We start from the raw sequence: 103,043 nt of genomic DNA on the forward strand, positions 1-103,043 counted from the left end.
GCACCAATTTGCATTCCCACCAGCTGTGTATGAGGGTTCCTGTTTCTCCACATCCTCTCCAACATTTGTTGTTTTTTGTCTTGGTGATTATAGCCATTCTAACGGGCGTGAGGTGGTATCTTAGTGTTGTTTTGATTTGCATTTCCCTGATGATTAGTGATGTTGAGTATCTTTTCATGTGCCTATTGGCCATCTGTATATCTTCCTTGGAGAAGGGTCTGTTCATTTCCTCTGTGCATTTTTTGATCGGGTTGTTTGTTTTTTTTGTTGCTCAGTTGTGTGAGTTCTTTATATATTATGGAGATCAACCCCTTGTCAGATGTATGTTTTGCAAATATTCTCTTCCAGCTGGTTGGTTGTCTGTTCATCTTGATTCTGGTTTCATTAGTCTTATAAAAGCTCTTTAATCTGATAAAGTCCCACTTGTTTATTTTTTCTTTAGTTTCCCTAGTCTGGGTAGGCATGTCATCCGAAAAGATTCCTTTAAAACCAATGTCAAATAGTGTGTTGCCTATATTTTCTTCTATGAGTTTTATAGTTTCAGGTCTCACCTTCAGGTCTTTGATCCATTTTGAGTTAATTTTTGTGAATGGCGATAGCACATGGTCCACTTTCATTCTTTTGCATGTGGCTGTCCAGTTTCCCAACACCATTTATTGAAGAGACTTTCCTTTCTCCATTGCATGTTCTTAGCACCTTTGTCGAAAATTAGCTGTCCGTATATGTGTGGTTTTATTTCTGGGCTTTCAATTCTGTTCCATTGATCTGTGTGTCTGTTTTTGTACCAGTACCATGCTGTTTTGATTACTATTGCTTTGTAGTATGTTTTGAAGTCAGGGATTGTGATGCCTCCTACTTTGTTCTTTTTTCTTAGGATTTCTTTAGCTATTCGGGGTCTTTTGTTGCCCCATATAAATTTTAGTATTCTTTTTTCTATTTCTGTGAAGAATGTCATTGGGATTCTGATTGGGATTGCATTGAATCTGTAGATTGCTTTAGGTAATATAGACATTTTAACTATGTTTATTCTTCCAATCCACGTGCATGGGATATCTTTCCATTTCTTTATGTCATCATGGATTTCTTTCAATAATGTCTTGTAGTTCTCATTGTATAGGTCCTTCACCAGCAAGAGGTGTTTTTTGATGGGCATCAGCTACAGGATAGGGAGTAGCCTGAGGGGGCATTGGTGAGGCGTTTACACAGCAGAAAGCAGCCTGGGTCCCGGCCTCCCCTCATCCTGCTTTGCTCCTGTCACCAGCCGACAGCGTTGCATCATTCATCCTGCCTCCCCCAGGCCCTTTCCTGCCAGAAGGGCCTTCTCAGCACTGCTTGGGGGTGAAGGACCGTCTGAGATGTGGGAGCCATCCTGGCCAGTCTCAGAGTGAGGCACGGATCCCACTTCTGCTCCTGCAAGCCCATTCTTGTGCCTGCTCCTGTTTTTCTCACCTATGAAATGGGTCACAGATGCCTTGCTCTGCTGGCCAGAGGGCAGGATTGAGGCTCATCCGTCTCTGGGGGTCCCCAGCCAGCCAGCGGTGCCCGGTAATAAAAGACCAGACCGTTGGGTGAACGATGGAGGCGTCTCTTCCGTAGCATGGCTGGGTGTGGGGGCTGCAGCCAGTGTCCTCAGAGAATGGGGTGGGGCAGATGTTTGGGGAGGCTGTGGGGTCTCTGAGGAAAGCAGAGGGGTTTTGAGAACAGCCTGGGATGTATGATTGGCCATCACCCTCTGTCAGGCAGGCTCCTGGGGCTGTGGGTGGCATGACCCTGGGGCCTGCAGGTGCCAAGTTCGATGTTTCTGAGGAGGCATCACCTAGGGGGGCTGGAGAGCTCGGCATCTAGCCCCCACTCAGCTCTGTGGCCTTGAGCTTGTGATGTAACCTCTCTGAGGCTTGATTTGATCCTCTGTAAAATGGGGAGTGGGGGTGGGGCATAGAGCTCCCTCCAAGGGAGGGAGCAGAGGTGGGCACATGGGAGGTCCCCGATTGTCTTAGCTTCACCACCTCAGTCACCCCGGGAGGACTGTCCTGTACTCCCCCTGTCTGGCCACATCGAGGTCCTGGCTTGCTGGGTGGCTTGGGCAGCCTGCCTTCGCTCTCTGAGCCTAAGTTTCCCCATCTGTAGGATGGACATTACTGTTGCTGCCCCTAATGCCCACCCCACCCTCCCAAGTGTTCTGGGGGTCTCCAAGGCAGCTGTGCCACAGCAGACCCCAGCTCTCCTTCTCTACAATCATACTCGGGTCATGTTGTGGTCATCTGGCAGCTTGTGCATCCTGTGTGGCCCAGTCAGGGTCAGGGCAGCCTCCAGACCCCTGATGGGCACCAGGCGCTGTGCCTTACCGCTCCAGCCCACACGTCAGGAGCCCCTCTCTCTCGGAGCACCCACTCCCTGCTTGTCATTTGCACCCCCCAGCCCAAGGAGGGCCTGAGTTCAATCCTGATGTCAGCTCAAGCTCTTTCCCAGAAGGCTCTTTCCTGGTTTCCATGGAAATTGGCTGGTGCATGTAGCTGTGGGGGACATCACCCTGGTCCCACTTCCCTGTGGTGTCCAAATCTCCCCAGCCACCTGCTGGGAGGGGCCCTCCAGCTCAACTGGGCTGATGTGAACCTCTGACCTGGTCACTCCACCCTGACCCTCCTCAATGGGGACTCAGCCGGGGCTTAGGAGAAGGATCCCGCACCTGCTCCAGGCTGCCCTGACTTGACTTCTGGGTTGGTCCTGTCCTGTGACCTTGGAGCAGTCCTCAGGCCTGTGAACCTCATGTTTCTTCATCTGTCACATTGGGGGTAGGTGGCTTTCTGGGGAAGCCTGAAGTGCCAGCCCTGTAATTCCTGCCCCAGCTCTGCTCTCAATCTGCCTATGGCTCCCCATTGCCCTTCCCATAAAACCAAACTGTTCCCAGGCCCTGCCCACCTCCCACTCTCATCTTCCCCATGCTCCCTCTTAATCACGGTTCCAGTGACACCTGCCTGCCCACCTCAGGGCCTTTACATGTGCTGTGCGCTCTGCTTGGAGCATCCTTCCCCAGCTCTCCCAGGCTGGCTCCTTCCTGGCACCAGGTTCCAGCTCCCATGTTGCTGGCACCATGGGAGCCTCAGGGAGGCCCCCTGCCTTTCCCTGGCACCCGGTCCCATCACTGCTTGTGCTGTGTCTCTGACTCTGACCCCATCTGAGGTCGCCTTCCTTACATGCTTTCCTGTCTGCCCCCCATGCCCATGAGCTCCCTGTGGGTGGGCTCCTGTCTCCCCACTCAGCTCCAGCTTCCAGGAAATGTTTTTGCACATCTACCTGAACAGATTAATAAGTACACAGGGTAGTTGGAGGGAAGGCCTCTGCCCCGCAGTCCTAGTGCCTCCCCTGGGCTCCCGGCCAGCCCTCCAGCAGCACGGGGTTCTTCGGCGAGGGGCGGTTCCAGTTTGTCAGTCCTTCCCACCTTAGCCTGAGGAAACGGCAGCTTCAGTGGGTGCGGCTCAGGGCCTGTTTGGACATTCCCAGGCTGGGTGGGGCCCTGCGTCCAGCTAAAGACCCCACATTTAATGGAGGTTGGCCCTGCCTGGGTTCCAGTGCCTGCTCTGCCACCTCAGGTGAGCCTGAGTCTCCTTACCTGAAAATGGGCTAGGTGTGTTGCCTTCCAGGGTCACAGCACTAAGCAAGCCTTGGCTCAGGGAAGCCTGGTACACAGCGCCTGTCTAAGGAGTCCTTGCTGATAACATTGAAATGTGGGCTGAAGGGGAAACCGCTGCAAAGGGGGAGGCCAGCACGTTCAGACTGTGCCTCTGCTGCTGTGTGCGCTTGGACGAGTTGTGCAACCTCTCTGAGCCTCTGGGAGGCTGAGTGAGACCACCTTGAGACCAGTCGGGCTTGGCTGTCAACATTGTTGCTGTCCAGGACGTGTCCTTCCAGCCAAAGAAGAGCCCAGAGTCCTGGGAAAGAGACACTGATGCTTTTTCATTGGGAACACATCTCTGAGAGGCGGGGCCAATGGGACACATTTTCCAGATAAGAAATAGACTCGCTGGCATTTGAGGGGCTGCAGCGGGATGAGAACCAGCTCAGCCTGCCTCCACGCCCCTCCTGTTGCCAGCATTGCTAACTTGACCTTGGGCAAATGGCTCTCCGGCCTCAGTTAGTTAAGCCCTGTCGCTGTGCCCAAGCCTGGCTCACAGCTGTCGTGTCAGATGATTCCTGAGATCCCCGAGAGGCAGAGAAGACTTGGGGGCAGAGAGGCAGTGTCCTGCCCAGGGCCAGCCAGGCCACCTCAGAAGGGCTGGGATCCCAGGCACCCTGGCTGGGCACAGCCAAGGTGCCCAGGGTGGGGGTGTCAGTTGCCGATGCCAAGGGGTACTGCCTGCCATTGTTGGAAGGCAGCAGGGAGGTTGGCCGGCGCCAGCCTGCTGACAAGCGAACAAAAGCCAGAGCCCAGCCAGTGCCTCTGGCACCATCAGGAGGGGCAGCCCAGCGCTGGGCTGCTGCCCGACCCTTGCCTCAGTTGGCACTGTCCCTGGGGGTACCGTGGGACCTTCCAGGACCTTGCTGCCTCCCTCCTAGGGCCTGGCAGGTGGGTGCTGTGGGTGGGGACTCCTCCAGCACAGATATCTCCCACTTTGGGTGGCAGACCACGCCCATAGTTGGTCTGTGTCCACATTCCATGAAGCACTATTTACAGAGGGAAAAACGAGGCCCCAGGAACAATATATCCATCACCAGCACTTAGTGGTCACTCGCTGTGGACCAACGCTGTATGTTTTACTTGTATTCATCTTGTTAATGCCGGCCTCAACCCTTGAAGGTAGTTGGAGAAACTGAGGCAGGGAGTTTGAGTCACTTGCTGAAGGTCCTGTGGGCAGCAAGTAAAAACGAGCAGGCATTCAAACCCAGCCCTGGGGCTCCTCCAGCAAGGAATACTCATCCCACAAGGCTCAGTTTTCTCATCTGCAAAGTGGGCACCATCACCCCCATCTGGAAATCAGGTCGTGAGGTGGTATTTGGGAAGTGCCTGGCCTGGCAAGGACCTGACACTCAGTAGGTGTTCCGCAGACCTCAGCTTCGTGCTCTTCTCCAGAGGGCAGAATGGTGACTGGGGCCTGGAAGTTGCAGGGAAGCAAACCACAGCTGGGAGGTATGGGCGACAAGGCAGGAATGTCACGGGAATATCAGGAGTCAGTTGGTGGCCTCGGGCTAATACCCCGAGGTCCGTGTGAGCCTCTCTCTCCTCTGTAGAGGGACCCTTGAGAGGGTGTGGATTAAGCACTTAGCAGGGGGCTTGCACGGCCCTGAAATGTGAGTCCTTATTAAGGCCTAGCTCAGATTGCTCCCTCGCAGGATCCCGATTCCGAACTTGATCTCCACCAACCCCAGCCTGCACCTAAAGGAAATAAGAGCCAGTATCTGGGAACATTTGTAACCCTTTCTGCCCTGGAGATTAAGGGAGTGCACTTGGTGAGTCAGAGAATGGGATGGTCTCCGGGGAGGTGCCCCTGCAACAGCCGAGCACTGGATAGCAGGTGTCTCCCTGCACGGCTGGAGTCTGTCTGCAAAGAATCCCATGAACCACACGTCATGGAGAAGCTTAGGCTCACAGGCTGCATATGACGGGCTGAGGTTCAGATGCTTTCACCAGGTCAAGGCGAGGGCTGGCATATGAGTTCTCCCAGGGGAGCAGCCCCAGAGAGGAAAGATCAAGGTGTAGGAATCATTGTCCCATGAGAAAACAGGCTCACAAATGCAGGAATCATTGTCCCATGAGAAAACAGGCCCAAGGTTGTGCAGTGGGCTGGACAAGAATTCAAACCCAGGTCACTCAGGTCCCCAGTGGTTATTCTCTGCCTCTGCCTTACCCCACTTCTAAAACGCAGACTGCGTTAAATTGACACCCAGATTCCCCACGGTAGTGCTGTGTGACTTTGGGCGAGGATCTTGACTTCTCTGTGCTCCAGTTTCTGTAAAATGGGGCCAGTGGTCGCTTTGACCTCATGGGATTGTGGTTAGGATTCAGTTAATTCACAAAAGGCTTAGCAGGGAGGAGGCCCGACAGGGATGTCATTGGATCCCGTGGAGGAGAATGCTTCCACAAGTCCAACACTCAAAGAAGTCAAACACTTCTAGAAAATCCCAAGGGACGTGAGTAAGAGTCCACCTATTTCCACGTCTTCACACGACCCGTAGCAGCGAGGGCGAGCCTGAGTGACCTCCAGCGAGTCTGTCCCTGTCGTTTGCAGGGGAATAGTGGGGAGTGAAGGAATGGAGAATTATCCACGAGTCCTTCGGCCGTGATGGACCGAGTTCACGGCCCGAGTTGGAGGTCCTGCTTCTGCGCTAGGTGGCCAGAGAGCCACACTCTTCGACACAGCCTCAGAGGACCCCGCGCGCGGCGTCCGAGGCCACCTCCGGCCGCGGCACTCAGGCCACACTACTCAAGCCAAACTGCACCTTGCATACTCCCGCCTTGCCCGGGGGCGCACTGCCCCCTGCCCCTGCGACTGGCCGCCGGGCCTGCCCGTCTTCAGCTTCACAGCCAATCCTCGTCGCCCTGTAGACTACGCCCTCCATTCCTCTGGTCCTGGTTGTGCCGGCTTCCTCGGAGCCCCGCCCTTGCTCCCCAGCGATTGGTGGTCAGGGCTGCCCGTCTTCTGCTAGGGTTCCACTCTTCGTCTCGCTCCAGGCCCTCACCTCCCAGCACCTCGCACCCTGGAGGACCACCGGGGGACACCCATAGCCTCTCCCAGTAGCCCTGCCTCTACCCCTCAGTGATTGGCTGCAGGGGCTGCCAGTCCGCTTCAAGCCCACCAATCCCTGCTGTCTCCAGCGATAATTGGCTGACGTGCAGCCAACAGGGTGCGGTGTGGAAGCCTCCCGCGGCGCCGGTGGGGGTGCGCGAGGCGGGGCCGTGGCGGCGGCTGGAGGCGGCGGCGGTGGCGGCGGCGACGCGTCCCAGCCGGTGAGGGGGCACGGAAGGCGCGGGGCGGCGCAGGCATCTGGGGGCCCGCGCCGCTCGGGCCCAGCTAGGGCGAGGCATGGGCCTGTCATGGGCCCTCGGGCGGGGGCGGGCGAGGCGAGCTTGACAGCGGCGTCGCAGGGGCAGGAAGAGGTTAAAGCCCCCCCACCCGTACACCCAGCGTCTGGGGCCCCCGCGGCCGGATCTGAGCCCCTCGCTGTCAGCCCACGCACACCTGACACCACGTCCCTTCCCTTCTCGTTGACCACCCCCCCATACACCTGAGACTGTCCACCTCGCCGACATCGCCCACACCCCCAGGGCCGTGCCCCCAGGCCCCGCACCGTTGAGTCTGCACCCCCACACACACCTGAGCCTGTGCCCCCACTGATACTCCCCCTCACACCTGACACCAATCCCCAGCTCATGGGCATCCCCCACATCACCTTGGACCATCCCTTTCTCCATGACACCCCCACACCCCAGGGCTGTGCTCCCCGCACTGTGCGTCTCCACAACTGGGCCTGCACCCCGCATACCTACACCTGAGCCTGTCACCCCCAAACTTACAGCCCCCCACTCACACCTAGGCCTGTTCCTATCCCCTCACTGACTTTGCTCACCTCTAGGTCTGCACCCCTCTCACTGCCCGCTCCCTTCAGTAATCTGGGTCAGTGCCCTCAGGTACTCCCCCACACCCACCTGCTGTGTGCCCCTAGCAGCCCCTGTGGTTCACACACCCCGAAGTCTGTGCGCCCACCCATACTTTCTTACACATGCACCTGTGTATGAGCCCCTCTAGTGCTCCAACTCCCCAGGTCCTCCAGCGTTCACCCAAGCCTTGGTGTCTTGGAGTCACTGCACACACACACACACACCCCCCACCACCCAAGAAAAGGCCGTCCAGATGTTATCTTTTCATTTATGACTATCTATAAAGTGATTTCCAGGCTTAGAATAATCTCATCAGCCAGACAAAACCAGAATTATCTCCATTTTACCAGCAGCAAACCCAAAGCTACTTGAATTGGGGAGGCAGAGCGCACCCCTCCCTGAACATTGCTGACCCTTCTCTGTGGACCTCCCTCACTTTGCCCATCTGTTGTGTTTATCTCTGAGGGGTTGGGAGGGGAGGCGACTCCCACCCTCCCTGCAGCTGTTCCTCAGCAGTCGTGACTTTGACTGGGTCCGGAAAGACTGAGCTGAAAGGGGCGGCCCCTGGTCGCTGCCTGAGCACGTGTTCCCCCGAGGGGGGGGGGTGCTGGATGGGGGCGGCGGCGCGGGAGTGGGGCTTCAACACCTGGGGTGCCACCTGCTGGCCGGCAGGGTCACCTGGGAGGGAGTTGCCGGGCCTCTGGCTCCAGCTCTTGGAGACTGAGGCCCATCCCTGACCTGCAAGAACTCCTGGGGCCCTTGAAGCCTGATAAACCAAGAGAGTAAGGAAACACTCTTCAGAGTGAGGCAAGCTAATGTTACAGCCGCTTAGAGCCAAGCAGCAAAACTGGAGCCTGGCATAGTGCTGCGATAATGATTTTTCCAGAACTTTTCAAGTTCCCAGGAGTGTGATTTGCAAGTGTGCAGCACAGAAGGAGGCCAGTGGCTTTGTTGTTGAAAAGCAGTAATGTGGTGCCGTTTCCTGTAAGGCTTGCATAGTGCCTCTTACCCCACCTCCTGTCTCTCCCCGTAAAGATGGTGCTGGAATGTTCCGGAGGGTCATGTCATCTCTTCAGCTTCTCCTGTGGAAACTGAAGCCACTGGGGTTCTCTGTCCAAATTCAAAAGGAGTCATTTAAAACTTGTGTGTGTGTGTGTATGTAGATGTACATATATATACATATACACATATTTATATCATATACACATTTTATCTATACATATGTACACACATTTATTTTACATATACATACGCAAATACATAAACTTTGACAAGGTAATTGATGTACATGGTAAAAAAAACACAAAAGGGGGGCCGGCCCCGTGGTGTAGTGGTTAAGCGCGCGCGCTGCGCTGCTGGTGGCCTGGGTTTGGATCCCAGGCGCACACCGACACACCGCTTGTCAGGCCATGCTGTGGCGGCGTCCCATATAAAAGTGGAGGAAGATGGGCACAGGTGTTAGCCCAGGGCCAGTCTTCCTCAGCAAAAAGAAGAGGACTGGCATGGATGTTAGCTCAGTGCTGATCTTCTTCACAAAAAAAAAAAACACACAAAAGAGCATACAGTAAAAACCAGGCAGGTCTCCTCCTGTCTGCACCCATACCCCTCTGGAGGCACCCATTTAATAATTTCTCCTGTTTCCTTCCAGAGATAGTCTATGGCTGGTGGGGGTGGGGTGTATCCCCCACCCCTTTTAAACCACTGGTAAATTTGCATTGAATTTTATCGAATGGGTCTGTTGATTTTATAACCAGTCCCTTACTGATGACTGTTTAAGTTGTTGCTCATATTTTCTTTTTAAACCAAGCTGCAATGAATAGGTAGAATCATGCATGAACAAAGATGCGGTGAACCTGTGCAGGGCTCCAGCAGTGCACAGATACTTCGAAACCTCCCTGTCTTCATGGAGTTTACATCCCATGCGGCGACTTCCTAGGAGTGGCTAGGCGAAGGGACTCATCCATTTCAATGGCTGATGTTCCTCCAAAGAGGTTGTGCTGTCAGCCCTCTTCTCTCAGCTGTGAAGATGGAATGCTTGTTTCCTCCCCCAGCGGCCAGGATTATTATTATCAAGTGTTCTGGTCTCTGCAAGCTGATAGGTAAAAAACAGCCCAAGAGATCTTTTTGGACATCACTTCCGTGCTTCCTATCCATCTCTTAGGTGTTGTGGTTCATGTAGTGGTGATTAAACATTAGATTTCTGTTTCTCTTCCACAATCAGACAAGTTCAATCCAGGAAATATTTGAGTCCCTCCTCTGCGAAGCTCTGAAGGAAACCTTGGGTTTGGGGGGCCTTGCAAGAGAGAGATGCAGGCATCACCCAGAGTCCCAGGAGGGGGGTCCTGAGATGTTGGCACATGGTACCTTGACAAGAACGATTGGCTGGAAGAATTATTTAGCTGTTGCTAATTTTTTTTTTCACTTGGATCCAGCAAAAGAACAAGGGTGTCTGATGAGATTGAGACAAGTCAGATGTTAAATCTGTTTGGGAAGCTGTGTTGAGATTCTCCTGAGTTGTCTGAGATCCCCCACTGTGCCAGGTGGGAGGGCATCGTCAGCCTGAGGTCAGGCCTTTTCCACGTCATCCCATTTTTTGTTCTTCTCTTTTCTTTTGGCGGTTAGACGTTAGAGGAATACTGAGATGATCAGAACTGTTAGCTTGTTTGGGTTTTGCAAGCCAGCTCTTTTAAAAATGCATTGTATGTTTTATTTTAAATATTAAATACTTCTGAATAAAAAGTATATAGTATGCATGTGAAAAAAAAAGAAGGTAGAAAGAATAATAAAACTAACAGCCAGGTCAAGAAGTAGAACATTGCCCCCAGTGGCCCCTCCCTGGTCACTCTGCTATTTTTAAAATATGCTTAACATTTGTTTTCTTCTCTGAGCACCTTTTGCTGTGGCTGAACACTTGGATTCCAGGGTCTCAACAAAGATCAGCAGAAGCCAGGTTTTCGGTTGAAGCTCTGCCAGCAGGGCAGCCGCCTGTAAGGTCCAGCGAAGGGAGCAGTGACCTCAGGACCATGGTCAGGTCACTCTCCGAGGGACAGGCCTGTACTGGGAGGTTTGGTCTCAGACTCCTGCTGTATTAGTGTCCTGGGGCTGCCGTAACAAATTATACCACAATCTGGGTGGCTAAGACAACAGAAATTTATCCTGTCGTAGTTGTGGAGGCGAGAAGGCCAAAGTCAAGGTTGGTAGATGCTGTAGACTAAATGTTTGTGTCCCCCTTAAAGTTCATATGTTGAAACTTACCCCCAATGTCTTGGTAGTAGGAGGTGGGGCCTTTGGGAGGTGATTAGGTCATGAGGGTGGAGCCCTCATGAAAGGGATTTAACGCCCTTACAAAAGAGGCATAAGAGACTTCCCTTACCCCTTCCACCCTGTGAGGACACAGTGAGAACATGCCATCTGTGAACCAGGAGGAGAGCTCTCCCCAGACACCAAATCTGCTGGCGCCTTGATCTTGGACTTCCAGCCTCCAGAACTGTGAGAAATAAATGTCTGTTGTTTATAAGCCACCCAGTCTGTGGTATTCTGTTATAGCAGCCCAAACGGACTAAGACAGCAGGGTTGGTTCTTACTGGGGTCCTGAGGGGTAGTCCGTCCCAGGCCTGTCTCTGGGCTTCTGGTGGCTGCCGGCAACCCTTGGGGTTCCTTGGCTTGTGGCTGCATCGTCCTGATCTCTGCCTCTGTCTGCACTGGCCTTCTCCCTGTGTATGTGTCTTCTTATAAGGACACCCATCATTGGATTTAGGGCCCACCTGAAATCCAGGATGGTTTCATCTTGATATCCTTAACTCATTATATCTGCAAAGACTCTATTTCCAGATAAGGTCACCTTCTGAGGTTCTGGGTGGACATGAACTTTGGGGGACACCATTTAACTCCTACAGCTGGGAAGCCAGCATTTCTGTCAGGACGTTATTTGAGGAAGTGCTTGTCTAGCTGCCTTTGCTGTTTCGGACAAGATGAGGCCAGCAGGGTTGGAGCACATTTCCCAGCCCCTCCTGATGGCCCATGTGCATGGCCCCTATGGGCTTCCTCACTCACCTGCCTTCCTGCTGGAAGATGGAGGCGTCTGCTCAGAGCGAGCAAGGACCTGGACAAGTGGATGTGTATGTCTCAATTTTACTCTTTGCACCCCTTGGTGCATGCTTACCAGGCTAAAGCTTGGTGCTAGATTGTCATAGTTTTACAGAAGAGTGACCAACGCTCAAGGGGGCCTTTGCCCAAAGGTGCACAGAGAGAAAGAACCTGGGGGAGCCAGGATGGACCTAGATCATCCTGAATCCAGACACCCGAGGTTTATTGATATTGAATTGTATGAGTCAAAGATTGTTTTTTTAGGAACAAACATTTACAACTGGCCTAATCTAATGTTCCATCCCCCTGATACTATTTTATATAAAAACATCTTTGACCTTGTGAGTGACTTACATTTTGAGAAGGCCAGGGGGGGGTTTTGAAGCAAAACCGAAGGTCTGTGATCCCTGCCAAGTGATGCCTATGATGTACTGTCTGGGTTTCGCCTCTTCCTGGAAGTCCTGGCCAGGTGTGCAATGGCTTGTCAAGGGGCAAAAGTGTCACCCTGAGCAAATGGCACCCTGATCTCACCCTCGTCCCCAGGGCCAGTCTGTGACTTGGCTTCTCCCCTTCACGTACCTGAACCTCAGAGAACACAGGGTGCTCGTGACCCCAGAGAGCATCCTTCTGCTGTGATGGGAGACCCAGGGCGACTCCTGGGCCCGGTTCCTCTGAGACCCTTGAGGACCTCCTCCCCCAGTTCTGCCGGCTGCACCCCATTTTAGGATTCACTTCACAGTTTGCTTTTCTAACTTCATTCATCTAAAGGACATTTTGTATCACTGCCTCAAAAAGAAACTTGTATTTAACTCTGAGGTTAGAGCTTCAAATGCAGGCATATGTGTTTGTGTGTGTACACATATATTCGTATGAAATATAAAATATCTAAGACACAAAGATATAGAATGAGGGGCCGACCCAGTGGCGTAGTGGTTAAGTTCGTGCGCTCCGCTTCGGCAGCTCAGGGTTCGCAGGTTCGGATCCCAGGTGCAGACCTACATGCCGCTCATCAAGCCGTGCTGTGGCGGCGTCCCATATATAAAGTAGAGGAAGATGGGCATAGATGTTAGCTTAGCGACAGTCTTCCTCAGCAAAAAGAGGAGGATCGGCAACAGATGTTAGCTCAGGGCTGATCTTCCTCACATACATACGCACACACAAAGATACAGAATGAGATGAAGATCTCCTCTCAAACCACGGCCTAGGACACAGGGTTCCTTCAGTCTGTTGATCGAGACCCAGATTCATGACATCAGTTTAGTTGGTTGTGATCAGCTTTACTGAAATTGAACGGGGGGTTGGGGGGCGCAGAGCACATTGTGTTTAAAAGGGCTATTGACTACTTGCTGAACCTTTTGTTCCTGTTAGGACACGCAGGCATGAGTGTGTTTGAGTGTAAGTGAGCCTGTGATGTAAAATATGTTTCCTAATGTAGGTTATAATCTAAAAGATTTCTTAAATAACTGGTCAGCTAATAAACATATGAAAATTTTTTTAAAAAGAAAATAATTCAGTACTGCTAGCAACAATGGAAGAAACAAGGTATAACAGAAACAAAAGAATGTTATGAAACCCTCTGTCCAGAGGGTCCAGTTGCCTCTGGTGCAGAGCTGGGGCCTGTGCCCTAGAGAGAGAGGGAGGGAGCAGGTGCTGCGGGCCGGGACTGAAGGAAGTCAGAGCCTCCTGCAGAACTGGAGCAGGCAGCTCTGGCACGGCGGATTGGGACTGCATGTGCCAGCTGAGGCCGCCCCGCCACACTCCAGGCCTCATCCTCGCCCACATGGGCCATCGGTCACCATGTGACAGATGAGGAGCTCCAGACTCTTGAGAGGTGAAGTGACAACCAAGGAGCCCTTGTTCTTGGGCCCAACCTGGAGGGCTGGGTGCAGAGAAGTCCCAGCCAGGGTGTCCCCACATTGGTGGTGGAAGGGGCCTGGTGACCATCCTGAGCTTGGACACTGTGCAGGGCAGCGGGAGGCCCCCGTCAGTGAGGTGGGGGCCCTCCTGGGGTGGGGTGCATGAATCCAGAATCCTGTGGCAATTGCGGGGTAAGGGGGCCAGTGGGGAGCATGGAGGGGGTCCCTGAGTGCGGTACTGAGGGGTCTGACCAGGGAAGGGCACTCCGGGGGCAGGGGGGTCAGGGGACACAGAGGATGGCCACACGTTGGTGTGTCCTCTCTCTGTTATCAATGGATAGGTAAGTGGGGGGAGGAGAAATGCCGACTGCAGGGGAGTCTATATATCACAAGTCAGGCCCCTTCTGCCCTCAGCCCCTCACTCGACTATCAAGTCCCCGTCACTGTTGACAGCACACAGTAAACACCTGGTCTGCTTCTGGTCTTTACCTCTGGACAGTGTCCCACATGGTCCAGGTCGGTTCACCCATTAGTAACGGGCTGGGTGGCATTCTCTCGTGGGGGCTCAAGTCACATATTTCCTCTGTTCCCACCCCGCTGCATGGCTTCCCTTCAGACCTTCAGACCTTCACTGGGATTAGCAGCTGGCAGTGGCCTTACCGGCCCACAAGTCTGTGCGCACATGTTGGGGGCACAGCACACATCCCTAGGCATTTGTCAATTCACCCACAAAGTGGTGCCACCCTCAGTTTCCCTCCGTCTCATCGCACAGTTCCATTACTGCCCCGACACAGGCAAACACCCCCTCCCCAAAGGCTAGACCCGCCTTTCTCTGTTATGAGCGTGGTCAGCACCTGTCATATTTTTAATTTATTTTGTTTCCTTCTCGGTGACCTGGTTGTGTTTTTGCCTTTTTTTTTTGTCTTGGGTTTTTTTTTTTTTTTTTTCACTAATTTGAAAGAGCAAAGAGCTCTTTATTTCTTAGAGAAATTAGCCTTTGGCCCGAGGGACAAAATCTTGAAACACCCCCTCACACATTCCCCCAGGTCGAGAATCTCCTTCCGCCCTGCAATCCTGGGGAGCTGCCAGGAGGCGGCCCTGCTGGGAGCAGTGCACAGGCTGAGACTGCCTGCTCTGCTGGGGTCCCCCAGGTTCTCCCCTAAAAAGGGCTCTGTCTTAGTTTCCTGGGGCTGCTGTAACATCACCACAAACTGGGGGGCTTAAGACAACAGGGGATGTGCCGGGGATGAAGGTGATAAGCCTCCGTGAATCCCACAGACTGGTACCCCCAGCAACTGGCTTGAAAAGATTGCTAGGGCCTGGTTTCTCTGTTTGTGAGCAGTTTAGATTTATACAAAAATTGCGAAGGTGACACAGATTCCCCCATGCCCCACACACCCAGTTTCCGCCCCCATAACACCTGACGTTAGTATGTACGTTTGTCACAGCTAACGAGCAAATTCCAATACATTATTATTAACTAAAGCCCCTACATTATTCAGATCTCCTCAGTTTCCCCTAGTGTCCTTTTTCTGTCCCAGGATCCCACGTGACATTTAGTTACCGTGTCTCCGTAGGCTGCTCTGGGCTGAGACGGTTTCTTGGAACGTTCTTGGTTTTGATGAGCTTAACAGTTTTGAGCCAGAGCTGCGCAGGTGTTTTGTAGGATGCCCCCAGTTGGGATCTGTCTGGTGTTTTCCTCATGATTGGACTGGGGTGGCGGGTTTGGGGAGGAGGAGCACAGAGGGGAAGCGCCCTTCTCGTCACACCGTGTCCAGGGCACGTGCCATCCACGCGACTTCACTGTGATGTTGACCCTGATCACCTGGCTGAAGTGGCGTCTGTCGGGTGTCTCCACTGTAAAGTGACTCTCGTCCCCCCTTCCGTGCTGTACCCTTTGGAAAGAAGTCACTATTTACAGCCAACACCTAAGGGGTGGGGCTCACAATCCCCCTCCTCAAGGGCAGAGCATCTGCACAAATTATCTGAAATTCCTCTGCATGGGAAATACGTCTCTTCATTTACGTCACTGTGGACTCGTGGATATTTCATACTTTGGATTATAATCCAATACTGCTGGATTGATTTTGTTGCTCAATTTGTTCCAGCTTTGGCCACTGGGAGCTCTTAGATTCTGCTCCCGTGTCCCACTGTCACACTCCAGCAGTTTTGGTTATCCTTGGCATCTCAGGGTGCTCCAGGCTCACCCTTATGTTTCCAGCTCCATCTTGGAAGCAGCCATTTCTCCCGGAGTCAGTAGTGGAGGGCAAGTGGAGCAGAATCCCACTCGTGCTTTTTAGGATGTTCCACACGGGCATTGATGCAGGGTGCCTGGGAGGACCCAGAGGGCAGGAGGGGCTTCCACAGCCTGGTCAGGGTGCATCTGCATCATTTGCATCATTTTACAGTGAAGTGTATTGATTTATTGGATAATTTTAAAGCGTGGGAACCAAGACCTCAAAGGACACTGGTGCACGGAGACATCTTGGTGACACCTGTCCTTCATCCTTTTTTCCTTCTGGTCCCCTCACTGTGGTTTGCTGAGCTCTGCATGCGCTTCCACTGGGAGGATAAATGTAGGTTTCCAGAGAGGAGTCTTCAAGTATTAGGGCCCTTTGCTGTAAGCTTGGCTGCAAAGAGCAGGCAGCCATGTGGTAGGAAAAAGATTAATTTTCTAAAAGTATTTCCATGGACTGAAACTCAGGTCCAAGCTGACATAAGCCTGATGGGCCTTTGGCTCCAGGTAGGCGAGGCCCTCCAGCCTCCATGCCCCACAGCCCACCACACCCCTGCCTCCTGCTATGTGACCTCGCTGGGGTGGTTTAACCTCTCTGAGCCTGTCTTCCCAGTTGGTACTAGGGTTAAAAAAAACAGACAACTCATAGGCCTGTTTATGACAATCAAATAAAAGAGCCAGTGAGAAAGGCTTTTGTAAATGATTAAGCCGTCAGCGCTGGGGACTGTGGCATCTGGATGCCAGTGCAGGTGTCCTTCCCCTGCAGGGAGACAGGAGCCAGGTTAGGAAGAGCACATTTGCTTGGGCAGTTCTGGCTTCAGGTGACTCTGGGATGAGTCACAGGCCCTAGGCAGGTGGGGGAGGCCCCCTTCTCACCTGGTCTCAGCACCCACTCTCAATCCCCAGGACCCAGTCTCCCGCCGTCCTGAGCAGGCCTGGAATGGGTAATGGTGTGAAGGAAGGTGCGGTGCGTTTGCGTGAGGATGCCGAGGCTGTCCTGTCCTCACCCATCTCTTCAAAGGCAAGTACCTGGCCTCCCTGATGGGCGTTCTCACAGGGTCCCTCTTCTATGCTCCTGCACCTGTTATAAATCACCCCCCACACACTGAGGTGGGAGCTGTGTTGGTGTGCCAAGGGGCGGGATGACAGGCCAGCCGCCTCCTATTCCATTTAGAGCCCCGTTTGCGATGTGGATCCAGCTGGCCCAACCACTTGGCAAGAAGCCAAAACCTCACCCAAAAGTGGGATGTCGAAAGTGTCCTTGAGCCCCTTTTCTCATTCAGATTTGCAAATACAAAAGAATTAGCCAAAGGTGGGGCCTGCCCTGGGGGAGGGTGCTCCAAAGTTCATCTCTGATTGCACCCTTCGATTGGATGTATATTCCCTCTTAAAGAAATCAGATCAGCCCTGTCCGTGTTCACCATAGAAGCAGGTAGAAGTTCCCCTGGCTAACTGGAACACAGACTGACCCAGCCTCACGCAGAAACGTGTCCCCATCCAGGCTGGGGCTGCGGCGCCCAAGGGCAGTTCTCAAAGTCCACAGGGTCAAAGGCTGAAGCGTCATCCTTGGGCCTTCTAACCTTTCCCCGAATTCCAGGGGAAGTGCCAGGTGCCCTGCGAAGTGCCAGGTGGGCCAGAGGACTGGTTCGCTGGGCTAGTGGGTGCGGCCACCGTCACCACACTGGGGGGGACGGGTGCCAAGCCCCAGATCAGTCACGTCCATCCCTCACAGTCTAGTGAACTTCCCAGCTGAGCATGAGGGAGACGCATCCCCCCTCCGCTGGCCAGCTGCATGGATCCTGCCAAGTGGACGAGCCCAGCAAAAGGCCCCGGTGCCCGCCGTGTGCAGGGACACACACAGCGCGAGTTTTCCTCTGTACTGGCCGGCACAACACACATCGGCCTTCGTCCACTTGGCCAGCCTGACTTGAGGCGCTCACTCTGTCAAGTCCCATTTCTCTGGTTGAGAAGCCAAGCATCTTGTTGTGTTCACGGCCAGTGCAGATCCCATCTGTGACTCGCCTGCACTCTCTCTACCGGGCTGTCTGCCTCATTCTCCATCTGCAGGGTCTCTCTATATAGTGGGTATGGAGACTTTGACCCCTCGGTGATGCCTGTGCCTAGCTCTTTAAAGGACACACTGGCCGTGGTCATTTAAGAATCATTGGAAGCATCAGCTGAATGCAGCAGCCGCCTCTGCTGAGCCCGTGAAGTAGGATCACAGCACGTCCCTGGAGTGCCACCTCGCAAGTTAGTGGTCAAGGACATGTGTGTCCCAATGTGTCTTGTGATTGTAAGAACCGCAGATTGCACAGGAAGTACCCTGGTGAAGGAGGTGGAAGGGACACATCAGCTCCACCTCCAGTGCTGACAGGGCACGTGGAGGGACAGTCTGTGGGGTATTCCCTCTGCTCATAGCGGCCCACGAGGGCAGCCGTCGCTGCGTTGATTCACAAAGAGGAAATTGAGGCAGGGGGCCCGTCAGGCCTTGGAGTGGTGCCAGGAACACCACTGAGCATTCCAGCGTCTAACGTCCACACCCCTCAAAGCCAATGGGACCAGACGTCCAGAATCTTGCTGCGTGACTGAGAAAAGGCAGGGGTCCCCAAAGGTGGGACTCCGTGAAGCAAGAAGATGGAAGCCTGTGGTGAAGCTCAGGTTCAGAAACTTGGAAGGGAAACGCTGCAATGGAATTTGTTCTTTGAGGGGAGAGTGAGCTGGGCTGGTGGAGGGGGCACAGGGACATTAGGGAAAGGAGCCAGCGCCCTGCAGGGGCGGGGCCTGGTTGCAGGGCACACGGCCCCTGGAGCACCTGAGACCCTCAGGAGAGGATCTGGGAGCCAGACCCAGGCCAGAGATGGCACCTTAGCATGTCCAAGTTGAGGAACGGGGGACTAGAGAGGCCATGCAATCACTGGTCAGTCGGGCAGAGCCTGGACTCAGGCCAGGTGTGTGGACAGTCTCAGGGCCCAACCCTTCAGCACTGAGCTGAACACACTTGGGGGAGGCCTGCCCACACCCACTCAGACGCAGGCTGCCAGCTGTACCCCTCAAATGCCCTACAGCCCCTCCTGGTCCCAGCCTCCGCCTCTCCATCCTGGGTTCCTGCAAGAGCCACCTCGTCTGGTTACAGTTAAAATGGCCTGTCCACCTTCCATGTTTTTCCACGTCTCTTTGGGCAAAGACCAGCCTCCTCGTGGGGCCCCCAGGCTCTGTGTCTAGCCTCCACCCACCTTTCATCTATTCTCTCTTCCCTGTGCCCGTCCCTTTCCCTGGGTCAGCCACCCTGCCCTCCTTGTGGTCCCCCAGGGCCCCCTGCTCCTTCTCACTGAGGCCTGAGTGTTCTGTTCCTCCCCCTCTAATACTGTCACACATACCCCAGTTACCCACACCTAATCCTTCAGCCTCAGCCCCTCCCCCACCCACCCCCCTGCCCCTGTGTCTCCCAGAATCCTGAGCCCCCTCCTCACATCCCCTGCTGGGTTGGTGACTGTGTGCATATTTGTGTTAAGATTTAGTTCACGTCTGGCTCTCCCTGTGGACTGGCAGCCCCATGGGGGTGGTGCGGCTCATACCTACCCCCACCACACACTGTGTGTCCCCAGGGCTCCTCAGGGTGCCTGGTGTGCGTCAGACTTCACGGATTTCTGGGATTATTGAATGACCTGCCCCTCGCCATCCTTGCTCATTTCGGAGCCAGGAAGATGGATGTGCCTCCAGTCCAGAACATTCCAGAGTGCTCCCCGCAGTTGCTCATTGAGAGTTTTGTGGCAAGCCCACTGGGGGAATGGACATTCCAACTCGATGAGCAGGTGGCTTCCTTAAGGCTCAGATGGACCTGCAGGAGAAGGAGGGCTGTGCAAGCGGGGGTTCGGGGAGCCTGGAGAAGTCGGGAGAAAGCGCTGGCCCTGAGCACGAGGCTGGTGGAGGGAGCACTCAATGTGGGTCAGCCACCAGCACCATCACGGCCACCCTCGCCTTGCCTGGATAAAGAGCCACAGTCCGACCCCTGAAGTCCTGACAGAAAATGCTGCCACAGAGTCAGAGTCTGCTTGCCTGACACCCCTGCCCGGTCCCCAGACTATAAGGGCCCTCGTGACTGCTCTGAAAGGCTGCAGTGCAGGAGTCCGGCACACACGGGTAGTGGGCGGAACCAAAGTTTGCACGTGGGATGGGTCAGGTGACTCTTCTGTTTGGGGTCAGTCCTATTATGGGACTGAGAACTCGGAGCCTCATGGGACGGCCCAGACAGCGCGTCACCTCTCATGGGGATGGTCCTTGTTGCCTGGGAGATTTTCACTGTGTCCTTTGCAGCCACTGGACTCACCACAGCTTGCCTCGTGCCCCATGGTGCCCAGGGCCCGGCCAAGGCCACGCTGCTCTGGCCACTGCATCTCAAGGCCCTGGACCAGGGGTGGGAGGAAGGCAGCCCCCAGGCACTAACATAGTTTCTAAATGGATTTTATTTTATTTTTTTATTTTACTTTTTGTGTGTGCGAGAAAGATTTGTTCCTCCCAGGTACTGGCTACTGTCACCAGCAGAGCAGACCCCTCCCCTCCCTCACTGACCTCACATGTTTGGGGGTTTTCTTGCAGAGCGATCACAGGCAAGTTCTTAGCTCCCTCCTGTCCGGGGCCCTGGCCGGCGCTCTCGCCAAGACAGCGGTAGCTCCCTTGGACCGAACCAAAATCATCTTCCAAGGTAAATGCTGTCTGTCATCCGTCCTGTGCAATAGAGACGCCGCCAGGCAGTCACTCTCCTCCTCCACAGCCCCCCAAACTGCACTGCAAATTGGCTTTAAAAACGTCTCTTTAAAATCCACTTGGGGTGCCGGCCCCGTGGCATAGCGGTTAAGTGCATGCGCTCTGCTGTTTGTGGCCCAGGTTCAGATCCTGGGTGCGCACCGAGGCACCGCTTGTCAGGCCACACTGTGGCAGAGTCCCATATAAAGTGGAGGAAGATAGACACAGATGTTAGCCCAGGGCAATCTTCCTCAGCAAAAAGAGGAGGATTGGCACGGATGTTAGCTCAAAGCTGATCTTCCTCACCAAAAAATAAATAAATTAATTAATTAATTAAAAAGAAAAAAAGGGCCGGCCTCGTGGCTTAGTGGTCGAGTGCGTGCTCCGCTCTTGGCGGCCCAGTTTCGGATCCCAGGCGCGCACCGACGCACTGCTTCTCCGGCCGTGCTGAGGCTGCGTCCCACATACAGCAACTAGAAGGATGTGCAGCTATGACATACAACTATCTACTGGGGCTTTGGGGGGAAAATAAATAAATAAATAAAATTATTAAAAAAAAGAAAAAATATCAGCCTCCTCCCTGAGGAATGAGCTGAGGTGGGAGAGGGCCGGCCCATGCCTGAGCAGGCGTCTCCCCGTGTCACCTGGAGCTAATGCCTAGTGCATCGCCCTGCAGGGAGCTGTGCTAATCCTGAAGGCTGTAGGTGTGCACACATTTCCATGCAGATGAGAGTGCAGGGGTGTCCGGGAACACAGCAGACACGTGGGAGTGAGCAGGGGGAGGCTGCAAGACCACCACCCTTCGTGGCCTCTATGCTGGGTCCTTGTGGCCACCATGGCTCCAGGCCCTGGTGGCAGAGCACACCATGGAGCAGTGGAGCGAGCCGGGCCACCACGGAGGGTGGGAGAAGCGGGTTAGGGGCGCCTGCACCAGGGCTTCCAGAAGAGAGGGCAGACCCCAGACCCAGGAGGCCCCTGGACCTTGTCCTGAGGGAGCTGGAGCCCCTTGGCTGATCCCCATGTTGCTGGCAGCTGGGACACCTTCCCCAAAGGAGTTTGGTTACACTGGAGTCCAGCAGGGGTGCGGCTGCTAAGTGTCAACCCCCTAGAGGTACGTCCTCCCACAGGGCCCTGCGGAGACTCTTGCTGTCCTGGGGGGGTCAGGTGGCAGCTCAGCTCCCCTTCCTGGGGACAAGTTGGTGTGCAGAGAGGCCCGGGGCATGGGGTGGGGGCATGCTCCAGGGCTGCTCTCACTCTGCATGCTCAGACCAGACCCCCACTGTGGGGGTCAGGCAGACTGGGGGTCCCGTCCTTCACAGCTAACGGTCTCTATTGTACTTTTGTTTTTTTCCAGTGTCTTCCAAAAGATTTTCTGCCAAGGTGAGCCACTAGGTCACCATCTGCCCTGCTGGGCTGGCAGGAGGTGGTGGAGGAGGGGGTGGGGGTGGGGAGGTGCTTTCAACGTGCTTTTCCCCATTAGTTGGCACCCCCCGGGCCAGTTGCCAGGCTGCTGGGTGACAGAGCCTCCCTCCTAGGCCTGGGGCTGGGACCACCTGTCTCCACACCCTGAGGTCTGCCTGGACTTGGCCCACCCTGGGAATTGACGGGCCACCCTGTATCCCTGGGGCAGGGACTTGACGTTCTAAACCCACGTTTTCATATTTGGTATATTTTTAAACACAGAGCAGGCCGTTAGCTTCTTAATAAAGGAAAAGATAAAGAGTGTTTTTAAAAGCTAGACTGGCCAGACATCAACAAAACCCCCTCCGTGCAGGCTCTGAGCCTGCTTTGTACCTGGTTTCCCGTGCTCACTTTTCAATTCCCAGGGTCGGGGGACTGGTCGGGGGGGTGTCCCAGTGAGGGGCCCAGAGAATGGGGGCGCGGTAAAGCGCGGTGGGATCGACAGTGTCGCCCCAGGTTCAGGGCTGGGCAACATAGGGCAGGTGTTCCCCAGCAGGGGGGAGGGGGTGGGCAGTGGGCGTTGACCTTGCCCCTCTCCCGCCCTCCCCCAGGAGGCCTTCCGACTCCTCTACTTCACCTACCTCAACGAGGGCTTCCTGAGCCTGTGGCGCGGGAACTCGGCCACCATGGTGCGCGTGGTGCCCTACGCCGCCATCCAGTTCAGCGCGCACGAGGAGTACAAGCGGGTCCTGGGCCGCTACTACGGCTTCCGCGGAGAGTGAGGCCCTGCCAGCCCCTGCCCGGCCCCCTCCTCTCGCCTCCCCACCCCGCTCCCCCATCTCCCTCGTATCACCCTGTTCTCCGTTCAGCGCCCGCTCACCATGTCAGCCCCTAAGTCCCAGGAGGGCCTGTGATCCCGACTGTGCCCCAGAGCCAGTAGGGAAGGTCCACATCATTCATTCGTTCATACAAGCCGGGGAAAGAAAAGGCAGCCATGGGCATCCCAAAATGACCTCTACCCAAGACACCCCATCAGCTTGGGCCGCCGGGAAGCCAGCCGAGCCTGTCATCCATCCTCCGCCCCCCTCTGGCTGAGGCCTGTGGGCACCGTGGGTCTCGGGGGTCTCACTTTCTCCCTCGCTTTCAGAGCCCTGCCCCCTTGGCCCCGCCTCCTCGCCGGCGCTCTGGCTGGAACAACGGCGGCTTCGCTGACCTACCCCCTGGACCTGGTCAGAGCGCGGATGGCGGTGACCCCAAAGGAAATGTGAGTCCCACCGCGGTGACTTTCGCCAACAACAGAGGTTCTGTGTCTAGTGGGGCTCGCAGATCGGATCCCCGCACTGGGCCCCTGAGCTTTGGGTCTGGGCCTCGGCATCCAGCGCAGAGGAAGCTGGAGGCTCAACACTCCCCCAATGTGGACCCTGCCTGGCACCAGACGACCCGCTGGGCCAGGCGTGCGGTTCCATAACTGTTGCCGAAAGGCACCACTTTGCCCCCCTTATCTGCGGGGGAGACCTGCCAAGACCCCCCGCCCGGGATGCCTGAAACTGCAGATAGCACCCAACCCTGTATATACTGTTTTTTCCTATACATACTTATGATAAAGTTTAATTTATAAATTAGGCACAGTAAGAGAGTAATAACAATAATAAAATAGAACAGTTATAACAATATACCTTAATAAAAGTTATCGTAGATCTTAGCACCCTCAGCATACGATTTTTTGAGAGCTTTCACCTTTTCACTTAAGCACTTGGCAGCTTCTCTTTGGCGTATCCAAATTGCCAGCATCACTACTTTTGCGCTTTGGGGCGATTATTAAGTAAAATAAGGGTTAGTTGAACACAAGCCCTGCAAAACGAGACAGTCAATCTGATGACCAAGACAGCTGCTGAGTGACTCAGGGTGGGTGGCAGATACAGCATGGACACACTGGACGAAGGGATGATTCACACCCCAGGCAGGATGGCGCGGGTAACTGAAACCTTGGAAAGCAAAACCGTGGATAAGGGGGGACCACTGTAATTGGCTCTCTTAGCCTGGGGGTCAGTTTCTGCTTCCATCAAACCAAGAGTCTGTTTTGAGCTGGGGACAGAGGCATTAAAAATTCGTCCGAGTAAAAGCCTCAGGATGAGCCCAACAGAGTGACCCCAGTGGTGAAAGTGGAGTTTGGCCTTAGGTGCACACTTCCCCTCAAAGGCCAAAGCTTTTGCTCCACCGTTAGGTCAACATCTAGGGCCAGCCCCGCTGACTGGGAGGAGCCCAGAATTACTGGGTGGGGGCCAGGGGCCCCTCCCTGTACCAGAAGGAAGGCAGCCCACCCTCCACTCACTCTCTCCTCGAAGGTACAGCAACATCTTTCACGTCTTCATCCGCATCTCCCGAGAAGAGGGGCTGACGACCCTCTACCACGGATTCACGCCCACCGTGCTGGGGGTCATTCCCTACGCCGGGCTGAGCTTCTTCACCTATGAGACACTCAAGAACCTGCACCGAGGTAAGGAGCTGGAGCCTGGGCCACATCACCAGGGTCACACAGACCTGGAGGCGGGGCATAAAGACCCCCTTGGGAAGGGCAGGCTGAGAGCCCAGGGCCCCAGTCAGGAGGAGAGGAACCTGGACTCATGAGCTTCAGTGCCTCACTTGAAGAGCAGCCGTGTGAAGCCCAGTGTGTCACCCCGAGCACTGGCGGCCACTTGTGCACGACATGCACAAAGCATAGGGATAAAACCTAGCTGGAGGGGGGTGCCCTCTGGCGCTTGGGTAATTTTGGGAAACTCTGAAAGTACAGAAACGTGCAGAGAACAGCATAACCCCTCCCAGACCTGCCGCCTGGTATGAACAGGCGTTAACATTCTGCCTCCTTTGCTCCAAGATGTTTTTTGTTAAAGAAAACGTTCCAGATAAAGCTGAGGTCCCCTGTGCCCCCCCACCCCAGGCCTCATTGGAAGCACAGGCTGCGCCTCACTGTGGCTGAAGACACTTCTAGTGCATTTATATGTGGGGACGAAACCTTGCACTGCTTCCTGGGCATGAAAAGGAACTGAGTGGAGTCACCTTGCACTTCTCACAGCCTGGCTCTGCCTCAGCCTGTTTTGAGTCCATGCTGCCTGCACCCTGGGTTCTGGCCCATCCTTTGAGTGTAGAGTGGGCCTCCCCCTGTTGGGGGGCCTTCGCTGCTCCCAGGTATTCTGTGATCAGCTGACACTCGGGGCGGCTCTCATGAGAGCCCGTCTGGGGTTTTACTCTCCCTGCTAGCGGCTCCTGTTCCGGGCCAGCGGCTCCTTAATGTTTGCAAGCTCCAGTTTTTAATTCCTAGATTTATTTCTTTATTTATTTTTGTGTGAGGAGATCAGCCCTGTGCTAACATCTGCCAATCCTCCTCTTTTTTCTTGAGGAAGACTGGCCCTGGGCTAACATCTGTGTCCATCTTCCTCAACTTTATATGGGATGCCACCACAGCATGGCTTGCCAAGCAGTGCGTCGGTGCACGCCCGGGATCCAACCCGGGGAACCCTGGGCCACCGCAGCGGAGCGCGAGCACTTAACCGCTTGTGCCACTGGGCCGACCCCTAATTCCTAGATTTAAATTACAACAGTTTTAGAGAACCCCTGTTGATGGGTTGCTGCCCCTCCTCTGTCCCGCCCACATGTCCTTGGTCCCTTTTGGACCCACAAGGCAGCGCCAGCGTTCACAGTTCTGTGGAGGGCACCCACCTGGCAGGCTGGCGGTGAGGGTCGCAGACACCGGTGACATTTTCTTTCTTTACGAGACAGAAAACAGGAGTGAGTAGATGGAACCCTCTGCCATGGTACCCAGACTCTGTCTGGGTCTTAAGACTTGGTTATGTAATTCTTTGTGCTTTTCTGACTTTTAAAAAACTCATTGTTCAAATTTGATTTAAAAGGAGGGACAGGAGGTGAGGAAGGGTGAGAGGGCCCAGGCCAGCCGGCCGGGTCGTGAGACCCCGGGGTGACGTGGCACAGGCGAGTGTCGGTGTGGCCCCCTCACGTTGCCCTCACAGCGCGCCCTCCCTTGCCCTGCAGAGTACAGCGGCCGCAGGCAGCCCTACCCCTTTGAGCGCATGATCTTCGGTGCCTGTGCTGGCCTCATCGGGCAGTCGGCCTCGTACCCGCTGGACGTGGTGCGGCGGCGCATGCAGACGGCAGGTGTCACGGGCCACCCGCGCGCCTCCATTGCGCGCACCATGTGCACCATCGTGCGGGAGGAGGGCGCCGTGCGTGGCCTTTACAAGGGCCTGAGCATGAACTGGCTCAAGGGGCCCATCGCCGTGGGCATCAGCTTCACCACCTTCGACCTCATGCAGATCCTGCTGCAGCGCCTGCGGAGCTAGGGCCCTGCGGTCAGCGCTCTCGGGACAGGGAGCTGGGCTTCAGTGCGCGGTGGACCGCTGACCCCTTCTATTTCTGAGCCTATGGAGCAAGGGTGCGCTTGGTTCTACACCTGGGAGCCGCGTTGGAGCGCCTTGTGGAACAAGCAGATAGGCCAGGGGGGCTTGGGCTCAGCGCCTACAGGTGCAAAAGGAAAGCACCCTGCCCCGGAAGTGCAGTGTTGGGATGGGTGGGCCAGGGCCTCCTGCGCTCTCCTCTTCCCTCCTTCCCAGGGCTGGCGCTGCCTCCTGGAGGTGGGGTCCTAAACGCCCTGAGTGGGGAGTGGCTAGCGCCTCCTCCTGGCATTCTGTGTCCTTAGACGTGCTCCTGGTTCTAGTGACTCGGTCCCCGCTGGGCCCAGAGCCAGACGCCTGCCCCCTGTTGTTCTGAGACTGTGCCCAGGGGAGGGAGGGGCCGAGAGTGTGGGACAGGCCTGGCTCAGGCCCTGGGCCCTGTCCGAGATGGGACCAGCCTCCTGCTCAACTGTGGCTCTAAATGCAGCCTCGTGCCCTGCCCCATCCCACCCTGCCTGTCTGCCTTCGCCATCACTTCCCAGGTGACACGACTCCTCTGTCCCCAGAGCCTCCTGTTCGTTCAGGAACAGCCTTCTCCCCAGAGTGTTATCCTGATCCTAGCCCTGGGATTAGGTCTTCCCCTTTGTTGCCTGCCCACCCACTTTGTAATGTTCCCAGAAGGTTCACGCCTCCTTCCAGGCAGGAGGGTTGGAGGAATCGCCATGGGTTTGGGTCTGAGCCCCAACTGGGGCATCTACTGAAAACTGGGTGCCCAGGTGGCCTCCTTGGGCCGGGAAGTTCCCGCCCCACAATCCTGACCTCTGCCCGTAGGCATGGTGGCTCCTAGGGGACCCGTGGCATCTGGCACATCACCGGCTCCCTACCTGAGCGGGCGCTTGGCAGAATCACAGGGCAGTTTCGGGCTCGGTGTCGTCTGATTTCCATGAACAGAGCACGTGGAGGTGGCTGGCAGCCTTGATCCTCCCAAAGGGGGAGCCCCTGAGAGAGTGTACAGCTTGGGGACTGAAAGCTCAAGAGGAGTCGGGGTGCCCAGGGCGCCCCCAGGGAGCTCTGCTCACGGAGAAGTCCCTGGGCCCTCCAGTGTCACCAGGACTCGGAAATGCCTGGTTCCTGATGACGTTTGGAGTTTCTTGATTTTTTTGTTTTGTTTTTCAATTTGGCTGACCCTGGGTCTATTCACAGCTCTGACTCATCCTGTCTGGTTCCAGGACAAGGGGGACCAGGGGTCAGGTTTCACAGGGCTCGGCAGCCAGGGTGTGTAAAAGGATCTGTTAGGGTGTATTTGCCCCATGACTATTTCAATCACAACTTGCGTTTCTTCCCTTCATTGTTTCTTGTTTCTGTTCTTCTTGCCTTGGACCCATGGGGGTGAAGACCCCTCTTTCTGCCGTTCCTTGCCCGTGTCCACCGGCCAGCCCTAATCTCGTCCCCAAACTCATCTTTGGGCCCAGGCAGCCTGTGATGGCTGTCCTGTTGGGTGAGCATCCCACCCCGTCGCCCAGCCTTGCCCAGCACCCAAGCTTGGCAGGAGAGGCAGGGTGGCCCCCACAGAGAGACAGGATAGGGACCCAAGGGCGCCCGGATGAGAGAGAGCAGCAGGGACTGGGGGTCCACCCCAGGCCGCTGAGACCAGATGGATTGTTGGGCAGCGCCCTCCTTTGAACCACAGGCTGGGCAGGAGAGGGAGGGTCCCCAGGGCCTGCTGGCCCCAGTGTGCCTCCCCAAGGTGGCTCCGGGCCAAGTGGGCCCATACTCGGACGGGCTGGTGAGCTCTGCCGTTACCCACCTCCCCAGTGGTTGCCTGTCCTGGTCTGGAGTTACATTTGATGTCATGAAGACACTTTGTTTATATATAATGTTTATATATTTTAAAGATTTGTGCCAAGAGAGTATATTTAATAAAAATTAAAGTGACTTTTTCTCCTGCCCATGTCTCTTCTTCGGCTCTGACACCCACGCCCCATGAACCAAAAACAGGGTTGAAGTCACTTTGACAGATTTTTGAATAAACATTTTTTTAAAATGTACCTGCTGTTTGAATTGTTGATACATAAAATGATTTTCTAGAAAACACAAACTGCACAGAAGGGTTTTCACAGTGAAAGCTACATCAGCCTCCCAACGCCCTCTGCTGAGGCATCTCCCATTACCAGTTTCTCCGGTGTCCTTCCAGAGAGATCCTGCGCGTACACACTTGTCCCTTTTGGGAATGTGTGCGGTGACCCATGGCGTCAGTTGGGATGGGCTGCGTCCTGCCTCACCGCATGCCGCCCCAGAGTCCCGTGGTTTCTCTCTCCTGCGCCCTCTGTCTGTCGCCTGCTGAGGGCTCTGCTCCACCACTGTCTGAGGCTTTGGGCACCAGTGTCGCCGTCTGCAGGGGCGGGAGGGTGAGGCCACCAGACGGCTCACAGCCACCTTTGAGACTCGCCTCACCTGCAGCGCGTTGCCCAGGGAGGAGAAGGGGCGACTAGGTGAGCTGGTGTGCCTCCGAGTGCACGTGTGTGGTGATGAGCAGGGCGAGGATGTTCCGCCTCGTGGCCCCCGAGCTGCTCTGCGTGGTGCTTTCATCCTGCCGTATTTCTTGTGTGTCGGTCCCTGTTGGTGCGGGTCTGTCTCATTGTTTAGTGGCAGTTTCATACTCCTTTGGGGGCAGCCCGTGACTAGATCCACCCATCCCTTACTGTGCGCAGCTAGGTTGTTAGGGAGCTGTTGCCAGGACAACGTGCCAGTGGCTCCTGGGAGCTGCTGAGCGTGCCCCCCACATCCATCCTGATGTCTGGTCAGTCCCACCTCTTGAATCAGCTCCTGAGCCTGGGGGATGGAGGTCAACCGCTCCCCACTCCCCCCCAGCACTGTGGCATCGCCTCATTTATAGAGGTGGGCACTTGACCCCATCTGGACCTGTGACAGTGGAGAAGATGTTTACTGGCCCCTTCCAGGGAGCGCTTCGGAAGCACCCTTCCTCTCGCCCACTGGCCCCAGGGGAAGAGATCCCAGCCCTGGTGGTCGTTGGGACTGTCTTGTGTCCATGAGGTAGGAACCAACCCCACGGTGAAGCTGACACTGCAGACATCTCTGCAGAAAGTTTGGCAGAGATGAGGAGAGGAGTTGGATCCCTGGTGACATTGTCTGGGCTGTTGGATCCAGATTTACCTGAAGCTCAACTGCCTCTCAGCTTCCAGCAGCATGAGTCACTTCATCCTCTTTATTAAGACAGAGTTGAGTTTCCTGGCATTTTCTTTTTTTTTTTTTTTAATAATTTTATTTATTTTTTCCCCCCAAAGCCCCAGTAGATAGTTGTATGTCATAGCTGCACTTCCTTCTAGTTGCTGTATGTGGGACGCAGCCTCAGCATGGCCGGAGAAGCAGTGCGTTGGTGTGCGCCCGGGTTCCGAACCCGGGCCGCCAGTAGCAGAGCGCGCACACTCAACCGCCAAGCCATGGGGCCGGTCCTGGCACTTTCTAAAACAAATCTCTGTCTGTGCCTCCTTGGGTTCACGTGCTAGTGTGTCTGTGGTACAAGTTTCTAGGAACAGAATTGCTTGTTAAAGATCAAGAGATACGTTAACGTAGCTGACCCTGCCCAAAGGGCCAGTGGTGGCCCTCCACAAGCCCAGCACTCATGGTTCTCACCAACTGCTTTTCGCTGTTGGGAAACGCTCCCCAGAGTGGCCTTCCCCGCTGGAGCATGACCCAGCACCCCAGGAGCAGCCCTCAGCCAGCAACTGCAGACAGTTGGAGGGTAAGTGGTTCAGCTCCCCCCTGGGTGGGGCCACTCAGGTGCGTGCTGTATGCTGTCCCCCTGGGTCCCCAGCAGGACCAAGCCCAGCTTGCCCACGGGGGTCACCTGCTCACTGGCATCTCCTGCAGGATTCCTTCCCTCTCCGTCTCACATCCCCATTCCCATCAGGCCTCCCTATAGGGTCACTTCCCAGGAAAACCTCATTGTAACTGAGTCCCTGTGATAGGGCCATCTTTTGAGGGAGTCCATCCAAAGATGAGTAGAAATGCCAGACGGTCCTGCAGAGAGATGGCGTCTATTTACAGCATGCACCCTCAGTGTATGAGTTCCTGGAGACACGGTAACAAAGTACCACAGACTGGTGGCTTAAAACAACAGTAATTTATCCTGTCACAGTTTTGGAGGCCAGAAGTCCAAGGTCAAGGTGTGGGCAGGGCTGGTTCCGCCCGAGGGCCACGATGGGAGCATCCGTTCAGGCCTCTCTCCTTGGCTCGTAGCTGGCCGTTTTCTCCCTGTATCTTCACGTCGTCTTCCCTCCGTGCAGGTCTGTGTCTGAGTTTCCTCTTGTAAGGACGCCAGTCCTACTGGATCAGGGCCCACCCTAACCACCTCATTTTAACTAAATCACCTCCTGAAAGGCCCTGTTTCCGAATACAGTCACATTCCAAGGGCACGGGGGTTAGGACTTCAACATATGAATTTTGGGGGGGCACAATCTAGCCCTTAAACACCAGCGGTCAGTCACCAGCCTTTTTGACCTTAGCTAATCTGACAGGTAAACAATGGCGTCTCACGATTTAGTGCTACCCCTGCTTTTCCCTTTGTTCCTCCCCCTAGTCCATCCTGGACATCTTTCCTTGTAGGAAGAACTCAATGTTTTGTGTTCTTACCGGCTACGTAATTTTCCACAGTTTATTCGTTTATTTCTGGGCCAGCTTTGTGCCACCAGAGCTAACTCGGTGACTGTGCCCTTGCTCCTGCTCCCGTGGGCGAGAATCTCCCCAGCATGTGTCCCTAAGGGACTTGCCAGCTGAGCGGTCATCTCTTCCAGGTGCTGCCAAAGGGCTCTCCAGCTTGGTTGTGCCCACGCGGGTGCCCACGGGCGGCCTGCAGGGCTCGGGCTTGCGTCTGGTGGCCTCCGACTTCTGCCAGTGAGGGGAGTGACATGGTAGCTCCTCGCTGTCTTAGTTCGCATCTTCCCATGACCTCTTGCAGGGCGAGGCATCTCTTCCTGATTGTTGGCCATTTCTTCTTCCCCTCCTCTTAGCCATTCTGTGTATTGAAGCCCCAAACACCAGGCTTGGTAGGAGAGGCAGGAGATGTTCTCCAGTAACATAAACAGGAATTTCGTGACTGTCGTATTGCGCCCTAGCAAGACAGGAATGGGGATGATGGCGATACACTGGAGACTAGCCAGGCACACAACTTCTTCACGTGGGGCCCCTCAGAGCCACTGTGTGCCACAGGCCTTGTGCATCTCCGGGAAGGGAGGAGTTGGGGTTCCAAGACTTGCATCTACCCTGGGGAGCTTCCTTCAGGATGGGCAACGTGGATGTGCAATGCTATTCTGGCTCTTGCCTCGAAAAATTTAAAAAACATCCCATGGAACTGAGGGGAGGCAGGTGGGAATCCTGGAGGGTGTCTGAGGAGGGAAAGACCCCTCCTAGGGTGTTGGGAAAAGCCCCTGGAGAGGCCTGGGAATTCCCTGCAGGGAGGGTGTCAGGTAGCAGCCCCTGAGTCTGGCAGTGGGGAGCCATGGAGGGTGCTTGAGCAGAGGAGGAAGGATGGAGGTGGGAGCTCATGTGGGGAGCGGGTCAGGGTCTGAGTGAGGGGAAGGACGCAGGGTCTATGGGCTGAGAAGATTCTGCAGGACTCTAGGCAAGCATGGGATCAAGAGCCCCCCAAGGCCCAGCCCCAGGCACACACCTTCAACCTGGGAGAGGCCAGACCTGGATTCAAATCTCCTAATTTGTGTCTTCCTAGGAACTTGTCACGTCCATATGATTTCTAATAATTCCTAGAATTCCCTTGAGATCTTTGTTGTCTCTGCCACGTTTGTGACTCTTTTCTGCCTTCTCAAATTTGTTATCCATGACATTGTGGGAGACCCGGGTCCTGGCTCTTTTATTTTCCTGGCTGTCATGGACTGAACGTTGTGTCCCCCCAAAATCTGTATGCTGAAACCTAATGCCACTGTGGCGGTGTAAGGAGGTGAGGCCTTTGGGAGGTGATTAGGGTTAGATGAGGTGGTGAAGGTGGGGCCCCCATGATGGGACTGGTGCCTTCACAAGAGTCACGCACGAGAGAGCTGGCATCCCCTCTCTGCCCTCTGCCATGTGAGGATGCAACAAGAAGTGGCATACAACCCAGAAGCAGGCTCTCACCAGAACCCGACCATGCCAGCACCCTGATCTCAAACTTCCAGCCTCCAGAACTGGGAGAAATCAATTTCTGCTGTTTATCAGCCACCCGGACCATGGTACCTTGTTATAGCAGCCTGAACGGATGAAGCCACTGGCAAGCTGCTCCTTCTCTCACTAAGTCACAACCCAGTTTGCTGCTGATGTTGCCTTTCACCTCCCCTGGCTTGTTCCAGCATGGCAGAGATCTGGGATTTTCTCTCAGGAGCTGGGTGCCCTGTGAGGCCCTCATGCTTCCTAATCAGAGTGGCTCCATGGAAGAAAGGGTCTCGGGTGGGGATGGACTCTCTCACAAAGCCTCCCTCTGGCTTCCAGGCAGAGCCACGTGCAAGGGACAAGCCACAGGCTGGACCAACCACAGCCTGGGCGAGCAGCCATCAGCCTGAAGCACGGAGGTGGCGGCAGGGGGCCGAGGACGTTCAGGTCAGGGCGGTTTTGAAGGTGTTGCTGACAGGTTTCCCAGCGGGCTGGGTGTGAGGAGAAGGGGGGGGTCAAGGTGACCCCACATATTGATGTAACAGGAAAAATGGAGCTGATGTGACTGAGGGGGTTGGAGGGGAAGCACAAGGGCTCTGGACGCGCTGGGTCAAGCTGCCTGAGATGCCAAGGGCTGTAGAACTAAAACTGGGATTTGTTGGTGAACACGTGGGGCCCAATGAGTGAGGATGGACAGGAGCGGAGGGAGAGGGGAGCCTCCAGAGAGAGGGCGGGAGGGGAAGCAGCAGGGGCGGCCAGGGAGGTGGGCAGTGGGTGATCGTGTGGTGACAGCCTCAAGACGTTAACTAGTGTCTCCTTGGGGCAGAATCATCCCCTCCCGTGAGAAGCACTGGAGTGGTCGTTACCATTGATGTGTCAATTTACAAAAATTAAACAACACAGTATTTATCTTGATCCCCCCCCCCCATTCCATCTTCCCTATTTTTCTCACTCTTACTTTTTTTCAAATTGTGAAACGTGTCACAAAAAACGTCTGTAAAAGTCTATGTGGTTTAATGCACAGAGCCTGTGACCTGTCACCGGTTCTTCCTGCCTTGGCCGTCCGTGCGTGCTGCCCACCTCGCGTCTGTTGATGGTGTGTCCACCTTCCTCTGCATCCCTAAACCCGTGGTGTGGAGCTCCGAGAGCAGCGGAGAGCAGCACAGCCCTGGCTCAGCGAACGAAGGGCTGGGACGCCTGGGCGCTGCTGCAGGAGGGGCGGTGCCCAGTGGGCTCAGGGCGGTGGGTGTCAGTTGACGGGGAGTCCCTGGTGACTCCCGTCAACTTAAAAAGCAAATATGCCTGTTCTTTTACCCTCAAAGTGAGTTTATTCGGGAATAGCCAAAAGAATTGCAACTGGGGATGTGCGTGCTGTCGAAGCACAGGAAAATCCGAAAAGCAAGTAGGGAGACGCTTTCATAGAGAAAAAGGGGGAACTGTGGAGTTTCTCATTGGCTAAGCTGCAGCATTTCTCATTGGCTGAGCTGCGGCATTTCTCATTGGCTGGGCCGTTGCCCGGTGAGGTGAGAAATCTTCCTTCAATAGTAAAGTAGTTTTGTTTTGTTTTTGTTTTGTTTTGTTTTTCATGAGGAAGATCAGCCCTGAGCTAACATCCATGCTAATCCTCCTCTTTCTGCTGAGGAAGACCGGCTCTGAGCTAACATCTATTGCCAATCCTCCTCCTTTTTTTCCCCCCCAAAGCCCCAGTAGATAGTTGTATGTCATAGCTGCACATCCTTCTAGTTGCTGTATGTGGGATGCAGCCTCAGCATGGCAGGAGAAGCGGTGCGTCGGTGCGCGCCCGGGATCCGAACCCGGGCCGCCAGTAGAGGAGTGCGCGCACTTAACCGCTAAGCCACGGGCCGGCCAGTAGTAAAGTAGTTTTACTTCCTGTCCCAGATGCAAGCGTCCCTCTCTTCCTGTTTGGTGTAATTGACGATGTGTGAAAGGGCTTGAGAGCGCCCCCTACAGGACTTCCGGACCCAATTTAGTTATGGTTTCTTCTATTAATTTCCACTCTCTTGGGACACTGGGGCAATAAGTACAGGACCTGCAGAGCTGGGAGATGATGCTCCTGTATTTTACTGGAGTTTTGAAAAGGATAAAAATTGGATGATGTGTTTAGTTCACCTTAACCCAAGTCTTAACCTTGTTTTTAACATACTTTTCATTTTTATCCACGTTACAAGTGCAGAGCTTCCAAAGCCAAACCCCACTCTAGGAGCTAGAACAACGGCATTCTCTGCTGTTCCAGCTCCTATTCTCGGAGCCACTGTGTCTACCATGTCTGGTTGTAACCTCACTTTCCTAAGTGGAATCATGCTCCCTTTGGGTGGTTGTTAAGATATGTGGCAAGTCAGTGGGGCAGATGACAGCTGGGGGGAGTGGTGAGGGCACTTCTTGCCTCAGGTGACCCACACCTGACACAGGTGAGGGAGCCCAGAGCAGATGGTCCTGGCACAGGAACATGGCCCCCAGGTGGGTCACACGCCGGTTGGCAGGGCATCAACAATGGGCCCTGCACGTGGGCCATGCGGTCCTGGCCGATCACGTAGGCCTTTGGCTCTCACTGGTGAGGGAAATGACCGTGACTCTTTTTTATTTTTAATATATATTTTACACATACCAAAAAGATTCCAGAATCCACTCGTGGGTTATAATACACACATGCACGCACACTGAGTGTGGCTACAGTGACAGGAAAATTCCAGGGCCCCTGATGGCCCCTCACCCTCCTTCCCCTGGGTCATCACAGCCTCAACAACGTGCACGTTTGCCTGCGTGTGACCTTCACACGGAAGCAGTCCCCGCAGCCCTGTGGCAGAGGGCCTGGGTCACCACCTTCCCCTCCCTCCATTCTCCCCCTTCTCCCCCTGGTTTCCCCTCCCATGCTTGCCCTACACTCTCCCCTGCACTCTCTCGCAGGGCTTCATTTTCTGGTCCTCACACTCTCCTCTCCCAGTCTCTTCTCTACCCTCCCCCCCCCCCCATCACCTTCCCTTTCAGCGGTGACTCCTCCTCTCTTTCGGGTCTCTTCCTTCTCCCCCTAACTTCTCTCCTCCAGCCCCACTGTGGCTTTTCCCCTCGCCCTTGGTCCATTTCCCCCCTTTCCTCCTCTCTGCACTTCTAACTTCCCACACGGACACGCAGGAAGCCGCCTGCGAAACCACTGGAATCCTGTTTGTAAAAAGCGACCTGTCCCTTTATTTGTTCAGAAGATTGCCCCTCCCTCTGTTGTCAAACTGGGCACACGACCTCCGGGAACTCTGGGAACAATGGCCGTGGGACCCTCTGCCACCCGGCCCAAGACAGTTTCCAGGCCGAAGCTGAGGGTCCAAGGGAGCCATGGCTCAGGCACTGTGGTAAAGGGACGGGCACAGCGGGGACTCCCAGGCCTGCCTTGCACCTGGGGACACTGAGGCACAAGCGGAGGGGGCGCCCGTGTCCCATAGGCGGCTAGGAGCCCGCCAGGTGCTGGTGGAAGTAGAGGCCGAAGAGACTGGAGAGCAGCTGGCAGGCGGCGGTCCACCAGATGAGGAAGGCGAGGACGCCGCGGAGGAAGAGGGGCGTGAGCAGGCTGCTCAGGGCCCCGGCGATCCGGGCCGCAGTCTGCTGGGCCTCGTCCTCCCAGGGGCCGACCGGGCCATCGCTGCCCGTGGATGGGGCGGGAGACAGCGGGGTGACCCGGCCCAGGCCCCAGGAGTAGCCACCTGCGGGAGGAGTATGGTAGGGGGAGACATGGGTGGAGGCACAAGCGGGGTGGGCCTCCCGGACTCCCAGCAGAGCTGACTTTCCTCTGCCCGGCCCCATTCCCGGCCCCGCCCCCACCTAAGTCCCGCCCCACCCGTGGGCCCGCCCCTGCTCTATCTCCAGGCCCCGCCCTCACCCAAGCCCCGGCTCCGCCTCCGCCCCGCCCCGCCCCGCCCTGACCGCTCCTCCTCACCCAGCGTCTTGAGCAGCAGCGTGCAGTTGAGCGTGAGGATGAGCGGCGTCAGGTACTGCAGACTCACCACTGTCACGTAGCAGTAGACCCGCACCACCTGGTGGGCAGGTAGCAGTGGCTGCAGCAGGGCACCTTCCGGTCTCCGGGTGACCCCACGCCCGAGGGACCCAGAGCCCCGCCCTGAGCTCCCGGTTCCCTCCCTGCCCGGGGCGCCCGTACTCGCCGCTGGATCTCGCGGGCCTCGATGCGGCCGGCCTCCCGCCGCAGCTGCTCCACACGGGCCTTGGCCAGGCACAGGTAAGCCTGCAGGTGGGGCCGGGTCACCGCCAGCCGCAGCAGACACAGAGCCACCAGCACCCAGAGGCGCAGCGAGTCGAAGGCCGCGTCGGACAACCTGCCCGGAGTGAGGGGCGAGGGCGCTAGCGAAGCTACCCCCCGCCCCCGCCGCCAGGGATTTTCCTCCAGGACCCAAGGCTCCTCCTTGAGCTTTGGAGACTGGAGTACAAACAGAGGTCCCCAGCCGCCCTCCTTCCCAGCCCCACCCCCATACTCACAGGGAGTAGGGTGTACCCCCAAAAGGTGCCTGGTGCAGGAAGTCCCGTGCAATGGGCTTGGTCCAGAGCCACAGGACAAACAGAGGGGACAGGAAGCTGGTGTGCAGGAGGAACCTGGGGGCAAGGGAGCAGAGTGGTGAGGCCTAGGCACCCACCATCTCCCTAGCCTCTCCCTTAGGCTCCCTAACCCCCACCCATCAGGCCCCCAACATAACTGCAGCATGGGCTGGTCTTCTGACATGGTCAGGGCATCCCGGTGGGTCTGGGCCAGCCGCAGGCCTGGGAAGGTGAGGAAGGCACCCAGCATGGAGCCCACGACCGCTAGCCCCACACGGATGGCCAGTTTGGCCAGAGGGAGCCTGGGAAGAAGAGAAGAGTCAGGCAGTCCCAGGCCTGTCAGCACCCTACCTGCAGGACGCAGCCTGCCCCTGCTCCCCCTCCCTTCCCAGGACTCACACCCAGTCCCAGCCCTGCATCTTCAGAAGTGGCTCCAAGTTCTGGGTCATGCTGGCCAGGCCTGGGGAAGACAAGGAGAGGGCAGTGTTCAGTAGGCCCCTGGGGCCTCAGAGCCTACTCTGTCCCTTCAGACATCCTTTTGCTCTCAGGTAGGAACACACCAGTGGCAGCCAGGCCCTGTGCCAGGCATGAGGACAACTGTGCTCTGGTTGTGTGTGTCTCTTTTCAAAGAACAGGAGAATGCACCAGGCCGACACCCTCAATTGGACTGGGAGACATGGGGTCGGGGGGCGGCACTGAGTCTGAGCTTCCTGGATTATACCAGGAATCTGCAGGGACATGAAGGTCTCCTGTAGGAGAAAACCAAAGCCCTAGAAAGAATCCTCGGTTCAGGCCCCCAGATTTCCCACAAAGTAAAAGTAAATCAACACAACCAAAATCACCAAACACGCAAGGAAACAAATCACCATAAAGGAGAGTCAGCAGAAAAAAATAATAGACAAGTTTAGACCCCAAGGACTTCAGAAATTGGCATTACCAATTATGTGTGAAATGATTGAGGAAAATAAAAGCTGGAATCACAGAACGGGTGACATGCGACTACCTCAGATAACTGGATGGGTTTGCAAAGGAACCAATTAAGCTCTTCTAAAGGAAAAATATAATTACTGAAATGATATGTTATTAAACAGCATATTAGAAACAGCCAAAGGAGGAATTAATGAATTGGATCTGAAGAAATCAGTCAGATTCCAACTCAGAAAGACAAAGTGGGAAATATGAAGAGAGATTAAGAGGTAAGGAGGATAGAAGAGAAAGTCCAGCATAGGTCAGATCAGAACCCGGAGAGAGGGGAGAAGGAAGGAGAGGCGCTATCAAAAGAGAATGGTGGAGAAGTCTGCAGAATGGTGGCACACGCAAAGTACAGCAAACCAGGTAAATACAAAGGAACCATACCTAGACACACTGTGGTGACACTGCAGAGAACCAAAACAAAGAGACCAAAAAGCAGCCAGGGAGCTAAGACAGACCATGACCTATAAAGGAAGGACAATTAGGCTGGCAGGCAACGCCAACAGCAATAACCAAAAAGGAACAAATAGAAAGCGAAAAAGTAAGATGATAGATACAAGGCCAAACATGTTAGTAATCACAATAAATGTAAGCAGATTAAACTTTGAAATTAAACAATACAGACTGCGAGACTTGATTGAAAATATCCAGCTATCTGTGTTTTAAAGGAGACATACCTCAACATAAGGTCACTGGAAGGTTGAAAGAAATTAGATGTTAAAAAGATATGACAAATACTAATCAAAAGAAAGCTGGACAGGCTATATTAATACCAGATAAACTAGACTAAAACAGAAATATTATTAGAAGGGGTCAATACATCATGATAAAATGGCTGATTCACCAGGAAGATGTTCTAAATCTAAATTTGTAAACTTGTAAACACCTTGTCAATTAGCCTCAAAATATACAAAGAAAACACTAACAGAACAACCGGGAGAAATTAAGAGCTCCACCATCCCAAAGGGAGATTAACCCTTTAATGGCTGACAAAAAGTTAGGAAAGATGAGATTTGAATTTATTGACATATAGAGGCGGGGAATATATGTTCTTCAAGAACATGGGGGCCAGCCCAGTGGCGTAGCGGTTAAGTTCACGCACTCCACTTTGGCGCTGTGGGGTTCGCAGGTTCCGATCCGGGCACGGACTGATGCACCACTTGTCAAGCCATGCTGTGGCAGCATCCCATATATAAAAGTAGGGGAAGATGGGCACAGATGTTAGCCCAGGGCCAATCTTCCTCAGCACAAAGAGGAAGATTGGCAATGGATGTTAGCTCAGGGTTGATGTTCCTCACACACACAAAAAAGAACATGTGGAATAGTCACAAAAACTGATCACATTCTAGGCCATAAGGCAAGTCTTACCAAATATTAAAGAATTTATTGCATATAGACTGTCTTCTGTAACCACGGTGCAATTAAGCTAGAAATAAATAAGAACTTTTTTAAGGTTCTCCATTTGAAGTTTTTAAAACGCTTATTTAATGATTCATAAGTTGAAGAAATCACAACAGAAACTTTAAAATACCTATAAATGAATGAAAATGAAAATACAAGGCAAAACTTGTGGGGTACACAAAAGTGGAACTTAATAAAATATTTATAGCCTCAAATGCTATAAATGAAATAGAAGAGGCTGAAAATTAATGAGCTAAGTAGCCAACTAAGAAATTGGATACAAGAAAAGGAAGCCGACCAGGGTGCTGCTCTAAAATCCAGAGATCCCAGCCACACAAAAGGAGAAGGATCGGAAAAGATGAAAGAAAACCAAAACGATTCCACGATTCACTAAAGATGCAATTGCTTAGCAAGGTTATTCCATGGAAGACACTCAATGTGATGTCGACCTCATAACACAAAAGTGAACTTCCAGGAGTTTAAGGGTTTGTGTGAACAGCAAAACTTGAAATATTGTGGAAGAAAATACAGAATGTCTTTCTGATTGTAGGGAAGGGAAGGGAATTTCTTCAAGACAAAAATCAACTAAAATAACAAACTTCTCTTCATCAAAAGGCGCCAGAGGTGATGGCTGTAACTATGGCTCAGCCAAAAAAAAAAAAAAAAAATGTGTGGTGCATGTGTGTGCAGAGAGAAAATAATGCAAAGGTGGTCAAATGAATCTAGGTCAAGGGCATATGAGGGTTCATTAGTGGATTCTTCCAACTTCTCCGTAGGTTTGAAATTTTTCAAAATGAAACATTTGGGAATTTTGTTTTAAAGAAAAAACAACACAAAGAAAGTGAAAAGACACACCACAAATTGGGAATTTAATCAATTCCAACATACACATTTTTTCCCACACATTTTAACTTTTCTAAAATTGGGATACATATGACAATTGATAGCATGCAATAGTTTAAGTGACCACATTTTTTATCTTTTTTCAGTGGTTCATGAAATAACGGTGTGTCAGATTTGATAGAAGGAAGTATGTGCAACACATGTAACAAAGGATCAGTATCCAGAATATATAAAGAAACCTTACAAATAAACAACAAAAAAAAGACATATAGCCCCAGAAAAACTTCACAACATTGGACTTGGCAATGATTTCTTGGATATGACACCAAAGGCAAAGGCAACAAATAAGAAATAGACAAATTGGAACCATAGAAAAGATCAATGAAACAAAGAGCTCGTTCTTTGAGAAGATAAACAAAATTGACAAGCCTTTAGCCAGACTCACTAAGAAAAAAAGAGAGAAGGCTCAAATAAATAAAATTAGACAGGAAAGAGGAGAAATTACAACGGATACCACAGAAATACCAAGGATTATAAGAGAATAATATGAAAAACTATATGCCAACAAATTAGACAATCTAGAAGAAATGGATAAATTCTTAGACTCACACAACCTCCCAAAACTGAATCAAGAAGAAATCTTGAGAATCTGAATAGACCAATCACAACTAAAGAGATTGAAACAGTAATTAAAAACCTCCCAAAAATAAAAGTCCAGGACCAGATGGCTTCTCTGGAGAATTTTACCAAACATTCAAAGAAGATTTAATACCTATCCTTCTCAAACTATTCCAAAAATTAGAGGAAGATGGAATACTTCCTAACTCATTCTATGAGGCCAGCATCACCCTGATACCAAAGCCAGACAAGACAATACAAAGAAGGAAAATTACAGACCAATCACTGATGAACATAGATGCAAAAATCCTCAACAAAATATTGGCAAACCAAATACAGCAATACATTAAAAAGATCACACACCATGATCAAGTGGGATTTATACCAGGGACACAGCGATGGTTCAACATCCACAAATCAATCAATGTGATATACCATATTAACAGAATGAGGAATAAAAACCACATGATCATCTCAGTAGATGCAGAGGAGGCATTTGACAAGATCCACCATCCATTTATGATAAAAACTCTCAACAAAATGGGTATAGAAGGAAAGTACCTCAAGAGAATAAAGACCATATATGACAAACCCACAGCCAACATCATACTCAATGGCGAAAAACAAAGCCATCCCTCTGAGAACAGGAACAAGACGAGGGTGCCCACTCTCACCACTCCTGTTCAACATAGTACTGGAGGTTTTGGCCAGAGCAATTAGGCAAGAAAAGGAATAAAAGGAAGAAGAAGTGACACTCTCGCTGTTTGCAGATGACATGACCTTATATATAGAAAACCCTAAAGAATCCATCAGAAAACTATTAGAAATAATCAACAACTACAGCAAAGTTGCAGGGTACAAAATCAACTTACAAAAATCAGTTGCACTTCTATGCTCTAATAATGAACTAACAGAAAGAGAACTCAAGAAGACAATCCCATTCACAATTGCAACAAAAAAGAATAAAATATCTGGGAATAAATTTAGCCAAGGAGGTGAAGGACCTATGCAATGAAAACTATGAGACACTATTGAAAGAAGTCAATGATGACATAAAGAAATGGGAAGATGGGGCCGGCCCCGTGGCTTAGCGGTTAAGTGCGCGCGCTCCGCTGCTGGTGGCCTGGGTTCAGATCCCAGGCGCGCACGATGCACTGCTTGTCAGGCCATGCTGTGGCGGCGTCCCATATAAACTGGAGGAAGATAGGTACAAATGTTAGCCCAGGGCCGGTCTTCCTCAGCAAAAAAGAGGAGGATTGGCATGGATGTTAGCTCAGGGCTGATATTCCTCACCAAAAAAAAAAAAAAAGGAAATGGAAAGATATCCCATGCACATAGATTGGAAGAATAAACATAATTAAAATGTCCATGCTACCTAAAGCAATCTACAGATTCAATGCAATCCCAATCAGAATCCCAATGACATTCTTCACGGAAATAGAACAAAGAATACTAAAATTCATATGGGGCAACAAAAGACCCCAGATAGCTAAAGCAATCCTGAGAAAAAAGAACAAAGCTGGAGGCATTACGACCCCTGACTTCAAAATATACTATAAAGGTATAATAATTAAAACAGCATGGTACTGGTACAAAAACAGACACACAGATCAGTGGAACAGAATTAGAAGCCCAGAAATAAAACCACACATCTACGGACAGCTAATCTTCGACAAAGGAGCCAAGGACATACAATGGAGAAAGGAAAGTCTCTTCAATAAACGGTGCTGGGAAAACTGGACAGCCACTTGCAAAAGAATGAAAGTAGACTATTTTCTTTCACCATACACGAAAATTAACTCAAAATGGATCAAAGACTTGAAGGCAAGACCTGAAACTATAAAACTCCTGGAAGAAAACATAGGCAGTACACTTTTTGACATCAGTCATAGAGAGATCTTCTCGAATTCCATGTCTACTCGGACGAGGGAAACAAAAGAAAAACTAAACAAGTGGGACTTCATCAGACTAAAGAGCTTCTGCAAGACAAAGGAAACCAGGATCAAAATGAAAAGACAACCCACCAGCGGGGAGAAAGTATTTGCAAATCATATATCTGACAAGGGGTTAATCTCCATAATATATAAAGAACTCACACAACTGAACAACAAAAAAACAAACAACCCGATCAAAAAATGGGCAGAGGATATGAACCGACACTTTTCCCAGAAGATATACAGATGGCCAATAGGCAAGTGAAAAGATGTTGAGCATCACTAATCATCAGGGAAATGCAAATCAAAACTACACTAAGATATCACCTTACACCCATTACAATGGCTATAATCACCAAGACAACAATAACAAATGTTGGAGAGGTTGTGGAGAAAAGGGAACCCTCATACAATGCTGGTGGGACTGCAAACTGGTGCAGCCTCTATGGAAAACAGTATGGAGATTCTTCAAAAAATGAAAAATAGAAATACCTTATGATCCAGCTATCCCACTACTGGGAATTTATCCAAAGAACGTGAAATCTACAATCCAAGGAGGCTTAGGCACCCCTATGTTCATTGCAGCATTATTCACTATAGCCAAGATGTGGAAGCAACCCAAGTGTCCCTCGACAGATGAATGGATAAAGAAGATGTGGTATATATACACAATGGAATACTACTCAGCCGTAAAAAAAGACAAAATCTTCCCATTTGCAACAACACGGATGGACCTGGAGGGTATTACATTAAGCGAAATAAGCCAGACAGAGAAAGACAAACACTGCATGATTTCACTCATATGTGGAAGAGAAACTAACACACGGACAGAGAGAACAGTTTGGTGGTTACCAGGGGGAAGGGGTTGGGGGGGTGGGCACAAGGGGTGAAGGGACACATTTATATGGTGACTGACAAATAATAATGTACAACTAAAATTACACAATGTTATAAACTATTATGACATCAATAAAAAATATACAAATTGGACCTCATGAAAATTAAAAATTTTTGTGTATCGGGGCTGGCCCAGTGGCGCAAGCGGTTAAGTGCACGCGCTCCACTGCAGCGGCCCTGGGTTCACCAGTTTGGATCCCGGGCGCACACCGATGCACCGCTTGGCAAGCCATGCTGTGGCGGCGTCCTATATAAAGTGGAGGAAGATGCGCACGGATGTTAGCCCAGGGCCAGTCTTCCTCAGCAAAAAAAAAAAGAAGAAGAAGATTGGCAGATGTTAGCACAGGGCTGATCTTCCTCAGGAAAAAAAAATTATGCATCAAAAGATACTATAAATGGAGTAAAAAGGCAACCCATAGAATGAGAGAAAATATTTTCAAATCATATATCTGATAAGGGATTAATATGCAGTATATATACAGAAGTCCTAAAACTCAACAACAAAAAAACAAACGACCCAATTCAAAAATGGGGAAAGGTCTTGAATAGACATTTCCCCAAAGAAAACATATAAATGGTCAACAAGCACATTAAAAGATGCTCAACATTACTAATCATTAGGGAAATGCAAATCAAAACTACGAGATACCATCACACCCATTAGGATGGCTATTCTTAAAAAACAACAACAACAGAAAATAGCAAATGTTGGTGAGGACATGGAAAAGTTAGAATCCTTGTACGTGGGTTGTGGGAATGTAAAATGGTACAGCTGCTGTGGAAAACAGTTTGTTGGTTCCTCAAAAAATTAAACGTAGGATTACCCCATGATCCAGCAATTCCACTTCTGGGTGTATAAAAAGATTGAAAGCAGGGACTTGAAGAGATCTTTGTATGTCCATGTTCATAGCAACATTTTTTACAATAGCTAAAACATGGAAGCAATGTAACTGTCCATCCACACATGAGTGGATAAGCAAGATGCAGCATATCCATACAGTGGAATATTATTCAGCCTTAAAAAGGAAGGAAATTCTGACACATGCTACAGCATGGATGCACCTTGAGGACATTATGCCAAGTGAAAGAAGGCAAACACAAAAAGACACATACTGTGTGATTCCACTTATGTGAGGTCCCTAGAGGAGTCAGATTCACAGAGACAGAAAGGAATGGTGGGTGCCAGGGGCTGGGGGAAGGGGAGGGGAGTTAGTGTTTAGCGGGACAGAGTTGCAGTTTTGCGAGATGAAAAGAGATCTGGAGGTGGATGGTGGTGATGGCTGCACAACAATGTGAATACACTTAATGCCACTGAACTGTGCACTTAAAAATGGCTAAGATGGGGGCCGGCCCCTCCGCTGCTAGCGGCCCGGGTTCGGATCCCGGGCGCGCACCGATGCACCACTTCTCTGGCCATGCTGAGGCCGCATCCCACATACAGCAACTAGAAGGATGTGCAACTATGACCTACAACTATCTACTGGGGCTTTGGGGAAAAAAGGAGGAGGATTGGCAATATATGTTAGCTCAGAGCCAGTCTTCCTCAGCAAAAAGAGGAGGATTAGCACGGATGTTAGCTCAGGGCTGATCTTCCTCACACACACAAAAAAAATGGTTAAGATGGGGAGTTGGCCCATGGCCTAGTGGTTAAGTTCTGCGCACTCCACCTCGGTGGCCCAGGTTTGTTTCCGGGTGCAGACCTATACCACTCGTCAGTGGCCATGTTGTGGCAGCGTCCCACACACAAAATAGAGGAAGACTGGTGCAGATGTTAGGGCAAATCTTCCTCAAGCAAAAAAAAAAAAAAAAAAAAAAGTTAAGATGGTAAATTTTATGTGTATTTTACCACAATAAAAAATTTAAAAAAAAAGACGTTCAGCCCAAAAGAAAAATGGACAACAATGTGAACCAGCTTTTCACAGGAGAAGAACTGTGAATCATGAATAAACAGGAAGAGACGCTCAGCCTCCTAGGCAACCAGAGAGATGCATATTAAGACCACAGAAGGCATCGTTTCACACCACTAGCCTGGCAAAAATCAAGCACTTTCCACCGATTTCAATTCATTTAAACCTTACTGTTCCCCTGGGAGGTCGGTGCAGTCACTACCTGACCTGACAAGCAGGGAGGCTGAGGCAGGGAGTTGTTGTGGCCTTGCCCAGGCTCACCCTGGGCGTGGCCGGGACTCAGTGGGCAGCCTGAGCCCAGCGTCCAGGCTCTGGAGCCCAGGCCGCACGGCTGGTGGCCATGCTGGGAGAACTGCTCTGAAAAACACTGAGCACCATCTTGTAATTTTGTGTGTGTGTGTGAGCAAGATCAGCCCTGAGCTAACATCCGAAGCCAATCCTCCTCTTTTTTTTGCTGAGGAAGATTGGCCCTGGGCTAACATCTGTGCCTATCTTCCTCTACTTTATATGGGACGCCGCCACAGCACAGCTTGACAAGCAGTGCGTCGGTGCACGCCCGGGATCTGAACCTGTGAACCCCAGGCTGCCGCAGCGGAGCATGCGCACTTAACCACTTACGCCACCGGGCCGACCCCTGAGCACCATCTTATAAAGGTGAACATGACCCCACGGTCCCCGAATCCTGTGCCCAAAAGAAATACCTGCAGGCACGTACAAGGAAACACATACAAGGTGTTCCCTATGGCCTGTGAAAAAGCTAAAAGCGGGAAACCACCTAAACGTCCATCATCGGGAGAATGGACAAATACAGATGATAACATCATACATCAGAGATGAGAGATGAACCGAAGGCCCCCAGGCCCACACAGCCTAGTTTTGGAAACAGTATCAGAGACAGAAAAGCACAAGCTGGCAGACCACACACTGCAAAAGTGAATGATTAATTCTTTAGGGGCAGAAACATCTGAGATGAAACTGTTTTTTTAAAGGTAAAGGAATTTCTGCCTCTCTCACAAAATTTGAGAGACTGGTTGGTGATGGGAGTAGGGGAGGAAGGCAGTGGGATTGGGAAGGAGCACCAGTGACATGCAGGAGTGTTGGGAATGTTCTAGTTCTTTTATTTGAGAGACAGGTTATTATTTTGCTTTGTAATTTACATACATATGTTCTTTTATATATATAAAACATTATATAATTTTAAAAATTGAAAGGTGGGGAGAATTGGAAAAGATAAACTCTAGGAGTTGGCAGAGTCATGTGGGCCATGGTGAGGATTTTGGTCTTTATCCAAAGACCACTGGAGTCTGGTGTCAGGCAGAGTAGTGATGTGATCCAAATTATGTTTTTAAAAGATAATTCAAGGAACAGAGAAAGTCAAAAGAAAAATGGTAAACTAAAAAATTATTTGTAGGGCCGGCCCCGTGGCTTGGCAGTTGGGTGCGCGCGCTCCGCTGCTGGCGGCCTGGGTTCGGATCCTGGGCGCGCACCAATGCACCGCTTGTCCGGCCATGCTGGGGCCACATCCCACGTACAGCAACTAGAAGGATGTGCAGCTATGACATACAACTATCTACTGGGGCTTTGCGGGGAAAATAAAAAAATTAAAAAAAATATTTGCAACTCCTATCACATACAAAGGTTACTTTCCTTAATATATAAAGAGCTCCTACAAATCAATAAAAGGGTCAACAACCCAGTAGAAAACTGGGCAAAATAACAGATCTTTTCTGAAAGGGAGATAGAAATGGCTCTTCAACATATGAAAAGATGCTCAACCTCACTTATATTTTTACCCATCAGATCAGCCAAGACAGAAAAAGTCTGAGAAAACACGTTGAAGAGGGTGTGGGGAAATAAGCATCTTCATACATCTTTTCCTGAAGGGCAATGTGCCACATTATCAAAATTACAAATGCACTTTCTTGCACAGGGCCACATGCACAAGGCTGTTCCCATACAAGATTGTTGTATAACAACATGGTTTTGTGCAACAACATTTAATAACAAAAGACTTAGATGTCAATGAATAGGGGCCTGGTTAAATAAAGATAGAACATCCATAAAATGAAACACCACGTAGCTGTTACAAAAAAACAACACTGTATGTAGTGTCAAGGGACAACTTCCAATATTTATTGTTTTTAAAAGAAAAGGACAAGGTGTAGAGCCATATATGCTACTGATTTATGTGAATAAAGGAAAGTGGTACCCTAGGTTCCCTCTGGGGAGGAGAACCAGTGTGGAAGGGTGATTTTTACTCTTTATTCTTTGTCCTCTTGTACTTTATGAATTTTATACCATTTACCTATTTCCTCCCCAAATTAAATTAGAATAGGTAAATATTAAGTCACTGTGGCTGCTGGGTAGGCAACAACTGGAGGGAACAGAAGTGCCCATGTGAAGAGCTACAGTGCCAGCGTCCATCAGAGACAGTGAGACGGGGTGTCCTCTCGTCCCCAAACCCCAAGGGGGTGCCCAGGGTGGCAAGCACCCATGGAGACTGCTCGGGCCCCAGGAGTCCCCTCCTTCACCTACTATGTGCCAGTGGAACAAGCCACTTAAACCCCAGCCTGGACAGCTTACATGAGGGAGTGATGGAGGTGTAACCTCATGCCCCCCACTGCACGTACCTGGCTCCAGGCCGAGCTCGAGGGTCTCCTCCCGCACCACCTGCACCAGCATGGCCAGGAGCAGGAAGAGGAAGGCGAAGGTGAGGCAGACGGAGCGCTCGCCCCCCTCCTCCGCACTGAAGTACAGCCGGGTTACTGTCAGGAACACCTTGCTGGGGACAGGGCTAAGGAGGCCTCGAGCACAGGTAGTGCCCCTCCCCCATTCCACCACTCCCCGCCAGTCATCCCTCAACTCCAGAACACAAACACCAGAGCTTGGGTTTGGAGACCCAGGGAGCAGGGGAGTGATGAAGGAGAAGAGTGAGACGCTGAACAAGCCCAGGACACAAGGTCCAGGGCTGCTCATGCCTGTGTCAGTGGCGTGGGGGTGTGCCTGGGCCTGGCCTCCAGCTTGGCTCATCACATTACCTGTGGCCACTTAGAAATGGCCACCAAGTCTGTCTCCCAGTGGTCCCGCCTCCTTGCCCACCTAGTCTTCTGGTGGCATTCACAGCAGGTGAATTTCCTCTTCCTCTGAGAAGCTATCAGATACAGGGGCTGTATCTGAAAGTCTGCCCTGAAAGAGACCCATGGGGCTTTCCGGAACCAGTGTGGGTATCAAGATAGGCTTCCCTTCTTCACAAGCTCATTTCAGGACATTTTCTCTGACTGGGGTCCTCAGTCAGAGAAAATGGGTTTGCCTCTGCTCTCCATGCAGCTTAATAAAAAAATTACGGAGTGGGCCTTCTCTTTTCCCGCCTCTGCGTCTGGGCTGGCCTGGTGACCTGCTTGGACCAAGAGGATGGACAGGGATAGGTGTGGGCTGACTTTGGGCAAAGCCCCAGGAGGCCGGCAGAGGCCGCTCTTCCTTCTGGCCTTTCAGCTCCTGCAGTGAGGAAGCTGGGGCTAGCCTGCGGGATGGCCAGGATGGCTGGACCTCATGGAATGGAAGGAGACTTGCTGACCCAGCTGAGCCCAGCCCAAAGCCAGAGCCAGTCCAACAGCGGCTGCTTTACCCCACCGAGTTTTGGGGAGGTTTGTGACACAGCAGTCAATAACTGATATAGCAGTTTGGGGGGGGTCCAGTTCCCACATGCCTCCCACCAGCCCTACCCAAGGAACCTGGAGGAAGGATACATGGAGAAGGCCACGGTGAGCAGGCACCAGAACACGGCGATGTTGGTCTCCTTGGCCGGGCACAGCACATAGTAGTAGGCCTCTGTGAAGAAGTACACGCCGCCGGAGTACACGGCGAAGTCCACGAACCACTGGTACTCCAGGAAGAAGCGCAGGACTGCGGGGACACGCCGCTCAGCCGCGGCCGCCCGCCCAGGACGCTCCCATCCCACCCGGCGTGGGCCAAGAGGGGAGTTGGGGACCCAGTGGGCTTGTTACCGAGGGCATCGACGGCCGTGAGGGGGCAGGTCTCCAGCTGGAAAGGGGCGTCTCGGGGCACAGACAACGGCTTCTCCTCACCGTAGCCATTGGCCCACCTGGTGGGGAAGGTGTCAGAGCAGTATCCTCCGTTCCTCCCCTTCCCAGTCACCCACAGCAGCCCATCCCACCCCAGCACCCTCAGAGCACAGAAGGAGCTGGCCCGGGAGGTACCTTCTCCCCCAGCCTGGGTCTCCTCTGCACACCAGGGTGCCGGCATCACCCGCCCACAGGGCTGGCCCAGAGCACTTCCAATAAGCATCAGATGCTGGCTGGAGGCACTCAATGAGTGCCGATGACCATCTCCTCCTGGGGCACCCCGACTCTCCCCTGTGCCCAGAGCTGGCAGGGCAGGCCTTGTGCTGCCGCCCCCCACCCTGCCCAGGGCGGAGCCGTTCACCAAAGGCTGGGGCTCACTCACCGCTCCTTCCTGCCTCTGGGCCTCTGTTTCCCCACCAGGGCCCGAAGCTCTTCCTCTGATGGGTGCTTGTATCGAAAGAGACTGAGGGCAAAGATGGGCAGTCAGGAAAGCTCGGGCACAGGGGGATCAAGGCAGTGGACCCCCAAACCCGGGACTAGAGTCAGAGGTAGGGCTGGCCCTGAAACGCCATACGGACAGGACGGGCAGGGGCCACTGAAGGCCCGGAAGGTGGCCTGGGCTGGCTAGGCGAGTGCAGCGGGCATCCTGGACACCCCTGAATCTGCTGGCTAACTCTCCTGGTGGAGCAGGTGTGTGCGTTGTCCTGAGGAGAGAGTTCAGTTCCCACCAGATCTCAGGAAGCCTCCAAGACCCAAACAGGGACCAAAGCATTGCGGGAAAGCGCTGGTAGGGAGAGTAGGGTGGAAGGGGGTTGGGTTACAGGAAGGCAGAGAAGTAGGGGAAACAATTGCTCTTTCGAGGGAGGGGACGGTCTCACGGGTCTACAGCTGTCAAAACTGACCCAATTGTGCACTTCAAATATTTGCAGTTTATTATACACCAATTACATCTCAATAAAGTTGTTTAAAAAAACAATTAAGGGGCCGCCCAGGCGGCGCAAGCGGTTAAGTGCGCGCGCTCCGCTGCGGCGGCAAGGGGTTTGCTGGCTCGGATCCCGGGCGAGCACCAACGCACTGCTGGTCAAGCCATGCTGTGGCGGCGGCCCACATAAAGTGGAGGAAGGTGGGCATGGATGTTAGCCCAGGGCCAGTCTTCCTCAGCAAAAAGAGGAGGATTGGCATGGATGTTAGCTCAGGGCTGATTTTCCTCACCAAAAAAACACACAAAAAACAAAAAACAATTAAAACGCCGTGCGGGGGGGGGGGGGCTGCGGGGGGGGGGGGGCTGCGGGCGGCGCAGAGGGGGCGGGGCTCGGCGGGGCTCCTCCCACCGCCCGGGGAGGGTGCGTGGCTCACCTGCCATTGCAGAGCAGCCAGCGCGCGAAGGAGCAGTGCGGCGCCAGCCTATGCATGAGGGTAGCAGTGAGCAAGGTCACCACCAGCTGCACTCCGAGGACCGCCTGGAGGGAGGGGACATGAAGGGCAGTGCCTGCCAGGCGGTCACAAGCTCACTCCTTCGGAACCCCGGCTATTTATAGAGACACTGGAGCCAGGTGGGGGAGGGAGGGCCCTCCCAGGCTCCAGCTGCATCTTGGCGAAGGGGCCTGGGGTGAGCTCAGACCCAGCCCTGAGCCCCTGCTGAGCGCGGATCCCCACCACCACCTCGACCTCGCTGGGGTGTGGGGTGGCGGAGAGCACGCGCTGGAGCAGAGACTGGTGTTCGGTTCGGGCTTTTACTATGGATTTCGGGTTTTAATCTTCCTGAGCCTCGGTTTCCTCATCTGGAAATGGGGTGCTTCCTATTCTGTTTCCTGTACTCTCATGACCACCTTGCCGACGGACCAGGAGCCTGGCACACCCAGTGAAAGCAGCTCTTCTCCCACAGTCCCACCCACGCACCAACTGTGTCTCCAGTGAGCTTCTAGCTTCAACCTTCACCCTGGTGGCCGGGTCCCCCAAAGACTTTCCTGTCTTTAATTATCCCTGAAGGCTCCATCACCCTCTCTTCCTCTCCCTCCCTTTGTAATCAACCTCCATGGAAAGCGTCTATTTCTGGCCACTACCTGTTTCAGCATAAAGACTTACACATTTGAGTGGGATGACTTTTTTTTAATTAGGAATTTTCTCACCAAGTTCTATGTAAGAACCTTTTTTTTTTTTTTTTGTGAGGACGATTAGCCCCGAGTTAACCTCCATGCCCATCTTCCTCTACTTTATATGTGACGGCGCCACAGCATGGCTTGATAAGCTGTGCACAAGTCCGAGCCTGGGATCCGAACCCGTGAACCTCGGGCCAACCAAGCGGAGCACACGAACCCTACCACTATGCCACCGGGCCAGCCCCCTGTAACAACCTTTTCAACAATTCATAACACGTTTTCACATACCTACTTTAAAACGTTTTAGAAGAAATGTTTTTGGTAATCAGTCTGAAGCTGAAGCTGGGTTTGCCTGCTTGAATGCAGTAAATATCCAATTGCTATCAGTAATTATGTAATTATGTAAAATTATGTGCTCAGGAGAGCTGTCTACTAGTATTATGGTATTATAATTAACAACTAAAATGAAATAAAGATTAATATTAAAATTAATTATTAAAATTATCTTTTAATCAGGCAAAAATAAGCTAACTTTAATGGGAGAAACTCTGGTGTGATGAAAATCCGGCCTAGCACTGTAATGAGAAATCCACCCTTAAAATAACCCACTAATAGGATATTTTTTCTATGCCTGTCACTTGTAAACTGAGACTAGAATGTTTTTTCAATGATGAGGTTGTGACGCCATCTTTCTAGTCTCACTAGTCTCCTAGTCTCACTGCTCACCTCCCCCACCCCCAAGTGCAGACTGGCTAGCGGGCACTAATGACCGGGGGCATGTGAACGGGCACGGTCGGTGGGCCCCCACAAGCCCAGAGGGCCGGGCCTCTTCGAGGCCTGCCGTTCCTCCTAGGACCCCTCTTCAGCTCCTCGGGCGCCCCTCCAGCGCCTCCCACTAGCCCCTCCCACTAGCCCCTCTCCAAACTTCAGAGCCTCGGGCGCCTCTGCCTGTTTTTCCTCCCTTTGTGGCCTCTCCCCTGTGACCCCATCCTCTGCCAGGGTTTTAACCACCGACTCGGCCCAGCACGACCCCAACACAGAGGCACCTCCAGCCCAGACCTCTCTGCCGAGCCGGCAGACCGTGGCTCCTCCAGGCCCTTCCTGGGTGGCCCCCGCAACCGCCCATCATCCCGTGGACACAGCGCAGCAGGCGGCCCAGGCCCTTCCACACATCTTACAGTCAACGCGCAACTCCGCTCCGCAGCCCTCAAGGCCCGGAGGACTCAGCTCAAGACCATCCCGCCTCACTGGCCGGCTCTGCCCCGAGCCCTCCCTGCGTCCAACCACTCGGTTCTTAGAGGCCCTCCCACCCCCCCCCCGCCCCGGCTCTCCATCGCTGACCCGTCATCCTCCCACACCTTCCAGGGAGGGGACCCGTAGTTCAAACTGCGGTCCCAGCACCTAGGACAGGAAGGACAGAAGAAATGAGAGAGGGAGAGAGAGAGGGAGGGAGCGAAGGGGGAAAAGAAGGAAGGATAGAAGAAGGAGGAGGGAAGGGAAGGAGGGAAGAAAGGCACCCATCTCTCCACCTAAGGCTCCAGAGGTCCGTCCAGGCATGTTTCTCATGTCCTGCCCCCCAGCAACCTCGGTCTTGGGGTCCACGCTCTGCAGATCTCCAAAGATATTCTGGAGCCTCCCATCAGGCCACGTCCCTCCCCCTGCTCAAAGCCTTTCCCTGGATCTCGGACCCGAGAATCTGAGAATCATGCTAACTCACATCAGTGCGACTTTCCTCCATCCTGTTCCCGAGAGCCCTTCCCTCCTCACCCACAGCGTCCTGCGCCCCTGCCGGTAACGACCCTCACTTTCAACCACCCCTCCATCAACCCTCTTCCTTCAGGCCCACCGCCAACGCCCCTCCTCGGGGACCCCTCGCCCAGGCAGGGTCAGGCCGCCATCCGGGCCCCTCCAGCCTGTCCCTCCCTCTGCCCAGTCTGAACCCCTTCGGGTCTGGGGGTCCCCAACCTCGCCCCGCACCAGCCTGCCCCCTAGGGGCTGGGCTAAGTTGGAAGACCTGACTCAACGGGTTGCACCCGGAGCCGCGTGAGGGTTCCAACAAGCCGTCTGCAATTCCGGGACCCTCGCCCTCTCTGAGCCACTTCGATCCCTGGGCCTGGTGCCTCCTCTCAGTGCTCCCTGGCCCGTCCACGCACCCCGATACCGCAGGGACCCCCGATGGACCACGCTTCCTCAGGACTCTCGTCCCCAGATCTCCCTCGTGGGGCCCGAAAGTGCTCGAGCCCCAGTCCCGTGCGCGGGGCCACCACCCCTGGGCAGGACTCCAGGCCCTAGAGGGTCCCCAGAAACTTGCCAGAGCCCCAGAACGCTCAGAGGGTTCCAGTCCCCGCAGCACGACCCCCGCCCCATCATAGGTCCCGGAGCGAGACTCTGACGCGAGAGAGGGACACGCGGCCCTCAGCGTGACTCCGAGTCTCTCTGAGCCTCCAATCCCTACAAAGGGACCCTCGTCCCGTCGGTATCTCCCTGGACGCCCTCGGCGGGACCTCTAGCCCCTCAGGGACCCCCCACCCTGCGGTCTCCGGCTCACCATGTCGCGGCCCGGAGCGCGGTGAGCGAACCACTGGCCCGGGGCTCGGGGAGCTCGTAGAACTCGACCAATCAGAGCCGACCCTGATCTGACAAACAGCCTGAGCGACCAATCATCAGGCTTGGATAAGTCACGAGGTACAAGGTCGCTCGCTTTGCATGCCGGAAGTTGTAGTTCGAAGACTCTCAACAAGCTCACATCACAGTTGAGTCAGGACTGTCTCTGGGACCCCTGCGTGGCCGCCCTCTCCAAGTCTCAGTCTCCTCGCCTGCACCTGTCTTTTTTTTTTAATTTTTTATTTATTTATTTTTCCCCCCAAAGCCCCAGTAGATAGTTGTATGTCATAGCTGCACATCCTTCTAGTTGCTGCATATGGGACTCGGCCTCAGCAGGGCCAGAGAAGCAGTGCGTAGGTGCGCGCCCGGGATCCGAACCCCGGGCCGCCAGCAGCTGAGCGCGCACACTTAACTGCTAAGCCACCGGGCGGCCTTACCTGCACCTGTCTTGCAGGTCTGCGGCGAATACATTCATTCATCCACGCACTGTCTCTCGCTGGGTAGTTCTCAGCATGGAACTACCCTGATCAAGAACATTCAATGCGGCGCACGCTCCGGGTTCACAGGTTCGGATCTTGGGCTCACGAAGAACCATTTGTCAAGCCACTCTTTGGTGGTGTCCCATATAAAGTAGAGGAAGATGGGCAGGATGTTAGCCCAGGGCCAGTCTTCCTCAGCAAAAAAAAAGAGGAGGATGGGCAACGGATGTTAGCTTAGGGCTAATCTTAGAAAGGAAGGAAGGAGGGAGGGAGGGAGGGAGGGGGAGAGAGAGAGAGAGAAAGAAAGAAAGAAAGAAAGCCTCTAAAAGAACATTCAATGACTCCCACCGACTAGACTCCTAAGTGCACAGACTGCATTCAGACCCCTCTCCTGACTTCAGTCTCATGCCAGCACTATTATGCACACTATTATACATCTTGCCACCGGCCATGCTATCTCATACCTCTAGGCCTCTGTAAATGCTGCCTTCCATCTTGGAATGCCTCTTTTCTCAATCTTTTTCACCTGGCAAAAGCATTATTTATCTCTATCAGCCAAAACTCTGGAGCCAAAAAAAAAAAATCCAACTCATATAAGCTTCAGCAAAAAAGAGAAAAGCTCTAGAAGTAGTGTCAGCTTCAGTCATGGCTGGATCAAGGACCAAATGTCAGCCTCAGGAATCCGATGTTCTGATGTTTTCTGTTTCAGGGCTTGGAGGAAAGGGCTTCTAGCAATAGGTGCCTACGTTTTGCCACCTGTGTTTCTAAGGATAAATGTGTCTGCCTGGGTGTGGACATGGACGTGGGTGTGACGATGTCTGAGGGTCTTTATGGGGTGGGTACCTGTGAGTGGGGCCCATGTAATTGATTGCCTCGTCTCTGTGGGTGTTTCTGTCTTTGTTTATGAGCGTATGTGGATGTCTGTTTGCAGGGGATTCACTGTGACTTTGGTCCTTTGGATTCAGAATATCCCCTTCAGAGAGGGTGAGTGACAGTGGGGGTGAGGATCACTGGGATTTCCCAGGACCCACATGGGGCCCATGAGATGCCCCTCAGGGATGGGATCCAGGGAAGCTGGGACTTAGGGAGGGTGTCAGAGAAGGGAGGCCAAGAAAGAAAGGGGGGGCATTTGCTGCAGGCCCACTGCACGCCAGGCTAAGGGAGGTGGGACTGACTCATATGCTCCCTCCAGCAGGCCAGGGTGGCCAGACTCCATTGAATTGATGAAGATACTGAGGTTCCAAGAGGCCCAAATCTCTACTTCATACTCTGGGTATGGGACTTATGAGTCCAGGTGTCACAGCACCCCAACAAGGGGAACCATGGGCAACTCACCAAATCCCGGCCCCAGGAGCTCCACATCATCCCTCTGCAGCCTCCACTGCAGAAAAGGCAGCTCCATCCTCCAGGTGCTTATCCACAAACTCTGGAGTTGGCCTTGACTCCTCTCTTGCCCCACACTTGATCTGTCACCTTGCCAGCGGAACCGCACTCCCACCTGGCTTCACAGCCTCCACCCAGTCCAGCTTCCATCATCTCTCGCCTGCAGTCCCCTCCTCCCTGGCCTCCTGTGGCTTCCATCCCCCATCCCCTACCCCGTCCGCCACAGTCTGTTTTCCCTTGAGCACCTTGATGGTGCCTGTTAACACTTGAGCCATGTCCTTCCTCTGCTCACAACCATCCATGGCTCCCACTTCATGCAGAGCAAATGCCAAAGTCTTCTCTTGGTCCGTGTACTTCGTCCTTCATTATTTGCTGAACATCTCTGTCTACATTGGACGTTCCTCACTCTGTTCTACATTGGATGTGCCATGTTACCCATTGTACACTGGACATTCCTCATTTTCTATGCTCTACTGGGCAGATCCACAATCTGTGTCCTACACTGGGTATTCCATGTTCCCCGATCCTCAGTGGATCCTCAGTGGATGCTCTCTACGTCTTTCTACACTAACACCCCACATTCTCTGACTACACTGAGGTCCACACTCTCATGCCACACTGATGGTTCCACGATCTCTATTTATGGTGCTCTCGAAAACGCAGATCTCAGATCTCCAACTTCCATCACCATGTCTGTGCCCAGGCCATGCTTCTCACAGTGCTTCTAACCAATGACCGAGCTCCTGGGAGACTCAGGGCCCTTCTGACGGTGACATGGGGCCTGGCTGACGTCACCATGTTGTCCTTAGAAAGACTGGTGGTAAGACACTCCCACACAACCCTCCCTGCTTCTTCCCCAAACAGCCAGCAGGAGCAGAGCTGGGGTCTGGACCCAGAGGTGTTTCTAGGAGCCGGGAGCCTGCCCACTGTCCCCTTATGGCCCAGGGACACCCCAAGCTGTACATGAATAATCACACACACACACACACACACACATCTGACCTGTGACACTGCCCTTTCTGCATCCCCAGGCTCAGAGCCAGAAAACATGGGGTGGAGCCCCTAGAAGCCAAGATGGGTTTTATTTATTTATTACTATTTCTATTTTATTTTTACGTTTTGAGTGGGAAGCACAGAATCCAAAGCACACCATTGGGCGCCACCTGATGGCAGATGGTGAAAGTTCAGCCTCCCAGGAATGGGGACACAGAGCCACACCCACCGGCCCTGGGGGACTCCAGCCTTTGAAAACAGCCCACATTTTTATGAGCCCCACACTTAGCTTAGCCTGTGGGCACTGACTTCAGGGACTGGTGCATCTTCCTGTTCCCCATGAGGGTGAGATCGAGAGGCTGAGAAGGGGCCCTCTCTGGCCGTGCCTGTTTCCCCCAGGGGTCCTGTGTCTGGTTGTGTGGGGAGCTGTGACTGCAACACTGTGGGGACCACCAGGTAGGTAGTTCATCCACCCCATGTGAATGGCCAGGGTCCTTGTGACCTGAGCAAGATCCCCAGAAGGGTAACCAGGCGGAGAATTCGCACCCTCCCTGTGACCACGGTGCCCACAGCGATGGGGCTACTGGGGGTAGCAAGGGCTGTGTGCACGGCCAGATCCCCAGAGTCCACTGTCATAGGCTGCAGTGGGGACAGCGGCTCACCCCTCCTCTGAGGGTGAGTGGGGACAGAAGGGAGCAGGTGGGGAGGATTTAGGACCCGAGTCTGAGTTGGATGAGAGAACCCTCCAGCCTCACTCGGACACTCTACAGAGGCCTTGAGTTCACCCCACACCATGCATTCTCTGCAGACTTCCAAGTGCAAGAGGGGGCTCCCCCATCACCCCCATCCAGGTCAGAGGCTGCAAGATGCCCATGGCACCCTCTTCCCTTTACCCCCACATCAGAGCCATCCAGGGGTCCTGGTGGCTTTATCCCCAAACACACCATGGAGTATCCCTCTACTGCCCCTTGGCCTCCTGTCGCTCTTGCCGCTGGACCTCACCCCACCCCCCTACCACAAAAGCCCAGGGAGGGGGGCTTTATAAACTTTGATCATGCCATGTTCCTCCCCTAGAAACTGGGGCCCCAAAGCCCCAACCTCACTGCGGATGAAGGTGTCGAGGACTGGGAAGATCGTGGAGGGCAAACCCCAGCTTGGGTCTGGCTTGTGGATGGCACTCTACACACGGCCACTTAAAAGAGTGCCCCTACCTCACAAAAAGGTCTGTCACTTTACATATTTGCCCTCTCCCTCTGTCCCTCAAAGGAGTCCACCCAGGGGCCAGCCCTGTGGCATAGCGGTTAAGTGCATGTGCTAGGCTGCAGCAGCCTGGGGTTCGCAGGTTCTGATCCCTGGCGTGCACTGACACACCGCTTATCAAGCCATGCTGTGGCAGCGTCACATATAAAGTAGAGGAAATGGGCACGGATGTTAGCTCAGGGCCAATCTTCCTCACAAAAAAACAAACAAAGGAGTCCACCCAAAGTCTTGGCTGGAGAGGGAGGACTACAGGAGAAGGGGAGGTGCAGAATTCCAGGGAGCGTGACTGATTTTGAAGCCTGTTACGCACACGCTTCATCTCTGTATCCATCATCCAGGGCAGTGTGCGATAACGGTGGAATCAAGACATTGGATTTTAGTGAAAAAGCCCTTCTCTGGAGCGCTGGGGTGACAAGAGGGGACAAGGGTCTTGAAAGTGTTGGTCAAGCTGACTTGCCCACTCCTGGCTGAGCTGGACGAGTCAACTTTGGATCTTGGCAGAGCGACTGGGGGGTGAGGCAAATCCCACAAGGGCTGATGCCAACACTCCCTGTTTTCTACATTCCAGTCCAAATCTGTGATCTCCACTCAACAAACCCTTTGTCTGCTTAGGCTAGCAGTCAGAGCTAGTTTCTCAGCTTGGAGCAGTGCAGAGAGCTTCCTGGAGGAGGGGACATGGAGCTGGGCCTTGGAGGGTAGGAAGCAGTCTAAAAAGGAGATGAGTTGGGGTTTGAGGGAGGTGGTCCAGGAGGAAGGACCAGCATGGCCCTGGCGTTGGAACTGCAAGTATTCTAGGGGGCTCAGGGCCAGGGCCAGGGTGGGAAACAGGGGCAAGGTGGGGTGGGGGCAGCTGAGTCAGGGGCAGATCTGAGTGTTATAAGGATCCCACCGAGACCACCTGGGGGGTGGCTGGACTGAGCATGAGCTCCCTATGACTCCTGAACCCCCAAGTCGGCCCTCACACACAGGACAGGCCCCGTGGTGTGTGTGGGGGAGGAGTTTGTGCCCCCGGAAGTGGGTGGATAAACCCCCAGCTCCCTTCTCCCTCCAGTGGAACGGAATTGCTGGGTCAAGGGATCAAGGGATATGCCCACTTAAAAGACGAACAGTGTAGTGGCTGCTTCTTGCTGGAAGCGATTGCGCCCAGCTTGGGGGCTTCCACCTGAGGCCACCACCGGACACTCCCAGGAGTTGGCGGGTAAATGGCCCAGCTCCTCGCTCCTGAGGTGCAACCACTCTAAGTGCGCACCCTGCGGGGTCCTCCAGGACCCCAGCGGGCTGAGCACCCACTGCCCACGGCGTCAGGTGCCCGTTGGCGCCCCCTGCAGGGCTCCTCCTCTCACGTCGCCACCCCCACCAGCTGTGCTCCCTGGCACCCCACCTGCCCTCGAGTTCCCCTCTCAGGGGCGGATTCTGGAGAGGCCGCTGGGGGAGACCCGGGCGGGGGGTGGCTCTGCGCAGCGACAGAGAGTTTCGTCCACGGACGCCGCGTGTTTTATTGGTGGATGCACGCACAGGAAGAGGGAAAGGAGCCCCTGGCCGTGGATCCGAACCCAGCCTTCCCCCTCCCGGCCCCCACCAGTGGGTCTTCTCTAAGGACGCGGGGAGCGAGGTTGGGACCCCAAATGCCCTCGCCCCACCCGGCGTTGGGGGGGGCAGGGCCGGTGCACCCCCAGGTCCACTACCGGGGCCAGCTGTCGGCAGTGGGCATCCGGCGCAGGGGGGGCCCAGGCCGTAAGGGCTCTGCCAGGGGCCGGGCCAGGAGCAAGGGGTAGGGGAAGGCCTTGGGAAAGTCGCCGGGACCCCCGGGGGCGGGCGAGAGGCGCTCGGACTTGATGCTGACTGGGGGGGGTCGGCGGGGAGGCGCCGCGGGTGGGGGGGCCCTCCTCGCCCAGGCTGCGGCCCCCACTGCAGGGGGAGAGAGAAAGAGAAAGAAGGGGGCCGTGAGCTCAGCGTGGGAGGGAGGGAAGCCAGGGAGGTGGCCCGGCCTGGGCAGAGGCTCGGCAGGAGGACCTTGGGAAAGGAGTGGGTGGCGGTCCCTCTTGGGGCCTCCAAAATAGCCGCCCATCCCCACCGGGAACAGTCGCGAGGGGCTGAGTGCAGAACCAAGAGTGGCCACCAGGGGTCAGCAGTGGCTAGGGGCTTTGGAAGACTTGAAGGGGCCCCAAGGTAGACTCGGACTGGGGCGGGGGTGGGGGAACACGGTGGCGGGGGGGGGGCAGTCAGGGCACTTACCTAGGCTGGGCGGGGGCGGCCGGGGGCCCATCACCCCTCGAGGGCTGCCAGGGGGCCAGGGTGGGGGGCTGCAGCAAGCTGGGTGGTGGAGGAGGGTCTCCCAGGGCATATTCTGGCGGGCAGGAGGAGTAAGCTGAGGCCCACCCCACCAGCCAGTTTTCAGTTCTGGTGGGTGGGGGAGTGTGGACCCCCCCAGCAGGCAGGTGTGTGGATGGATGCCTCCTGCTGCAGGGCCAGTGGGGAGTGCATACCTGGGGGACCTGCAGGGAGGAAGGGGAAGCTTCCCAGTGGAGGTCCTGGAGCTGCGGCCGAGCATGGACTCTGCAGGCTACCATAGAGGCCTCTCTGTAGGGCGACAGCGTGAAGGGGAATCTGAGGCCCGCACCCAGGCTACCCTGCCAGCCCCCATCAGCCCTGCCACACCTTCCCCTCACTCACCGAGGTGCTCAGTCCCCCTCGGGCCCCAGCCAGGCCACCAGGCAGGTCTGGCCTCCGCCCGTCCGCTGCCAGGTACAGAGGAGGTGGTGTCTTGCTGGCGAGGTGGCTCGGTGAGAATAGAGGGTGTGCCAGGCCTGGGGAGCAGGACACCCCCAGAGAGAGGGCCGGCGGCCATGTCATCTGAAGTCTGAGCACCAGAGGTGATGCACACTGCCAAGCAGTGCCGGAGCCAAGATCCCCCCTGCCACCCCCCGCCCCCCGGGACCCCTATCCCTCCTCCCCCAGGGCCTTTGCCTCATGCTCACCTGGGGGCCCCGCTTTGGGGGCTGCCGGTCGGAAGGGGGATGGGCGGCTCTGGGCAGACAGGGCCTCTCCAAGCCCACTGGGGTCGCAGCCTGGTGGGGGCAGGGCCCCATATACCATGTCCGGGCTGGGCATAGTGGGGACTGCTGGCTGAGGGCAGAGAGGATGGGATTGGTTGGAAGAATGTGGAAATGAGGGCATCAAGGTCAAGACAGATAATCGCCATGAGTTCAGAGGCCAGCCTCCACCTTCTGGAAGCCCTCACTACTCCTCCCTGTGGCCTAACCCCACATGGCTGGGGGAGCCTGTGTCTGGCTCTGTGGCTCCTTGGCACCACATCCAGAGCTGAGGCTTCTTACCCAGCATGGGGTTGGCACTAAGGAGGCTTCTTACCCAGCATGGGGTTGGCACTAAGGGGGCTTCCCAGGGTGTTTGATAAAGAAATAAAGAATAGAGCCCGGGCTGGTGGTGCAAGCGATTAAGTGCGCCTGTTCCACTGCGGCAGCCCGGGGTTCACCGGTTCGGATCCTGGGCGCGCACCAACACACTGCTTGGCAAGCCATGCTGTGGCGGCATCCCATATAAAGTGGAGGAAGATGGGCATGGATGTTAGCCCAGGGCCAGTATTCCTCAGCAAAAAAAGAGGAGGATTGGCGGATGTTAGCACAGGACTGATCTTCCTCACAAAAAATAAATAAATAAAGAAGAAAGGAATTGTCTGCCTGTTGTACTCTTATTCATCCTTCAAAGCCTTAGCTACAATGCCTACTCCTCCAGGAAGCCTTCCCTGCCCACCCAGGCAGAGACCTGCCCCAACTCTAGGCTTCCTGGCCAAAGGTCCTTCTCTCAGTCTCAGCCTTGACCACGGGGGCCTAGGAGGTGGGGGGAGGGCCACCCCCATTCATGGCAGGGCAGGAGTCACTTACATAGAGCCGGGGCCGGGGCAAGGCTGGGTCACCCCCGTCACCTGCCAGCCTCCGCAGCTTCTCTCCTGGCCCCTCAGGCCCCTCATCTGGCTCCAGCTCTGGTCCATCGAGGCCCACACCCCTCCGCTTCAGTGTCTGTAGGGAGGGGAGACAACAGAATGGACCCTCCCTCCCTCCCTACCCCAGCCAGGGAACCTGGTTTTATGGGAGAGGGAAGAGACCCAGCTCTGTGGCGGGGGCAGAATGCAGGCACAGCCTGCTCCAGCCAAAACCCATTGACCAAAAACCCCAATGAGTTACCATCTAGTAAGTTCCAAGTGTGTGCAAGGGATGGACTGTCCTGCCCTGGGACCTGAGGGCCAAAGACCCACCCAGGTCACACAGTGGGGGCCTGAGATCCCCCAGGCCTACTCGCGCTGTCCTAATGCTCCTCCTGAATATGACTTGGGTACCTTCATTCTGCCCCAACAAGCAGCCTCAGAGCCAGGCGCGCACTCGGTGCTTAATAAATGTCAGCAGACTGAGTGCCTGGGGACAAGTTTATAGGCTTTCCTGAGCTTCTTTCCCCCTGGGACCAGTGACCTGCACACTTCTGGACCCCTGCCTCTCCTCTGCCAGCTTCTCCCCACCCTCCTGAAATATTGGGGGTCCCCAGGCACAGTCCTAGCTCCGTGCTGTCTCCAGCCCTGTGGCTTTAGCATTTTGTCCCAGGTGAAGATTCCCGGGTAAAGGGCCAGTGATCTCGCCCATCCTGGGGTGGGTGTGGCCGCTGCACCAGCGAGTGTGGGGGCAGCTCCAACAAACACACTCCCAGACCTCAGAGAGGTCAGCCTGCTTCATGGTGCCTCCTCTTCTCTGTTTCTGTCCTCAGCAAACGGGTGACAGGATTAAATGAGATGAAGTGTGTGAGCAGCACACGTCGAGGCTCTCTTCAGCCCTCGATGCACAATGGTTGATGTTTTCTATTTCTACTGTCCAGGCGCAGCCCCTGAATTATTACCTGCTTTTACCAGCAGCAAAGCCAGATTGCAACACTCATCTTTTGTGCAAACCAAGATCCCTAGGTTCTGAGCGAGCAGAGCGTGCTGGGCTTCCCAGGGCCGGGGCGGAGGGCCCCAGGGGTACCTCGAGGATGTCGGTGTTGGTGCGGCTCTCGTGGGGCTCACTGTACTCCGTGTACTTCAGGAGCACACGGTCCATGTCCGTGCTGGCGTACTGGAAGAGGCGGTTGGCGCTATTGAAGATGATGAGAGCGATCTCACAGTCGCAGAGCACGCTCAGCTCGTAGGCTTTCTTCATCAGCCCGAACTTCCGCTTGGTAAATGTCACCTGGACACAGGACCCACAGGCGGGGTGGGAGAAGACAAGGATTTGGGGTGGCATTGGGGAGGTGGAGGGGCCTAAATGTTCCCTGAGCAAGATTCTGTGCCTTTGCATGCGCTGTTCTTTCTGGCTGTACTGCTCCCTCTCACGGCTCAACCTGGCAAACTCCTATCAATGCTTCAAAACCCAGCCCAAATGTCCTCTCCTTTGGGAAGTTTTCTTTGGCCTCCCAGGCAGAGCCCACACTCCCTCTCTGAGCTTCCCCAGCCCTGTGCCTCCCTCTGGTCCAGCCCTCTGAGTTGGGTGTGTTTGTGTCCAGTTCCATCTCCCCTATGACTGGAAGCTCCTGGCATTAGGGAAGATAAATGAATAAATCTTCATGAAAATGAGTAACTGCTACATCTCAAACTCCTGACATCACATCAATGCTCCTCATTCCCTTGTAGTTCCCAAAAATGGTCAGGCCTTTGCCCAGGCCGGTCCCCTACCAGGAAAACCTTTCCTTCAACCATTGTCCCATCCAGGGAACTCACCTGCCGATTCCTTTGGTCCAGAATGCGTGAGATCTGGATTTTTTTCCTCCCCATCGTCCCAGGCTGGGTGGAGCAACTTTGGTCTGGTGGGAAGGAGAAGAGGACAGAGCAGGTGGGTGGAGAGCGGGGTCAGGCACCCCAGCCTCCCTTCTGTCCTCCGCCTGCCCCTGCCAGGCACTGAGCGGGAGATGATGGGGGAATCAAGGCAGGCCTCCCCCTTGACCAGCCCAGGTTGCTGTAGATGCTTAATGAACACATTTGGACCAAGAGCAAAAGAGCCAGGTACAGATGCCCCTTCCCAGGCTCTAACACAAAAAAACCTGATTACTGTGGGACCTCAGGGGAGCCTGAACCCTCTGAACTCCCTGTCTGTGCAGTGGGGATAATAGTGTTGTACAATGCCCAATGTCTGCTTTTTTTTTTTGAGGAAGACTGGCGCTGAGCTGACATCTGTTGCCAATCTTCCTCCTTTTTTCCTTTTTTCTCCCCAAAGCCCCGGTAGATAGTTGTATGTCATAGCTGTACATCCTTCTAGTTGCTCTGTGTGGGACGCCGCCTCAGCGTGGCTTGATGAGCGGTGCATAGGTCCGCGCCCAGGATCCAAACTGGCAAACCCGGGCCACCGAAGCGGAGCACGAAAACTTAACGGCTACACCACCGGGCCGCCCCTTGCCCAATGTTGTCAGGAGATAAGATAAGCTAACCTTCGTGAGGCATTCATGTCTCCCCTGCACACAGCAGGTGCCACCTACGCGCTGCTGATATGAATATTGTCTGCAGCCTAACAGCTCTCCACAGGCAAGGTTGGAGAGACATCCTGTGCCTGCACCCAGCAGCGCTCAGTAACCCTGAGCCGCCGACAGCGAGCCTGCTGCACACATCAGACGCCTTTCAACTCATTCAACCCCACACGCCCCCGAAGAGCAAGATTGAGGGCTGTGCTTACAAGAAAACAGACATGAAAAAACTGCATTGAGAGTGGAAAAAAGACTAGAAGGAAATGCTCAAGATGGGAGCCACCGTGGGGTGGAAATTTATGGGTGAGTTTTTTCCCTTTTTTAAAACATTGGGATGCGATTCACACATAACATAAAATTTACCATTCTGAAGTGTACAATTCAGTGGCATTTAGTACATTCACGATGTTGTGCAACCATCCCTTCTATCTAGTCCCAGAACAATCCCATCACCCCAAAAGGAGACCCCCGTCCCCATGAGCAGTCACTCCCCACCCTCCTCCCCCAGCCCCTGACAATCACTAATCTGCTTTCCGTCTCTATGGATTTGCCTGTTCTGGACGTTTTATATAAATGAGATCATACACTGTGTGGCCCCTGGTGTCTTTTTTTCTTTTTGATTATCTCAGTTTTCTAACTTTCCCCCCTCAGTGATCACAGATTATTTCTGTTTGAAACCATTTTTTGGAAAAGAATAACAGAAACTGCCCCCCGTCCCACTTCCCTGGAAAGACCTCAGGCTTGGAGCCCTCAGACCCGGGTTTGGCCCCAGGGCAACTTGGGGGAAATCCCGGACGCTCCTCACGGGGATCTTGGATCTCCCTGGTGGGGTCCCCAAGGGTAAGAATGGGCAGCTCAGGGAGGGCGGCATGTCCCCGAGACATGTGGCATGTTGGGGTCTGGGCCTTCCCCAGCACCCCCATGCGGGGCTCCTCGGAGTGAAGGCCTCTTGCTGCCTGTCCTGCAGCATCCGCCCCACTGCACAAACGGCCACCTGGGGCCCCGAGACTCCCATCCACTCTATGACCACACTTGACCTCCCAGTCCCTCCCGTGTCACAGGTGACTGAGGCCCTGTCACAGGCCTTCCCAGGGTCAAGTGGGCCTGCGCTCGGGTCCCAGCCAGCCCTGACCCTCTGGGCGGTTGTCGGAGCGGGACGCCTCGCCCTGGGCCTCAGTTTGCTGTTCTGTGAATGGCTGGGTATGAAGTGCAGAGCACCCGGCCCAAGGCCTGGGAATGAGCTCTCAGCAAGTGCAGGGAGATGTGGGTCAGTCTCCAGGAGGAGCCATACCTGCTTCCCAGACCCCACCCCGAGGGGTCTGGGCGGGACCCCCTTCATTCCAGAGTCCCAGGGCCCAGGAGTGTGAGATGCCCCGGCCATCATATGCAGCCCACTGTGTGACTCCAGGTGCTCCCTCCACCCTCTCTGGGCTGGGTCTCTCAGTGGTCACAACTATGCAGAGCCCAGGCCGACAGGAGCCCCTGCCCTGGCCCCCCAGCTCCAGCTTGACTTGCTAAATTTAACCTCCGGGGCTAATTTTAATCCCCGGCCGGAATCGGGCACGTTCCCACGGCTGTTCCCTGTCGGGTCCCTGGGGACAGGAGTGGGGCACTGGCCCAGAGGTCTTGGTGCCAAGATGACTCTGGAAATGTCCCCCACGCCTGGGGTCCCATGGGAACATGGGACTTGGACAGGACATGAGTCTCTGGGCCTGGAAGATCCGACTCTGGCCCCTTCTCAATCTGTCCCCATTTTAGACAAGGACATCCCGGCTAGGGCAGGGTTCACATAGTGGGGGAACCCCGAGACCCAGAAGGTCAGAGGGGTCTCTTTGAACTGAGACCCAAGAGCTGAGACAGGAAGTGAGTTCCAGGCAGAAGGACTAGCAGGTGCAAAGGCCCTGAGGAGGGACGAGACATAGCAACACGGCTGGAGTGAGGAGGCCAGGGGGAGAGGCTGCCAAGGCAGGGGCTGTGGGTTTTGGTCTAAGAGCGACGGAGAGCCAAGGGAGGGTTTTGAGCAGGGGTTTGATTTATCATTTAAAAACTTGGCCATGGCTGCCATGGGGAGCAGGACTGTTGGGGGCCGGGGTAGAGATGGCAGGAGACTGGAGGGGAGGCCAGGGCTGCGTCCATCTGGGAAGAGCCTGGGAGTGAGGCCCCCTCTCTGCTAGGCCTGCGTCATGCACTTTTACGTCACTGGACTCCAGGGCTCCGTGGGTCCTCCAGAAGCCATTGGATCCTCTGCCATCTCTGGGGCCAGGCCTGACAGGTGTAGATGGGCTCACATTGGGGTTTGACTCTTCTAACCCTTGATGACCCTGGAACCCCGGATCCTCACCCAAGAACCAAAGTCATCCCCTGCTCTGGCTCTTGAAGGGTCTATCCAACACAGCTCTGATCATGCCGCTTCCTGCTCACACACTCTCCACGGCTCCCCACTGCCCTCAGGAGAAATTTCCAGTCTCCAGCCTGGCATTCGAGACCCTGCCCCAATCAGCCCCTGCCCACCTTTCTCTACCTTCAACCAAATGTCTTCATCTGGAAAGCCCTTTTGCCCCTTCTTCACCTGGCCAACTCCTTTTCACACTTCAAAACCCAGCTCAAAAAATCCATTCCTCCAGGAAGCCCTCCCACAGCCCCGTTGGACATCCACAACCCCCCTTCTTCCCCTCCAGTTCTGACACCATGGGTCTGGGGGTGTGTATATCCAGCTCTGTCTCCCCAGACTGGAAGCCACTCAGGACCAGACACAGGGGTGGCTGGGGAGATGTGGTGAATGGAGCAGGTCCAGAGAGACACGTCTGAACTCCCCAGCTTCCCTCAACAACTTCCTCCCAGACTCCCCCAGCTGACTCCCTACCCAGAAATACACGCGCATGCAAATCCAACCACTCAGCGTTGACCTGTCTCGGGCCCAGGTGTGAAGGGCCAGCCAAGGAACGCGGAGGCGGAAGCCCAGGGTGTGCATATATATTTGTACTCACATGCAAATCCGCACCCCGAGCCGCAGACAGACCCGGTGGCCCGTTCTCCAGATGTTGGCGTGATCGGAACTGCTGGGGGGAGGTGGCGGCACATTCTGAGTGTGCCAGGCATGAGGGGGGAGGCCGGCGTGGGGGAGGCTGAGGTTTGGGGAGGCCTCTTCTGTGCACACATCTCCCGCCCACCCAATGTCCAGCCGGAAAGCAGAGAGCTTGTGGCATCTGCCCAGCAGAGAGATGGGCCCATCGACTGGGGAATGGAGCAGGAAGCATAATCAGGAGAAATCCAAGAGGGCATCTCAGAGGAGGAAACCAGTAGTGGGCCCCAACGGAGGGGCTGGATGGGGGCCTGGGCAGATGGCAGGGAAGGTGGACATTTGAAGCCAGGAGTCCAGCAACTCCCACCCCTTTCTCCGCACCCTCACACTTAGCATTTATTAAGTATCAACCGTGTGCCAACTACTGAGATGAACTGACCTCAGAAGAAGTCAGAAGCTGAGTAGACCACTGACCACAGGTTAGAAAAGTGACCTGCCGTGAAGAAGACAACGGGCCCAGAGGGTTTTACGGCTGTTTTATCAACCCCTCTACGGACACAGAAGCCCAGTGCTATTTAAACTAACTCAGAGCTTTGAAACGATGGGAGCTGCCCAAGTCATTTTTATGAAACTCTTGTGTGTCAGAACCCAGGTCCAAAAAGAGAAATATTGACCACAGAATGGACAATGTTAGGCCGGGATTTCAAGGAAGACCTCTCTGAAGAGGTAACATTTGAGCTGAGACCTGAATGAGGGAGACAGTCAAGGAAGGGAAGAGTCAGTGGTGAAAAGATCTAGAGGAAGGGTGTTGCTGGTGATCAGGAGTTCGGCATTTTGAAAAAATCAAAGAAGTGTGTGTGGCTGGACAGTGTGGCAAGGGGGAGCGGGGAGGGGATGGTGGTGGGAGGACGGTGGGGGTCGGATCACACAGGTCCTTGTGGGCCACAGTGAAGGGTGTGGGCTTTACTCTGAGGGCAATGGGGAGCCATGGAGAGTCTGGGGTTAGGGAGGGTCAGAAGATGATTTTAGTTTTAAAAACCTCCTTGCACTCAGATGCGTTGCTGGTGGGAGGAGGTACAGCCACTCTGGAAAACTGTCTGACATCTACCAAAGATGAACATGCGTCCACGCTATGACCCAGTGATTCGTCTCCTCAGTACTTACCCAAGAGAAATGGGTCCATGTTTTACCAAAGGACACAGACATGAACGTTCTCAGCAGCTTCATTCATCATAGCCCCAAACTGGAAATGACCCAAATGCCCTCAATAGGAGAATCAGTAAATACTTTCTGGTAGATTCTATGATGGACTATTACAAAGCACAGAAAAAGGACGCATTCCAGCTCCATGCAACCACACAGGTGAAATCTCCCAGACCATGCACCAATTCAAGAATGCTGACTCCACAGGGGGACCCGCCGTGTGGTTCCATTTACACGAAGTTCCATAATAGGCAAAACTCACCTAAGGTGATGGACATGAGCCAGTGGCCACCCCGAGCAGGTACCATGACAGGACAGTGGGAGTCGTGGCGGCTGGGTGTTCTGCTCCCTGGCCCAGGGTCTGGGCACACAGGTGTGTTCAGTTTGTGCACACTCATTAGCCCTCTCCAGCGATTGGTGCATTTTTCTCTATGTGATCCATCACAACCAAGAGACTTTTTTTTTTAAAAGCTCCCTGCTGCTCATGGCTGCCGTGGGGGAGCAGCGTCTGTCTAGGCAGGAGTGAGGTGACAGGGAGAGGCTGGGGCAGGTGTCCAGGCAGGAGACATGGGGCCTGAACCAGGATGGGGGCTGCAGGTGAGCAGAAGTGGATGGATTGTTTGGTGACCAAAGGGACAGGATACACTGGGGGACATACCTGGGATCAGGGAGGAGCCTGGGGTCCCAGGCCTGAGCCCAGTGCGGGGGGGACAAAGGAAGATTTCATGAGTGCCTGGAGCATCATAAACTCTCTACTTGTGGTCACTAAGTCAAACAACACACATTCCTGGGGTCCTTCAGGCCATACTGTCACTTCCCTGGCTTGCTGAGGCCTCTTAGCCCCCTGGCAATGGAGATAGGGGGCTGGAAGGAATCTTGCCCCCTCCACTGACCCTTCACTACTGGCCTCTCCCTGTGGGAGGACTCGATTTTCTCACCAGTAAATAGGAGTGAGAATCCTTCTCCCACCAGCCGGAGAGGAGAATGGGGCAGGAGGGGTCTGTCAACCTTTCTTCTGGCCTCCCAGAAACCAGAGGGAAGAGGGCCAGGCCTTGGAACTAGGGATGCTGAGTCAGTGTGCCATCTTGCAAGACCACAGCAACACTCACAGTGACATGTTGGGCGACATCAAGCCCTTACTTCCTCCCCCATAAGACGGGTCACGGAATCCTGACTCAAAGGCTTTTCAGTGAGGGTTTGAGAGAAAAGATCAGGAACGAGTCGGGTTCCCCTTCTCGCCTCCCAGCGGGGCAGAGATGGGGGGACGAGTGGCAGTCACTCTGCCAGACCCGAGCCCAGATGCCACAGCCTGGCGGGGGACCCAGGCCGGGAGAGGAGGGGAGGAAAGGAGAAGTGAGAGGCAGGTGGGTGGCGGGGGGAGGTGAGGGCCCACGGGACGCGGCGAAGCGGGGAGGGGGCGCTGCTCCTGGGCGGCTGCAGCGAATCAGGCCGGCAGCCCCGCCTCACGCAACCCAGGCGGTGGTTTCATCACCTGCTCCCCAAGTACCTCATTACAGGCGACAGGAAGAGCCCCTTGGAAAGCCGGGACCCCCCCCCCCGCCCCTCTTGAGGGCTCCAGCGCTCTGACCCCAGCTGCTGGCGACCCTCCCCCCCAGCCGGGGCCCTGGGCCCGCCTCCTCTCCTGGGGTCCTCCGGGGATGGAGTCCCAGGCGGAGGGGCACTGTGGGTGACCTAGGGTCTGGCTCAGCCTGCTGCAGCCCCTGGAGCCCCACATCTGCCCTGGAGAGACGGTGGGCTCTGGCAGTGACTCCTGCATGGCCAAACTTCTCTGAGCCTCAATTCCCTGCCCCAGAAGATGGGGAGTCAGGGGCACCTCCCCAAGTTGGGGGGCTTCGCAGGAGGTGCTCTGTAGATGCTATCTCCCTCCTGCCCCTGTGCAGGCAACTTTCATGGTCACTAGGCCCTGGCCCCTCCCAGAAGGCCTTGGGGTGACCCCTCCTCAGCCCCAGGGGGCACCCAGCTCAGAGTGAAGGCCCCAGGCAGACCCAGACAGGGGTGCTGGGGGCAGAGGGACAGGGAGAAGGCCCATTCCTCATATGGATAGATGGGGGCAGGGAGATTCCCCACACACTGAGACCCTCAAACACAGGCAGAGCCCCTCAAAGTCCACAGATGCCCAAAACACACACAGATCCCCAGACATATGCATCACCCCCAAACACATGTGGATCCTTGCATACGAAGTCCCCAAAACACATATAGTCCACGGTACATGCAGAGCCCCTAAACCCCCAGTTCTCCAAACACACATATCCCCCAAACACATTCAGATCCCTTGCACAGACTCCCCAAGTACACACAGACTCCTAGATACACATCGAGCCCCCGACACATGCATACTCCCCAAGTCCATGCTGGTCCCCCATTACACAGAGGACACAGGTAGGGCCCTCATCCCTGCAGGGTATCACCCACCCTCTGGCTTCCTGAGGCCGGGAGGCCAGCATGCCCCAGGGAAGAGATGTGGGCTGGGAGCTCGGGGGTCTGAGGGTGGGGTATGGGGTGCGAGCATCTGGGGAGGTCACATGTATGGACGCTGCACCGGGGCCATAGGCTATGTGGTGCAGGGGGTCGTAGGGATTTGCGGGGTGTTCCTGGGGGCTGTGGGGGTCTGAGAGTGAGGTGTGTCACCCACTTGTGGCTCTGAATCCTGGAAACCCAGAATGTTCCAGTTGGGGAGGGCCCCTTGGGGTCCCTTTGTCCCTAGGTCCCTCTGGCACCCACGGGGAAACTGAGGCCCAGGGGGGAACCCTCAGACCCACCTCCACAGACCCCTCCCCAGGCCTGCTCCTGGGAGGGACCAAAGTGGCCATGTGCTAAGAGGTATGTGGGCCCAGGGTTCAAATCCTGGCTCCATCACACACTCAGTGCCTGATGTGCTCTGAGCCTCAGTTTTCTCGTTTATACAAGAGGCCCCTGCAAGCTCCCCAGGCTCCCACCCACCTGTTTCTCCTTTCTAGAAAGGCCTAATCTACCAGCAAATTCCCAGCCCAACTTCTGCCCCTTTCCAGGCACCTGACACACCAGCCCCCCAGAGAGATCAGCCACTTCCCTATCGCCAGGCCTTTGCCCAGGCTATGCCCCTCCTGGAATGCCCTTCTTAGGCTCGCCTGGGTCTGAGGAGCTGCTACCTGTTCTTCAAGGCCGATGGGCAGAAATCCCTCTTTCTGGAGGCACCAATTTCCCCAGGTGAGATGTCTCTCTCCCTGCAGCACTTAGCCTTCTGGATATTTTTTGTGCTTCTTTGTTACTTTCTTTGTCGATCCTGTCATCCCACCAGGATGTCTGCTCTGCGAGGGCAGGGACGGAGCGTCCCCAGCACCCGGTACACAGCAGGCCCCCAGCACCCTTCCTTGAAGGAATGAGCAAAACAACTGCCCAACAAATGAAAGAAATGTCTGCAACTGGTTCAGTTGTCTTTTAAACACCCGGTGGCCTACAAAACAAATTCAAGGCCCCATCCAGCCCACGGGCCACCAGTTTGAGACTCCTGCTCTAAACAGCCAACAGCACAACAGCCAACCAGATGGTGCTCCTGCTCCTCTCAGGCCAAGGAGCTGACCCTCCAAGGGTCCACTGCCCACCTCGGAAGGAAACCATGTCCCGAGGGCATGCAGGACAAGGTCGCCCTCACTGTCCACCACAGGCCCAGCCTGGAACACGCTCACCTACTAAGAAGGCCAGTTTCTCTGTCACAGCCACTGCATACAGAGGCCGGCTGCCCCATCCCACCTCCCCAGGGGGCTTGGGACCCTGACCTCGGAGCCAAGAGAGACTCTACATTCATAACCCCTCAAGTCCCCCAGTGAGTCCCCTGAGTCGCAGTGACAGCTGCAGGGACAGCCCAAGTTTTCCCTCTCTTTGTTCCAGAGAAAGATCTCCCTGTGGGGCCCCAGAAATTCATCCCCAGAGGCCCGGGCCTCCCTGCTTGGGAAATTAGCACATCTGTCAGCGCTGGGCAGAAGGGACTCAGCCTACAGCCCAACAGACCCAAGACGCAGCCAGTGGGGACCCTAAGATGGGGCCTTGGGGCATCCCTGGTCCCCACTCTGTTCCCCTAGAAATGTCTGGGAGCTCACCAGGTGCCAGGGACACAGGGCAGGGAGTGGACAGACCCAGCCTGGCTTCCTCCATTGCCCAGTCTGGTGAGGGAGACGACAACAGACACATAACTGTGTCAGGAACAGAGGCCTTTGAGGAAGAAATTCAACAGGCAGAGCAGTGAGGGGTGGCAGGGGAGGGAGCTGCTTTGGACAAAGGGGCCAGAAGGGCCTTTCTGAAAAGGGGGGCCTCAAGGATGAGAGGACACAGCCATGTAGTGATGTGGAGGAGAGACTGCCTGGTGGAAGGAATGGCAGGTGCAAAGGCCCTGAGGTGAGAATGTGCTGGGCGGGTTCCAAGTGCAGGGGTGGCTGGTGTGGCTGGGGCGGGGTGAGTGAGGGGCAGGTGCAGACAGAGGAGGGCAGGGAGGCCAAAAGGGGCCTTGAGGATCAGGGTAAGGGGGGAAACTGTAGAGCAATGAGGAGCCACAGCAGGCTGTATGAGCAGAGGAGGGCTGTGGTCTGATTCAGGATTTTTAAAAGACCCCGTGGCTGCCGCGAGAAGTCCTGTTGGAGCAGGAGGCCAGGACAGTGTGCGGTGGGAAATGTTAGGGTCTGTGGGTGTGGAAAGGGGACAGGGGCGGCCTGTGCTCACAACAGTGACTCCTTACACTAACCTGCCTCGACTGCTCCCTTCCGAGGGCCCCACCTCGACCTCGGGTGAACCTGGACCCGGAGGAGATCAGAACAGGGAAGCTGACAGGCCTGAGGCCTCCTTGGCCCCTAGCAGAGAGTGGGGTGGGTGTGGGCCTGGATGGGCTCAGAGGTACCCCCGCTCCGTCACAGTTCGGATGGCACCTCCTATCACTGAATGCCTACCGTCTGCCCGGGCCCACGCCACCTCATTACACACGGGACCTGCCTGACCCACAGACAGCCCAGTGAAGCGGAGACAGCTGCCCCGTTTTACACAGGAGGAAGTGGACTTCTTCCTAGGGCCACACAGCGAGACTCCCAGAGCCCCACTCAATCTTGGGCTCGTCCCCAGGGTCACCCTGCTGTGCCCCAAACTCGCTGCCTCCACCCAATCTGGGAAGTGGGCCTGGGCACTGTTGGGGTTCACTCCTGAGCCTGGGGGCGACGGGGCAGCCTCACAAGCCCCCAAGATGCAGGCCCAGGGAGGTCCTTTAGGGGGCTGAGACCCAGGACCCAATCTCTGTGCACCCCACTGGGATGCACGGGCCAGGGCCGGGGTGAGCTCTCTCACCCCCAATGGGATCCCAGGCATCCGACGAATCCTCTCCAAAAAATGACATCTGTCTCCAGGTACATATGTGCCTCAGATCTTCTGGAAGGACAGACCCCCAATATGTCTATATTCATTGCATCTGAGTTGGGCTGACAAATGATTTTAATTCCCTTTCTCGTCTTAATTTTCATTTTCCAGATGTCTGCCTGGTTGGGTAATGATTTAATGAAATAAATCATGAGTTGGACATGGGAAGTAAGATTGAGCTCAACTTGGTCAGGTCACAGGGGCGGCCATGGAGCTCAGAGAGGGGCAGTGATCTGTCTGAGGTCACACAGAGAGGGGAGAGAGGAAGCTGGGGCCCCTCAGTCCTGGTTTTTCTTCTCTCGGGGCGGAGGGGCAGCCTTGAGCCCATCCTTTCTCTGAGAGGCCTGGGAGTCTCCACCTGGCCTCCTCCTCCTCAAGTGGAGATAGCCAACCAGATAACCAACTTCCAACTCTTGCGGGTGAGACCCCAGAGCCCTACGTGTCCCAAAATTCCATTTCCTGGAGGCCAAGATTCGCTCCTCGGCTCAGCCAGGCGGTGGGAAGCAGGTACGGGGACAGGAGGGAGTGAGGCTGACTTCCTCCAAAGCCCCTGTGACCTTTGGAATCAAGCCCCACATACCAGTCCTTCCAAATCTAAATACTTTTTTGAACCTAGTTTCCTTCACTCCAAGAGACTGAGAGTTCTCGCTCCCCAACGCCAAAGGTCCAGAGGTCCTGACCTTCCCCAGAGAGGATTCTCGGCCAGGCCAGGCATGAAGCCTCAGCTATTTCTGACTTCTCCGGTCTGCAGCTGGGGGCTGGGGGTGGCCAGGGACCCCGGTCGCTGACCAGCATCTACAGCCCTGGACCCTGAGAGAGGCAGAGGGGGGAGATGATGACCGTGAAAGTAGCGCAGCCACCAGACTGTCATGTGCTGACAACCGGGGAGGGCTATGACTATTGTTCCTGTACCCATGTCCCAGATGGGGACACTGAGGCATGGGCAGGTGGGTGGCCTAGGCAGCTGTGGCCTCCCACTCTGAGGCTCCACGCTCACAGTCCTGCCCCCAACCACACGGGCACCTCATGGGTCCAGCTGAGACCCCACGTTCACTACGTGAGGCGCAGACTCCATTGGGCCAGTGAGGGTCATGGTAGTCACAGGCACCCATGGATGGTCATGCCACACGAGTCTGGGGCTGTGGCACACGAGGGCACATCACAGCAGGAAGGGACGGGCTTGTACACAGGCGCCTCCAGGATGCGCAAAGGGGTGTGCCCTGGGAGGGGGGACACTACAGCTCACAGACGCACAGCTTACAGACAAATAACAGGGGCTCATGGCACCACAATTTTAGAGACATAACTCCCCAACTGACATCAAAACCCTCAGACACACACCGCTTGAACACACAACCTCTCACAACCCCTTGGACATACCCTCCCCCTCAGACTCACACCTCTCAGACTCACACCCCTCAGACTCACACCCCTTGTACACACATCCTTTGGACACACAAACCCCCGGACACAACCTTTCAGACTCACAATCCTAGGACGCACACCTCTTGGACACACAACTCTCCGACGCACAGCAGCACACTCAGACCTCCAACCCAACCCACCCCACAGATGCAGTTCAAAGGACACCGCGCAAGCTTCGGCCCGACGCGACACGCACCTGCTCAGCCTGGGCCCGCGGCCGCTCGCGCACTGACCGGCGGCAGCACGGCGCTCCGGATGCCTGGCGGTTGCAGGTGCCTTCGAAGCGGGCGGCCCCGCCCCCGGGAGCTGATTGGACGGGGCGAGCTTATTTGCGAAGAAGGCGTGCTCGTGGGCTGTGATGTGCCGGCACTTGGGCGGGGCCCCGCCCGGGGAGTTAGGGGCTCAGGACTCAAGACGCGGGAACACTCTGAGATGGGGAAGCCGTATAATGAGGGAGGGGGACTCCGGAGGGGGCTGGGTCAGACCTGCCAGGCTTCCCCCGTCCTCACTGGGCGCTCCTGACCTTACTGCTGACCCTAATTTGGACCCTGTCTCTAACCACTGCTAGCCCCAACCCTGGACTTACTCCAATCTGAGTGAAATGTTAACTCTGACCCCGGACCCTGATGGCCCCGGGAGGGGACCAAGCCCTTCTAGTAGCCAACACTGACCCTTGCTCTCACCCAAATGGAGAGACTGCAGAAAGGGGCTCTGGGGTCGCCTGTGTGGCCTTGCCTACCTGTGCCTCCTGTGGGATGTGTGCCCCCATGTGCCTCGACAGGAGGGTGACAGACCCCTGGGTTGCTGAGTGCCCTCCTCCACTTCAAAGGTCAGCAGGGGAGGAGTGCCTTCCAGGACCAGACCCCAGCTGAGACCTCTATATCCAGCACCACCCAGCACAGGGCCAGGCCCAGAGCAGGCTCAGAGGTGGGGTGGTGAGTGAATCAATGTGAAAAAAACTACAGGATGAAGATGACCTTGGATTGGGTAATCCTGGGGAAGCCCCCAGTCTGGAGGAGGCAGAGCTGCCACACACTCCCCCCAGCCCTGTGAAGTCAGCACTGGGCCAGAGGAGGGCTTCCCAAAAGAGGGGGCATTTGTACTGGGCCTTGAAGCATGAATAGGAGTTTGCCACTGGGAGAAGCGTTTTCCAAGAGGAAATAGCACTTGCAAAGGTGCAGAGGAAGAGTGCAGTGCATTCTTTGGTGGGGGAGATGAGCGAGATGAAGCCAGAGCAGTAAGTGGGCAGGAGCCAATTGGTCTAGGCGCACAGGGAGAGGCTTGGAGATGAAGAGGGGGTCGATTTGGGGCAGATGAAGGGGGAGAGCAGGCAGGTTGCAATGGCTGTGTGGTGTCCACCTTCTCAGAAGACAATGGGAGATGGCTAGACCTCTGGACACAGTGCGGAGCATGTGGAGATGTCAGTGTCGGGGGGACACTGAGGAAGGGAACAAGGGTCCTAGGAGCCTCGGTCCTCTCTCCATGCCTCAATTTACCCATCTGTGACATGGGCAGTTTGGATCCCTGATCTGGGCACAGCTTTCTCTTTGGACGTAAAAACTAGGGTTCACACTGTGTCATAAGAAGGTAGGGATCAGAGGTCCTCCCTTCCCCCACCCTGCTGCCCCTCAGGGCCCAACACCAGACAATCAGTGTCCCAAGGACACCAGAGCCCAGGCCAGGCTGGGGGATTCTGCCTCAGCTCTAAGGTGCAGAACAAGGCTCAGGGAGCATGGAGGTGGCTGGGGAGCCCCGGGCCCCCCGAGGGCTGCTCTGTTTACCCGCAGCTGCCCGCCCGCCTCTGATGCAACAGGCAGGCTCTGGTTACGTGAGGGCAGCAGCTGGAGCAGCTCTGGGAGCAGCCAGGGCGCCGCAGGAAGGGCCAGCCTGAGCTGAGCCCGCTGTGGCTGCCCCCCATGCACCCCACCTGCTGCCCCCTTCCACCACTGGGGCCCCTCCCCTGTTCCTGCTCCCCATGTCACAACCCCATCACTCACACTCCCATGCCCCCTTCCCATTCCAGTCAATTCCATCTTCTATCACCCACACCGTTTCCTATATTGGCCCCTTCTTTTTGCCTTTGCCCCTGTACCCTCCCGCATCACCAGCTGTGTCACCCCGCGTGGACCCCCGGCCCCCATCAGGGCCGTCAAGAGTCTTCTCAGATGAGGGGACACCCTGAGTTGCTGGAGTAAGAGGTTGGAGGGCAGAGGGGAATTTTGGGGGGAGAAAGGGGTGGAGAAGGCCAGAGAGGGTCCTGGGAAGGGGGCCAGGAAGACGGGAAGTGGGACAGGTGAGGGAAGAGGCAGGGGTGGGAGGGTGGGGAAGTGGAGAAGCCACACCCCCAGTTCCCCCTCCTCCAGACCCTCTCCCACATTGCAGCAGGGGAAGGCGCTAAAGGACCTTCCATGGCAAGGACAGTGTTGTCCAGTGGGCAGGGCCTCAGGGTTAGCGAACCCTGGGTACCCATCCTCTCTCTGACTCCCAGTTGTTGTGTGACCTCAGGCCAGTCACTTCACCCCTCTGAGCCTGTTTGCTCATGTGAAAAGTGGTGACAATAGCAGCCCCTCCTCCAGGGGGGAGTGTTTCTAGGTCCACCTCCAATGACCCCTTCTCCAAAAGCCTTCCCTATCCCCCTTCCATTTGGGGTTCTTCCACCCCCACCCCTCCTTCCAGCCCAGCACTGACCCAGGGGGTTGAGGATGTCCGAGTCCAGTTCTGTGTCTATGTCTGAGGGGTGCTCCTCAGGGCCAGGCCCAGTGTGTGGCAGCACCAAAGGGGTGTCTCCATGGGCTTCTTGAAGAACTAGAGAGCTCTGGAAAGGGCCTGAGGGTGGAGAGGCATGAGGGCCAAACTTGAGGCATCCGAAGGCCTCGCTAGGGGATATGGCAGGGCTAGGAAGGGGCTTCCCAGGGGCAGGACCCTCTGGGAGTGCAGAGCAGGCCTGAAATAAAAACCAGGACTTGGATCAGGGGCAAAGGACAAAAGCCAACTGAAGTCTCATTTCTGTCCTGACCACTGCAGACGAACCCGGGGCCAGTCACTGCCCTCTTGGCCTCCTTTTAACTCCATCGACAGATTTGAAGGAGTGGTTGGGGGCCACATTTCATGCAAGTTTGGGATCCCTTCCAAGCCACCCCCACCCTCGTCGGTGCTAGGCTCCTGCTTCAATGTCCCATGGCATGGGGAGGTCACTGCCTCTCTCCCAGCTGTCCACCTGTCTCTGGGGCTCTGCTGGGAGCAAGTCCTCGCTCAGGTGAGGAAGCGACGTGTCCGGCGAGTGTCCAAGAGCACGTGGGGGCAGATGCGAGGTCCTGCCGGGTAATCTGGCCTCGCGGAGCCTTTTAGTTCTCTCTCTGAAAAATGGGAGCCAGGGCGCACGGGGTGAAAAAGGGCGGAGGGTCACAATGTGCCCACCAGGACCGGCCAGGACTGCCTGCGGACGATGACCGCTCAGAGGCTGAACGCCCCGCGAACGCTTTGTCTCTTGCGCCCCCTGGCGGCACGCCAGGGCGCGGCGTCCTCTGGGCCGGAAGGCCGAGACATGCATGCAAATGAGATGCAAATTAACCAGCGCCCCAACGAGCCCCCGGACTCTGGGGTCGCGGGGGACCTGACAGCCCAGAGTTCTGCTTAGACCTGTTTGAGAGGGCTATTAGTCACTGGCTGAGGTCTCTTCCAGCGGCTTCTGGTGATGGGGAGCCCTACGGGGGTCTGGGGCTCCCCACCACTGCCCCCCGACCCCCAGCTCACAGAGCCTGGGATGTGGTATACAATTACCTCACTTAGCCGCCCGTCTGTCCAGGGTCTGAGCCCTGGAACCAGGGCTGGCCTGTCTTGCTCACCAGGGTGTCCCCTGGGTAAGGCCTCGTCCACAGACGGCAGTCAATGTTTGCTGGATAAATGGCTGCATGGTGGACAGGTGGAAGGACAGACGGACAGATGGACAAGGAGAGATGCCTTCAGAGCAAGCGAGGAGAGGGAGAGTGACTCTGTGGGGGCCACACACCAGTCAGGGCCTCAAATGGGGTGGGTCTCAGGCTCCTTCCTCCCCACAAACTGAGCTGGGACAGTGGGGAGGCAGGATGGTGGCACAGAGGCCCCCTATACACCCTAGACAGAGAGAGAAAGGGCTGACCCCCGTTTCCTGGTGGTGCAAGGCAGTCCTTTCTCGACATCTCCTGTGTGCCTGAACCCTCTCCCAGGCCCTCAGGCCCCTCCACAGCCCTGACACCCCACCAGGACCTTCTCCATCACCCCTAGGATGCCCCTAGCCTTTGCCACCCCTCCCCCAACCACCTCACAATGCCAAACTGGGGGATCCCCACAGAACAGTGGCGCTGGGACCCACCATGGCTATACCCAAAACAACTCCATTCTGACCTTCCTGATACATTTTGCTGGACACCACCTTGGCACACAGCTGGCCTTTGAGGTGTACAAACTGTGGACTCTGATCTCCCAGGCTTGGAATTTGCAGGGATCAGCGTGGGCTCTTCTGCAGGCAGCAGAAATGGACTCAAACCAATTTTGTCAAATACAGTAATTTAGGGACTCATCAAACTAAAAATCTGAGATTTTCTGGTGTAGGGTACAGCTGGATCCAGGGCCCCATGCAATGTTCTTAGGTTTCCCCTTCCATCCGCCCAGCTCAACAACCCTGGTGGGAAGATGGTACCTTTCCCATGCTTCCAGCAAAATTCCCAGGGAAGACCTCTCATTGGGTCACACGCCCATCTCGAACCAGTCACTGTGACCTGGGAAACGAGGGGCTCTGATTGGCCAGTCAGGCCAGGGTCCCACATCCACCCCTGGAGTTAGAGGTGGCCTCTCCATATGGCCTGAGCCTAGGCTGGGCATTTCTGCTCAGGGCAGAATGCAGGCCAGGCAGCCAGGCCTATGAACGTCTGCCTCAGCCTGCAGAGAAGGTCCAATCCAGCCTTCCTTGTCCTGATGGAGAAATGGAGGACCAGAGGGGCACAGCGCACGTCACACAGCATGTCAGAGGCAGGGCGGGGACCAAACCAGGCCAGGGTCCCGCTTTCCTCTAGCTGTGTGACCTTGCGCAAGTCACGCCACCTCTCAGAGCCTCTCTTTCCCAATCTGTATTTAGGGGTGACACCTGCTTCACAGGGCTGTCTGAGGATGACAGGTGACCTTTGCAAAGCCCCCAGCACAGTGCTGGGCACATGGTGGGTGCATGATCGGGATTATCATGGTGGCAGTTATTGGTCTGAAGGGCTGTGGCCATGTCCATGGCTGATGGGGGCTAGTAAGAGTCCACGGGCAGCAAAGCCTCATTCAGGACATTCACGTCTGGTCTGGAGTCTCTGGGCAGGAGCAGGAGAAATGCGGCGGCCACATGCACTCAATCTTCAGTCCCTGTCAAGTCCCACAAGGTTGTTCCAAGGACCCAGCTTTGGTCAGGCTGGGAGGAGAGGGTCAGGGCACAGTCTGAGAGACCCCCAGGGCTGCAGGGTCACCCTGATGCGGCAGCATCTGAGGCAGGCTGGGCGGGGCTGGGGGAAGAGGTGAAACCTGGGGGTTAGAGGGTCCCAGTGTGATTCCTGGCACTTCCCATCAAGGGCGGTGACCTGCCTCGCCTCTGAGGCTGTTTCCTCTTCTGTAAAACGGGGCTGTGTGTTGGGCCCTGGGAGCGCAGAGGCAGGTGAGATTGGAGGCCGGGGGAGGCCAGTACTTGACCCTGTGAAGGTCATCACCGACCCCAGGGGGAACAGCATTGGGGAAAAATAGGGGTGGAAGGCTCTGAGTAGGGGTGGGGTGCAGGGTCTGTAGGGACAAAAGCGGGATCAGGAGGTACAGAGCATCTTGTTCCGAGGGGGCACAGCAGTGGAAGGACAGCAGTTGACCCAGGGCGTGCGGAGGGCAGCAGGGTAATGTCCTTGAGGCGTGAGGGTGGGAGCGACCAGGGTGCAGGGGAGGGGATGGGGGGTAGGGGAGACGGGACAGGCCCAGGGCTGGCGGGCCGCATCGTGTGTGGCACTAGGGTGGGCTGCTGACACCCTCGGCAGCTCCTCCCACTCCAGGCCCTCCCAGATGCCCACCAGGTGGTCCCATAGCCTGCAGTTCCTCACCACCCCTGGGCCCAGAGCTACGCCCAGCCCAGAGCAGGGGCCCAATAAACACTCTCTGACCACACACGTCAACTCTGGTGCCTCTTGGCCTCGGGGGCTGCTGCTCTGGGGGTGGGAGGGTCCCGTCTCCACCCACGCCTCCCCGACCCTCTGAGAGGGCATCCACAGCACAGAGCACCATCACAGCACATGGGAAGGGGGCTCAGAGAGCTACATAAGCCAGGGCTCACTAAGTCTCTTGGGCACCCTGGACCTGCAGGGTTCTGCCCTGCACGGGCACAGAATAACAATACTCCAGGCCTTTCTTGGAGTCATGCTCTCCTTACACGGTCAACCACACCTCCCAGGACTGACAGCCTCCTGCAGTCCTCTCCCATCCCGTCCTGGGCTGGGCACATCACTGGCCTTGACCAATGGGACATATGCAAATGTGAAGCAAGCAGAGGCTGGATGAGCACGTATGCACTGGGTGCCCGGCCACCAGGAGAAGCCCAGGGTGGCTTGCTGGAGAGGCCACAGGGAAGAGAACTGGACCCCCACAGCCAACAGCACTGGTCAAGGGCCAGATGTGTGAGTGAGGCCACCTCTGACTATCCGGTCCCTTCGAGCTCTGACTAGTGCCACATGAGTGGCCTCCAGGTGAGACCAGCAGAACTGCCCAGCCCAAATCACAGAATCCTGAGCAGGCAATGACTGATGGTATACACCATTAAGTTTGGGGATAGCTTGTCACGCAGCAGTAGCTGACTGCTGAAACACACATCACTGTATGCAGCAGCACCATCTCTGCTGCCAGATGAGCCACTCTGGCAGAAGGGAAAAGCAGAGATCAGAGAGGGGGAGGGACTTGTTCAGGGTCACACAGCAGGGTCATTGGTGAAGCGAGGATTCCAGAGCTGGATGGGTAACCGTCATGCCGGGCTCTGCCTGAGAATGTGTGTGGGTGAAGCAAGCAGCTGGCATGTGGCAGGGCAGGGGAAACGTGGGCTCCCCTCTCTGTCTTGGGGAGCTCCTTGGGATGGGACAGGGCCTGTGGCCTGGATAAGGGGCAGGAAGATGGGAGAGAGAACATGAAGGAGATGGGGTTGACAACTGCCCTGAGCAGCAGAGGGCACAAAGTCCCCCCACCCTGCAGCCTTCCACTGATGAAACCATCCTACAAGCCCAGCGAGAAAGCCCAAGTGGTTAGACAAGCCGGTCCTTCTTGAACGCTGAGAGGGTGGGTTAGTTCAGAGCATGGAGCACAGGGAGGCTCGCGGCCTCACTCGGCACTGACCTGGGTTAGAGGGGCCCAAGCACCTCCAAGTCTCTTCTGGGATCAGGTCGAGGAGGGTGGGGGCGGTTCCTCGGGGCTGGAACAAAACATGTGCAGCATCCATGAGGCCGAGGTCAGAGGCCGTGAGGCCTGTTCAGCTAGGCTGGAGTGTGGGTTTGGGCACCTTCTGGTCCCCTAAGACCCCTGGCTTCAGCCTTCAGGGCATCCTCTGGAAAAATGGGACCAGCCACCCACTACAGAGGTCATGGCTGGGACTCATGCAGCACTGGGCGCTTCAAACCTAAAGGGCTTGTAAAGGGAGGCATTAGCAGCACCTCAAGCTGCTACTAGCATCTTTCAGAAGCATGTTGCATTTTCCCAACAGCAGGCACAAGCAGGGCGTTTGAAAGCACTTGGGAAACGGTGAGTTGAAAGTAAATAGCCATAACTTTTTGAGGCCCTACTGTGTGCAGGGCGCTGTACAAGGCGCTTTACGCAGTGAACTCTGGTCCTGATGCTGTCACCACCCCAGGCAGAGTGGCCAGAGCCAGATGGTCACTGAATGCAAATGAACCCAGATGAACCTTGTCACGCCACCCTCAGAGGGAAGACTGGTACACATCCATTCCTACACATTCTCAAGGTGTTTTTTTTGTTTTTGTTTTTGTTTTTGTGAGGAAGATCGGCCCTGAGCTAACATCCATGCCAATCCTCCTCTTTTTGCTGAGGAAGACTGGCCCTGGGCTAACATCCGTGCCCATCTTCCTCTTTACGTGGGATGCCGCCACAGCATGGCTTGACAAGCAGTGCGTCGGTGCACGCCCAGGATCCGAACCCGGGCAGCCAGCAGCGGAGCACATGCACTTAACCGCTCCGCCACAGGGCCAGCCCCTCAAGGTGTGTTTGTTTTTGAGTTCTTGTGTCTCATATCTCAGAAACAGCACCAAAGGTTTTTATTCCCTTCTCAATGCCCGGTGGGAGACAGGCATGCCAAAACCCAAACCACAGGAGCCAGACACAGCTCAAGGTAGAGCTAGGCTTACAGCACATGCACCTGTGTTCAAACCCGTTTATTAAGTTATAATGAAAACAGAAACAAAGAGTTACTTCTCCAAAAACTCTCTCCCCAGTGTGCAAGGACTGTTAAGTGCTTTTCATTTCAGACCATCTGGTCCTCAGCTCAAAGCCTCCTTCAGCTCCAGGCACCCTTCCCTGCTGCCGGCGAGGCCCACCTCCCTGACCCCGTCTCCCCCACCCCAACCACACCCACCTCCTAGATGTTCCTGCACCACACCTAGCTCACCAGACCCAGGGCCTAACCCTCACCACTGCCCACCCGAACACCGTCCTGGTCATAACGTCTGCACGTGCATGGTTCAGGCCTCTGCTCACACCACCGCTGCCTCTCAGAGAGGCCCCACATCCCTCTTCCTCCTTCACACGTCTGAAATGCCTGTCTGTTCCATGTTTACCTGCTTGCTGCGTGTCCCCCTGAGAGACCATGAACACACCTGTTTCGGTCACTGCTGTGTCCCCAGTGCCCAGCCCAGGGCCAGGCACAGAGCAGAGCTCAGGACCTGGGTGCTGAGTGACTGAACCCCCGGGGGCCAACTCTCCCACCACAGATGCCAAAGAACAAGAGAAGTCACCAGACACTGTGAGACAAAGGAAGGAGCAAGAAGCAGCAGTTCCTGGCTGAGCGTCGAAGGTCCTTACAGTGAGGAGGCTGAGAGCAGCAGGGGCAGGCGGTCCAGGGAGCTACCTGTGGCCCTGGGTGGCGGCGTTCATGTGGTCCCGGATGCTGATGGCCTGTTTCAGGAGACCCTCCACACTGCGGAAGTAGACGCTGCTGTCAACAAGGTTCTTCACGGCGCTGAAAGGGGAGGATGGACCTGGTCGGTGCCACCCTGCCTCCCCCGCCCTCCTGGTGCCCGCAGGTGTCTCCCACCACCAGAGCTCGGCAGGAGCCCTGCACAGGCCGGGCGCTCAGCAGGCACCTCAGGGATTCTGTGGGGCTCCCTGAGTGCTCACCATGGCCTCCAAGTTTAGACCTCCCTGCTTCACCTAGATGACATCATGCAACAGAGCGCGCGATGGCTAGACGCAAACCTTCCCTTCACCACTGCTAGACCATCTACCGCTTTGAAGGAGCAGTCAGCATGCAAAGATGGCCTCAAACATATCCTGCTTCCCTCTTAGATAACATACTCCTGCCCCCGAAAGAAGCTGGTTAACTCGACTGTGAAACGCTCTGGAGGTGAGTTTAGATGGCACCAGGATAACACATCGCCAGCTGGGGGCACTAGTGCAAAGCTGCGTGAGCCCTGTGTTGGAGCCATGCTGAAGACCGGCTAATGCAAACGTCCCTTCCAGCTGGACTGGGGGCCTGGCTAATGCCAGAGAGTCGCCGGGCAATGGCATCTACAGTAAAAATAAAAGTGTCGTTTTAAAGTCCTTCTATTAAAGACAAAAAAATCACTCCCATTTGTTATCAGTCAGGGACCTGCTTGAAAATGGCCATTAGATCAAGGGGGGAGGGGGGGACACGTTGGCTGTCACCCACTCTGTGAACTTGCTCATCTCAACACCAGCATGTGCAGACAGCTTTTCTGGCGCTTGATGGCCCACCTCGAAAACAAGCTCTCCAATATAAGCTCACTGTTGAATAGTTTACCCCAACCAACCTATCACTGTAACATCTTTCAGTTCTACACCAACCATTAACACTGAGTAAGGCGTTTCAAACAACTAAAAGATAAGGGCTCTTTCATGTCTGTAAAGGAAAACACGGGTCTTCTAGCATTAAAGAAATTCACATCTCCCTAAAGAGAATGCTCACAGCACATTGGCCTCCTGCCTAGCCCAGCACAGTCCAGAGGAACTTTCTGGAACATGATGTTCTTTATCCACTGACATGGCTGCTCAGCACTTGAATTGTGGCTAGTAAAACCAAGGAGCTGAATCTTTCACCTTATTTCATTTTAAGGCATTAAAATTTTAAATCTGAACAGCCACCTGTGGCCCGGGGCTCCCACACTGGACAGTGCAGCTAGAGAAACCAGGAGAAAGTACAGACTTGGACACGTCCTTCCTTGAACCTGGGCCTTGCTGATGAGCTCGCGGCTGTCCAGGGGCTGTTCAGCAGCCAAAAGAGAGACACTCCTATTTCTTTCCTACTCTTCCTTCAGCTAAGGAAGGTGTCTAGGACCACCATCCTTAGAAAGACACCATGTGTCCAGGTCACCCCCAGGCCCAGTGGAGGGGCCAAGGCTGCTGATGGCAGAACACCCAGCTCAGTGCCACCGGCAGTGGGACTTTCTGTCTAGGAACCTTTACCCACACAACCACACAGCAAGAGGCGAGCAAACCCCATGGTGCCACAGATGAGAATTGCTAGGGAGTGTCCAGCCTCCACCATAACGACCCACAGCCCAAGGTGGAGGCAATCGGCACTTCTAAATAAAGTCGCCAAACTCCTGAGGTGAACGGACCAGCCAGGGCATTAAATACAGTCATGGGGAACGAATAGAAGGGCAGGAGGCCAGGCTGGCAAAGCTGCAGTAATAGAAAGAAGATCAGCTACTGCTTCTTACTGGCAGGCACATCTTTCCCTTGGGAAAAATCAAAACAATCTGAAGATTTTGAGAAAGTTAAACAAACAAAAATAAATGGTATACCCATGTTCACAGTAGCTTTATTCACGATAGCTAAAATATAGAAGCAACCCAAGTGTCCATCGACAGATGAATGGATAAACACAACTTGGTCCATCTATACAATGGAATATTATTCAGTTTTAAAAGGGAAGGAAATTCTGACACACACTACAGCATGGATGAACCTTGAGGACACTATGCTCAGTGAAATAAGCCAGACACAAAAGCACAAATACTGCACAATCCCACTTATATGAGGTCCCTAGAGGAGGCAGATTCACAGAAAGTAGAACAGGGGTGCCAGGGGCTGGGGTGGGGGGAGGGGAGTTAGCATTTAATGGGGACAGAGTTTCAGTTTGGGAAGATGAAGAGTTCTGCAGATGGATGGTGGGGTTGGTTGCACAACATTATGAATGTGTTTAATACCACTGAACTGTACACTTAAAAGTGGTTAAGATGATAAATTTTATGTTTATATATTTTACCACAATAAAAAAAATTGGAAAGAAATATTAAAAATAAACAGCCATATTAGTGCTTTGGCTCGGCCCCCAGCTGCCATCCACCCCAGTGGCCTGTCTGTGGTCCTGGCTGTGAGTGGGAAATGCCAGCCCCTCAAGGTGCCGGCTCCCTGCCCCCTGGCACCCCCCTGAATACTTATCACCCCTTCCTATGATAGACAGGGAGGGGCTCAGTGCAGGAAAGAAGCCTGCCAGAGGCACACAGGGCTAGGGCAAATGGTGAGAAGCACAAGCCTGGGGTGCAACCCACCGTGCAGCCAGGTGAGTTGAGATCCACATGCCTCCACTCTGATGGGTTTGGAAGGGTAGGGCTCACTGGACAGTTGGCCGGGGTGCCCTGAATGTCCCAGCCCAGAAGGCTGGGACACAGTGTGGAGGCTGTGGTGCTCACCTGCAGGCATACTCCACTGTGTAGATGGCTCCCTGGCTCTGCTCCTCCCACCGCTGCATGTCGGCCTGTTGGGACGGGAAGTGCTTTTAGCAGGGAGGGCTGCCACCAGGAAGGCTGTCCTCCGAGCTTCCTGGGATGGAGCACCCGATCACCGATCACCATGGCCACAGAGACTGGCCCCCTCCAGCCCCTGACTTTTCCTCCTGCAACTCCCCTCCCTCACCAGTCAGGCTTTCTGTGAATACCTGGCCACCACACCTCAGGGCATTTGCACTGGCTGTTTCTTTTGCCTGGCATGCCCTTCTCTCCAGTCTTCGCACGGCTGCCTCCTCACCACACAGGTCACAACTACCACAGATGCTGCTGTCCTCTCCTTCAAAATCGGCCCCAGATCTGTCTACCCAAGGCCCCAGTGTGACTCAACGACCACATGCCTCCTTGCTGATGTCCCGACCTGGACTCCTGCACCAACAGCCCCTGCTCCACACTGCAGGCCCCAGCTCATGAAGTGTGGACCCTAGGGGAAGTGGAAGGTAGAGGCAGGCGAGGCTCACCTTGTGCTGGGCCAGCTCAGGCAGAGAGCGGCGCACGTGCTCCTGCAGGCGATACAGGGCCACGGACGGCTCATTGGCTAGGACATAGACGCTCTCGGTAAATTTGTCGGTGACTGGATCCAGGATTGACAGTCAGCCAGTCGGTGGGGTAAGGGGGGTACACAGGAACAGGGAGGACAAAGGGACAAAGCATCAGATTCCTGATTCATCAACCCAGGAGTCCAGCCAGAGCAGAGAGCGTTGTCCAGTGTCTCCCCCAGCAGCTGGGTCGCCTGTGGCCCCGGTGATGGATGGACTGAAGGAGATGGTCACAGCAGGGCCAAACACCTCCCACTGGGAGTCACAGAAGGATCTCAATTGCAATCACATTAATGCACCCAGTGAATGATCTCTCCCCTCCCAGACCTACTTGTAGTGGACACCAGTGCCACCTGCTCAGATTCCCTCGCATTCCTTTTACCCCAGTGACTTCTTCTGAGATTTTTCTTCAGAGGATGCCCACCAGTTACAGGACCTGAAAATACCTGAAAGTTTACACCCCTGGATGGCCGTCTGCCATGACTGACTATGGAGGGGTATGGAAACCCACATCCCGAGCTGTGTGTCAGAGCCGGGACTCATCCCCCTGAGCTCCCCTCCGGGTTTAGGCTGAGGCCTCCCTCGTGGAATTTTACCTGAGGTCGCCCCTTGCTCAGCCTCCTTCCTAGCCCTATCTTGTTTCCCCGTCTCCTGGTAAGTTAATTACACACAAATCCTCATCCCAGCGTCTGCGTCAACAAACGGCATTCCCAGCCAGCTGGTCATCCACACCCTCCCATCCAAGAGCAGATCCTGCTGGTTCAGCCACAAAACAAAGCCCCAATCTCACTCATTCTTACCACTACACTGTCCCCACTGGTCCACCTCCCACCTGGATGCCAGATTCAGCTCCTCCCTGGTCTCCCTGCTTCCCCTCCTGCCAACAGTCTGATCTCCACACTTCAGATGGAGTGAACTCCTAATGAACACATCAGATATGTCCCTTCCTTGCTGGAAACCCTCCCACGGCTCCCATCAGCCAGAGAATAAAATCCACCTACCTTACCATGGTCCAGAAGGCCCTGTATGTTTTGCCTGCTGTTGACTTCCCTGCCCGCCTCGCCCAATGGCCTCCTGGCTTATTCCTTGGACACTCTCAGCACTATACAAAAGAACTTTCTGAGATGATGGAAAGATTCCATAATCTGTACTGTCCAGTATGGTAGCCAGTAACCACATGTGGCTACGGAGCATTTGAAATGTGACTAATGTGACTCAGAAATCAAATTTTAATTTTACCTAATTTTAATTAATTTAAATACCCATAAATACTATAACCAGCAGCTACTGTGTTGCAGCACAGTGCTGAACACTTTGCCACCTAAGGGCCTTTGCACCTGCTTTTCCTGCCACTGACACACCCTCCCCCCACTGGCTTCTTTTCATCCTTCATGTCTCAGCTCAAATGTCACCTCCTGGGGAAGGCCTTCCCTGATCACCAAGCTTAATCAGATGTCCCTTTCACCTCATTCTGAACCTCAGCACCTTGTTCGTTTCTCTCATACTTAAATTCTCATTCTTTATTAGGTTACATGTTTAGAGAAAAAAAACCTATAGCTTGGCTTGGTGAGGGCAAGGGCTTCTCTGAGCCTGTTTCCTCATTTGTAAAAATGGGAATGATAACAGTGTCCACCTCGAGTTTTCTAGAGAGATGGACCCTGGCTATTGCCCAGCACAGTGGTTGGCAAGAAGGAGAACCCTGGTGTGTCTGGGAGTCAAGGGAGGCTGTGCATGAATCTGTCCAGCCTGGGTCTGTCCAGCTCACTGCTGTGCCCTGAGTGGGGCAGGTCCGAGCCTGCCACCTCCAAACTCCATGTCCTCTTACCCTCTTAGGCTTCCTGGTTTTGAATTGGGCGTAGTAATACCTTACACCTCACAGTGTTGTTACGAAGGAGGTGGAATTCAATGTACTTGAGCCCTCTAAATAATTAACTAAAAATAAGGCACACAGTAAAATAACTAAAACTTCTATGACTCAAAAATAGTGGGGCCAGCCCAATGGCGCACGTGTTAAGCGCTCACGCTCCGCTTCAGCAGCCGGGGTTCTCAGGTTCAGACCCTGGGTGCGCACAGAGGCACCGCTTGTGGAGCCATGCTGTGGCGGCGTCCCATATAAAAAGCAGAGGAAGATGGGCACAGATGCTAGCCCAGGGCCAATCTTCCTGAAGAAAAAAGGGGAGGATTGGCAATGGATGTTAGCTCAGGGCTGATCTTCCTCACACACACAAAAAAAGTTTGTGGCATTTTGTAATTTGTAACTACGTGATTTACAAATATTTGATAAGTCATTGTAAACATACACAAATGGGTAAACATATAGGAAGCAATACACCCAGCGATTGCCACGCCCCAGGCGTTCTTCCAATGCATTACAAATATCGGATTACCGATTTCTCACAACAATCCTATGGGGGGGCGGGAGGGAGACTGTTATACTCCCCATTTTAAGATGACAAAACTGAGGCACCAAGACTTTCTAAAGGTTTCAAAACTAGTCAGCGGCCAAGCCAGGATTCGATGGCAGTTCAATCACAGCCCCGCACGCTCCCTCCGCGCCTTTGCCCCTTCCCGCCCTCTGTCAGGTCGCGAGTTCCTGGCCCCTCCGTCCCTGTCGGGGCCCCGCACCACCTTTCTTCCCCTTGAGCTGCATCTCCGGTTCCTCCATAGCGACACCGTCCCTATTCCGAGGACCGGAACCAGAAGTCTGGGGTGGGGAAGGCTGCCTAAACCTTCCCCTGCAAAACCGGACCCTGCACTGCCTCAGTTCCGGTAACCAGTTGGCTTGCCCTCCCCGCTGCTACAGAAGAAGAGACGTGAGTGAGTGGGGGAGGAGCCACACCAAGAGGCGGGTGAGGAGGAGGCAGAGACCCCCTGAAGCTCCAGGAGGGACACCTAGGCGGGGTAGGGGTAAGGGCGCCCTCGTTTCCCGAACCCCCTTTCCCGGGAGCAGACGAAATGGGGAACACTCCACACAGTGCCCCATTCGGGCCATACAGACGCCCTTCTTGTACCCTCCTTCTGCCACCAAATTCCTGCACATGCTCATGAGCCCCCAAGACTGTAGAGGGGACATTGTTATCGGCGGGGGCGGGAATAGTGTCACCCCTTTAAATCCCAAACGCCCCGCCTGCGTCCCTCCCGCTTCCGGACTGGAGAAGGCCCCGCCCATCCGCCCGAAGGTGGAGCTGATTGGCTCCCCCTGGAAAGACCTGTGGGCGGAGCTGAGGGTGTGGGAGGACAGTGGCAGTGAAATCCTCCGAGGTCCCGCCCACCCCTCTCGATCCGGTGGGGCTCCCTTCTGAGCTGTGCGGACAAGAACGCGCAGGCGCAACTGCATTGCTCGGGCCCCAGCGGAAACCATGCCCCTTCTCCAAAACTTAAGGGGCCAGAAGCAGTGCTTAGTGCTCAGGCTCTTCCGCACTTTTGGGGGGTGGGGGTGCGCAGGCGCAGTGGGGGAGCTCTTGGGTGGGGGTAGCGGTTGCGTATGAGGTTGGTCTCTGTCCCGGCAGAAAAAGACGAGGCGCTGCGGGTCCAGGCTCCAGCTTGCTCTCCCATACATCAGTTGGAGGAGTAAAGTTCGTGAATTGGTCCCCCAAGTTTTGGGGGACCCGGGCTTGCTGCGCGGAGTGACAGAGGCGGCTCCTGGGAAGTGAGTGGACCTCCTGGATCCGTTTGGGAGGGGCGGATGGGATGGGACCAGTCACATCTTTGTTGAGCCGTCACTCATCCTGGGGACCCTCCACGAAAAAAAATAACTACAGAGAACATTTACCAAGCTCTGCCCGTGTATCAGGCCCCCTGATCAGCTATTTACAGACATGATTTCTTTTAGACCTCATTTCCCCGTTTTATTAATGAGGAAACTGAGTCTCAGAGTAGTTAAGTCATGTGTCCAAGTCCTCACAGCCTATAAGTGGATGGATTCGAACCTGCTAGCTGCCCCCGGGGCCGGGGCTTTTAGGCCCTGTATGTTATATGTGCCCTGGTAGTGAAGAGGAGTGGGCCTTAAAAGCAGTTGGACTCTGGTTTAATTTCCCCGGCTGAGGCGGTTTACCCACCCTCACTGTGCAAGGCCAGGTAGGCAATCGGTGCCTACTTAATAAGAGCTGTTGATAATTATTGCTATCTCTCCCCTTTTGACGTTTCCCCCCAGCTTCCCCCATGGAGCCCACCCAGCCTGCAGAGGACCTCAGCCTGACCCAGCAGCCCCCCACGCCAGAATTTGGGGACCCTGAAGACCCTGGGGATGAGGCCCCCGACGGCTCAGACACTGTAGTCCTCAGTCTCTTCCCCTGCACCCCGGAGCCTGGGAATCCTGAACCCGATGCTGGCGCCTCCTCCCCTCAGGGTAGGATACTGTCCTTGGACTCCAGCCTCTGGGATGTGCAGGTGGTGGACTGTCAGGCCCAAGATGGGACTTCTGTCTTGATGGCCCACTGCCTAGTCCCTGTCTTCCCTCTCCACCCAGTGAGGCGTTGCTTATTTGTTTTTTTTTTTTTATTATTGTGGTAAAATCCACATAACATAAATGTTACCATTTTAACCAGAATTGCATACAATTCAGTGGCAGTAAGTACATTCACAATGTTGTGTAACTCCCACCTCTATCTATAGTTCAAGAATATTTCGTCACCCCCAAAAAGGAAATCCCATACCCATTAAGCAGTCACTTCTCATCCCCTTCTCCCCTAAGTCCCTGGCAACCATGAATCTGTTTTCTGTCTCTGTGGATTTGCCTGTTCTGGACGTTTCATATACATGGAATCACACACTATATGGCCTTTTGTGTCTGGCTTCTCTTACTCAGCACGTGGTTTTTGAGGTGCATCCACATTGTAACATGTCAGTGCTTCATTCCTTTTCATGGCTGAGTACTAGTCCACTTTGTGGATGGACCGCATTTTGTTTATTCATTCATCCATTGATAGACACTTGGGTTATTCCCCTTTGGGCGACTGTGACTAGTGCTGCTGTGAACACTTGTGTACGAGTTTTCATCTGAACACCTGATTTCAACTCTTGGGGTAGATACCTAGGAGTGGAATTTCTGGGTCAGTTGGTAATTCTGTGTTTAACTTATTGTGGGTCTGAGGATTTCTTTTGACTGGAGTCGTTGACTGTGTCTAATTCCGTCCTCCCTGCTGTTCCCTCTGTGTAGAATGCTCTTCCCACACCTCTTCCCAGGGCTGGTTTCTTCAACTAGCTGAGCTCGGTTAGTGTCACCTCCTCGGAGCAGACCTCCCTGACCACCTTGTCTAAATGGAGTCACTGCCTGCCCTCCCTTCTTGCCACCTCCTCCTACCTGCTTTTCCTTTCTCTTGAACATTGTTTCAGCTTGAGCTTTCGTTCTGTTTGTCTGTTTCTGTCTGACTCCCTCACTTGTCCATGGGCCCCTTGAGGGCAGGGACTTGGTCTCATTTGCCCAGGAGATCGCCAGGCACGGAGGAGAAATGCACACCCTGGGTATCTGGGAGAGTGGAATGAGTGGATGGTGGGGTCAGGCACTGTCTTTGGCAGCTCGAAGCCCCCAGGTTCTGGCCTGAAGCCCCAGAGACATATGCTGGGGGAAACTGAGGCCTTTCCTCTCTCTCAGCAGGCAGCTCCCTGAAGCACTCCACGACCCTCACCAACCGGCAGAGGGGGAACGAGGTCTCAGCCCTGCCAGCCACCCTGGACTGTGAGTGGGCCCCTGGTCCCCAAGGGGAGAAGGGGTGGTGGAGTGGCAGGGGCTGAGAGGAGCAACTTCGGACAGGGGGTAAACCGAGGCACAGAGCGCAGGGAGGGGTGAGTGGGTGAGGACCTACCTCTCTCTGGCCCCCAGCCCTGTCCATCCACCAGCTCGCAGCCCAGGGGGAGCTGAGCCAGCTGAAGGAGCATCTGAGGAAAGGTGTGTCCACACGCGTGCGCTGGCGTGTCCCTGCCTGTCTGACCACGCATGTGTGTGTGCATGTAGGTGCTGACATGACCTGTCTCCACATGTGTTGGAGCATGTCCATGTGTGTGCATCTACGTGTGCACTTCCCCCCATGTTTGACCCCAGCCACCCACCCTGTCCCACTCCCACAGCCTTGGGGAGAGTGGGCAAGGGTCAGTCCAGTGGTATCACCCCCCCTCCTGCCAGGTGACAACCTCATCAACAAGCCGGACGAGCGCGGCTTCACTCCCCTCATCTGGGCCTCGGCCTTTGGAGAAATCGAGACTGTCCGCTTCTTGCTCGAGTGGGTGCGTCCCAGCCCAGCTGGGGGCTTCCCAGGGACTTGGGCGGGCCGGGGTCTCGGCTGAGTCTGCTGGTGCTATGTCTGTAAGATGGGGCTGCCGTGGGGACACCAGGATGCCAGGCAATGCCCTCACCCCTCCCATCACCACTTCCTCTGCCCTCCCTTCTGTCGCTGCCCCTTCTGTTCTCCCCAGGGTGCCGATCCCCACATCCTGGCCAAGGAGCGGGAGAGCGCGCTGTCACTGGCCAGCACAGGTGGCTACACGGACATCGTGGGGCTGCTACTTGAGCGTGATGTGGACATCAACATCTACGACTGGGTGAGGTGCCACCCCCCACTGCCCTGGGCACCTTGCAGGGTACCAGGGTTGCTCTGGGGTGCTGAGAATGCAAGACAGACCCATCCCCAAGCCTCACAGAGCTCCCAGTTTTGGGCGGGGAGCCAACACATAAACAGTCAGCTGAGATGTAGTGAATAACACTGTGATGGCAGGCGCACAGGCAGCTGCAAGAGCCCAGAGGCAGCCTGCACAACCAAAGGAGGTCAGGGAGGGCTTTCTGGAAGAAGGAGTATCTAAGCTGAGACCCAAAGGAGGAGTTAGATGGGCAGGTGATGAGCAGGAGAAGGAACGACATTAAATTGGAGGGTGCAGGGTGTTGTGAGAGGCTGGAAAAGATAGTGTTGGTTGCCCCTGCCCCTGCCCCTGACAGAATGGAGGGACGCCACTGCTGTACGCCGTGCGTGGGAACCATGTAAAGTGCGTCGAGGCCTTGCTGGGTGAGTGGGAGTAGAGGCTGGCCCTGCAGGTGTCCTGAGGGCCCGGGAGGGGTCCAAGCTCTGTGTGAACAGCTCTTGGATAGATGGTCACTGTCTGCTTTTCTCAGAGGATTGATGTGGGGACAGGAGGTGGGAGGACAGCACGGGGGTCTGGCTGACTGGTTCAAGCACTCCTCAGGGACCCTGGACGTGGGGATTCTATTGGCCACGTTCTTCGGAGAGCTCAGGCTCTGTCCAAGACCACACAGACAACTGGCAGATGTGTGGCTGCATCGCTGGGGGGCGGTCACTGGGCCTCCTGAATCCCCGTACCCCCTCTAGGCTCCCAGCCCTCCTGTAGCACCTGCTTTGTTTTGCAGCCCGAGGAGCTGATCTCACCACAGAGGCCGACTCCGGCTACACCCCAATGGACCTCGCTGTGGCCCTGGGATACCGGAAAGGTCGGCCTGAGACACATGGGGCCGTGACAGGGGGCTGGAGGCAGGGTGACCACAGAGGGACATCTCTGTCACGGGACATCCCCCTCGGATGTCATATGCTGGCAGAGAGAATGTTTGTGTTAGCAGATGTCGAGTGCCACTATGTACCTGGCCTGGGCGTGTCCCAGTCTCAGCTCTCAGGGCTCCCCAGGGTTTGGGGGCAGGAGGCCCAAAGCAGCCCTGGCCTAGCCCCAGGATGGGTGGAGGTCAGGGAGGGCTTCCTGGGGTCCCAGGGGAGGGAGGACAGTCTAGGCTAGAGGAACAGTGCACTCGGAGGCCTGGCAGGGTGAGGACGCTGAGAGAGAGGGGCAGGGCCACAGCCTCTCCGTGGCAGGAGCTGCGTGTGATCAGGGCCCATAGGCAGACCCCAGTTTGATTCTCCACTTCCCCCTTCAGCTTCCCCATCCATAAAAAGGGGATATCCTAACAGACCTGACCCCCTGGGGTCGTGGGGGGATTGAGGGCTTGGGAAATTTTCCCCCTCCCTTCAGTGAGTTTTATTCCATTTGGGACAGAAATCATTCCTCACAGCCCCTCTTATCTTTTCATAAAAATCACAATTCACCAATTGTGTTTGGTAAGGAATATTTTTATGCCTCTGAAAAACCTCCAAAAACGCGTTTTTTATAAACTTAGGGGAAGTTGAGGTTCCTGGGCTGGGGGCCTCCGTCTTCCCAGCTGTGCTCTGGGAGGGGCGTGGATTTCCTCGTGTGTGAAGTGAGTCCTCCATCCAGGTCCCAAGGCTGGGAGGCCCCAGTTCACCCCCCAGGGGAGGGTCCAGGTCAGCCTATGCCTCCACAGCCCCCAGTCAGTCCCTGGCCCACCTTCTTGTCCTGTTTCCAGTGCAGCAGGCGATCGAGAACCACATCCTTAAACTCTTCCAGAGCAACCTGGTGCCCGCCGATCCCGAGTGAGGGCCGCCTGCAGGGGACTCAGACACTCAGGGAACAAAACGGTCGACCCAGAGCTGGGGGAACCCAGAACTGGCTTCAAAGGCAGCTCCTGGACAGACGGTGGGAGGGGGCCCTCCCCAAGAGGAGCCAATAAACCTTCTGTGCAGAACTTGAAGGGCTTTGCTGTGCTTCCCCAAGGGCTTCCTGGAGGAGGTGGTGGCCCAGTGGGCTCATACCTTCTCCCCCAGTACCCGCAGGTGGTAGATGACCACACGGCCAAAAAAGTCAGTAGCATTCTCAAACGTCACCTTCAGCCGGTCCACCTCAGCAGCCGGCACAGGGAAGGTGTGAGCGCGGGCAGTCAAGGGAAACAGGTGGCTTGTCGTTTCCTACCTACCAGCCCTCACCCAGTCCCAGTCCAGACACTACCAATGTGCTGGCCGGCCCAGCATGGTGTGGGCCCCTCTGAGGCTCTCACACAGAACAGGTTATCATCAGCGCATTTTACAGATGAAGCAGTGGAAACCTAGAGGCCACTTGCTCAAGGTGATATGCCAGGGCCCACAGCTTTCAGAGGCACAGACCACCCCACCCCAGAGGCTGGGGCAGGATATCTGAAGTGAGTTGTTGTCCTCCGGGTAGAAGTCCACAATCTTGCTGAGAGCCTCACTCCCTTGGGAACCTGCAGTGGAAAAACGGGCAGACTGTGAGGCCAGGGTGCCGCCCCCAAAGCCCCATCTTCCAGGCCCTTCCAGTACCTTCCAGGCAGCCCCGGCGACTGGAGAAGCCCCCCTGGAACTGGATCTGCAGCTGGGAGACACGGACTCGCTGGGGAAACTCCAGTATCACCCACTGGGAGGGGCCCTGGAAGCAGATAGGAAACTGAGGCCACAGGTCACTCCAGGCTAAGAGCCCTGCTATACCTGTCTCTCTCATTCACACAGTCAACTGGCACAGTTAGCGCACGTTCTCTCCTTGGCCAACCCAACTGTGCCCAGCTGAGGTGCCCCAAAGTTCTCAAGGCACCCTGGACCCCTAGATCTGATTCGCACGACGGGGGGAGAGTCTAGGGAGAGGTGCCTCACCTGGTCCGAGTTCCAGCATGTCTCCTCGTCCTGGTCGAACAGGTGCTTCTTTCCAAACTGCCGCGTGTTGCGATTCAGCACCGAACTCACCCTGGTGGCACCAGAATCAGGGCGAGGAGAGGGGCTGAGCCCAGCGCCGAGGACCCGCCCACCACCAGCTCCACCCACCCCGGGTTCTGTCCGCCAGAGGCTCAACCCCAGGCTGCGAGCCCCGCCCGCCACTGCCCGGCCCCGCCAGGCTCTCACCTGCTCAGCGTCTCTGGACAAACCAAAGAGTGGGTCATCTTGGCTCCACAAGGCCTCGAAGGTCTGAGTTGGGATCCGCCCGGGTTCAAATCCCGGCGGCACCGCAGCCACAGCGGCGCGACCTTATCCACGCCTGAGTCTGCTCGTCCTCACCTAGAACACGGGGCAGGAACCATCAGCGCCCCGCCACTCCAGTCCTGAATGTCGCCTTGATGACCCCCTTGCCAGAAAAATTCGGGGATTCGGGGTAACTGCCAATGGTCAGGGGACGGGCCTTTCACAGAAGGTCCATGGAAGGAAAACAGGTTCCCGTGGGTTTGGGGGGCGGTCGCTCCCTCTCCGAACCTCAGTTTCTCTGCGAAGAGCTGGGGAAACCACGAGCTGCACCCGGAACAGCGTGGACACCGCGCAGGCGCACTGAGACTCAGGCGCGCTCCGGGGCGGGGTTTGATTCGAGCCCAGCCCTTCCGTGGCCGCCTCTTAAAGGGCCCGCGCCCAGCGATTGAGTTTCCCCTTGGAGCTGGAGGACTGGCACCGAAAGGAATTGCGTGCGGGACGCTGTCCTTTCGTGCCCGCAGGCATAGATCACTGGTTTTGGAGTCCGAGAGACTCCCTATAATGATGTCTTCCTACTTGGGGAAGTCTGCCGAGTCCATACCCTAACTGCTAATGCCGACTGGGAACCCCTGCACCTCACTGCCTCCCAGAGGCCAAAGGAAGAATTGAGAAAGAGGCCAAGTAGTTGCCAGTATAGGGAGTCATCATCAGCCCTCTGCGTCTTGGCTTAGACTCCAAAACTATCTTCCCAGTAAATGCTGCCTGGAACATCAAAGAAGGCTTCTTGGAGGAGGGGGCATATGAGATGGGTTTTTTAGGATGAAAAGGAGTTTGCGCAGCCAAATTACACAAAGCCTCAGGTACCAAGCTAAAGATTTGGTTCATTGATTCACTAAACACCTCCTGCCATCCCCTACTGCCCAGCCTTGTGCTGGGTAATGCTAGGGACAGTGAGAGGCCTCAGATCCAGCCCTGTACCTGAGAAGCCCCCTGTTTGGGCAAGACAGAGCTAGACACAGATACTGCAGCCCCATGGGGCCAGAGGGAGTCAGAGGGAGAGAGAGGGCTGGGAGAGCAGGGGCTCTCCTTGGAGGGAGGGCTTCCTGGGAGAGGGGGTATTGTGCCTGCACCTTAATGGTGGGCAAGATTCACCAGGGTGACAAAAATTGGGAGGAGAGGGGGTTCCAGGCAGGGAGAACAGCATAAGCAAAGGCCTGGTTGGGTGAAAGACCATGAATTTGAATAAGATATGTAGAGCCAGATCCTGCTGGGCCTGGAGCCCTCACGGAAGGTGCATGAGAAAGGTGGGGCGGCATCCGATTTGCGTGAATGGAGGGCTCTGAGATGGAGTGCCCACTGGCAGGAGGCTGTGGTCTTGGCTTGAGCTGAATGGTCTGGGATCCAGCCTCTTTCTTCAAGGGCTGGGGGAATCGTCCTCCTGGCATCCTACTAGCTTCTGCCCAAGCTCACCCCCGGAGAGCGGGAGTGGGGGCTGTCTGGGAAACTGGGACACCAGCGGAAAGGCTGCCCCATCAGCCCCTGCCTGCCAGGACCTCTTGCATTCAGTCATGGTCTAGTGCCATCGACACCCGGCTCTGCTGGTCTCAGGGCTGTGGCGGAGGGTGGCAGGAAACACCTCTCTACCCCCAGAGGAAGTTAGGAAGAGCATGGACCCTGAGAAACCATGGGGCCACTCACTGGCTGTGTGACATTGGACAAGCATCTTGACCTCTCTAAGCCTCAGTTTCCTCATCTGTGAAATGAAGGGAATTCTATTTATAAGACTGTTGGAGAATTCAGTGGGCTCTTCGGGTTGACACATAACAACAGTGGCTGACCTTTGTTGAGAGCCCACCCTGTGTTTGACTTGAAGCCTCGTTTTGTCTCCATCCACTGGCTCATTAAACCTGCTGTGCTGGTCTGTGTCACCTCTATTGTACAGCTGAGGATATAGCCACTCGGCCAAGGTCCTGAGGATATGCATGGCCCCAGGGGCCCCCACACCACTCCGGGTCTTGGCATGGAGCCGTCTTGCCCACTGGGATGAGGCCAGCTCTCGTACCCTCTTCCTGCCTCCTCACCCCACTGGCGCCTGGGCATGAAAGAGACTCCTGTTTCTCCAGGGAATTAGCAGCTCTAAGCTCCCAGCAGGGCAGCCAAAAGTGGTCCATTCATTTGCCTGAGTGAGGAGAGACCAGGCACTCCCTCCCCCCTCACCCCAGGAGATGGGGCAGAGGGAGCTCGAGAAGAGCCAGGAGCTGCAACTCTCTTTTCCTGAGGGAAACTGAGGCACAGAAAAGCAAAGTCATTTGGCTAAGGTCACCCAGAGGGACTGGGATTCAAACCCCAGTCTACTCTGGAGTTCCCTCCACTAAAATGAGTTCTGCATTTTTCAGGAGAGGAAATGGAGGCTCAGAGAGGTCAGGGATTTGAAGCCACACAACAAATATGGGTCAGCGGGGACTCTCTCTGGGGAGGCAGCCCCACCCATGGCAGAAAACAGGTCCCACTTTCCAGGAGTTTGCCATCCCGGAGCAAGGCAGAGAAAGGCCCTTAGATAGCTTTGAGCCTCGGTTTCCCACTGAAGAATAGATGTAACGGAGAGTACGCAGGGGTAGGTGTGACAGGGTCTCTCAGCCGGCAGCCTCTTATGGGGCAGCTCCAGGTCTGATTTATCTGCTGGGGTTGCCTGGGTCCAGCAGGATCTGGCTCAGAGTAGGCGGACACTCACTTGGTGCCAGCTGGACTTGTGGGTCCTGGTAGAGTGGGAGCCTGGCACCTGGGTAAGTGGAGGTGACAGTGGGAATGCGAGGAGGTAGCCAGTTGTGAAGGGACTGAGGTGAACTCTTGTGAGAACACCTGGGGCCAAGACTGGGTGTGCTGGTTGGTGAGCATGAATGGCTGTGAGTGTGGCCCCAGGAGGACTATATGTCTCCTTACTGTTGACATGGTGCCAAGCGATTGTGGTCGGGTGCTGGTTGTCTGTGGGTGTGCCCCCGGCTATAAACATGGTTGGGTGTGAACAACATGAGGCAAATGTGGGCTGTTTGTGGCTGTCAGGAAGGCTAAGGTGCAGTGAGTGTGAACAGCAGTGGGTGTGTTTCAGTGTGAAGGGACTCTAGGTGTGGCTGGGCTCACAGCTGTGAGTTTGTGCAGAGGTATGACTTGTGTGTGGCCAGGTGAGGTTGTGGCCTGTGTGACTTATACGTGGCCTTGCTGGGTGGTGGTGTATCTGAGCTGCCTGTGCTGTCACTGTGTCTGGGATGTGACTGTGTGTCGTTTTTTGGTGACACTGTGTGTAACAAATGGGAATGTGATTGCACGTGCCGTGTCTGTGTGTCACCTTGGGTATGTTGAGAGGCACTTTGGGGGACACTGTCCACCCCTGAGACCCAGCTCTCCTGGAAGGTCCAGCCTCCCCACTCCTGCTCTGGCTCACCAGCCCCCTCCCTTGCTCCCTCCCCGCATTGGTGGAAGCCCCTGTCCCGGGCCCCAATGTGGGGGGGACAAAGAAGGCACTCCGGCCTTGGGGAGGCGGGGGGGGGGGGGGGCTTGCCCAATCCCACTGCAGGCCTATAAATAGCTCTTTGAGCCCAGCACATTCCCAGGCAAGGTTGCCTCATTTGAGCCCCCCGGCAACAGCCCGCCCCTGGGCCCCAGGCCAGCCCCTCTAAGCTCAGCCCTGGCACCGGCCAGGGGGGCCAGGGGGTGGGGAGGAGGGGGCAGTGGAGGGGTGGGGAGGAGGGGGCAGTGGAGGGGTGGGAAGAGTTGGGGTTGGGGGTCAGCTTGGCTCTGAGGCCACAGACTTGGGCTCCCACTTGGCCCCTAACCACACTGTGCAACCTCAGGCAGGTGGTCCCGTCCCCCTAAGCCTCAATTTCCACAGTTGGAAAATGGGCAGCAGCTCCCATCCTGTGTATTTACTTCCCATTTCATTCTCCCAGCAACCTCGTAAGGTGGGGACTTTTAATTATCCCTGTTTTGGGTGGGGAAACCGAGGCACAGAAAGATGAAATGGCTAGCCCAGAATCACTCTGTTAGTGTGGCAGAGCCGGGTTTTGAACTCTGGACTTCTGGAGGTCAAGCCGCTTGGCTCCCATGCACATCACACAACCACACTCAGACCCCCATCACCCACCACTGCTGCCACCACCACACGCCTCACATCAGCCTGTCACCTGCAGACACTCATATCAGTGTGATCCCGGACCTCCATTCCTCCTCTGTGGCGAGGAGTTGGACAATAAGCATAGCTCCCCAGTGTGTCACTCTGGCCCCGAGGGCCACCACCAGACCAGCAGGTTGAGTCCACACACACAAGATGCTGACAGATATGGAGGACTGTGGCGACCCTGCTCTGTGGCCTTCCCTCACTCCCATACCCTCTTTGGTAATTTTGCAGAAACAATCTTGTCCCCTGCTTGTCTGTGCCCCCACCAGACTGACAGCCCCCCCCCAGAGATGTGCAAACATACACACACACACACATACACACACACACACAGATGCAGGACACTGGGTGGAGCGCACTATCTTCCGCCAGGGGCAGCCTCTTCTCAGCTGAGAGACTAAGACAAGGGAAGGAAGGTGGGGGAAGAGGCTCACCTCTTTAAGCTTTAGTCCCCTCTCACTGCCATTTTTCATTGTGGTAAAATACACAGAATATAAAACTTACCATTTTAAAGTGTA

At 55.0% G+C, this 103,043-nt stretch overlaps 6 protein-coding genes across 26 annotated transcripts; 2 read left to right on the forward strand and 4 right to left on the reverse strand.

Annotated features, from left to right (window-relative positions):
* Positions 1-6,901: 6,901 nt before the first annotated feature.
* On the forward strand, positions 6,902-28,333 carry SLC25A42 (solute carrier family 25 member 42). The gene is made up of 8 exons (XM_058563847.1): positions 6,902-6,943; positions 16,679-16,793; positions 20,369-20,474; positions 21,870-21,895; positions 22,528-22,694; positions 23,064-23,180; positions 24,262-24,413; positions 25,964-28,333. The coding sequence occupies exons 2-8, from the start codon at positions 16,713-16,715 to the stop codon at positions 26,269-26,271; spliced, it is 957 nt and encodes a 318-aa protein (XP_058419830.1). The 5' UTR covers positions 6,902-6,943; positions 16,679-16,712; the 3' UTR covers positions 26,272-28,333.
* Positions 28,334-35,656: 7,323 nt separating this feature from the next.
* TMEM161A (transmembrane protein 161A) lies at positions 35,657-54,528 on the reverse strand. 5 transcript variants are annotated; one of them, XM_058563844.1, is made up of 12 exons: positions 54,337-54,528; positions 51,046-51,149; positions 50,072-50,152; positions 49,612-49,709; positions 49,354-49,435; positions 48,238-48,389; positions 37,435-37,495; positions 37,194-37,337; positions 36,979-37,092; positions 36,644-36,818; positions 36,425-36,521; positions 35,856-36,191 (listed from the first exon to the last, which is right to left on the reverse strand). In XM_058563844.1, exons 1-12 carry the CDS (start codon positions 54,337-54,339, stop codon positions 35,938-35,940), a joined length of 1,365 nt encoding a protein of 454 aa, XP_058419827.1. In that variant the 5' UTR covers positions 54,340-54,528; the 3' UTR covers positions 35,856-35,937. The 5 variants fall into 5 exon arrangements, with proteins under 5 accessions (XP_058419823.1, XP_058419826.1, XP_058419824.1 ...); XM_058563842.1 differs by having other exon boundaries at positions 49,354-49,510; XM_058563840.1 differs by lacking the exon at positions 54,337-54,528 and having other exon boundaries at positions 35,657-36,191; positions 37,437-37,495; positions 49,354-49,510; positions 51,046-52,647.
* Positions 54,529-60,107: 5,579 nt separating this feature from the next.
* On the reverse strand, positions 60,108-76,305 carry MEF2B (myocyte enhancer factor 2B). Its single transcript, XM_058563848.1, is given in 10 exon segments — positions 60,108-60,356; positions 60,358-60,415; positions 60,743-60,854; positions 60,994-61,087; positions 61,181-61,314; positions 61,486-61,633; positions 62,410-62,544; positions 63,535-63,738; positions 64,266-64,348; positions 76,246-76,305. Coding segments are annotated over 9 exon segments (1,107 nt in total). The 5' UTR covers positions 64,320-64,348; positions 76,246-76,305; the 3' UTR covers positions 60,108-60,188.
* On the reverse strand, positions 64,310-91,333 carry BORCS8 (BLOC-1 related complex subunit 8). 8 transcript variants are annotated; one of them, XM_058563854.1, is made up of 6 exons: positions 91,228-91,333; positions 88,522-88,634; positions 87,968-88,032; positions 85,162-85,272; positions 83,421-83,496; positions 64,310-64,348 (listed from the first exon to the last, which is right to left on the reverse strand). In XM_058563854.1, exons 1-5 carry the CDS (start codon positions 91,262-91,264, stop codon positions 83,463-83,465), a joined length of 360 nt encoding a protein of 119 aa, XP_058419837.1. In that variant the 5' UTR covers positions 91,265-91,333; the 3' UTR covers positions 64,310-64,348; positions 83,421-83,462. The 8 variants fall into 8 exon arrangements, with proteins under 8 accessions (XP_058419837.1, XP_058419836.1, XP_058419835.1 ...); XM_058563853.1 differs by lacking the exon at positions 64,310-64,348 and adding an exon at positions 76,410-76,476; XM_058563852.1 differs by lacking the exon at positions 64,310-64,348 and adding an exon at positions 80,754-80,806.
* Positions 91,334-91,904: 571 nt separating this feature from the next.
* On the forward strand, positions 91,905-97,005 carry RFXANK (regulatory factor X associated ankyrin containing protein). Of its 8 annotated transcripts, none has more exons than XM_058563864.1 (9): positions 91,916-92,248; positions 92,753-92,947; positions 94,193-94,276; positions 94,421-94,486; positions 94,721-94,821; positions 95,011-95,136; positions 95,528-95,594; positions 95,954-96,034; positions 96,917-97,005. In XM_058563864.1, the coding sequence occupies exons 2-9, from the start codon at positions 92,761-92,763 to the stop codon at positions 96,985-96,987; spliced, it is 783 nt and encodes a 260-aa protein (XP_058419847.1). In that variant the 5' UTR covers positions 91,916-92,248; positions 92,753-92,760; the 3' UTR covers positions 96,988-97,005. The 8 variants fall into 8 exon arrangements, with proteins under 8 accessions (XP_058419841.1, XP_058419842.1, XP_058419846.1 ...); XM_058563865.1 differs by having other exon boundaries at positions 94,196-94,276; XM_058563863.1 differs by having other exon boundaries at positions 91,910-92,248; positions 94,421-94,821; positions 96,922-97,005.
* Positions 96,642-98,726, reverse strand: NR2C2AP (nuclear receptor 2C2 associated protein). 3 transcript variants are annotated; one of them, XM_058563869.1, is made up of 6 exons: positions 98,643-98,725; positions 98,298-98,450; positions 98,052-98,142; positions 97,725-97,830; positions 97,581-97,648; positions 96,642-97,311 (listed from the first exon to the last, which is right to left on the reverse strand). In XM_058563869.1, exons 2-6 carry the CDS (start codon positions 98,333-98,335, stop codon positions 97,291-97,293), a joined length of 324 nt encoding a protein of 107 aa, XP_058419852.1. In that variant the 5' UTR covers positions 98,336-98,450; positions 98,643-98,725; the 3' UTR covers positions 96,642-97,290. The 3 variants fall into 3 exon arrangements, with proteins under 3 accessions (XP_058419852.1, XP_058419849.1, XP_058419851.1); XM_058563866.1 differs by having other exon boundaries at positions 96,642-97,648; positions 98,643-98,726; XM_058563868.1 differs by lacking the exon at positions 98,643-98,725 and having other exon boundaries at positions 96,642-97,648; positions 98,298-98,636.
* Between the last annotated feature and the right edge of the window lie 4,317 nt (positions 98,727-103,043).

The sequence above is a fragment of the Diceros bicornis genome, chromosome 20 (genome assembly GCF_020826845.1).
Source record: "Diceros bicornis minor isolate mBicDic1 chromosome 20, mDicBic1.mat.cur, whole genome shotgun sequence".
Taxonomy (NCBI): Eukaryota; Metazoa; Chordata; class Mammalia; order Perissodactyla; family Rhinocerotidae; genus Diceros; species Diceros bicornis.

Coding starts and splice junctions, on each gene's coding strand:
- BORCS8 (XM_058563854.1), bottom strand. CDS start 91,264: ATGGAGGAACCGGAGATGCAGCTCAAGGGGAAGAAAG. Junction 88,635..91,227: donor GCAGCTCAAGGGGAAGAAAG/GTGGTGCGGGGC, acceptor TCCTGGATCCAG/TCACCGACAAATTTACCGAG. Junction 83,497..85,161: donor GCCGCCACCCAGGGCCACAG/GTAGCTCCCTGG, acceptor GTTTTGTTCCAG/CCCCGAGGAACCGCCCCCAC.
- RFXANK (XM_058563858.1), top strand. CDS start 92,761: ATGGAGCCCACCCAGCCTGCAGAGGACCTCAGCCTGACCCAGCAGCCC. Junction 95,137..95,527: donor ACATCAACATCTACGACTGG/GTGAGGTGCCAC, acceptor TGCCCCTGACAG/AATGGAGGGACGCCACTGCT. Junction 95,595..95,953: donor GTGCGTCGAGGCCTTGCTGG/GTGAGTGGGAGT, acceptor TTTGTTTTGCAG/CCCGAGGAGCTGATCTCACC.
- SLC25A42 (XM_058563847.1), top strand. CDS start 16,713: ATGGGTAATGGTGTGAAGGAAGGTGCGGTGCGTTTGCGTGAGGATGCC. Junction 16,794..20,368: donor CCTCACCCATCTCTTCAAAG/GCAAGTACCTGG, acceptor GTTTTCTTGCAG/AGCGATCACAGGCAAGTTCT. Junction 23,181..24,261: donor GCGGTGACCCCAAAGGAAAT/GTGAGTCCCACC, acceptor CTCTCCTCGAAG/GTACAGCAACATCTTTCACG.
- NR2C2AP (XM_058563866.1), bottom strand. CDS start 98,335: ATGACCCACTCTTTGGTTTGTCCAGAGACGCTGAGCAG. Junction 98,143..98,297: donor TGTCCAGAGACGCTGAGCAG/GTGAGAGCCTGG, acceptor TGGTGCCACCAG/GGTGAGTTCGGTGCTGAATC. Junction 97,649..97,724: donor TCGCCGGGGCTGCCTGGAAG/GTACTGGAAGGG, acceptor TTTCCACTGCAG/GTTCCCAAGGGAGTGAGGCT.
- TMEM161A (XM_058563840.1), bottom strand. CDS start 51,101: ATGCATAGGCTGGCGCCGCACTGCTCCTTCGCGCGCTGGCTGCTCTGC. Junction 49,511..49,611: donor CACGGCCGTCGATGCCCTCG/GTAACAAGCCCA, acceptor GTGTCCCCGCAG/TCCTGCGCTTCTTCCTGGAG. Junction 37,496..48,237: donor CGAGCTCGGCCTGGAGCCAG/GTACGTGCAGTG, acceptor TGTCTTCCCCAG/GCCTGGCCAGCATGACCCAG.